Raw genomic sequence first — 135,797 nt, forward strand, 5'->3', positions numbered from 1 at the left:
CCTATGGGATAGGCTCCCATCGATGCCTAGCCCCCTTTGAGGGTGTGCAGATGAGGCTTCCCCAGGCTGGAGTGATGCTCCCCATCTGTTCCCATGGCAACATGAATTGGAGCTGGTATCGAAGAGGCAGGGTACTGCATTCCACCCTGTCCCAACTCCAGCCCTCAGGACTGCATTTCGGGAAGAGGGATTTATCCCACGTTGGTAATCAAGTTATTGTCAGAAAGACACTTTTCTCTTTATGGAAAGAAAATGACAGCAGTGTGGGATCCCAGGCCTTCTGAAGCCTCTAATCTAACCCAGGGGAAGAATCTCCACACACCTGCTCAGAGAGGCCAAGTAACTTGTCCAGGGTCACACAGCTAGAAGGAGATAGATCCAGAATTAGAAGCCAGGTTTCCTCACTTCTCCTTTTTTCTGTTTTATCTTTAACTGGATCAGTCTTATTAGATTTTTCTTTTGAATTGGTGGATTTGAATCCTTGCAAAGGTCTTCTGACAGATTTTCTAGCCCACTCCCCAGGCCCCATGTCTATGAAGGGAAAACATAAACTCCTGTGGAGCTGGTTCTCCTGGTGGCTGTGCTGTCTTCGGCGCCTCCTGGCAGGCTGTTTTCTTTCTCCTAAGGCCTTTTCATGATGCTATCACTCCCTCAATCCTACTAGCACATGGAAGGAAGCATTCAGAACATTTTATCTATTTATGGTTATGAAATCAACAAATCTCGTGTGAAGAGGGAGGGTGCTGCAAACAGGCATTGAAATGGTCAGGGACCGGGAGCAGGCTGAGCGGGGACCATGAGGGACCTGGAGCCATACAAAGGGTGGCAGGGGGTGAGTGGAGCCCAGTGGGAAAAGATGCTGACCTTCGGGCAAGGCTGAGAGGGGAGGACGCAGGAGTAGAGGGAGGAGCAGCACCTGTGCCCAGAAGAGAAGGAAGATGGGCCCTCAAAAACAAGAACGAAACCCAAACCACGTTACGAGTTCACAGCAGGGACCCCATGCCTCCTACAAGCTGCAATGTCATCCCCTGTTCACCTGACTATCTTCCCACCAGCATCTACGGCTGCTTTCCATATCCCCAGCACCCGGCACTGGCCGGGCATGGAGCAGGGGCCGGGTGAGGAGGTCACAGGTGCTCCCTGAGGGCTGAGTGGGGGCAGCCTCTGTGGTGATGTGACAAGGTGAAACGGGCCTGCCCTTGAGCTCATGGAGCCTCCAAGCTGGTGAGGGAGAGCGGACCCCAGCTCACCTTCGAGGGGAGACTGCTGTGAAGCAGGCATGCAAGGTGTTTGGGGGGGCCATGTGGGAGATGTTTGAGCCAAGCTGCTGGGGGGCAAGTGTCCGGCTGACCAGGCTGTGCTGGGTGGGGGGGGGGGGAGGGACCCGGAGTGCAGCCGCATGAAAAAGGCTCTCTACAATGACAGGCAGCCACAAAGGAGGTCAAGGGTGTGTTCACAGAGGGCAGCCCCCATCTGGACCAGGTTTGGCTTCAGCTGTGCTGGGACGGTACTGAGATGAAGTGGCTCAGGCCCAGCCTTGAGCAGAGGCACGGCCAGGACCTTTGAGGAGTGACTCAGACCTCCCCCAGGTCTGCAGCCTGCCATACCTGTGTCTCCAGTTTCTTCCAGGCAGTTTCTTCCAGCCTGGGCCCTGCTGCCCTCCTGCCCTGTTGCCCTCCACGAGTTGTCTTTGCATATTCTCTGCCCTCTGTGGGGGTGGGATTTGCCATCCCCTGGGCCTGGTTCATCTCATTTTCCTGATGTCTCACCTCAAACATCACCTCCTCCAGAAAGCCTTCCCTGATTTTCCTAAGCCAAATCCTCAGTCACAGGTTCCTAGGCACCCTGCACCTCTACCAGCTCTTGTTGCCATAGTAACTTTTCACCGTTTTCCAGAGGTGAGTTGATCTTCTGTAGCCACCTGGAGGGAATGGTCTGCTCTGCTCACCATCAACTCCACGGCATGAAGCAAGAAGCACATAAATATTCATTTTTTTTTAAAAAGTCTAAAAGATGGAAGACTGGAGATATTTATCTCAGAGAAGAGAGGACCTTAAGAGGGTGGGTTGGCATCTTTGGCTATCTGAAGGCCATCAGAAGGCGGTAGGGGTTGATATGGTCTATGTGGAGAGGAGAGGCTGGCTGCAGGGACCCAAGGCAGAAGGGGTGGAGGCTGCACCCGACTCTGGGCTGAGTGTTTGTGACACTTAACTAAGTGACTAAACCTCTCGTGTCTCAGTTTACCACCTGTTCAGCAGGGATGTGAGGAGAACAATGGCACTGGCATCGAGGGCTTGATGCAGGAAGTCAGTGAGCTCACTTAGAGAACAGCCTGATGTATATAAAAGGAGCAAAACATGTGTTGGAAGAGAGCGTGAATTGTTATGATGTTAACTTGAAAAATGTGGTTCTGAGCAAGATTCTGCAGAGCCAACCTGGACTGGTTCAGCAAGAGTGGCGCAGGGGCTGGCACCTGCCGGCCCTCGACACACTGTTCCGGGCTTGGTCTAAGATAACTACATGGAGTAGGTCACGCTGGGGGCTGCAGCAGAAAGGACAGAGATGACAGTGGGGTCCTGGGAAAGCCAAAGGACACAGAGTAAGTGACCCTGAGGGCTTGGGCTGGGCTTCAGTGCACCCCTCCCTAGGCATCAGTGCCCCCCCTACATAGTGCTCCCCAAGTCCAGGGATGGAGAATCAGATCAGCCCCAACACACCCTTCAGGATTCAGCGACTGAGCCCCCTGGCTAGTTTTCTAGAAGCCAACCTGAACATGCTGTCCCCCAGGCTACTGCTGCCCATTACCAAAAGCCCCTCCTGCTGCTTCTCCTCTCTCCCCTTCTATTCACAGCTGCCTGGGCTGCCACAGGCTCCAGCTTCGAGACTTTCCATGATATCACCTGAGCGCACCTGGAGATGTGAGCACTCACCGTTGCAGCATGTTCCTGCGCCTTATTTACCTGGTGCAGGTATCAACTCCATAAACCTCACAGCACCCCTCTGAGGTGTGGGCTGCTTATTTCCACTGGCCCTGGGCAAGCATGGAGGGTGTCTGCAAGGCATGGTCCAGGGGACCCCACGAAAGACGGATGGGGGATAAGGGTCAGAGGATCAGAGGTAAAGAGTAGGCCTGGGCCACAGGCAGGGGGGAGCCCTAGGAGCAATCAAGGAGAGACCCCAATCAGGGGAGGATGAGGATCTGCACCCCGAGAGTGCCAGAACTGCAGAGCTGGCTGAACTACAGCAAAAAGGGAAGAGCAGCAGTGGCCTGTTGATGGAGCAGTTTCTGGAACCAGGAAGGAATGAGCACCGGGTAGGCGGGTAGGGGACACCAGGAAGCTTCAGAGGAAAGAACCATCTGGTTGAAGGGAAAGCTCCCGATCGCCCAGACCTCACAGGGGTGGGCCGAGGCGCCCTCTGCCAAGGACTCAAAGCTCTGGGAAAAAGAGGAGGTGAGCTCAGCATGGATGTCAGCAGATTGTGTCCGATGCAGAGGTGCGGTTCTGGACAGGAGGATCAGGAGACATGGATTCTGGTCCTCGGTTTGCCACCAGTCCTCTGGGGGTCATGCAAGCCCCCCCTGTTCTCTGGACCTCCATTTCCCTATTTGCAAAATGGACGGGGGTCCCTCCCTGTCACTCTGGGCATCTCTAAGCCAGGTCCCACCTAGCCCAGCACCTTCAGGATCTGGAAAGGGAATGCTCCAACCCTGAGACCCAGTTTCAGATGGGCATGAGCCCATGTCCCCTGGGGTCTGTAGTCTCCCAGAGGACCAAGTTCTGAGCACTGGATGAGCAGGCTCACCTCAGGTCCCTGGAGATCGGGCCCGCGTAGACTGGGAGGCAGACTTGCTTTTCCATTCTTTAAACCCAACCTATCTGGGGCCATTCACACAGTTTGGTGCCAAGTTCATCAGGGGACTCACCATTGGAGGGGTCCGATGGGGTCCAAAGTGTGCAAAGCTGACCCCCAGGTCATCTTCAGAGTAGACCGCACAGCCTGTGGCTGAAGTAACCACCATCTCCAGCATTTCTTAGCATCAGTAGTGGAAGAAACCCCCCTCAGCAGTGACTTATAACCAGCCACTGAGAGACTGTACAGCCGGGTCCGAACACCCAATTTCAGAGAATCCCAGACTCACAATTAGAGCCAGGGCTATTTAGAGGCCATCTGTCTTGGGGGACAGAGGCCTAGTGCAGACAATGAAGTGACCCAAGTGACACAGTCATACTTGGGGGAGGTGGATTCTGAACCAGGTCTTTGGCTCATAATGCGGTGACCTTGTACATGTCTCAAAGGCTGGCCTCTGGGGTTAAAGTTCAGAAAAAGAGCCTGGGGCCAGAATGCAAAGTTGTGGGTCCTAGCCTCAGGAAAAAACAATGATTTGCCGTTGCCGTGTGACCTTGGCAAATTGTGTCTTTCTGAGGGCTGCCTCAGTTTCCCCTTCTGTGCATTGAAGTCTGTGCCCTCCCTGGAAGTGCCATTCGAGACTCCAAGGCAACTGTTCCAGAGCATGAAACTCTCTCCTTTGCTAAACTTGGAGCCCACAAGTGCTGGGCTGGATCTGATCCACCTCTGGGTCCCCAATACTGGTCCAGAGTGGCAGAGTGGGGCCTGGAAGTTTCTGGAGCCTCCACGGCTCCTTGGGAATTGTCAAGCATTTCACGCTGTCTTCCGTGGGTCCCTGTCAAACACCTCCTCACGTGCTGGAGGGAGAGGACAGGTGCCATCAGGAACGGGCAGGGGGTCCCAGGGCCTGGGTCCACATAGCTCTGGGGAGCCCTGCCAGTGCTCAGCAGGCCACATCTCCATTCCGAAGCCAACCAGCACTTGCCAGCAATCTGAGAAAGGTTTGATTTCAGAAAGTTCCAGAAAGCTGATGACTACAGGAAACCTTCAATGGAAGCAGACATTTGTAAGCAGCAACTTGGATGGTTGATCATGGAGTCCGAGGGATCCAAAAGTTTGTGCAGAGTGATCATTGATCCAGGGCGCCCACTTAGGATCTGTGCTGTGCGGGGGAGGAAGAGGCAGCCAGGGCTGGGCAGAGCTGTTTGGCCCCTCAGCTCTGGCCCCTGACCCTGGTCAATCACTAACCTCTAAGCCTCAGTTTCCCTTTCAGTTTAACAAGAGGACTGAGCCTTCCTGAGATCCTAATCTGTCTCTAGACTGAGTCCAAAGAGAAAAAGACTAAGGCTGGAAGCTGAAGGGACGCCCAGAGGGCAGCAAAATCCTCACCTGGCGATGTCACTGTGGCCTTGTCCAGAGGATCCCCAAGCGCGCTAGGCCTGGCATCTTGTGTCCTTCCAAGGTTCCTACAGGAGTCTCCCCTGTTTGGGAGGTGGGGTAGGGCGAGGGGCAAGGGCAGGACCTCCTCACTCCTTGGTTGAATGTCCCCATAGTGGTGGAGGGCGCTAGGATGGGGGTGGGGGGAGATGGCGCCGGGGTCTTCCCGGCCCGCCTGCCCGAGCTCGCGGCCGGGGGCGGGGGCAGCTCCCGGGCTCTGGCGGAGCCACCACTCCGCCAGTTGCCTTAAAAAGGCGCCAGCGCGCACGCATCAGCAGAAGGGCTGCGGCTCTCTTCCAAAATAGGCAAGAACTGGGAGGCCGCGGGAGACGAGCTGCGAGGAGCGCGGACGTCACCCGGGGCCTCCCTCCCCCCGCCCCCGGTCTGCATCACATCTCCATGGCAACGGCGTGCCGCGCCGCGGATGAATGAGCTGCAGCAAGCCGAGGAGCGCGCTCCACCCACCCCCCAGCCTTCCCCCGCCCGGGGAAAGATGCAGACCCGACTGGGAGGAAGGGGAGCCTCATTTTCATAAAGGCCGCAGGAACCATTCATTGTCCACTGATCCTACTGGTCCTGAACTACTCAGCCCAGGGATCCCAGGTCCTTCGGTCAGGGCTCCTCGTCTTCCAGGACTCCCCTCTACCCGCATCTTCTCCCGGGTCAGCTCTCTGCTCCCCGAAACCTGCGGGAAAACAGACATTCAGGGGCTTAGCGCCACCGCGTGGCCGACGAAGGCGCTGCGTCAGGTGTGTAGTGACTGGTGGTCCCGCTGTCTATGTCGCCCTCTGGCGTTTTAGAGGGGGAAGAATATAGAAGAATTCAACAATCTTCATAATAATAGAGCTTTAATTAAGAAAACCATTAAACGATTCTCAGTTAACGTTTAGTGAGCGCTCGCGAAGTGTCAGGCACTGAGGCCACTAAGCTCATTTCCCGTGTCTTTCCATTTCACTCTTACAGCAACGCCATAATACAGAATACCATTTTCCAGGTGAGGAGAACTGAGGCCAACTGGGACTTGCCCAGGATCCCACAGCAGCAGGGACAGAATGGCCATCTGAATTCATCATCACATCATGACGCCCTCACTTCCACACCCATGGTCGCTAATGATCACCCTCACAGTCTCTCAAGATAAATAAGACACTGCCGCATTAAAATTATTCCCGTTTCAAAGGGTGAGGTGGTTTATGCCTCTTATCCCAATGGCTTGTGAGACTGAGGCAGGAGGATTGCGAGTTCAAAACCAGTCTCAGCGGGCTGGGGTTGTGGCTCAGTGGCAGAGCACTTGCCTAGCATGCATGAGGCACTGGGTTCTATCCTCAGCACCAATAGAAAACTAAATAAGCAGAACAGAGATGTTGTGTTCATCTACAAATAAAAAATAAGAAATAAAAAATAAAAAAGCCCAGCATCAGCAACTTAGTGACACCCTAAGCGATTTAGTGAGACCCTGTCTCAAAAAAATTAAAATGTGGCTTAGTGATTAAGTGTCCCTGAATTCAATCCCTGGTACAAAAACAAACAAATAAGGAGAATCAGAGAAGTGCAATGCAATGCTGGAGATTTCAGGTGGCCACAGATGAAGTCCAGGTTTGGAGATCTCTGATCTAGGGATTTTTAGGATGAGGCAGCTGAATGAAGCTGTTCGTCCACCCTTTCCCTTCAATAGTAGGAGAGAGCAAGGAGCTCTTGGAGGGCCACTCTTCCATTGGCAAGCCACAGATCCACTCCAGGAGAGGGGAAGGAAGTCCCTGCTCTCCCCTAGGGCGTTGAGTGTTCTCGGGAGCTGATGCTCCAGTGTCTTCCCTGGTTCATGACTATATGTATAATTTTGCATATACTATGTGCCACATTTAGTGTTGCTGTCTTAAATGGAAGCTTCCTGCTTATGATGGACCCCTAACATTCATCTACTGTGAGAGGGAGAAAAAAATGCTGCCTCCTCCCACTTGCCTTCCTGAATTACCTGTCCTACTTCCCAGTGAGTTCTTGGGTCTACTGCTTCCTTGTTTTCCTACAGAGGTGCTGACTCCATACAAGCCTCTGGGGGCTGTTGGTGGTTTGTTCTTACTGGCTTGCATGTTGGGCATCCAGTGTACATTATTGCCCAGTTTTGCTGTAAACTTTGGCCATATGTTTTCTTTTAATATTTATTTTTTAGTTGTAGTTGGACACAATACCTTTATTTTATTTCTTTATTTTTATGTGGTGCTAACGACTGAACCCAGAGCCTTGCACATGCTAGATGAGCACTCTACCGCTGAGCCACAACCCCAGCCCCCACATATGCTTTTGATTTTGTTATTGAGTTGCTGTTTTTAAGTGGCAATTCAAAACATATGCCTCTGTCACAGCTGCTTTCTTTTCTGCTATTCTAAACTAATGTGCTGGGGGACACCAGGGGTTCTGATGCAAATCATCAAAGGAAATCCAAGGGGCTTGTGGTCACCATTTATAAAGCTCCAGGTAAAGACACAGCTGCCAGTGTAGCTTAGAGTTTGGGGGAATTTTCAGTGAACCATCAGCTACAGGGCATGTTGGTCCCCCCATGTGACACTAAATACACTTACCAGATCCTGGACTTCCAAAGTCCTTCAGTGGCCATCTTGCCCCACCAAAGAGAATGCCAACTCAGTTGCCATCTTTTCTCATCTTGGATGGTTCTTCTGTGTTCCCTTCTTGGTAGGATTTGTTGCCATTCTGGCAATGCTGCAAGGGCTGGAGAAATCCATCCAGAGGTGACCTTCATCTAGACTCCCTGGACATGTCCCCAGGTGGCCTTTCTTAATACTTTCCTACCGTTTCCTTCAGCTACTAAATGATACTAGATTGTTTCCTGCTAACTACAGAGTCTCCCTTGCAAGGGCTGTGTTTAAAGGTGCCATCCAGATCACCTCTGCCTGCCAATGTTAGTGTCCTCTGCAATGACCATGGCTCCAGGAAGTCCCCAAGGCTGCTACAGTGTGGGATTGGTTGGTAATTTCCCTGTCTAGACACCAGTTCACGGTCTGGTTATGAGTCCATGTGTAATTCCCACCCATCCTCCATCTGTCCCTCAGGGGCTTCCAGAGATGTACTCCATGCTCAAGATTTTAACATCACACTAGAAGGGGAGGGACACAGGGATGTGACCTCAGAGCTGGGGCCTTCCATGGCTAGCTAATTCTACTTCCTACCAAGCAGGGCTGAGAACCGTTTCATGAGCATTTTCTATTGGAGCTATCCCTAGTACATTCTTACAAGCCAATGCTATTTTTTTTAGTCATTTTTTTTTTCTTAGTGAGAGAGAGAAAATTTTTTTAATATCTATTTTTTTTTAGTTTTCGGCAGACGCAACATCTTTGTTTGTATGTGGTGCTGAGGATCGAACCCGGGCCGCACGCAAGCCAGGCGAGCGCGCTACCACTTGAGCCACATCCCCAGCCCAAGCCAATGCTATTTTGCATGGTGTAGGTAGGCTACTGGTTGAAGATAAGTGTTTCCATATTTTTCCTACAGTCAGTTGAGTTAATCTTTGTGGCATTGTACCCATGCAAGTTTGTTAGTCCTTAAGGTCCAGTATCAGTTAGCTATGGCTTTGTAACAATCCTCAAACACAGTAGCTTAAAATACTAACAATTTAATATTGCATGCAAGTCTGTGTATCTGCTGGGCAGTTCTTCTGGTCTCAGACGTGTTTACTTAATGTACTACGGTCAGCTGGGACTTGGGTAGGCAACTCTGCTGATCTTGGTTGCAGTCTCTCACCTATTGGGGGTCAGCAGGCTGTTCAGCATAGTCTGGAATGGGACTATTGGGTTCTCCTCCAAGTAGTCTATCTTCCTCCAGTAGAGCTTGAACATGGAGGTGGCAGGGTAGCATCCAAAGCCTTTTGGAGTTAAGGTATGAGATTGGCATAGTGTCACTGCCTCCAAGTTCTGTTGATCAAACATGCCACAGGGTCAGCTCAGATTCAGAGTGGAAAAAGAGTCCAGAGCCACAAGGCGAATGGTGCAGGTTCAGGAAGGCAATAATTGGGTCCATGAATACAATTAACCTAACACAGGCTTCATGAGTTTCCCTCTGGCAGCTGATTACTGTGACAGTGAATTCCAGCTGCTCAGACTTGGTTTACAATAGGATCATTATTCCATCTTCCCTAGCATTAGTATTTCCCAACAGATCTTAAACAGTTTCTGGATTTTTATGATCAGTCTTCACAACTGCTACCCTCACACAGAGAAAATTGAATCCCTAGGCATCTGGGTAGCAGCTAGACTGCCTCTCCATTCATCTCATCGCATCATACACCTGAGTTTAGCTGCAAGTAACAGAAAACCATCTTGAAGTGACTTAAAAATACTCGGCGGCGCAGCTGTCGCGGGGGCCGGCTGGACGCGGGGCGCAATGCCGTACGCCAACCAGCCCACGGTGCGGATCACGGAGCTCACCGACGAGAACGTCAAGTTTATCATTGAGAACACGGACCTGGCAGTGGCCAATTCCATTCGGAGGGTCTTCATCGCCGAGGTGCCCATAATAGCTATTGACTGGGTTCAGATTGATGCCAATTCTTCAGTCCTTCATGATGAGTTCATTGCTCACAGGCTTGGACTAATTCCCCTCACTAGTGATGACATTGTGGACAAGCTGCAGTACTCCCGGGACTGCACGTGTGAGGAATTCTGCCCTGAGTGCTCTGTGGAGTTCACCCTGGACGTGAGGTGCAATGAAGACCAGACGCGGCACGTCACATCCCGAGACCTCATCTCCAACAGCCCCCGGGTCATTCCGGTGACATCCCGGAACCGAGATAATGACCCCAACGACTACGTGGAGCAGGATGACATCCTCATTGTCAAGCTGAGAAAGGGCCAGGAGCTGAGGCTTCGAGCCTATGCCAAAAAGGGCTTTGGCAAGGAACATGCCAAGTGGAACCCCACTGCAGGGGTGGCTTTTGAATATGATCCCGACAATGCCCTGAGGCATACAGTGTACCCCAAGCCTGAGGAATGGCCAAAGAGTGAATACTCAGAGCTGGATGAGGATGAGTCACAGGCTCCCTATGACCCCAATGGCAAGCCAGAAAGGTTTTACTACAACGTGGAGTCCTGTGGTTCTCTGCGCCCTGAAACCATTGTTCTCTCAGCTCTCTCTGGATTAAAGAAGAAGCTGAGTGATTTACAGACTCAGTTAAGCCACGAGATCCAAAGTGATGTGCTGACCATAAACTAGCTTCAGCTCACCTATTTCAGCAAAAGTGGGGATTCCAGATAGTAATTGGGTTTCAGGTCTTTGACACCTTCTGGTTTGGGGTCTCTGGACTGCTATTCAAGCCTCATGACAGGCCATCAGTGCCAGCCAGAGGGGGGCTGCAGATTACTAGGGATGCCACTGGAATTTAGGGTAGGACAGTTTTTACTAGACAGTTAGCATGCCTGGCCCTATTTGTTAAGGCCCAATGGTATTCCCCAGCACCCAGAACATCCCTCCCATCCCATTTCCTAGCACCCCAGTAGGGGGCATACTGCTTCCCCTCTGAGAACCACTGAGCTGGACTCCTCCTGGTCATTGCAGCTCCTTAATACCCTTTCCATCCAACAAGAAGGGATTTTCACAGCTGGAGCTTAGGTTTTCGGTGTTAGGATTGAGTGCTAGAACCTTCATTTAGGCAGGTGATAAATGCTCCTGACTCTTTCCCCAGAGCCAGGCTACTGGCACCTCAAATTTCTGGGTATTCCTAATTTGGAAAGTAATCCTTTAGGATAGACTCTGGCTGTCCCCTCCCTCCACAAATAAACATGCTGTTTGAACACTTAAAAAAAAAAAAAAAAAAAAAAAATACTCAAATGTAGTATCTCTCACATGGGGAAATCATAAGAAGGTCAGTTGATTTAGGGTTTTGTTACATCTGTCTGTTCAGCTGGGTTTGGTGTGTGTCCACCCTTTGGAAGGGAGCAAGCCTTGTGAACCTTGTATGGCAACATCCGAAGGAAGAAGAGAGAGCAGGTCTTTCTATTCCTGGGTCTCTTTCTTAAAACAGAGGGAACTTCCCCCACCAAGAATCACCATTACTGGATATTTTCCTTTCGCCGCCCTCCTCTACCTTGCTCCACCCTGGAAGCAGGCCGTCTGTGCAATGGTGGCAGTGGGCTGCCCCACCATTTTGTTGGCAGGTAATGTGGCCAATGTGGCAGGTGGAAAGTGAGGTGGAGGTATCCAGCCACCTGGCTCCATCTCTGCTGGTTTGCCATGGGTTCGTTCCCCTACCAGGCATCTCTCCAGGTAGTGCCCTCTGTGGGTTCAGGCCTAGATGTGACCCTTGCTGGTCAGGCCTTTGTCTCTATAAACCCACGCATTTGTTGATAACCCTGTTCTTCCAGTTTGAGTGTCATTTGCTTTCTGTTGGGACCCTGACCAATCCTCTCCCCAAAAATCCTTCCTCATTGGCTAGAAGGTGAATAAACTGTCCATTCCTGAAAAAAGGAAGAAATGATGTAAAATGAATATAGAGAAAATAATAAATAAATTCCAACATAGCTGGGATTCCCAATGAAGAAGTCAGAAAATAATGCAATAGGAAAACATGAGAATAAATAACATCACACTTTTCTAAAATAAAGAATGATCTTTACTTATATAAAAATAACTCAGAGATTGAAAAGCATGGCATGTCCCAGAGGAGGGCAGCGATCACGTGACAGGGCATCCTGGCGGTACTGGATTTCAACCATACAGAAGGATGCCCGCGGACTGCCACAGGAAACACGAAACAAAGCCAGGCCTGCTGCAGTCAATGGGAAAACACTGCTCATCCATTCAACAAATGTCTATGCTGAGCCCGGTGTGGCGGTACATGCCTGTAATCCCAGTGGCGTTTGAGGGGATGTGGCTCAAGCAGTAGCACACTCGCCTGGCATGCATGCGGCCTGGGTTCGATCCTCAGCACCACATCCCAGTGGCGTGAGAGGCTAATGAAGGAGGATCACGAATTCAAGGCTAACCTTGGCAATTTAGCAAGGCCCTGAGCAACTTAGCAAAACCCTGTCTCTAAATGAAACATAGAAAAGGGTCTGGGGATGTTGCTCAGTGGTTAAGCATACCTGGGTTCAATCTCTGGTACCAAAATAAATAAATAAACACACACACACACACACAACATTATAACATTTATATATATATATACAGATCCTGCTAGTACACAGACTAGATGCAGGTCTCCATTCTTGAGAGGTTTACTTTCTAGAGGGCAGATAGACCAAATGATGGACATAATGTATAAGAAAATTAGAAAATGCTCAATTTATGAAAAAATAAAAAGTATATCAGACTCATGGGACTGGGAATTCTGAGGCTGGGTTTTAGTGGATCATGGTGGAGAGGATCTTGTTGCCAAGTTAGGAGACTGTAATGCTGGGTCATGTTACACTTGGTAACGATTCTTTATTGTTTAAAACAATAAAGGTGCTTCTCCTGCTGGAGCTATTTGTATGGATAAAGAGCTCCATTCCATACCTCCCAGCCAGGCCGAAGAGTCTCCACCGCAGGACAGATCCTTGGTGGCAGCGTATCTTAGTTCATTTGGTGCTGCTATAACAGAGCATGCGACACCAGGGAATTTACAAACAACTACTTATTTCTTATAATTCGTCAGGCTGGGGAGTCCAAGGTCAAGAGGTCCACATCTGGTGGGGACTTTGTCCTGCAGTATTTTATAACAGAAGGCAGAGGGAGAGAGCACAGGAGCTGAGCTCACTTTTCTAACAAACCCGCTCTCGTGATGACGATGTTAATCCACCTGAGAGCAGAACCTCAGACCTCTTCAAGGTCCCGCCTCTGCTGCGTCAGGATTAACTTTCCCACACATGGACTTGGCCCATAACATCACAACTGGGGGAAAGGACTGGGCGTCTTAAGGGCATCTGCCAGAAGTGCTGCATGTCACTTGTGGGTCCCCTGGGCCAGAGGAAGTCATGTGACCAGGCCTAGGGGCAGAGAAGTGCAACCCCACACTTGTCCAGATGGGGAGAAGCAGACCGCTGGTGAGCAACGCTGATCACCAACAGGTGTCCCTCTCCTCCCTGTGCACAGGACACGCGTACCTTCTCCCCAGGAATCCAGACCATATCCAGCTCACATTTCAGGGGTTCCGACACAGTGATTGGAGAACCATAAGCCAGAAGACAAGTTATTAGCCCTCCTATGTCCACTGGGCAGTGGTGAGTGGGAGGGGATCATCCCAGTAAAGGAATACGTTGGCTCAGCTGGAAAGAGCAGAAGGCACGTGGCTGACACAGGCTTGAAGCCATCCATTCCCCAGCCTCCTACTCTGGGTGAAGCCTGGTCTCTCATTGAGCCTTGAAACTAGATTCTGGGAGTGGCTTCCTTGCTCATAGTTCTTGTGGCTCCTGGCTCTGACCTCTAGGAAATTCTCTCTTTTGCACTATGCTCCTTGACCCCATCAGAAGTGGACATTGGGGAACATATTTTCCTTTGAAGGATGAGTTACTTTCTTAGTCCATTGACTATGGGGCTTGGGGGAGGTCCCATGTTTTGCTGTGAGTCTCTTAATCCAGGCTTTTGACTCTAAAACTCTCTTACAAACTTAGGTGGTATCTTAGTCCAGTTGTGTTGCTATCACAAAATACTTGAGATGGGGAATTTATAAATAATAGAAATCCATTTTTGGTGCAGTTTTGGAGGCTGGGAAGTCCGAGACCAAAGAAGGTTTTGTGCCTGATGAGGGCCCAGTCTGTCCTTCCAAGATGGTGCCTGGCATGCTGTGTCCTCCCGCCATGGAAGGAAGAGCTCATTCCCTCCAGCCCAGGCAGTAATCCATCGGAGGGCCACTTTGCCCTTGTAAAAGGATTTCCGGGGAGCCGCATCCTTAGTTGGACTTTTACTCTGACCCAGGGGATGGCATGTTCACTATCAGAACTCCTGGATGGAATAACGTGTCTCGGAATAAGACAAGATAAGCCCTCCTCTAGCCCCCAGTGCTGGTTCCCTGTATAGAGCTGATCTCTAAGCCCGGCCCAGGGTTCAGCTGGGCTAAGGCAGAACTCCACTTCAAAGGACATTTCTGCTCGGAGGGGCTGCAATGACACTTTTCTCCACGGCTTGGAGCATCATGGATGTGTTTTTGAGCCATATCACAGGTCCATCATGCATCACGTTAGCTCTTTTTCTTTTGGCTAAAGTGACTCACAGTCACAGCTGACTTCAAAGGTGGGAAGAACCCCACAATGAGCTTGGAAGGAGGGGAGCTGAGCACCAGCCGCCAACGGTAGCAGCGACTGCCACAGATGCTCCTGCGGGAATCTGGGGGAGAAGTGCCGGTGACTTAGACCAGGACGGTAGCTGAGAGGTTGAGTCACACAGGGAGTGACCCAGTTTGTGCCTTTTCTGAAGGCAGAGTCAATAGGATTTAGTAAAGGGTGGGATTTGGAGGAACAGAAAAAGAGGAGTCAAGAATGATTTCTGAGGCTGGGGCTGGGGCTCAGTGGCAGAGCGCTTACGTAGCACGTGTGAGGCACTGGGTTCGATCCTCAGCACCACATAAAAATAAATAAAGGTATTGTGTCTATCTACAACTAAAAAAATATTTTAAAAAAGTAGTTCAACCTCATTTAAATTTTTTTTAAAGAATGATTTCTGAGCAAAATGGCATTTGTGCCTATTTGTGGGGAAATTAAGAGTTCAGCATTGGACACTGACCATTAGAAACCCAAAGGCAGCTGGGCACAGTGGTGTGCACCTTTAATCTCGGTGACTCAGGTGGCTGCGGCAAGAGGCTCACAAGTTCAAGGTCAGCCTCAACAGCTTAGTGAGACCCCCAGCAACTTAGTGAGACTCTGTCGCAAAATTAAAACACACACACACACACAAAAAAAAAAGACTGGGGATGTAGCTCAATGGTAAATTGCTGGTTTCAATCCTGTGAATTGCAAAGGGAGAGAAAGAGAGAGCGAGAGAGTGAGCACCAGCCCAAGGCAGACATCCAGGATGAAGCTGGATTAAAAAGTATGAAGTTAGGAGAGAGATATGAGCTGGATACAAAATGTGGAGGAGACTTTGTGTATAAAGGGCATTTAAAGCCTGAATCTGGAATATGATAGAAAAGAGGCCAGAGACCTAAAAAGATGAGGCAGCAGAGGGAGGTCTGGAAACGGAGAGCAGGAAGGAGGTGAGACAGGAAGCAAAGCAAGTGTGAAGGATTTCCCGAGAGCAATCCAGCATGCCAACTGTGTTAAAAGTCGAGAAATGAGAATTCAGGACTTGAAGGTCCTGGACGACCTTTCCTGCACCCAGATGAAAGCCAGGTTGGAGTGGACTTAAGAGGGAATTGAAGAAGAGGAATTGGACATTGACTATCAACAATTTTTTTCCCTGCCAAAAGGAGCAATGACAGGGGTGGCAATTGACAAGGAAAATGAGATCAGGAGGACTTTTTGTTTTGTTTTTGGTACCAGGAATTGAATCCAGCTGCACTTAACCGTGGGGCCTCATCCCCAGCCCTTTTATAGATTTTATTTAGAGACAGGGTCTCACTGAGTTGCTGAGGCTGCTTTGAACTCTCAATCATCCTGCCTCAGCCTCCCCGCCACTGGGATTACCTGCCTGTGCCACTGCCCTGCTGAGGATGCATGTTTTAAGGTGGGACTGGGTGTTTAGGTGCTGATGAAGAGGATCTGGTAGGAAGCAAAAATCAATGAAGGAAAAAGAAGAGAGTTGCTTGAGATGAGAACATGCTGGATATGGAGTGGGAGTGGAGAACCGGCTTTGGGCAGGAGCCTGGGTGGCTCAGAGGGCAGGAAGAACGGGTGCTGGTGGGTGTGGGTGAAAACCAAGTCGGTGGAAATTCTGATTGCTTTGATTCTGTCTAGGAAGCAGGAAACAGCGTCATTAGCTGAGATGGAGGGGAGCTGGGAGGGTGGAAGAGAGTGGAAAAATGAGAAATGGCTTTTTAGGCGCAGGAAGGAATGGACCAGGGAATGGAGAGCCATTGCCGGGGCAGCCCGAAGCCTCTACTTGAGGATCCTGGCAGCTGATGTGCAGTGCGACCATCGTGTGTGCGTCTGGTGCTGCACAGAGTGGGAGGGGAGCTGGGTTTACCAGGTTTGCTTTCCTATCTGCAGTGGAGTGGGGGGTGGGCAGGTGAGCCAAGCGAGTCCACCATTAAGAGTGAGCGTTTAGGGATGGAATCGGATGGCTTGGCATTCCGAGCTGGAAGGCGTAAGAGAAGAGAAAAAGAGGCTGAGGTGGAGAACATCAGGCCCACCTCCGCTCCAAGAGCAAAGGAGACAGCAGCCCTGCCCTGCAAGGGCTTCGGGGAAGCAGGGTCCTCAGAGGATGCCCCTGGTGATGGACGAGGCAGTCCAGAGGGTGCCATGGAAAGGCCTCAGAGGAGAGGGAGATGGAGACAGAAGATGACCCGGAATTGAGGGCAAGAGGGCATTGTGGGTGTCTAGGCTTCTCAGGAGCCCTTCCTAGAAGCTAGGAAAACTCGTGGCAAGAAGGCAGAAAAGGGCGATTCTTTTACTAAATGGCACTGCGAACACTTACATGTGAGGACTGGTGCATCATGTGTGGTCACAGGCGAAGCCCTCTAGTGTGGGTGGACCCACTAGATGTGTGTGCCGCGTGTTTGTTGCTGTTGAAGACAGCATATTTTTAAAATGGCATTGGCTGCAAATTGGTGCAACCAATCTGGAAAGCAGTCTGGAGATTCCTTAGAAAATTTAGAACGGAACCAACATTTGACCCAGCTATCCCACTCCTTGTACCCAAAGGACTTAAAAACAGCATACTATAGGGACACAGCCACATCAATGTTTATAGCAGCACAATTCACAATAGCCAAACTGTGGAACCAACCTAGATGACCTTCAATAAAGAACTGTGGTATACATACACAATGGAATATTACTCAGGACTAAAAGAGAATAAAATTATGGCATTTGTCGGTAAATGGTTGGAGTTGGAATATCATGCTAAGCAAAGTAAGCCAATCTCAAAAAACCAAAGGCCAACCAAATTTTTTCTCTGATAAGTGGATGCTGATCCATAATGGAGTGGGGCATGGGATGAGAGGAGGGACTTTGGTAGGCCAAAGGGAAGGGAGGGAAGAGGAGGGGGCATGGGACTAGGAAACATGATGGAATGAGACAGACATCAGTACCTTAGGTACATGTATGATTGCACAAATGGTGTGACCCTACTTAGGGTACAACCAGAGAAGAGAAAAATTTTGCTCCATTGTGTACAAAGAGCTTTCTGCTGTTGTGTATAACTGATTAGAACAAATAAATAAATATAAATAAATGGCATTTTTAGACTATAAAATCTGGTGCAGAGAAACATAGTTGATTTAGTATGTTGATTTTCTATTCAATCTCATTGCTAAACTACCTCATTGAATCTAATAATTTGTATATTCCTATATGTTTCCAATTGTTATGTTCTCTGTGTGTGTGTGTGTGTATGTGTGCAATGTTGAATTGAGGTGAAGATAATAGCAATTTTGGGGGGGTATATTAGTAAGAATTGAACATGGGGTGCTTTACCATTGATCCACATCCCCAGTCCTTTTTATTTTTATTTTGAAACAGGGTCTCATTAAGTTGCTTAGAGCCTTGCTTAGTTGCTGGGTCTGACCTTGAACTTGCAGTCCTCCTGCCTCTGCCTCCCTAGTTGCTGGAACTACGGGTGTGTGCCACTGTGCCCAGCAATAATAACACTCCTATTCATGATTTTAAAACTTTCCATTCATTTAGTTTGCTCTGTGTGTGTGTGTGAGTGTGTGTGTGTGTGTGAGAGAGAGAATGTGGTATATATCTTTATCAGGTTAAAAAAATAACCATTTCCCTAAGAGACTGGGTTCTTTTTTTTTTTTAATCATAAGTGGATGCTGAATTTTACCAAATGCATTTTCTGTATCTTTATTTATATGATCTTGCATATTTAACAATCTGCATAGTAAACTATCCCAAAGCTTAATAGAATAAAATAAGAATGGTATGAATTTCCTCATGATTATGAGGGCTGGGGATCTGGCTGCCTCCTGTTCCATGTGGTGCTGGATGGGTCATGGGTGTCACTCTGGTATTCAGCAGGTGTGTGGTCTGTCTCAAGAGTCCACAATAGCCTCGATCACATGCTGGAATCTCAGCAGGAATGGAAGGAAGGCTGAGCTCAGTGGCCCTCTCCTCCACGCGACCTCTTCAGCAGAATTGTTGGACTTCTTACCACGGCGCTTGGCCTCCGACAAGCAATCTCAAGTGACAAGACGTGGAAGTTGCCAACCTTTTAAGGAAAGGAAACTGGCACAGTGTCCCCACTGCTGTAAAGCACTGAGACTCAAGGGGAAGGCACGTGGACCCTCATTACTTGATCGTAGGTGTGTCCAAGTATCTGTGGCCATTCCAACCCACTGCCCCGTCCTTGCATTCCTCGGACGAGTTCAACTTGGTCCAAATGCATTATATCTTTTCACGCTTCTAGATTTAGTTTTATTAATATTGTGTTCACAAATTTTGCATTATGTTCATGAGTGAGACTGGCTTCTACTATTTCTTGTTTACACTGTTCTTGGCTAGCTTTGGTATGGATGTCATATCAGAATTGTAAAATGAATTGGAGAATGCTCACTAAGATTGCATGTTTCAGAAGAGCTTGTTTAAGAATTGCATAATCTGCTTCATGAAAGTTTCACATACTTGTATGTTTTGACATACATCACCTGTATTATCATCAGACGGAGTCTGCTCTTTGTGGCAGTATTTAAAATTGCCAATTCAATTTCTTTAATGGCTAAGGACTATTGAAGCTTTCTACTTGTTAAATTCAGTTTTTTTCTAAATTATAGATTTTATTAATTTGTCCACTTTACGTAGGTTTTCTGATTTATTAGTACAAGTTGGCTGTTAAAATTTTGCTCTATTAAAAATATATGTTAGGGGCCAGGGTTGTGGCTCAGTGGCAGAGCGCTTGCCTAGCATGAGTGAGGCACTGGATTCGATCCCTGGCACCTCATAAAAAGAAACAAACAAAATAAAGGTATTAAAAAATAAAAATATATGTTATAAAATAAATCATACACAGATACATCCATGCAAGTATAAATGATCAGGAAGTGGATTCTTGTGAAATTACAACTCAATTTAAGAAATTAAATATTACAGGTACCTTTGAGCCTCCCTCTTGTCCTCTTTTTCAGAGATAGCTAATACTCTGAGCTTTTGTTATGCATTCTCTTTGTACTTTTATCACATATGTATGAGCATAACAGCGATTTAGAACTGAGGCCATGCACTGGCGACCAGCAAGGAGCTCCCTGCGTCCCAGGTGGCTGTACTCCACCTGCTCATGTTCACCGAGGGATATTCCCTTATGTGAATGCGCCACACTTTATTTACATACAGTTGTGTGTAGCATGGCAACATTCCAGCCAATGACACGCCAGCTCTGTAGGTGGTTCCAGAAGATCACATTGCCTAGTGACGTTGTGGCTGTCTTTGTGCTCTGTGAGGTTCACATGGTGAGGAAATTGCCTAACAATGCATTTCTCAGGGTATATCCCCATCACCAAATCGTGCACAGCTGTTGCTGGACGGTGGGTCGTGTCCAGCGTTCTTCCATCACGAGCAGGGCCACTGGGAACATCCTATGTGTATCTTCTAATGCACAGGGGACAGAGTGTCTCTAGGGAACAGCTGCCTGGGCAGTGGCATCTGAGTACCATGGATGATATTCTCAGCCATGGCTCTTTTCAGCTCCGGGGATGGCTAAATGGGACCCTGTGATCCCAAGAGTGGCCAGACCAGCCATCTCTACCTTCAAGTCATCCCCTCTATTTACCAAATGTGCTGATAAATGTGACCATTTCCTCTGTGTGGTATTATGTAAGAAATGCTGGGAGGCACTGCTTCAGGGCTACCGAGGAGTTACTTGTTGGGTTTTCTGGTATAAAAAAAAGTCCTATTTCTCCAATAACACCACATCATTCCATAGTGCGTCAATGTATATCCACGTGAACTCTCTATACTCTCTGTAAGCTCATCTACAATTATATGGTCAAGATTCTCGGGGCTGCGGATACAGCTCAGTGGCAGGGTGTGTGGCTTACTGCCCAGGAAGCCCTGGATTGGATCTCCAACATTGCAAAATAGAAAAGTTGCTGATCTGGTGGGTGGGAAGGTGTCCCCTTGTGGTCACCCTTCATGCTTCCTTGAAGCGTGATGAGACTGAAAATGTTTTCAGGTTTATAGGCTGTTCATATCTTTTTACTCTGGAATGTTTATGTCTTTTGCTTAATTTTTCTATTTTTTTTTCCTTATTGATAAGGAGATTTCTTTCTGCATCTGGATACCATTTATTGCTATGTCAGCATTCCACTGCAGAAACTACTATTACTGTTTTTAGCACTAAGGGATTCTTTAAAAAGGGATTTAGTGTTAATAAAACAATTGAAAGAGCAAAAGAAATAAGCTCTCAATTGGGCTTTTAGAAATGACATTTGAGACCAGGGTTGTAGCTCATAAAGCGCTTGCCTAGTATGTGTGAGGCACTGGGTTCAATTCTCAGCACCACATATAAATAAATAAAAGATTCATCGACAAATTTAAAAAATATTTTAAAAAAAGAATGACATTCAAAGCAACCCTGCAGAACTGGCCAGCCCAGGATACTGCTAAATCCACTAAATTCGGGAGAATCCTGTGTCCCAGCTGCTGGCTCTGGAATAACACCACTTTGGCCAAGATGGGGAGGCTGCCATTGAGACTGTGGGATCCAGGAAGGCACCGGCTTGGCTGGCATCAGTGGAATGAGTCTTCCACATCAGAACAGTTGGCTCTGGACACCATGCCTGATATGGGGCCTAGACAGACAGATGCCACCTGAGCTCATGCCCACCTTGTGATCCAGGACTCAGTCAGGTCTCACACAAGTGGAGCTAACTTACATCCAGAACCCTCACTGTGAGCGAGTCTGGGAATGGAGTGTGTCTGAAGTCTCTGAAGAACTAGAAATCACACCAGAAAGAGGTCGGGAAAAATGACTTGGGGACCAACTTTCCAGGTCTGTCCGACTCCACCCCTCGGTCACTCCTCAGTCTTATTCTCAAACATCAGGAACGTCAACCACCATGCGGCCCCAATATCAGAACTCTCTAAGCACAAACTCTTTCCCTAAAAAAGGGATCACAGTTGTATGTTTTTTTTTTTTTTATGTGGTGCCGGGGATTGAACCCAGGGCCTCACGCATGCTAAGCAAGTGCTCAACCACTAAGCCACAACCCCAGCCCCACAATTCCATTTTGATACCCTGTAATTTATGGATTAAAATATGGACCACCCTTCACACACCCTCTAGCAGGAGTTCTCAACTTTGAGAACATTGGTCTCTGTTGTGGGCACTTGCTGCCATTGTAAAATGTTGAAGTCCCCCAGATTCTACCCACCAGATGCTGCCCCCAGCCAAGGCACGTGTTGCTGGGTGCTTGAGGGTGAGAGAAAGAGTGCCCCAGGTGGTGACACATGCCTGTAATCCCAGTGACTCTGGAGGCTGAGGCAGGAGGATTGCAAGGTTGAGACAAGCTTCAGCTTTTCTTTATTTGTTTGACCCTGTCTCAAACAAGTAAACAAAAAGGCTAGGGATGTGGGTCAGTGGTTAAGTTCCCCTGGGTTCAATACCTGGGACAAAAAAAAAAAAAAAGACAATAAAAAATGTCTGTAGACGTTGCCAAAGGTCCTTTGTGGGTCAGAATCATCCTTGGCTGAGAACTACCCGCTTAGGAAAGGGAGATTGGAAGAAAAGCAAAATTGGATGCATAATAGGGGGAAAGCATAAGTTGTGGATTGGAATCTTCTTTTGTACCACAGGTCTAGGGCTGTAGTAATTTCTACAGCTGCATGTCCTCAGAACCCTTTTCGTGTTCTCCTTGCTCTCAGCAAACACCATGGCTGAGTCTTTCCCTGATTGGGTGACTGAGGTTTTCAATAGTAACAAGGTCTGAACAACAGAATCACTAACAAGTGATTCTGCCAGAACTTTTGGTTGTGGCTCTGCAGTCCTGTCCCTTCCAAATCCCTGACTGCCAGACCTCATCATCATTATCACCACCACCACCATCATCACCATCTCCTCACAGTAGGTAAACTGACAGAGGGCTCACTGTGTTCCAGGCACTAACCTAAGTGCTTTACCTGTGCAAATTCAGTGGTCGGCACAACAACTCTATGAGGTACATACCATTATTGACCCATTTAAGAGAAGTAAAAAAGGGTTTAATAACTTGCTTAAGGTCACATGGGCAGTAAGTAACAAAAACAGGATTTGAGCCAGGCGCTTGTCTCAAATCCATGTTCTTAAATCTTAAGGTAATAATACCTCTCATAATAGTTAACTTGTCATCCACGGCCCTCAGATAGAGCTGTGGTTAAGGGCTGGACATGGTGACACACCTGTAATCCCAGCAACTTGAGAGGCTGAGGCAAGAGGATTACAAATTTGAGGCAAGACTCAGGAAATTAGTGAGGTCCTCAGCAACTTACCAAGATGCAGACCCTGTATCAAATAAAAAATGAAAAGGGCCGGGCATGGTAGCACATGCCTGTAGCACAGCCTCCAGTGGCTCTGGAGGCTGAGGCAGGAGGATCACAAGTTCAAAGCCAGCCTCAGCAACTCAGCAGGACCCTGTCTCTAAAAAAAAAAATATAAAAAGGGGGGTTGGCCACATGGCTCAGTAGTTAAGTGTCCCTGTATTCCATCAATTAATAATAATAATAATAGAAAATAAAAAGTGACAGGAATGTGACTCAGTGGTAGAGTGCCCTGTGCTCAATCTTCAGTGCCGGGGGTGCGGGGAGTGCTATAGTAAAGACCATCTCTCTTTCCAAACCAAATGGACTGAACATGTCCCTCAAAATTACCCTCTTGGAGCTGTCCCTTCCCACTGTGGTTTAGTGATAACTGTGCCCTGGCAGTAAAGCCACAGTGGTTCCTTTCCAGCTAGTGCAGCAGGTCATGCAGAACCCTCTGTTGGCCAGGCTCAGAATGCTCCATCTGCCTCTTGGGTGGGGGCTGAGGATCTGTGGCCATGCAGGGAATGTACAGGGACACTGAAAGTGTGAACTCCCTGCTCATCAGACTGAGAGGTGCTCAGGCTGCCTTCTGCGTGTGATCTCACAGACACAACTTGCACTTGATGATGGAGAACGGCTTTGTGTGCCCAAGCTTGGCTTGGTGGATCCGTCAAACCCCGGTTCTTATGGGCATCCGAATTTGGGTGGTCACTGATGTCATATCATCAGGTTTTTGGTCTGGCCCCGGGGTCAAGAGCAAGCCAGAAATGGTTTCTTGACAGAACATGAATTGTTTTCTGAAGAGATCATGGTGACCACAGACCAGGTGGATTAAACAACTGAAATGTATTTCTCTCAGTTCTAGAGGCTAGAAGCCCAAGGTCAAGGTGTTGGCAAAGGTGGGTTCTGAGGGCCTCCTTCTCCCTAAGTCTTTATATCATTTTCCCACTGTGTTTCTGTGTCCAAATTTTTTTCTTCTTATAAGGATATTATTCACAAAATATTCGGGACCAGCTTAATAGCCTCATTTTTATTATTTCTTTAAAGTTGTATCTTAAAATATGGATACATTCTGGTGTTAGGACTTCAACACATGAATTTCAGTTGGGGGGAGCACAATTCATCCCATAATACAGACTAAAAAAATTACATGATCATATCAATTGATACTAAAAGTATTTGGCAAAATTCAATGCTCATTCACAATAAAGACTGAGGAAAACAGGAACAGAGGGAAATTCCCTCAACTCAATAAAGAACATCCCCCCACCCCACAATCCTATAGTGAACATTACGCTTAATGGGAAAAAGCTGAATGGCTTCTAAGATTGGAAACAAGACAGGAGCATTAGGTCCTGTTTTAGTCAGCTTTTTTTTTTTTTTTTTTTTTTTTGCTGCTTCAATTAAAAGAACAATTAGAAAAAGAAAAGTTTATTTGGGGGCTCACAGTTTCAGAGGTCTCAGTCCAAAGAAGGCCAACTCTATTCCTTGGGGCCCAAGATCAGGCAGAACATCATGGCGGAAGAGTGTGGTGGAGGAAAACAACTCAGGACATGATCAGGAAGCAGAGAGAGACTCCACTTGCCAGGGATAAACTATATACCCCAAAGGCAAGCCCCCAATGACCCACCTCCAGCCACACCTACCTGCTGCCTGCAGTCGCCACTCAGTTAATCCTTATCAGGAGATTAACACACTGATCAGGTTAAAGCGCTCATAACCCAATCATTTCATCTCTAAACCTTCTTGCATTGTCTCACACATGAGCTTTTGGGGGGACACTTCACATCTAAACCATAACAGGTCTACCATTTATTCAACTTAGTGCTGCGAGTTCTAGTCACTGCAATAAAGGAAGAAAAGGAAATAAAAGACATGTAGATTGGAAAGGAAGGAATACAACTGTCCCTATATGCAGAAGACATATTTATTTACATAGAAAAATCCCAAGAAATCTATAAAACAGAACTCCTATAAGTAGAAAGTAACAAATTTCAGGAGCTAAGCTCAATATGAAAATTCAATTATATTTTCATATTCTGTCAGTGAGCACATAGACACAGACTTTAAAATATAATCTCATTTGTAATTGTTCAAAACAAAAAGAAAATGGATATGAATCTTGCCATGACCAGCACAGCAACAACAAAGTTTCTCAAAGAAAAACACAGAGTCAGAAAAGCAGAGACATTAAGAAGAATGGGGCCAGGTGGGACACTGTCCTCGGATGGAGGAACAGTGACCCAGAACTAGCTCAGCATGTTTATTATATAGGGTCTCATCAGGAAGTTAAACTACAGAAGCTCTATGTTTTCTTTAAGGTTTCAAGAGGCTTCTTTGGGCACTAAGAAGTTACAGAGTTAGAAACATCTTGTGGCTCTCCTGCTGTTAGTGTTAGGAACATCCTGCAGCTGTCCTGCTGTACCCAGAAAACCCACTGTACTGGAACATCAGATGACTATTGATATCAGAGGGGAGTGTCAAAGCTGTGCACGCATCCCACCCTTGGCAAGGAATGTTTTCCCAGGTTTGGCTTTTGCCTCCAATGACCAAGGCTCATTTGCTCTTCACAAAATCTAACAAAACATGTAAAGGAATTATAGTCTGAAAACTACAAAAATCTTGTGAAAGAAATCAAAGATTTAAATATATGAAGAGAGGGCTGAGAGCATAGCTCACTGGTAGAGCATTTGTTTAGCTTGTGTGAGGCCCTGGGTGAGGGGCCAGCACTCAAAAAAATAAAAACAAGTAAAGGAGACGGAGAAGGGGGAAGGGGGAAGGGGAAAAAGAAAAACTTGCCAAATATATGATGTGCTGTATTCAAGGATTGGAAGATAACATAGCAAAGATATCTGTTCTCTCCAAATTGATACATAGATTAATGCAATTCCTACTAAAGCCCTACAAGATGTTTTTTCAGCTATAGTTGAGATTATTAAATTTATATGAAAAGGAAAAAGAGCCAGAATAGCTGAAATCATTTTGAAAAAAAAGTTAGTGGAGGAGAGTCATTTTAAGAATTCAAGTCTTGGGGCTGGGGCTGGGGCTGGGGCTCAGCAGCAGAGCACTTGCCTAGCATGTACAAGGTGCTAGGTTCGATCCTCAGCACCACATAAAAATAAATAAAATAAAGGCATGTGTCCAACAACAACTGAAAAAAATTTAAAAAAAAAGAATTCAAGTCTTACTCCATAGCTATAATAGAGAAGACTGCAATATCAGCAGAGGGAGAGATACGTGAGTCAACGGAATAGAATAGAAAACCTGGAAACAGACCCACACAAATGCACCCAATAATTTCAGACAAAGTTCAAAAGCTATTCAATGGAAGAAAGGCAGCCTTTTCCACCACCAGTGGTGCAGCAACCGAACACACATAGACAAAAACTGAGCCACAGTCTAAGTTTCATGCCTTAGGCACAAATGAACTCAAAATGGATCACAGGCAATACAAAATACTGACGATGACACAGAGAAATTGGGTCACTGGTACATGCTGGTAAGAATGTAAAATGGTGCAGCCACTCTGGAAAAGGGAGGTGGCGACTTCTTGACAAAACTAAACTTGCAGCTGGCACGCAAAGCCCAGCAATCGCACCCCTGGGCATTAATGAAAACAGTCCACACAAAGCCTGTGCACAGTGTTTCTAGCATATTTTTCAGAATAACCTCAAGCTGAAAACAGCCCAGATGTCATTCAATGGATGATGAGAACCAATCTGTTAAATGGTAAATACCATGGGATAGTACTAGGTAGTGAAAATGTATGAACTTCTGGTGCATCGGCCATCTGGGTGAAAATGCTAGTCCCCAAAGGCTACAGACTGTATGATTTCATTTATATCATATCCAGAAGATGACAAATTTACAGAAAGGGCAGCAGGTTTCCAGGGGTTAAGGATGCTGGGAAAGTGGATTGGGAAAGGGAAGTGGGTATGGTTATAAAAGGGCAGCCTGGGGTGTCTCAATATGATGGAAAGTTCTGTGCCTTAACCATGTGCAGTGGTGATGTCTGTAGTCCCAAAGACTTGGGAGGCTGAGGCAGGAGGATCTCGAGCTCAAAGCCAGCCACAGCAATGATATCAACAACAGAGAGCAAGCTGCAATTCTCTTACTCAGTCTTGTCACAAGCTCCAGACAGTTTCTCCACCTGGCCCCACAGGATCCACGGAGGCCTAGGGCTGAGAAGCAGAGTGCTCGCTCCATAGCCTTGGTTCGGGCCCTGCTGGAAACCCAGAAAGCTGAGCATAACAAAAAGATCACAGAGGAAGTGACTTAAGGCAGATGATCTGACAGTTCTGGGGGTCAGAAGTCTGAGCGAGTGTCTCTTAAGGTGTTGTTAGGGCTGTGTGCCTTCTGAGTGATCCAGAGGGCCATCTGCGTCCCTCCTTTCTCTAGAGGACCTGCATCCCTTGGGTTGTGGCCCTTTATCTGTCTTCTAATCCACAGAGGAATGCCTCTCAGATTCTCTGACTCTGGTCCCTTATAAAGACCCTGGGGATTAGTTTGGATCTGCCCAAATAATCCAGCATCATCTCCCCATCTCCAGAACCCTAAATTAATCCTATCTCAAAAGTCCCTTTTGTCACATAAGAGAATATATTCACAGGCTCTGGGGATTACGATGTGGGTTCTTTGGGGAGGGAGGGATGGGTTCTCCTGCCTGTCCTGGCAAACGGTGCAGAGGCTCACACTTATTATGGCAGTTGTTGCCTTTAAAACTCAAAGAGCTTATTGGTGAGAGATTCAAGTTTCAGTCATTTGAGTACATGATGTTGACATGTTTGATTACTGATGATTTTAACCTTAATTGCTTGATTGAGGCTGTATCTCCTGAGCTTTTCCACTGCAGAGTGATGGCTTTTCTCCTTGTAATTAATCAGTGTCTTGTGAGGAGAAGTCAAATGCTTTTAACTTCTCTGCACAGCTTAAAGAAAATGAAAAGCTCAGGGCTTTAAATTCCTGGTTCAGGACACAGAACAGTAACTCCTAACCGGTCCTACAAGAATTTTTTCCTACCCCTGTGGCTACTGGGGCAGCTGAAAATTAGAAGCATAATATAGTTAGAATGATACAATTTCCAGGTTTTTCATGTGGAATTTAGGGCATCAATTGAGAAAGCTTGGAAGAATCAAGAACTGCAGTAAAAACGTTTAGAAGGAATCAGGTAATTCCAAGCACCCTGAATCTGCAAATTCCATACCAAGGAAGCAAGTAACAACTCCATCCCTACCTTTCCTTATTGACACCAGACTTTCAAACTAGAGTTCTATCCCCAAGCCTCAAAGGTGCAGGTGCATAGTCTGACCCAGGAGAAAAAAACTAAATCGGCTAATTACCCTAATTTGTTCACTCCACAGCGTACACATGTGTCAAAACATCACATTGTTCTCCATAAATATATATGATTATTTGTCAAACTAAGAGGGGTTGGAGCTGGAGCTCAGTGGTAAAGCGCTTGCCTAGTATACGCAAGTCCCCAGGTTCCATCTCTAGCACTGCAAAAGCTAATTAAAAATTAATAAAATTTTTAAAAAATCATTATGATGTTGTGACTTTAAATATATTTGATGATTTTTCAATCTTTTGCAATTGTTTTTCTTATTTAAGCTTGAATTATCCCATATTTGGCCGTAGGGGTTGTTGCGTTCCCAGTAACAAAAATACTCAGGGTCATTCCAGGGGAACTGGGCTTCATGAAATAACCTCACAAGAGACAGAGATACCTTTTTCTTTGGGGGTCCTTTGATGGCTCCTCTGACCTTAAGGATCTGCAGAAAGAGAGAGTGCTGACCCCTTTTATTGAGGAGAAGCTATTCAAATGAGGCCAGGGGTCAGGTTTCAGGGGGCTGAGTTTAACTTCATGATGTGTGCTGTCAGCAGGTTGACTGACATTTAGGAAGGCCATACCCAAAGGCAGAGCAAGAGAAGGGGACACACAAAGGGCGTTTCCAGGGAACATTCTATCCCAAACAGGGTAAAGGGTTAATATCACAAAGGAACAGGTGAGCGTAGCTCGATCCACGGGACTGCAGGAAGGCATGCCAACATATGAAGACACTTTCTGCTACTTCAAGGATTGAGGCACTTGTCTAGGGCCACTTTGAATGTGGCCAGATCACTGGAAGTGACCGACAGAGCCTCAACTGATCAGGAAAGGAAAATGCTGGTCACTCAGCCCGACGGCCCCCCACAGGGGTTTTGTGTTTGGGTTCCTGATGACTTCAGGGCTGTGGCATGCTTGGTGCCTTAAAAGTTTCTGTGCAAAGGCATAGAATGCCCGGTTGCTATGGTAATGCCCTCCATGCCAGAGTCTTATCAACTTCACCTTAATCTTAGGACATAACTCCTGGGAATAAAGGAATTTACTTGCTTGATAACTACAATGTTTCACCAGGCTCTGGTGCTCCTGGGTCTGCCCACCTAACAGACAATGGACTTTCTTGAGAACTGCACAAGACTCCTAACATTACATATTATAACTATAAAATGTAACTATAAGATGAACAGCCTTACTAATACTCTAAACAGTAATGTGGTTATGGTACTAATGACCTGATGTAACTTATTGGTATAAATAAATGTGGCCACTTGGACCAAAAAACCACTCTGCCACTTTCCCTGCCTCTGCACCTTGTCTCTCTGTCTTCTCTTCGTTATTATTATTATTCCTTACACCTGGCGCCCAACGTGGGGTGTGAGAAGAGTTCTCTCCCCAAAAGCCTCCCAGTCCACAGAGAGTTTGGGACAATAAAATCTGCCTTAATAGAGACCCTTCTGGATGTTGACAGGTGTTGGGGAACTTCTGCCTGGAACAGGCTTTTGAAGCTTGTCTCTTTCATGGGCTGGTATCCTAATCATTAGGCTTTGGGTAATTCTCTATCTGACGCTCAACGGCGTCATCAGGCCAAGCTTTCTCTCCTGTGTCATAAGGCTGGACATACCGTAAATAATGCTGATCTTACTGCCTTGCCAATGAGATAAGCTCTTGTTGTCCTTTTTATCCAGAAAGTGGCACACTAAATTTGAAAGGCTGGGAGAAAATAGGTGAAACACTACATGAGAAGCCACGAACTTCTATTCCTGTGCTTCAAACTTGTTTTTTGTAGAGAGACAATTGCTAAAAACCTATATTTATCAACCTGCCTGCTTTTCTCCTTCTGTGCGTCGCTACGTGCCCCCTTCAAATCCCCTGCCGTCCCCCCCCACAGCAGTGGCACAGTCCTGGCAACAACACTCTGCCCTGAGCTGTCCTGGAGCCTCCCATGCATGTGACTCCTCTAACTAACTCACTGCCATCGCCTCTGTGGCCAGCTGTGGCAGCCGCCCCGCCCCCAGCTAGGTCCCAGTTAACTGAGTGTTTGCGACAAGCTGTGGGGGAAGGGGAGTCTCAGAACTTTTTATCTGTCCTATTAAGATAAATTCTGCTAACCAACCAAAATATGAACAGTTACCTTTTGCTGTATTTAAAGAGTTACAACCTTTAAATGAAAGGGGAAATACAAGGTTTGACTCTACTGTCATTAAAACATGCTTATCAGTTACTGTACAGTAGACTGAAATTAATTCTTTGTTTAAATGAACAGTCAATTACAGAATTACCGAACACAAATACTAATATCAGGTAATAAATACTTTAATGGTATGGCTTTAAGCATGGTCTCAAGAGGCCACCCTGGTCTGGGGCAAAGGAAACAAAAATAAACAAGTGTCCAAAAGCTCCCTGTGGCTACCATGCTCTGTCCTTTCCAATCCACAACAAATCATTAGGTATATTCAACCATATGTGGAAACTGTTACAAGATTTGCAAGATTTAAAACAAAAAGAAAAAACAACTCTACACACAAAAAATGTAAACTATAGCACCATACTTTAAGAGAATTATCTTATTTAAAAAAATGGTTACAACAGTTTTACTTACTTTTAACTTCTGTTAGAGCTCTAATTTTCCTAGCCTTATATTTAAAATGTAGATTACAAGACCTACAAGTTTTACCAGGTTTATGAAAAACCAGTTAAGGCAAAAAAAAAAAAAAGTGTCTCTTTTAGATGGAAACTACTTGGCTGGCTGTCTTATCTTGTGTTCAGCTGGCTTTCTTGACCAGTTCCTCCCTAATGTCACAGAAAGAAAAAAGTAAAAACATTCTAAATGTACAAAGCTTTCTTTTTTAAAAAAGTTTTTTCTTAAAAATTTCACAGTCTTCCAACTTACTCTTATCTAAGCCAAAAGTACACTCTGACCTGATAAAAAAAAAAAAAAACTTAGTATTACGATAATGTAAGTTTTTAAGTATTCTATGTAAGTTGATATATTTTTCTGATCAATCTGATTTTATCTAAGTATAAAGGTTTTTACATTCTGTCTTTATCCAAATGCCAATTTTCCCAGAGTTGACTCTCAAATACATTCAAAATTTCTTTTAATAAATCCTTAAAAAGATATAAATGCAGTTATGTTGGTGATGAGTCTGATAAGTATCAATGACAAAAATGCCAGCTAACCTGAAACTCTTGATTTCAGTATCCATGATACCTGTTAAGATTTCTAATTTCCAATTTTACAGGCCTGTTTTATATCTATATATCATGTAACCGATATCAAAATTGACATTTAAGCAAATGAGCACTCATAAATAAAAATTAAAATTTAAATTAAAAATAACCTAATTCATACAAAGTAATCAAAAATATAAATGTTTTTAAGGTTCTAACTTATGGGTTTTTCTATGTGACCAAACAATAAAGTCTTAATTTCTAAAATATATCTAAAATATAATATCCATTACTTCTAAAATTTTTCTTAAACAAAACAGGGATGATTAATAGTATTAATCATGCTTTTCTTATGTCTTTATATTACAATTAAAATAAGTAAATTAAATTTAACATAAAAATTAATCTTCATATAGTTTCTTAAATACATAAATTAAAAATTACAACTGATGCCAAACTGATCTCTCATTTTTTCCAGTTGTTAAAGAAACAGAATGCTGCCTCCTTTCTTTATTTAATTCCTTATTTAAAAAAGGCTTTACAAAAAATTTATAAGGATTATCAACAATAATGGTGGATCAACTTTCAATATCTAATGTGCCATTGTCTTTGATAGTTTTTGTTAAAACACACTATGATTTTACAACAGTAGTTACTATTATAACCAAAAATTATATATATATATATATATATATATATATATATATATATATATATATATATATATATATATATGTTAAAATAATTATATTGTCCTCATTTTTCAGGCTGTGATATTTTACCTCTTACTATTATCCTTAATAAGATAACAGTAATAATTTATCCTTAATAGGCATGGACATTCATGTTTTATACCTTACTTATAAAAAAATTTGTATCTCCAATATTTACAGTTCTTCCTTTACTATCAAGTTTTATTAACAATTTTTTTAGCACCAATTGATTTTCACATGCCTCATGATGGACAATTCTCTTTGTTATATCAGGTTATACATTTCCCTTCTTCCTTAATTTCTACCATTCCTCTTATAAATGGATTAAAGATATATACAAATAGAGGTAAATAAAGAGGAATAATATCTGTTCTTATTAACGATAAATGGACTAACTATTATGCCCTACCTTAAATCTCTCCACAACAAGCTGAGTTACCTGCCATTGTCCTGGTGCTAAGACTATTTTCTACTACTTTAAACATTATTACAGATTCTCAATATATTACTAAACTTGTTCCTCTTATTTTTGTATCTGCGTAATGTCCTTGTTTAAATTCCAACTTATTATTATTATTTAACCCTTCAAACTCTTTTACTGGGCCATAGTCTCCTATCTTCTTTACTCATATATGCAGCCACACCAAGATTCCTGGGCCTTTGATGGAAGGTAACACTCATCCTGATAAAGCTGTGAAATCCCTTTGTCCTTTATTTTCAGATGCTGTGAAATCCCATGGATTTTTTCATCAAAATGCTCAATCACTAATAAAACTGTTTTCCATCTCTTCTCAACAGGTTCATGCTATAGTCAACAACTGTTCTCACCTTTCAGGGCCCTATGTGAAAATCGGTAAATCCACGAGGCCCACGTTCTAATACATGTCGACAAATGGATGTTACCCATTTCCCTCCTTTCGTCCCTACTCCTTTCTTCATGTTTTTATTGATACTTATTCTGGGTTCATTTGGGCTACCAAAGTCTAATAAGGATCTACTTACATGTTTTCATTTATTATTTTGTTTTGCCACATGGATAAGCCTATTCATTTACAAACAAATAATGCCCCTACATATACATCTCATGCTTTTACACAATTTTATAATCAATAAAATATAATTTTAAATCATAAAATTTCTCATAATCCTACCGAACAGACTTTGGTTAAACAAACACATCATACTCTTAAATCTTGCCTTTTTAAAAAAAATTTTAGGTATAGATGGACACAACACAATGTCTTATTTTTATGTGGTGCTGGGGATGGAACCTGGGTCCCGCCCGTGCTAGGGGAGCACTCTACCGCTGAGCCACAATCCCAGCCCATTAAATCTTGCCTTTTGAAATAAAACAAAAAAGGGGAACTAGCCTCTCTCATATAAATAATGCTTTAAATATTGTTTTGTTTACAGTTTATGCACTCAACATATAATACAAAGTTAATACTCACAATTAGTCATCTGCTTTGGATAGACATTTTATTCCCAAACAGACCCAGGATGACAGGACCCTATGCCTCTGGTTCCATGGGGAAAAGGATAGACGGCTATGCTCACACCAACAGGTCCAGTTTGGATTCCAGCACGGAGTGTGAGACCTATCAGTTATGAATAGACATCAGGGACTTCATAACCTGACCCCCAAGTTTCATTTGATTATAGATGAGGAGAAACCCACCAAACAAAAGGACAATGATCACTCTCCTCAAAAGGGAAGACAGGCTAAAAGAGGATCCCAAGATACCAGACTTCCAGTGACTCGAGGGGTTAGAAAATCAATAACAACACCAGCTCAACAGCGGCTGGCTCAAATGAGGTTAAAAAGGACTCCGAAAAACTTAGTTACTGCTTTACTGCTACACTCACACAAAACTCTGTAAACACTTTGACCTTAATAATACCATTGTTCTGTTGTTGTACCCCAGCAGTGGGAAATTCAGTACACTCAGACTCCTTGACTTCTAAAACCCATTATAGTATCTGGGTTCACTTGGATAAAATTGTTATTATACCTACAAAAATGCCTCATAGTACCCATTGTTGTCTTAGCAGACTAACTGTGTTCTTGCCATCCCCACCATCCTGTGCAACGTATTCCTAAAGGTCTACTCCCCTTGATGAAAACTGTGATGGATTCAGTAAACCTTCTCTCTAAGACAAAATTTAAAGCTTTGGCATTTTCCTTAGTGGGTATGCCTAGACTAGTTGTTGGGGCTTACAAAACAACTATAAAACTGTCCTGTGCTATGGTAAAAAACACCAATCATACCTCTATGACTATCAATATACTTAATAAAGAACAAAAACAACATCATCAAGCCATACTTTAAAATTGGGCTGCAATTAATTATTTGTTATTATTATATCATAAAAGATTGTCAGGAGCTTAATAATATGTGTTGCTTTAACTTAAGTGATAATAGTAATTCTATTTCAAAGAAGTTAGATTACTTTAAAGATATCATTGATAAGGTCCAATAAGATGATGGAGGTTTAGACTTATTGGATTGGCTAACTTTGTGGTTATCCAACTTTACTGGTGTCAAACAATTATTTATAGGTGGATACTTATTAATGTTGGAATTATTATGTTGTGCTTGATGTTGCCAATGTTTACCCTATTTTTGCCTCCACCAACATTAAATTTTATATATATATATATTTTATCCAAAAGGCTTTAAAAAAACAAGAAAAGGGAGCTGTGTTTGGGATTAGGGTCCCTGATGACCTCAGGGCTGTGGCATGCTTGGTGCCTGGGAAAGTTTCTGTGCAAAGGCATAGGATGCCCGGTTGCTATGGTAATGCCCTCCATGCAACTCCTGGGAATAAAGGAACTTGTTTGTTAGATAACTACAAGGTTTTACCAAGCTCTAGTGCTCCTGGATCTGCCCGCCTAACAGACAATGGACTTTCCTAACATTACATATTATAACTATAAAAATGTAACTATATATAAACAATAATGTGGTTATGGTACTAATAACCTAATGTAACCTATTGATATAGATAAACATGGTCACTTAAACAAGGAGCCACTCTGCCACCTTCCCTGCCTCTACACCTTGTCTCTCTGTCTCCTCTTTATTATTATTATTATTCCTTACATTTGGCTGCTTCAGATTGGCACCTGAGGTCTCTGAACATGACCTTAGCAGCTTCTGATATCTTCCGGCCCAAGAGGGAACAGATTCCAGGGTCTTCTGAATCAAAGATCATATACCTTTTATAGTTTGTCCAATTACTTTCTTCCAAAATGTGACAAATTACTAAACATTTTTTAAGATGTCGATGGATCTTTATTTTTTATTTATTCATTTATATGCAGTGCTGAGAATCGAATCCAGTGCCTCACACATGCTAGGCAAGCGCTCTACCACCAAGTTACAACACGACCCCAATTACTAAACTTTTAAACTTTTTTTAAATCCTTTAATCTCTAACACATTATGCTAAGTGAAAGAAGTCAAACCCCAAAGACTCCATGCTGTTGGTCTCATTTATATGACATTCTGGAAAAGGCAAAACTTTAGAGAACAGACAGGTTCTTGGAGAGGTCTTGGGGAGAGGGGCTGGCTATAATGTGACAGCAGGAGGCAAATTTTTAGGGTGAGGGGGCTCTTCTGAGTTGTGGTAGTGCTTCCAAGAGACTATGTTTTGGTTTAAAAAATGATAAAACTACATCCAAAGTGCATTTGAGGGGCTGGATTGTGGCTCAGTGGAGGAGTGCTTGCCTAGCTCGGGTAAAGCACTGTGTTTGATTCTCAGTACCACATATAAATAAATTAATTAAATAAAGGTCCATCAACAACTAAAAAAAAATTTTTTTTTAAAAGTGCATTTGACTATATGTAAAAGTCCTAGCCACACTTAGATCTGTTTTGGGATTTGTAATCTCTTCAATTAATTTGTTGTCAATTACTACTTTGTATCAGTGGTTCATTACTTTTAAATTGCAAGAAGTATGGCCAGGAGCAGTGGTGCATACCTGTCATCTCAGCAGTTTGGAAGGCTGTGGCAGGAGGATCACAAGTTCAAAGCCGGCCTCAGCAATTTAGTGAGGCCCTAAGCAATTTAGAGAGACCGTCTCAAAATAAAAAATATAAAAAGGGCTGAGGATGTGACTCAGTGATTAAGCACCCCTGGGTTCAATTCCTGGTACCCAAAAGAAAAAAAATTGTGAGACGTATTCTTCTGTATCCATACACCACAATTTGTTTATCCAGCCACCAGTTGATGGGCATTTAGGTTGTCTCCATTGTTGTGCCCTTACACATAATGCCACTATGAATATTTGTGTGCAAGTCCTTGTTTGGACATCTGTCCTCATTTCTCTTGAATCAATATCTAGAAGTGGAATGGCTGAATTGTGTGTTTAACTTTTTAAGAAACTGCCATATTGCTTTTCCAAAATCATTGTACCATTTTAAATTCTTATCTTCAGTGTATGAGAATTCCAACTGCTCTTTTATACCAACACTCAATATGATCAATTTTAAGAACTGTTCTGGAGATGGAACCCAGAGCATCGGGCACGTTCATGCCTAACAAGTTCTACCACCGAGCTGTGTCCCCAGCCCTGGAGCACATTTTATTCATTAATTTATGATCTGTATATCTTCTTTGATGAGGTATCATTTCAAAGCATCTCCATTTTTATGTGGTGTTGTTTGACTGATTATTACAGAGTTATGAGTTCTTTATATACTCTGGATCCAAACTTTTTTTTTTTTGCTTTGCAAATATGCCCTCTCAGTTTGTGTCTTTTTTTATGTTCATAACTGAATATTTTGAAGAGCAAAGTTTTTTAATTTTGAAGTGCAGTTTATCATTTTTTATGGGTCATGCTTTTTGTGAAATACCTAAGAAAATTATCCTCAATCTAAGATCCCAAATATTTTCTTTTAGGTTTTCTTTGAGAAGTTGTATAGTTTACATGGCACTTACAATTAGGTTTGCTGTTTCATATCCACTCTTTTGATTATTGTATGTTTGTAGACTAGATTAGTTTAGTTTTAATTAAAAATGCAAGAATATTATTTTTTTCTGATTTTAAAAATAGAAAAAGTCTTCTTGATTTTCTTTGTTTATTTGTGTGCATGTGTGTAGCTGGGGATCAAACCTGGAGCCTGAAGCTGGGCAAGCACTGAGCTTTGCCCCCCCCCCCCAACATGTTTTCAAGATTCCTTAGTCCACGTACCAAAAAATGCTGTATGCTACTGACATAACAGTATGGTGATAATTGTGCCATTTTCCATAGCTGCTTACTCCAAAGATGATAACATAGTCTTTTGTGTCATGATGAAAACTTTGTGCATGCAAATTTAAGTTTGAAACCTAACTCCGAAGGCTCTGACGACAGAAGAAATCCCTGTGAGCCATCACTATGTCTTCCTATGTTCTGGGACTAATGTGAGAACGCTTTCAGTTTGTGCTAATACCGCTCAGAAAGAAAACTGAGCCAGGAGCCTCCTCACTGCAACCGACCCCACCTCCCAGGGGTCATGTAAGCATTCAGCAGTTGTTGCTGTTTCCTAACTTGAGCTGTCAATCACTAGGGCCCAGATTCTCTACTTTTCCCAGTGACCTTGGCCTGGAAACAGCAAGAGACACACAATAGGCTTTACTTGACATGAAGTCCAGGAAAGAGCCACTAGCATCTCCAAGTGAGTCTCCAACCTTCGCCTCATCCAAAGGCTGCAGGGATGTTCCTGCTCTGCTTCAACTGGAAAATGATCTTGGCACGATCTCATCTGCCACTGGGTCCCGCTAGTCATCTGCCACTTTCTTACTGTAACTCTGACGTCGCTCACAAATCCCAGCGGTCTGATCTCTGTGGGCAAAACAGATCATGAGTCATCGACTACCGAGTCTGCACTGAAAAAATAGTACTTACAATTAAAAATGGAACTTTATTTCCTCAGCCGTCTTTGAAGCCTCGCATAGAAGACCAACGAGCAACTCACTTGCTCCAGGAGCGGATTCCCCCCCTGGGTTGGGGATCTGACTCTTGCTTCAGGCTCCCCTGCCTTGATTCCCCCCCCTGGGCTGGGGATCTGACTCTTGCTTCAAGCTCCCCTGCCTTGATTTCCCCCCCTGGGCTGGGGATCTGACTCTTGCTTCAGGCTCCCCTGCCTTGATTCCCCCCCTGGGCTGGGGATCTCACTCTCGCTTCAGGCTCCCCTGCCTTGATTTCCCCCCCTGGGCTGGGGATCTCACTCTGGCTTCAGGCTCCCCTGCTTTGATTCCCCGCCTGGGCTGGGGATCTCACTCTGGCTTCAGGCTCCCCTGCCTTCGGAAGCCCATTTCCTGAAAACCCTGCGCCGCGCCTGCCAACAGGGGGCGCCGAAGAGACGCCTCGGGAGGAAGGGTTTTCCTCGGGCAGAGCCTGCAAAGCCCAGCTCTGGGGCAGGAAGTTTTCCATACCAGACTCCTGGGGGCACAGCGAACAGTAGCTTCTGGCCATGAGAAAAAGTTTCTCCACTGCCAACTTCCTGAGCACACGGTGGCCAGTCGTGCCCAGCAGCCAGCAGCTGCCCCTGGAATATCTGGGTAGCTTTGCAGTGTCGCAGGAAACGTTGTGCTTAGCCTTGCCCCCTTCCACCAGCTCAGGGTCGCGTCTTCGGGGAGGCTTTTCCTTGTATGCTTTATCTTTGCCCTCAGCGTAATGGCTGCTTCCTGTAGGTGCTATTTCTTTGTCTTTAGAGTTCTCTTTAACTCTTTTTTTTTTTTAGTTGTAGATGGACAATCTATCTATCTGTAGGTGGCTGCTTCCTGTAGGTGCTATTTCTTTGTCTTTAGAGTCATCTTTTACTTTATTTTTTTTAGTTGTAGATGGACACAATAACTTTATTTATTTTTATATGTGGTGCTGAGGATCGAACCCAGTGCCTCACACATAGGAGGCAAGCGCTCTACCACTGAGCCACAGTCCCAGCCCTCTCTTTAACTTTTACTAGTCGACTCCCCATTATTCCAATCCCCTGGTGATAGTGCTGTATATTAAACTTTCCATGTTCAAATTACTGTGTGGATTCTATTTCCTGATTGGCCCCTGATGGACACAATACTGTCACAGCATTGAATATTTTTATTCTCTACAACAAGTCTTGCTTCACTGTTCTTTTTCAATCTGTCCTTATTTGTTCTCTCTCATTTTTATTTGAAAAAGAAATTAGAACATAGTATTCCAACACTAAATAACCAGTAAGGGGGGGCTGGGGTTGTGGCTCAGCGGTAGAGCAATCGCCTCGCACGAGAGAGGCCCTGGGTTCGACCCTCAGCACCACAAAAATAAATAAAATAGAGATATTGTGTTTGAATACAACTAAAAAATAAATATTAAAAAAAATAATAACCGGTAAGGTTTTAACAAGGTAACCTTGAAATAATATTAAATTGCTGAAAAGGACATTGTTACAAGTCCATTTTGTGTTGCTATAACAGAATACCCAATGCTGGGTAATAAATAAAGAAAAGAGGCTTATTTTGTCTTAGGAGTTTGCTAAGTGGAATGTCCAAACAGCATGGTACTGGTGTGTCTGTTGAGGGCCTCCTGACTCTGTCACAACATGGTAGAGATGCAGAAAGGGAATCCACTGCATGCAGAAAGCACCAAGCACCTGGGGTGGGGTGGCCTCACTTTTTAACAGTCTTCTCTTGAGAGAACAAATTCAATCACATGAGACTTAACCCTCTGCCCTGAGAAGGGCATGAATCCCATCCAAAGGTCCTATGACCTAATCATCTCCTGCTAGGCCCCACCTTAAAGTTTCCGCCACCCCAATACTGTTACCTTGGGGATTGAAACTTGGGGGGATAAATTCAAAACATAATGCTACCAGGAAAAAAAAAACTAAATAAACCCTCTAGTTTCCTTGAATGAAATTGACTTAGAAGTCACTCATTTTGGAGGTTACTGAGCTGGGCAATATGTATTAATGTCCCAACTAGCTCTGCCATAGATCACACGGATGTGACATATGGGTTATGTCGACAAACAGTGGCCTTGGTTACTTTTCAAGGACTCAACTTGCGCAGACTCTTTACTTGGGCTGCAGATGCCCAGTGGGTGACTGGAACCGGAGGAACAGGCCTGGCATCTCCGTCTTCATATTGTGTCCCTCACTTTTGCTGCCTTAACCTTGGGTCACATTCTACTCAGCACTGCATGTGGACGCGATGAAACAGTCCAGAACTGTAATACAGGTTTACTCCCTCTAGAGTGCTCAGCCTCTCTCCTCCCACTTCAAGGCTAAAGACGCCACCAGCCGCCATGACCAGAAACAAGGGAGCAGTAAGTGGTGACACCTGAGCCAAGATCTCTGCCTGTTCCCAGAAAGATGGGACATCCTTCCGTTTGTCATCCTGGCCCTCCCCCTCATTCTACCTACCTGTGTCTGCCCCCAGAGTACAGAGGCTGATCTGAGAGCAGAGCCCCCACTTCTCCATTCCATGGCCTCTGAATAAGCCTCCTCCCCACTCGGACACTGATTTATCGGTGGATTAGCTTCTGGACCTGGGTTTGGTAATAACAGAAGGGATGTTCTTGAGGTGCGAGCCTTTCTGGCTCACGGGAAGCTGTTTCTTCCTTTGTCTGTGAGCTTGCTAGGAGGGAGTTGTTCCTCCTTCCCGGCTCATGGTTGCTTCCACCGTGCACCTGTCTTAATTTGTTCGGGCTGCAGTAACAAAATCCCGTAGACTGGGTAGCCTATGAATAACAGGAATTCATTCCTCACAGTCTGGAGGCAGGGAAGTCCACCATCAAGGTGAGAGCAGATTCGGTATCTGGCAATAATCCACTTTTTGGTCGACAGGTGGCATCTTCTTGGTGGAAGGAGCAAAGCATTCTGAGGCCTCTTTTGTGAGGGCACTGCCATGATTTGCATATCCTCCAAAACCCATGTGGAATCCCCACTGGGAGGTCTTTAAGAGAGGATTCAGTCATGTGGGCTCTGACTTCATGAATGGATCGATTAACAGATTAGTGGATTAACGGTTATCATGGGAGCGACTTTGCTGTGAAACTGAGTTCTCCTGGTTTGCCCTGTATTTCTATGTGATGTCTTCCACCATGTCATGACCCATCAAGAGGGCCCTCTGATAATAAGCAGATGTCCACATAATGCTCTTGGGCTTCCCAAACTGTGAACTCGATAAGCCTGTTTTCTCTATAAATTACTCAATCTGTGGCATTCAGTTATAGCAACAGAAAACAGACTTGGACAGGTCTCACCCTACCCTTGAGGTCTCCACCTTGGTTCTAATCACCTCCCAAATGCCATGCCCCCAACACATCCCAATAGTGATTAAGTTTCAACAAATGGATTTGGAGAGGCACCAACACTCAGACCGTAGCAGCACCCAAAGCAGAGAGACAGCCTGGGATTGATTTCTATGATACTTTCTCGGCTTGAGTTTCCCACGTAATGGGCTGATTTAGGCTCCTGGCTGTGTGCCTGGAGATCAAGGAATCTTGTTTCTTCCCAGCCATAGCCACCACTGAGTCAAGCTCCCTACTTACCTCCTTGAACCAGGGGGATGTTTATTGGTCTTTCTTATAAAGTGATCGCAACCCTCCAAGGGCCCTAGTTTTGTGCCAGGGCCTCATTTCTAACTTATCCCCTGGCAAAGCCTAGATTTCATCTTTTGCTCCTGAATGAAGTTGAAAACCAAGGCTTTCACCCTTGGGAAGCCTGGAAGCAAGTGTGTGACTGCCCCCCTGTGGAGATTCAAGGCACAGGTGACCTTTTAGGCAACAAGCAGAGGCAAGAAATTAGAGTCCTCCTCCTTTATCCATGGGGTTTGTTCCAAAACCCCGCAGTGGACACCTGAGACCTCAGATTGTGCCAAACCACAATATATATGTAATGTTTTTTTCCTATGTGTCCTGCAGTATAGCCTCGTGGCACCATGGCGGATCTGTCCCTCCATGTTTTGTGCCCTGGTGCCTCCTCAGCATCCCCACTCCTGAACGTTGGTGGCCATTGTTAAGTGAAATAAGAAGCACTTGAACACCAGTGCTACAATGCTGTGACGGTCCATCTGGTGGCCAAGAGTGCTACCAAGTGGCCAAAGCTGTGAGTTCACCTCTACCGCGTGGACAAGCTGGACAGGGGATGACTCACGTCCAGGGAGGGATGGAGCAGAGCAGGGCAAGATTTCATCACATGATTCAGAACAGCACACAATTTAAAGTGTGAATTTTTACTTCTGGAATGTTCCATCTGATATTTTCAGACCATGGTTAATCTCAGGTAATGAAACTATAGAAGGCAATACCTCTGATAAGCGGGGACACTGTAGAATTCTCTTACTGCCATCTTTCTGTAATCTGAGGGCTCTTTCCTATGTTTGTGGGGGAATACTATATTTCACCACATAATTGTTGCAGATTTTATGAATTTTTGAAATTCTTTTAAAAAACTGTGCTAGTGTTACTTAATAATTGTTTATTAGTAAACTGTCATTGGTGCAAGATTAGGATGCACAGAATACTCATGAATATACATTAAAATAGAATAGTCCAGGGCTGGGGATATAGCTCAGTTGGTAGAGTGCTTGTCTTGCATGCCACAAGGCCCTGAGTTTGATCCCTAGTAGCACACAAAAAATAAATAAATAAATAAATAAATAAATAAATAATGATAGAATTGTCCAAATTCACATGTATCATTTCTTCCCGACAGTTGAGGGAACATTTTTCCCGTCTGAAAAAAAAAAAAAAGTTAACACATTAGTTGTAACTTATTTGTTATAGTAGAAATATCACCATATTTCTTGAGAAAATTTACTACAGTGTTACAAATTATAGACTTACAAAATGTAATCTTCTGTATTCCAAGGTTCTGCACCACAGTTCTTGGTATCACGAGGTCCTCATGAGCGCCACGTGTAAGATGCGTTCACCATTAGTTCTGAGGTACTCTAAACAAGCCTGGTGTGTTGGCTTTTGGAAATATACTCATAGATCACAGAGCAAGAGAACAGAAACATGCACCTATATGTTCCTGGCAAATGAAATCATACCATGCAACAATTACACAATAAAAAGTTATAAACCAATTTTTGGATCAAAAAAAAAAAAAAAAACAAAAACAGGGCACAATGATTATGTGGTGGTGATGATTATGCTGTGATATATGGCACTTATGCACAGAATGACACAAGAACGATGCATGTCTGGAGGATCCCAAGGACATGAAATACGGGTTGCATCTACCTTATCCAAAATGCTTGGGACCAGAAATGTCTTGGATTTGGGAATTTTCCCATTTTGGAATATTTGTATATACATAATGAGACATTGGGCTGAGACCTGATCCTAAGCAGGAAATTCATTTATGTTTCATATATGATTTATTCAGAGTCTAAAGGTACCTTAATAAAATATCTCACATAATTTTATGCATGAAGCAATGTTTTATAATGTGGAATTTTCCGCTTGCAGCAATATGTCAGTGCTCAAAAAGTCTCGGATTTTAAAACATTTTGGTATTTGGGGTAAAAATGGGAGTTCATAACCCACTTGAATCTAATGTATGAAATATGATATGTCAAGAGCCTTGTAATGTTTTGAACAACCAATAAAAAAAAGAAAGAAAAAAAAATTTTGGATTTGAGATTTTGGGATTAGGGATGCTCCACCTGTAATGTAGGGTTCCTGATCCCTGTTCCTCTCTGCCTATGCCACAACTGCAGCTCCATAAAGGGAAATCTGAACTTATTTCTAATAGTAGCTCCTGTGGCCAATTCCCACAAGACAGCCACTACCCTGCTGATTCCCAGGAGGCTTCCCAGGATAGGTGGAGCACAGGGGGCTGTAGTGCTGTAGGGCAGAGCCTGGTAGTAATATTACAACTCCCAGTTCTTCAGAAGGGAAGAACGTAGTGAGTAAGAAGAATTTAAACCTCCTCCCCCACAGACCTGAACTGGCAGGGCTACTGACAGCTTGGAAAGCAGAAGGAAGAGCGCTGTGGTTTGGATGTGTTCCTGGAATTCAGGTTTTGGAAACAACTCTCTAAATCAACTATTAATGGTATGGTGGGGGCTTGGGGAATTAATCCATTATTCATAACACAAATAATGTTATGAGCTCTCTCTGATGCACCTTGCTATCTCACCATAGGATGCCTCTGTCATTAAGATGCGATAAGAAGCCCTGACCAGAGACCAAAACCAGGTTCTTGGACTTCCCAGCTTCCAGAACTGTGAGCTAAATAAATCTCTAATCTTTATAAATCACCTGGTCTTGAGTATTTTGTTATAGCACCAGAAAATGAATTATGGTGAACAGAGTTCTGTTCTCTGGTCTAATGCAGGGGTCCTGCTGGGACACAGGATGTGTGGGTTTTGATGGAGGCATGTGGGACCATCACTCCCAAGGTAAAAGCTGGTCCTGTTTTTACTCATCTTTCTACTTATGACCCTGGCATACTGTAGTGACTTATGGTGCCTTAAGAACACTGACTCAGAAAGCCATATGTCCTGGGTTCAGTCTCACCTCTAATCTCTTTCCAGCCTGAGATCAAAGACAAGTAACTTAATTTCTCTATGCTTTGGGCTCCTCATAAAGTAAGGACATTAACAGCACCTCCCTCCTAAGGAGGTGATAATTAAATGAGCAGGTGCCAGTCAAGAGCTCTGCAGAGTGACTAGCAGAGGACCGTCAATGCTCATTTTGTGGTGCTGGGGATTGAACCCAAGGCCTTGTGCATGTGGGGCAAGCACTCTACCAATGAGCTTATCCCAGCCCCCACTGAATGCTACTTTGAAGTCACTAACAGAACAACAACAACAAAACACCAAGCTTCTACCCATCACCAGCCCTTGGGGCTGCCAACCTCCCGGCTCACCGGCTGCTCCTCTGGAGCTCAGGCTTCTCTTTGCTTCTCGTACTTGCTTCTTGCAAGCTTGGGAAAGTTCCCGGCACTGCATTTGTGAGGGTGGATATTTTATTCCACATCTCTCGGGTTGTCATTGAAATATACAAAAGGCATAATAAACCTACTCTTCCATTCAGACTCAAAGCCTTCCCTTTACTCCTTCAGCCTTTTGCTGCTCGCCACTGATCACATGTGAACTGAACTAGAAGGTTCACATTGGCATAGGCTAAGCTGCAGAAACAAATAGGCCCCAGAGATGTGATTCTCCCTCATAGAGCAGTTTAGACCAGGGGTCCAGGTTGGTGGGGCTGCCTGCCCAATGCTGTCATCGAAGCACCCTAGTAGTACCCATTTGCATGCCACTCCCATGGTCATCTGTTTGGAGCCTGTAGTAGTCTGGGGTTTTTTGTTGTTGTTATTTATTTATTTTGGTCATTTTATTTATTTGTTTGTCTGACAAACTATCAGACAAAAACAACTTAAAGGAGGAAAAATTTATTTGGGGTTTACAGTTTCAGAGGTTCAGTCCATGGTCGGCCAACTCCAATGCTCTGGACCCATGGAAAGGCAGAACATCATGACAGAAGAGCAAGGTGGAGGAAAGTTGCATTGCAGCCAAGAAGTAGAAGACGAAGCCCTCCAGTGTACATGCATCCTCAAAAACCCAGCTTCTCTAGCACACCCACCTGCCTACAGTTGTCACCAAATTAGTCCAATCAAACTAGGGTGGACTGATTAGGTTACCATTTTCATACTCTGATTATTTCACCTCTGAATATTAACAGCAGCTTTTGAGGGGACACCTTATATCCTAACCATAACAGGGTCATTCCTGTCCTCGGGATGGAGGGCATGCATAGGAATGTCTATGGGCCACTCCAGAGAGTGGCACACATCATCCCAAGTCAAATTCCACTAAAGAGAACTTGTCACATGGTCCAACCAACCTCAAGGGAGGGTTGAAATGAAGTGTAGATGGGTATCACATGTCCAGTGGCAAGTTCATTACTACCAAAGAAGAAGAGAAAGGATTTGAGTGACCACCAGGTACTATTTGCCACATGAGGAAAAATACTGGGTCTTCACAGGGAGGTCTAATGAGATTTGGGATTGGGAGGACTTTTCTGGAGAAGGAGCATTTCAGGAGGAGTCAGAGTTGCTCAAAGGGCTGCATTCTCAGACCCTTGGACTTTTCAATTTGAGACAGTCCTGCTAAATTGCCAGGCTGGCCTCAAACTTGCCAACCTCCTGCCCCAGGCAAGATCTCTCAGGCCAGGCACAGACTCACCTCTCACTCTGCGCACAGTGGGCAGCCATCCAAAAGCACAAGCAGGAAATTTGATATAATCCAGCTTTCATCATTAAAAGGTCACACAGGGGGCTGAGGTTGTGTCAGTGGTAGAGCGCTCACCTAGTACGTGCGAGGCCCTGGGTTCGATCCTCAGTACCCATAAAAATAAATAAATAAATAGATAGATAAATAAATAAACTAGTCCCACCCTCCTGTGAGATAGATGTAGCCACTGGCTTCCAAAGAATACAGCATGGAAAGTGTGTGGGGGTAACTTTATTGTGGATAAATCTAGCAATTGTGATCTTAATCAAGTGACAAAGTTAACATCCAAAATATCTACATATAGGGCTGAGGTTGTGGTTCAGTGGTAGAGCACTTGCCTAGCACATGTGAGGCGCTGGGTTCAATCCTCAGCACCACATAAAAATAAATAAATAAAATAAAGGTATTGTGTCCATCTACAAGTAAAAATATTTTTAAAAATTTACACACAAATACTACCATTGGTGGGCTGGGGCTGTAGCTCAGTGGTAGAGTGTTTGCCTAGCATGTGTGAGGCACTGGGTTCAATCCTCAGCACCTCAGAAAGATAAATAAAGGTCCATCAATTAAAAAAATATTTTTAAAAAAACTACCATTGGCAAAATTAAATGACAAACTAGAAAAATTCACAATTCAAATGACACACAGAAGTTTAGTTTGCATAAAATATAAATATCTCCTACTATTCATTATTAAGAAGAAGAAAGAAAAAAGACCAACAACCTGGTAGAAAAATAAGCAAAGAACAAAAACTGCTCTGAGTAAAGCGGCTCTTAAATATACTAATGTTTTTGGTTTTTGTGGTGCTGGAGATCAAACTCAGGCCTCAAGCATTCTGGGCAAGCTCTCTACCACTGAGCTACCTCCCCAGCCCTTTTGATTTTTATTTGAGACAGGGTTTATTATTGCCCAGGCTGGCCTCAAACTTGCCATCTTCCTGCCTCAGCCTCCTGAGTAGCTGAGATTACCGTTGCGCACCAGTACTAACAAATATGTTACTTTGAACTATACAAAATTGTCAATTTTGACTTATAAAAATGACAACTTCATATACTTTAACCTATTAAAAGTTGCTTAACCACAACAAAAGACAAATGCCAATTAAAACTACACTAAGATATCATATTTCAGCTACAGTTTGGTTAAGAACAAAAAGTTAGATAATCTCCTGCTGCCTGGGATGGGGGTATTCTATGTTCATGATTAAGACTCGGCATTGTTAATACATCCCTTCTTCTCAACTTGTTCTACAGATCCAATGAAATGCTGATAAAAATTCCAGGATATTATTCTGGGATAGCAGCAGACTAGTTCTTAAGTTTAGATAGAGAGGCAAAAGACTCGGAACAGTCAATACAATATTGAAGAACAAAGGCAGAGAACTGACATGACCCAGGTTCATAACCTAATATAGCTTCAGTAACCACAGGTGGTATTGATGAAAGAACAAATACATCAATGTAATACAACAGGGGTGGGAGGAGCTCAGTGGTAGAGGGATTGGTTGCCTAGCATGCAGGAGGCCCTGGGTTCAGTCCCCAGCATGAAAACCAGAAACAAAAAATAGGAGGGATGGGGTGTGGCTCAGAGGTAGAGCACTTGCCTACCATGCGTGAGGCACTGGGTTCGATCCTCAGCACCACATAAAAATAAAAAATAAGATATTGTTTCCACCTATATAACTAAAAAATTTAAAAAGAAACAAAAAAATAAACCTCATAGAATGTATACCACCAAGAGTGAACTCTAATATAAACTATAGACTTTGAGTGATAATTATGTGTCTGTGTAGGTTCGTGGACTGTAATAATGTGCCAGTCTTGCACATTGTTTAATTGTACAGGATGTCAGTAATGGAAGAGGTGGTACATGTGCCAGGCAGAGGTACATGGGAATTCTCTGTACTTTTCAATTTTGTGTTGAACCCAAAATTGCTCTAAAAAATAAAGCTTGTGGGGTTGGGGATGTGGCTCAAGAGGTAGCACGCTCGCCTGGGATGCATGCAGCCCAGGTTCGATCCTCAGCACCACATACAAACAAAGATGTTGTGTCCACCGAAAACTGAAAAATAAATATTAAAAAATAAATAAATAAATAAAGCTTGTTAACTTAAAAAACAAATAAAAACTAACCTGCTAAAATCGGAGGCCAATCCCACTTTATAGTGTCATGTTTGTAGAGAACTTCCAGTTTCCACTTTTGTAGGAATTTAAGAGTTTCTATTTTGGACACAATTTTAAAAGACACAAAGATCAGATTTAAGGCTCAGAATGAAATTGCAGCACTGGTTGGGGTGATGAAGCCCTCTACAATTAATACAGACAGTTAAACAAGGAGAGTTAAATGCAGTGGCACATGCCTGTAGTCCCAGCGACTGCTGAGACTGAGGCAGGAGGATCACTTGAACCCAGGATTCAGGGCCAACACAGGCAACAGTGTTGGCTCTTTAAAAAGCAAATGCATATATATGCATCAAGTGAGCTGAAGAGAACATTTAAACTCCAAACATGATTTCATCATCTACTTCAGAAAGGTTTGTGATCCAACTATGACTCTTCTCTTCTTTCACAAGAACTAAACCATGTGCCAGAGCATTTTTAGCAAAGGCTTCTTTCAAATTCTCTTACAGCTGCGTGGTTGCTGCAAAAGCAACAGAGCCAGTGGTGAATATATATTGGAGGAAATCTGAGGGAATTTCATTTTACCAGACTTGGGACAAAATATTATTAATTAGTAGCAAAAAGTAAAATGTTGGGATGTCATTGTTTAATTGACAAAGGTTACTTTAAAAGTACTCCATATTATTATTAAAGTTGTGTTTTAACATATTTGAAACCCAATGGTAAGAGTCTACATTAAGGAGACTCATAGGAGAGAAAGCCACACGAAGACAGGGCCATGGTTGGAGTGATGTGGCCGTCAGCCAAGGACTGCCCTCAGTCACCAGCAGCACAGGACAGAGACTCCAAAAGGAATCAGCCCTGTCTATGCCTCGGATTTTGGACTTCTGGCTGCCAGAACTTGGATGCTGTTATTCTGATTGAAACTGGGTCAGAGAAGTGGAGTGTCTTGCCCAGAATCACACAGCTGGGATTTTCCATCCCATCATTGGGCCTGTTCAGAAAAAGCTTTCTGGCTGAGGTCTGCAGCCCAACATCAGAAAATACAGCAGGGATGTCTAGCACAGCCAAGCCACCACTCCCTGGGCACTGGGTGCTGGGCGATGCCCTAATGTCATGGCCCCTGGTCCCCATCACACATCTGGTCAGAACAGGGCACACAGTGGACTTGCAGAGTGGCTGTTTATTAGTTACCCAATAACCAAGAAGAGTCTCCCTGTTGTGAATTAGAATTAAGAGACCCCAGGGATGGAACTCTGCTGGGAGCCATTAGCCAAGTAAGTATGACAATTTCCTTGCCAGCGTACCCCATGTTGCAGTGACATTGAATGTACTTAACCTTGCTCAAGGACCAAGGCAGATTAGGGTGTTCCCGGTTTTAAGATAATCTTGTTTAGGGCGTTCCCAGTTTAGGTTCCAGGTTTAAGGTTTAAGATTATTCCTGCTGGGAATAGGGCGTATCCTGCTGCCTGAGTTCCCCTTGAGTTCTCACGGGATTCAGACAATATATTTTGGAGATAGAAGCCCAGTGGAGGTGAATTTGGGAGAGAAGGTGGATTTGGGAAGAGAACGTGGATTTCCCCAGAACGTGATTGTAGACGGCTGGTGTGAGTTCTGGAATAAAGAGTTGCTGTTTGAATCTACAAGCTGTGTGGTGGCTCGTGATTGTGTGCCCAGCCAGACTGCGGCATTTGTGCCCAGCCAGACTGCGGCATTTGGCGGCCCGTACGGGGAACTTCTGAAGCTTAGAGGTAAGTGAAATTTCTCACCCTTGAGGAAGAGAGAAAGAATGGGTGACCAATTCAAAAAACAATGTGTTCTCGTTTTGATTTATTTTGTTTTTATTTCAAGTTGCCTGTTCCTAGAACTTTCTCAGGCAAACTGGGGAAAATGGTTGACTCAAGGTTTGAAGTTGTTCGCCTCCGAGGAAGAGAAATTGTTAGAGAAAGGAGGCACCCCAGTAAGACCAAGAACAGTTAAGGCATATGTTGATAAAATACAAAAATGTAGCAAATGGCTTTTTAAAGATGAGTTATTAAGTATATTAATGAGACCATCATGGTATCCTGTAGAAGGATTTTTCTTCAAGAAAGAGATGGCTAGTTCTGTTTACTACATTTGTCTAAGATCTTGGTTTTTACAGACATCTGATTAATTTACAAAGCTAAAGTGTTAAAATATCAACCACTAAATATGAAATCAAGTACTCTTTACTTATTAAGTTCCATAAGGTAATATATTTAAACATTATGTGTGTTTTCATAAATTGGTAAATGGAAAAAGGTTTAATGTTGCTTTGTGTCTGTGTCTTTGCTAAAACAAGGTTACTAAGAGTTAAGATTCTATCATGTGTAATTTATATACAAAGAGTATAAGAAGTTTCAGTTGGGTTTCAATTATATTATTATAGTATCATAAAAAACATGAAAGTCTTTCATCTTATTAAAGTGGAGTAATTTGTCTAAATCAGAAATTTTATAAGAGTTGTTTCAAAATGTGAATTTATAAAAAGGGTTAACGGTTAAAAAAGAGATAGAAAAAGATTCAAGATGTGGAAATATAATATAAAAGGTTAAAGGAAAAAGAAATGTTTCTAGATGAGATAATCTCTGTGTGGTAAAGTAAAAAGTTGTAAAATGCCATTTAAAAAGATTTTGAGGAAACTAGACTTACTTTAAAAGCTTGAGAAAGGAAGAAAGAAGAAAAAGGTATTTGTACATGGCAGATTGAGACAAAGCTTCTCAATGGAGTTAAAAAAAAGCCTTTGGTTGAAGGGCAGCCATGTAAACTAACATTAAAGCGATTTAAACAGAATCTAAGCCTCGTTTAAGAGAGTGAAGTTGTAGGTGGTGAAAAAGTACATTTAAAAGTACAGTATAGATGATAATTAAAAGGCTTTAAAAGGTTAAATTGAAGGTGGTCGAGATACCTTCATGGCAGAAAAAAGATTGCTTTATTGCATCATTCGAAGCCTAGTTAAATGCCGCAGTCTGGCTGGGCACACAATCACGAGCCACCACACAGCTTGTAGATTCAAACAGCAACTCTTTATTCCCGAACTCACACCAGCCGTCTACAATCACGTTCTGGGGAAATCCACGTTCTCTGCCCAAAATCACGTTCTCTGCCCAAATCCACCTCCACTGGGCTTCTATCTCCAAAATATATTGTCTGAATCCCGTGAGAACTCAAGGGGAACTCAGGCAGCAGGATACGCCCTATTCCCAGCAGGAATAATCTTAAACCTTAAACCTGGAACCTAAACTGGGAACGCCCTAAACAAGATTATCTTAAAACCGGGAACACCCTAATCTGCCTTGGTCCTTGAGCAAGGTTAAGTACATTCAATGTCACTGCAACATGGGGTACGCTGGCAAGGAAATTGTCATACTTACTTGGCTAATGGCTCCCAGCAGAACTCCACACACAAGAATGGAGTCCTAATTAGAATAAGATATAGCCTATGTTTGTATAATTTTATCAAATGAATTCTACCGTCATATATAACTAAAAAGAATAGAGAGAAAGAGAGAGACCCTTCCCCCCCCTCAGGAATGGGTCTTACCATTCCTCCTCGGTGCTTGAACTGAGCGTCTACATGGACTGCTGCTAGTGCAATGGTCTTGTGCTGGCTTCCTCTTGAGAAATCAGGAAAGGAAGGCCTGAGGCAAGAGGCCAAGGCTGCATGTGTGCACGCTCGAAGCTGCAAGGGGAAGGAACCTCGGTTTCCTCTCAGCGGTGTCCCTGCTATGGTGAGATTGCAATAAATCGTGGAGGGGATCTTAAAGTAGGAGAGGAAACCATCTTTATTTACCAGCTGGAGGGGGCACAAGCTGGCGGGGCAAGAGCAAGCTGCAAGGCTCCTCGACCCCCTCCAGGAGTTGGGGCACACCTTTTAAAGCATGCCAGTACATTAGTCATAAGTGGCTGTTGCTGTGATTTAAAACTACACACAAACATCATGAGGTCTAAAATCATAAGCAGGAGAAGTAGGTCAAAATGACCCTAGTTGAGTACAGTTTAAAGAATGGTTACTAAGGTCTAGACAAACATTCTCTGACAGGGTACCCTGCCCAAGAAAAATGGGAACCCAAAAAAGAGAGCAATTTTACATTGTATAAGAAGAACAGAAACATTTGCGTTTCTAAGCAGGATGTGCTAAGCAGGATCGGGACAGCAGAGGCAGAGTTTTCTCGTGGGAGAAGTGTTTCTTACATGACACGGAGTCTCAGGGTAAAATGGAGTCTGTTTGCTTATAGCCCACATAGCCTGGCCCATAACATCCCCATTTGATATGAGCTCACTGAGTGGCTTTATGATTCCAGCCACCAATATCCAGAAACTATGTTTATTGCATTAAGTGATTCCTGAATAAAACAGAAACTGACGATTCCAGAGCCTCAAACTCAGGGCTCAGAGAGCCTGTGCCATATGCCTTCTATGGTCTGCATGACCGGGAGGCGGGGAGGCAGGGCGGTGCTCCTCTGAGTGGCTTAGGAGGAAAGCAACTCAAAGCTTCCCGGGGTCACATCTAACTGGGGCTTCCACACACTTCTGGAAACCACTTTGCAGTAGGATTGACCCCCAGCTTCTGCACACAAGACTTAGCAGCATTCAGAATATAGCAGAATATCTGAACAGGTAGGGACCAAGGACACCCTCCAGCCCATTCTCTTCCCTTACTGACGGCAGCTGCCTTCCCCAATCCTGACCTGCAATGTGGATGTATTAGAGTTAGTGAAACTGTGCTAAGGACGTGGGAGGCACAGAGTGAAGGACAGCCCTGGTGTCAGTAAGCTCCAGCCTCAGCCTCAGCCTCAGATCCTGGCTATGTCACAGAGGCACCCTCGTGGTACCTTCAGTACTTCACTTGTTTATGATTTGGCAATAGCTCCTTTCCGGTGGCATGTGGCAAATTCAGCTGTCCAGAACACAGCTAAAACCACTTAGTAAACCAGGCATGGTGCGCAGGCCTGTAATCCCAGCGGCTAGGGAGGCTGAGGCAGAAAGATCACAAGTTCAAAGCCAGCCTCAGCAATTTAGCAAAGCCCTAAGCAACTCAGTGAAACTGGGTCTCTAAATAAAGTATAAAAAAAAGTCTAGGGAATGTGGCTCAGTGGTTAAGCACACCAGTATCTCCAGTACCAAATAAATAAATAAAACCACTTAGTATTTTCTTAACCTTGAAAAATCAAAAGAGACAGACAATCTGGAGCATATATATTTCACACTTTGAAACTTCCTTGCTTTTAACCTAGTTATTTTTATTTTACCCCTAATTATAACAAGTTGGTAATTAATTGTCCCTACCTATAATAGATTAGAAGGTAGCCACTGAGGGTAGGTGCTCTGTTTCTGGTAAGAAACTAACAAATCTAGTAAAAAAGAAAGATTAAACACAGTCCTAAGCCTTGAAAAAGACCAAAAATTTGGACCCTTCACCATAAGAAATCATTCAAGTCAGTTTATAGTCCCCGGGAGCATAACTGAATTAAAGCACAATGTAATAAGCAATAGGAAAAAGAAAGAATGATCTACAATATGAAAAATACATAATAAAATATTTACTTATTTTGAGAGTACCTGGAATTTAAAAAAGAAATCTTAAATACTAGTCCCAGAAATCAATCTAACCAACTCTACATCTTCATATATGAATGCTTGGTTTTCTGACTCCTCTATTCTTTATGTACCAAAAGACATAACAGTCTCCAAGTTTTTACATACCATAGATATGCAAAACAGGAGATTTCAGAACAGGAGATTTCAAAACAGGAGATTTCAAAACAGGAGACAGAGCCAGGCACATGGCCAGCTTTGTAGTCCCAACTGCTCAGGAGGCTGAGGCAGCAGGATCATTTGAGCCCATGAGTTGAAGACCAGCCTGGACAACATAGTGAGACCCTATCTCAAAACAATCAAACAAAAACAGGAAATAGAGGCTGGAGAAAGAGCTTAGTGCAGTAGCAGAGTGCTTGCTTAGCATGCATGAGACCCTGGGTTCAATCTGCAACATTGCAAAAGAAAACAAAAAATCCCAATGGTCACATCTGAGATATTTCATCACTATCCCAAATCCCTATCATCACTTAGGAAAGGTTTTGTCACTCAACTTATAAATTAATCTCAAGTTATTTACAAAATACCACAGCTTCTCGTTTTCTCTACTTTGCAGCTTACAATTTACTTTGGCACAATATTCAGAGTTCGGCTAAAGTTACTTTTTTGGTATCAGGGGTTGAACTTAACTAAGCCACATCCCCAGCCCTATTTTGTATTTTATTTACAGACAGGGTGTCACTGAGTTGCTCAGTGTCTCGTTTTTGCTGAAGGTGGCTTTGAACTTGCAATCCTCCTGCCTCAGCCTCCCGAGCCACTGGGATTACAGGCATGTGCAAGAGCAAGCTGTGGCCTTTTTACTCTGCAGTCCACCTGGGTCATTGCACTGTCCTCTTCCTTTTTTCCTTCTGTCAACTTGACTTCTGATCTTCCAAATTCTATTACCCATAACTGCATTCATGAGAAACAGATGGAAGCATCAAATCTTCATTTTAGAATAGTAGTGCCCAAAGATTTGCATACTAAAGTATTATTTTAGTATGAATTTCTTTTCTCTATTTTTTTTCCTTTGTGTCACACTTATGGAATTTGTTTTAAAAATTGTGTGGATAGGTTACATTACCTGCAAATCTCTTTTGGGATCATGAAAATGGTGTTACAAAATGTGTTCTCAGGGCTGGGGTGTAGCTCAGTGTAGCGCATTCGCACGGCATGCTGAGGTTCTAGCATCATATAAACAACAATAATAGTCCTAAAAAGAGAATTTTGAGTCTTAGGAGCAATTTTGTCCTCAAAGGATATTTAGTAATGTATGGAGATATTGTTGATTGCCATAATTGGATGCAGATGGCACTGGCATCTCGTCTGCATGGTCCGGGGTACCCTACAATTCACAGTACAATCCTCACAACAAAAAATTACCTGGCCCAAAAGTCTATAGTGCTGCTGTTGAGAGACCCTGTACATAGACAATTCTGTACAGGTGCAGGATAGATATGTCAAGGGCACCATGTCATTCAGAGCAGCATTGCTAATAGTAGAATACAACTGAAAATGAGCTATGTGCCTGCAACATGCATCCAACAAGAGTCATGAAATGTGGACTATTATACATTTTTAAACTGTGAATGAATGAATAGTAACATCTATCATTATGAATGAATCTCAAAAAATGGTCAATTTTTTAATAAAGCAAATTATACTTCCATGAAGTTTGAATTAACAAGCAAACAAAAAATCATTTGGTGTTACAGTTTGGATTCTGAACGTCCTTGAAAGGCTCACATGCTAAAGGCCTAGTCCCCAGCCCATGGTGCTTTTGGAAGGTGGTGGATCTTTAGGAGGTGGGACCTAGTGGGAGGAAGCTAGGTAATTGGGGGTGTCCCTGGAAGGGGATCTTGGGTCCCAGCTCACTCCTCTTCTCCCTTGCTTTCTGGCTGCCAGAGCACAGACATCGTGGAAAACAGTATGGAGTTTCCTCAAGGGACTAAATTGGAACCACCATGGGATGCAGATATAGCCCTCCTGGGCGACACCAGAAGGAGTTAAAGTCAGCACACTGTGGCAATGCCTGCATCTCCAGGTTTATCTCAGCACAGTGCATTAGGCGCCTCTCCATAGTGTCTGTGCTAATTCACATTCTCACCAGCAGTGGAGGAGGGCTCCTTCCCCCCCACATCCATGCTAGTGTTTATTGTTTTTTGTATTCTCGAAGATCTTGTTTTAACTTGCAATTTCCTAATGACATATGATGATAAGCCTTTTTTTGCATGCTTACTGCCCTCTGTGGATATTCTTTGATGAAATGTCCCTTGGGTCTTTGGTCCATTTTCATTTTTTTAAAGAAATGAGGTCTGGCTATATTTCCCAGGCTGGCCTTAAACTCCTGGGGTCAAGTGATCCTCCTGCCTCATTCTCCCAAATAGGTATGTGCCATCACATCTGGCTCCCTTTTGCCTGTTTTTAAATAGGGTTGTTCGTTTTGTAAAAACTGGTACATAAAAATTGTACCCTATTTCTGGGCTCCTGCATGTTAAATACATGAATACAGTTGTATGATGTAAAGGTTCCTCAACCGATGAATGGATAAAGAAAATGTGGTATATATACACAATGGAATATTATTCAGCATAAAGAAGAAAATCATGGGGCCGGGGTTGTAGCTCAGGGGTAGAGTGCTCAACTAGCACATGTAAGACACTGGGTTCCATCATCAGCACCATATAAAAATAAATAAAATAAAGATATTGTGTCCAACTACAACTAAAAAAATATTTAAAAAAAGAAGAAAATCATTTATAGTAAAATAGATGAAACTGGAAATCATAATGTTAAGCAAACAAAGTCAGACTCAGACCACTATCGCATGTTCCTCCCCCCCCCCCCATGTGAAATCTATGGGGAAAAGACGACATGCAAGTAACAGAGACTATTAAAGAGTAAATGGATCAAGGTAGGAAAAGGTGAAGGTAAAGGAAGGTAATGGAAATGGCATTATATCCCCATGTACTAATATTCCATGATGACACCCATTAAAATGCACTAATAAAAAATGTACATAAGCTAGGTACAGTGGCGCATGCATGTAATCCCAGTGGCTTGGAGACTGAGACAGGAGGATCATGAGTTCAAGGCCAGCCTCAGCAAATTAGGAAGACCCTAAGTAACTCGGCGAGACCTTGTCTCTAAATAAAATGTAAAAAAGGGTTGGGATGTGGCTCAGTGGTAAAGCACCCCTGGTTTCAATCCCCAGTATAAAAATAAAAATTGCACTTACAATAAAACAAGATAATACTACACACCTATTAAAATGGCTAAAACCTAGAACATAGACAACATTAAAAGCCTGTGAGGATGTGGGACAAGAACTGTCTCATTGCTAGGGGGGACACAAAGTGGTACAACCACTTTGGAAGAGTTTGACAGATTCTTACAAAACTAAACCATCTTACTATATGATGTAGCCCCAGTGCCCTTGGGTATTTGCCCAATTGAGTTGGAAACTTATGTTGTCACACACACACACACACACACACACACACACACACACCTGTACACAAATGTTTACAGCAGTTTTATTTATGATGACCAAGAAGTGGAAGCAACCAAGATGTCCTGAAATAGGAGAGTGGATAAACAAACTGTAGTAATCCACAGAATGGAATATTATTTAGTAATACAGAGAAACGAAATATTGAGCCAGAAAAGACAGAGAAGCCTTAAGTGAAAGAAGCCAGTCTGGAAAGGCTACATACTATATGATTCCGACTATATGACATTTTGAAAGGCCAAACTTAGAGACATAAAAAGAGCAGTGGTTGCCAGGTACTCAGGGGATGGCAGGAAGGGGTGATGAATAAGTGACACACAAGAGGTTTTAGGAAGGTTAAATTATTCTGTAGGACCCTGTCATGGTGGATCCAAGACACTATGCATTTCTCAAACCCACATAAAGTGCAACCCAAAGAAAGAAGACTTTAGTGAATAATACTGTATGGATATGGGTTCATTAATTGTAACAAAAGTATCCAATTAACACAAGACATTAATTATAGAGGAAAGCAGGTTGGGGTGCATATATGGAAATCTGTAGTATCTGCTCATGTATTCTGTAAATCTAAAACTGCACTAAAAATAAAATATATTCTTTTTTAAAAAAAAAACCATGTTGATCATTTTCTGAGCCTGGACTGTAAGTCCAGTTGACATATGGACACAATGTATTATTTATAAGGTTAAATATACACAACATTTTCCAGTAACTCAGCTACTTACTATCTCTGTAGAGGGACAGCTGCTCTTTGTTTTGCTTGGAACTTTGCCAAGACTTGGTCAGTATTGCAGAATATCACATCACACTGCAGCTGTCAGGATGGCCGAGTGGTCTAAGGCGCCAGACTCAAGAATATCACATCACCATCAGCAAGTTAGTGATCTTTACTGGTTTCAGCACATGCCTCTATGGCACGTGTTTTGACAGCTTCATGTGTCTTGAGCGTCACATACATATTATTTTATTCCTAAAGGCTTTTTAAAATTTATCTTCTGTTGTACACTTGGGATATTATATTGACGTGAAAATCTTTCATGGGTGGGTTTTGCTGTTCACAAATTCACTGCAGGATAGTAACAAAATATTGCTTTTGACAAGCGTGACTGAGCCTGTGAGCTGGAATCCCAGTTCCACGCTCAGCCTTCAGCCTGTTTTGGACAAGCTCTATTCCCTCCTCACGCGCCAGCCAAAGGCACTGATCCAAAGGCACTTATCATATATCCCAGCATGCATCAGCCGTCTCCTGTGCCCAATCTTGGTACAGACTGTTCTCTCCCTTCACAGATGCACTGCTGCCCAAAACTCCATTCTTCACGTCCTGCCTTCGAGACTCGGGCAGAGCTGTCCTCATCTGCAGTCACGCTTATTTTCTTTAAAGGATTCATTTTTCATAAATATACTGATTTTTTTTCAAAGAAAACTTTATATCACTGTCATAAATAGGAAATCAGTACTTCAGCCCTAAAATAAGTAGAAGAATAAATATAAGGAAAATGAAAGTTATTAACTTGTATTTAGATAGAATTGTTAAGACAGGTCCTGAGGTCCCTGTGTGGTGGGAGTATTTAGAGGGTGCTAAAAAACGTGAACTGAGACTTTCCCCTTTGATATATTCGGAAGCTTGGAAGAAAACTGAAGAGAGTAACTTTCTCTTAGTGTAATCCAATGCTGTCCCCGGTCTCCCTAAACTCCCCTGCAGAACACTGCAATCCAATCTATTTGTCACCAAGCATTTATCCCACGCCACGAGGGGGGGGGGCGGGGGAAGGATGGTAGTAATAAAGCCGTGAACCCGACAAACACAGTGGTTGCCCCACAGATCCACAGGTGGCTGGAGGAAAAATACAAGTAATCTGGAGATGGTTACAAAATGTCGTTTCTTATGAAAACAATCTGTGCTTTAGAGCCTCTAGCTTCTCCAGCATCCCAGAGAAACCACACCCATTCATAAATTATGAGACAGACCAAGCAAACCAATTTCGAAACTGCAATGGTTTGGAATCTTTTCAAAGTTTTCCCACGAAAACAAGAGCGGGGTGTGGCTGCATCTTCATTTTGATGAGATGTGATGTAGACCGCTGAAGGCAACGTATTTAAGCACACAGCGCGCGGGGAGGGAGCTCACTTCCGGGGCACCCTTCTCTCCCAGCCTCTGCTGAACCACTCACGGCTCCCAGCGCGGCTCAGCTCACCTCGGCCTGGAAGCCCGCCCCGGCGCCCCAGCAGGGCCAGCACCTCGGCTGTTCGGCCCAAAGGCCGGGTGCTTCCCTAGGCACCTGCTGGAGAAGGCTAGTCTGTCTGCCTATCTTTCAGATCCGCCTGGGGGTTCCGCCAGCTTGGGCATCCAGCCCGCTCCTCGGCCTCCGGGGGGACCCAACTCCGCGCAGCCTGCCAGGACCACAAGCGACATGCGAAGGCTCCTGCTTTCCCGCGCGCTGGCCCAGCTCGAGTTATGCCCTGGTGAAGGACCCCAGGGCCCCAGGCCCAACATTAGGAAATCTAACCCCCGTGCCCTGAAGCTGCAAGAAGTTCTCTTACCCAACCCCCATGTCAAAACCCCACCAGCTGCACGTAGCATTTCAAGTCTTGCACAATGCCACCACAAGATGTTCCATATAGATAACCCCGGAGGGGCCAAACTTGAGCAAACAGGGTAAAAACAGGAACTGAAAGGACAGGATGCAATTTTAGGGTTTTTCCGGGAACAAAAAGTTGAAAAACAAGTTTACCCCCTAGGTGACCCAACTGCTGGATTCAGAGGAACCAATAGAAAGGCTGTTGCTGTGCTAAGCTAAGAACTAACCCACCTGCTCCCTATAAAAGATCTGTACCCCAAAGCCCGGTGTGCCAGTTCACCGAAGCTCCGGCTGAGGTTACGCTGCGCACCCGCAGGCGCCTGTGTGAGAATAAACGCCTCCTGCTTTTTGCAGCCAGTGTCTCGTGTGGTTCATTCCGGGTTTGGGATCTGTGGATCTTTCACTGGGACGGGGCTCTGCAGAGGCGCCCCGGGTGCACCCCAACGTTAGGGGGCGCGAACGCGGCTTCTGCAGCATTGCAGCCGGCGAAGAGAAGAAAAGTCCGGTCCAGGGGGACCGCAGAGTTCTCCGCGGGGGAGTGGGAGGGACGCTCTCCTTCCCTCCCTAGACGCAGGGATCCAGGACCAACGCCCGCGGGCAAGGCAGGGGGCTGCGGAGAGGTGCGGCGGCGACACCCATCGGGTCAGCTGCCCCAAGCCACACTGGTGGTGTGGGCTGGCCGGTAGGGAGACCCTAAGGTAGGACTCGGTACAACGCCCCCAAAGAGCCCAAGGTTTGGGGTGCGGAGGAAGGTGGTGCGACCCTCTGTCCCCGCCCCGGAGGCGGAGCTAAGGCCCGAGCCGGTGGAGATTGAGACCCGCGGAAATCCTCCTGGAGCTCCCACCCCACCTCCAGCAGCCCGCACTCGGGTTCGGGGACAACGGCCCCCAGTCCCCGCGGCCTCCGGCCTCCGGCCCCGCATAGGAGCGGGTGCAGCCTCCCCTCTGCGCTCCCATCCCGGTGCATTCCGTTGCCAAGGCCATGGCGCGAGGAGACGCTCCGCAGGACAGGTGAGATGGGAACCCTGTGCCATGTGTCCTGGGGCCCGGGTGGCGGTCGTCAGAACAATCCCGCTCCCCTAGACACGCCGGGGTTCGTAGAAGATGGATTGGACTACAATTCCCATCAGCCGACTCCCTCGGCTGCTGCGCGGGGGTGATGGGGGTTGTAGTACGCTCTCCGGAGGACGGCCTGGGAGGCGCGGGGAGGCGGCCAGGCAGGAGGCCTTGGGGTGACCTTCTCACTGATCTCCACAGCTACCACCTGGTCGGGATCAGCTTCTTCATCCTGGGGCTGGGCACCCTCCTTCCCTGGAACTTCTTCATCACCGCCATCCCGGTGAGACAGCCCGGTGGCCACAACACCCTCCATCCCTCCAGCCGCCCCGGACTGAGGCTCACCGAGCGCTTTTTCCCCATGCTGCCTTAAACTCCTCACTATGCCCATTGGCTCGCCGAAGCACGGCGCCTCGGAGAACGGAAATACCTCTCTCATGGCTGAGAAGTCCAAACTTTGGGGAATGCCCACCAGCTCGGGGCGGGGGGAGGGTCTAGGACCAGCAAAAGAGCTACACACCCACCTCCTCTGTCGTTATTTCTGGTCCAGTCACTCCAAAAGTGGGTAATCCAAGCCTCTGATTTTCTTTACAATAGAATTAATTACATTAGGCAAACATTTAATGTGCTCCTACGTGGACCAGCCACTAGGAATAAAGAGAAACCATACCAGAGGGAGAGTCTATCCTCAGTGTTGGTTCTCTGAAAGGAAGGCGGAAGTGTGGACTTTGCATTCTTTTTAAGCCTGGGTTATTATATTCAGTGCAGTAACTTTGCAGATGTGCTCTGTGCTGGACCCCAGAGGCCCAAAGATGAATCAGTCTCTGGTCTTGAGAATAAGATGGGTCAGAGCCATTAATAATGTAAGGTGACAGGGGCCTTCCCAGGCTTGGATCAGAGTGCTGTGGTTCTCAGGGGAGGGAGAACACAGAGGATTTACAAGTTGAGTGTGGGGTAGGCAAAGTTGGGGGATGGAGGAGTGGTCAGGAGGAAAGAGGGCATTCCTTACAGAGACAAGGGCCTATTCAGAGAAAGATCCAGAACCTGGGGTGCTGGTGCTTAGTGGGATGGAGTGAGAGATGGGACACAAAAGGGAGGGTGGGATCTGATATTGCAGGGTCCTAAATATTGTTCCAAACTCTTGGGGTTTACCCTGTACATAATACGAAGGTGTGGGTAGAAGGTAAATGGCGCTTAAGCAGAGAAGTAACAGGATATATGTTCCAGGGAGAAAGCAGTGGGTCAGCACCTAAGCCAGAGCCTGACTTCTGTAGATACTCAGTAAATACCCACGGAATGAATGAATCTAGAGACTGCTGTGGGGGGACTAGAGACTAAAGATCAGGGTGATCCAGAGATGCGTGGAGGCTTGAGCTGGGGGTTCTTAGTGCTTGGGCCCTGTTCCATATGCCAGCCATTCAATTTAGGGCATAACCATAGAGTTTCCACTGTGTTCCAGGTGCTGGGGACAATGCAGGGATAAGGCAAGTAGTCCCCAAAGCATTAGCCAAGCAATCACACACCTGGGAGGAGGCAAAGGGACAGACTAGGGATGCCTAACCTTACTCCTCCTCCCCATCTGGCAGTACTTTCAGGGGCGGCTGGCAGGGGCCAACAGCACAGCTGGGACCCTGAGCACCAACCACACTGGCCCCACAGACACCTTCAACTTCAACAACTGGGTGACGCTGCTGTCCCAGCTGCCTCTGCTGCTCTTCACACTCCTCAACTCCTTCCTGTATCAGTGGTGAGACCCATCTCCTGCCAAGGCAGTACCTATCATCTGGGCCCAGGAAGACCTTCCATCCTTCCCCTGCTCCACCTGCCTGGCCCTCCCAGCCCCACTGTCCTGCCCCTGGCAGCACCTCTTGCCCATCACCCCCTGCCTGGCCAGGGCCCACCTGATGCTCTCTATCCCTTTCCGAGTAGCATTCCTGAGGCGGTACGCATTCTGGGCAGCCTGCTGGGCATCCTGCTGCTCTTCGCCCTGACAGCAGCGTTGGTGAAGGTGGACATGAGCCCTGGGCCCTTTTTCTCCATCACCATGGTCTCTGTCTGGTTCATCAACTGTGAGCACTTCTGCCCCCCACCCCTGCCTCCTCCCTGTAACAGAAAGGGCCCAAGAGATGCAAGAAGATAAGACAGCACCACTGATCTCTAATGGGGAAACTGAGGCCCAGAGGGAGAGGAAAACCCCTTTGTCCCAGGCCCCACAGTGACCTTGGAGCTGGCCTCCTGGCACCTAGCCCCACAGGCCAGTGGTTGCTTCAGAAGAGGAATGAATGGGATGTTGCAGCAAAATGTCCAGAGTCCCAAGGACAGCTCACCCCAGTACAGCCAAGTCCAGAGTCCCCCTGCGCTCTGCCAAGGCCTCCTCCAAGAAGCCCCTAAGGCTGCCTTATTGAGCGGCAGCCATGTCCCTGTCTCTCCTCAGCCTTTTGTGCAGTTCTGCAGGGAAGCCTCTTCGGGCAGCTGGGCACCATGCCATCCACCTACAGCACCCTCTTCCTCAGCGGCCAGGGCCTGGCTGGGATCTTCGCTGCCCTTGCCATGCTTATGTCCATGGCCAGTGAGTGGACTTGGATTGCTGGAGGTGTGGGGTGGCCTCTGAGGTTTGGGATCACAGAGGGTGTGCAGAAGGTGCCTGGATTTTTGGTGGAGACAGAGGTGATGGAGTAATGGAGAAGTGGGGATTGGGCCTGGGAGCCAGACCCTTGGGCTCTGCAGTGAGGGAGAATGACCAGGAAGGGGGTCCTGGGGTCAACCCTGATATGTGCCAGCAGATTGAGGTTAAGGGACAGGGCGTAGGTTTGAGACAGATACAAGCTTTAATCCATCTCAGCCTTTACTAGCTGGGCACATTGGACGGGGCATTTAACCTCTCTGCCATAATTTCCCCACATAAATGATTATTACAATTCCTGCTGAGATTGTACTGAGCCTGCAGTAAGAGAAAGCCACATAGTAGATGCTCAACAAAAATGGCATGTAGAGGGCCAGGGTTGTGGCTCAGTGGTAGAGCGCTTGCCTAGCATGTGTGAGGCACTGGGTTTGATTCTCAGCACCGCATATAAATAAATAAAAACAAAGGTCCATCAACAACTAATAAAATATTAAATGGCATGTAGAGAAAAGAGAGGGATGAAGGGCCAGACTGGGGCATCATATGAGACTCAGTCAGTGAAGGAAAAGGGAAGAGGCTGGGCATCTGAGAAGTGCACTCTAGGAAGGAGGACAGGAGTTAGAGGCTACATGGGAGCTGCAGAACCAGCCCCTTCTCCTCTGCAGGTGGTGTGGATGCCCAGACCTCTGCCCTGGGATATTTCATCACACCCTGTGTGGGCATCCTCATGTCCATCGTGTGTTACCTGAGCCTACCACACCTGGTGAGTCTGCCATTGGGTTCCAGGGCCCATCTCAGGGCATCTCAGAGCCCCGAGTGAGGCTCTGGGAGAGCACAGGGGAGGCAGAAGAGACCCATGTCCAGTCACTGGGGTGTCCTGGCCTCCAAGCCAGTGGTGTGGGGAGGGATCCAAACACCTCACCTAGCCGTCCCGATACTCTCCATCCTTCTGCAGGAGTTTGCCCGCTACTACCTGGCCAAGAAGCCCTCACGGTCCCCAACTCACGAGCTAGAGACCAAAGCTGAGCTCCTCCAGGCTGGTAAGCCCCAGGACCTCGCTGAGGAGGTGGGATACCCAGAGGAAGCATGAGCCAGCTCTGCTGGAAGTGTTCCACGCTGTCCCTAACTAAACCTGGCTCCTAGGAGCCTTTTGTACTCTCTCGCTTTTTTTTTTTTTTTTTCAATTTTTGGTACCAGAAATTGACCCCAGCAGTGCTTAACTACTGAACACATCCCCAGCCCTGCTTTTACTTTGAGACAGGGTCTTGCTACATTGCTGAGGCTGGTCTCAAACTTTGAAACCTGCTGCCTCACCCTCCCCAGCCGCTGGGATTGTAGGTGTGCACCACCATGACCTGCTCCAAAGCCTTGGGTGAGCACAGGAAGATCTCAAAGGGAAGTCTGAAATTAAAGTCATGCCTTGCTGCTCTTTGGGCCTCAGTTGTCTGCTCTTTAAAATGAAGAGGCTGAGTTCAAGGCCAGCCTCAGCAACTTAGCAAGGCCCTAAGCAACTTAGTGAGACCCTGACTCAAGAGAAAGGTTGGGGACATAAGTCAGTGCTAAAGTGCTCCGGGGTTCACTCCCCAGTACCAAAAACAAAAACAAAAATGGGAAGGCAGCGGAGCTTCTTGCAGGCGAGCTCTGAATCCTGGCTTCACAATACCTAAGCCGAGTGGCCTTAGAAAAGTCACCAAACCACTTCACTCCTCCAGCCTGTTTGTTCATTTGCAAAACAATGGCAGGCAATGGGACAACTCATCTGAGACACTTAACTTGTTGCCTGGCACATACATGGGCTTAATAAACAGGTGGCATACTGACACCATTGCTTCCCTTTGCTGGTACCCTGGGCTGGAGAAGGGTCACTTGTTTTAACTGCTGGGAATCCTCCTCCTTCAGGGCTGACTGTTGGGAGACCTAGATCACATGACCCCACACTCCCTTCTTGCCCCAGATGAGAAGAATGGGATTCCCAACAGCCCCCAGGTGGCAACTCTGACTCTAGATCTTGACCCTGAGAAGGAGCCCGAGCTGGAACCAGAGCTAGATGAGCCCCAGAAGCTAGAAAAACCTTCAGTCTTCATTGTCTTCCAGAAGGTACAGCTGGGAGATGTCCCCCAGCCACCACTCCTGGGGAAGAAGGGTGGGACACCCTCTCCAGTCCTCACCAGATGCTCTTAGGCTAGAATGGGGTCTTCATATCCCACTTGTCATAGGGTCATGGCAGGTCATGGACACAACTGGGCCAGGCCCCTGGTGTCCTGCACCCGGGCAGGGCTGGGGTGAGAAGGTTGGGGCCATGTTGGGCCGGGGCTGCCCTGCCCGCTCACACCCCTGCCTCCGGCTCCCAGATCTGGCTGACGGCGCTGTGCCTTGTGTTGGTCTTCACAGTCACTCTGTCGGTCTTCCCTGCCATCACAGCCATGGTGACCAGCTCCACCAGTCCTGGGAAATGGAGTGAGTGTTGGGGTAAAGAAAATGATAGGGGGAGACAGGAGAGGAGAGTCAGGGACCAGGGTGAGCCACCCTTTGTCTCCCCCAGGTCAGTTCTTCAACCCTATCTGCTGCTTCCTGCTCTTCAACGTCATGGACTGGCTGGGGCGGAGCTTGACCTCATACTTCCTGTGGGTGAGCACAGCTGGGCTGGACAAGCTGCCAATTTATAGGAAGCAGTTGGGGGCGGCCAGAGGGCATGAAATTGCAAAAAGTGACTTTCTAGTAGTCCTGTTGGTCTGCAGTGAAAGAGCCTGCCAAGCAGCAGTAAGCGCTTGGCCTCTGGCACATGCAAGCCTGGGCTGAGCTTCTCGAAAGTGGAAGCCATCCAGAGTTGACCTCTGTGTCCACAGTGTCCAGCCCAGGGCCCAGCCCTCCGTGTTCAGAGAATATCATGTGGAGTTTCCTATACCTGGTGAGGGGTTGAACAAGATTCCTTGTTTCCAAATTGCTTCTAGCAAGGTGCTAAGTGAAATCTCCCTTAGAGACATTAGAAATGCAGCAGAGCATTGCTGTCCAATCCAGGCAGGATGGGCCCGGATCTCCAGCTTCCCATCCTACTAAGAAACCCCATCTGGAAGAGGTCATATGTTGAGTACTAAGTTATATTTGGATAGGAAAAATATGTTGTGGGGTTCTGTTGCACAGCGGGGTGGCTATAGATGATGATAATGTACTATATACTTTGTAAAAGCTAGGAGACAGGATTTTGAATGGTTTTACCACCAAGAAATGATAAATGCGGGGCTGGGAATGTGGCTCAAGCGGTAGCGCGCTCACCTGGCATGTGTGCGGCCCGGGTTCAGTCCTCAGCACCACATGCAAACAAAGATGTTGTGTCCGCCGATAACTAAAAAATAAATAAAATTAAAAAAAAAGAAATGATAAATGCTTGAAGAGACAGATATGCTCACCAATTTGAATGCTAGAAGTGTACCTAATTGAAACATCACATGGTACCCCATAAGTATGTGCAACTTTTATGTGCCAATTAAAAAACTAAAAGGAAAAGAGGGCTAGGGCTATAGCTCAGTGGTAGAGCACTTGCCTAGCACGTGTGTAAGGCACTGGGTTCGATCTTCAGCAGCACATAAAAATAAAATAGAAAAAAAAGGATTGTGTCCATCTACAACTCAAAATTTTTTAAAAATAAAATAAATTTAAAGGAAAAGAAAGCCATCTGCCCCTAAGGAGCATATGGAACCCCTAGGGATGCCCTGGGGAACTAAGTTTGGAAGCCAGGGATGCTTTCTAAGGCCTCTTCAATTCTTCCCTGGAGAAAGCCCAAACTAGAGCTAGGGAGAGGCCAAGGCTAGCCCCAGGCCTGTCCTGGTTGCTGGGCGGCCGTGGCCCAGTCCTTGTTCCTTAGAGGCCCCAGTCCTAGGTCACGGCAGAGGAGTTCGGGGGATGGTTGATGGGTCTCTCATGGGTGTCCTGGGGAAGCACTCACTGAGCCTGTGCCACAGCCAGATGAGGACAGCCGGCTGCTGCCCCTGCTGGTGTGCCTGCGCTTCCTGTTCGTGCCACTCTTCATGCTGTGCCACGTGCCTGAGCGGGCCCGGCTGCCCATCCTCTTCCCTCAGGACGCCTACTTCATCACCTTCATGCTGCTCTTCGCCGTTTCCAATGGCTACCTGGTGTCCCTCACCATGTGCCTGGCGCCTAGGTCTGGGGGCAGGTGCTGGGGTGGGGAGGGGGCTTGGCTTTTTGAGGAGGGACAGCTGCAAGGGAGGGAGCTGGCCGCCTGCTGGCTGTGTCCACGCCTCACTGGCGCCACCCTGTGGGTCAGGCCTTCACTGCTGAGCTGGCCTCTGGCTGGAAGGTACCTGCCTACATAGCCTAGGCACTGGTTCTGGGGCCTCTGGGATGGCCTCAGTTTCCCCTTAAATAAATAAATGGGTTGGACTGTCCTTCCTTAGAGCCCATTTAGTGCAGAGATTCTCATTTAAAAGGGAGCTAAGGTTTTTTTCTAAAGCAAAGCTCATGGGCTGTTTCCTCTAGGGGCAGGGGAGTTGGGAATCTCAGGCGAGTCAGGTGACATGGAGAACAAGCTGGTGGGCATTTTGTCAAGAAGGAAGGCCATGAGATCTAGAATCCTATAATGTTGGAACCCAAAGGCCCTGAAAGGTGTCTGTTCAGTGGCCCTATTTTACATATAGGGAAACTAAACACAGGAATGGGGTCAGACACAGACTGGAATTCAGGTGTCTTGTGTAGGGGCAGGCGGGGAACCACAGGGCTACTCCGGGGTTTGGGCCTGGCATTTTCTAAGAGCTTCTATTCCTCTGTGTTCCAGGCAGGTGTTGCCACATGAGAGGGAGGTGGCTGGCGCCCTCATGACCTTCTTCCTGGCCCTGGGACTCTCCTGCGGAGCCTCCCTCTCCTTCCTCTTCAAGGCACTGCTCTGAAAGGCCCGTCAGGGCTCCTGGCAGCCCTCTTCTCAGCACATCTCTGGGAGCTGAGACCCAGCCCAGAAGGGATGACAGGCTGGGCTCAGGCCTCTGCTGGGCAGGCTCTTGGCTGCAGGTGCAGGAGGCAGCAGAAGCCACTCTCCATCCCTGGCTGCTGGCTACTTGGGGTTCTGCAAGAAAGAATCCACCACCGATCATTCTACACCTCACAGAGAACGGACTTCATCTAGACACACAGAAGACCACATTGAGAAGATGGCAATCAAGGAAAAGAGGGTGAAGACCAAGGTCCTCCCCCACCATCAAGACTGCATCTGTTAATCAAGAACTCACACCTGCTGACCCCGGAGCAGAACTGCCAGCAGGCCTGGCTGCAGGTGCAGCTGATGCAGCCTGGACCTCCAATCAAAGTGGGAGGTGGGGCCAACCCAGAGCAGGGGCTCTTCCTTGTCCTGGGCCCCAGCCACCCAATAGTCCTCTCTCCCACGCAGGGCAAAAGGTGCCAGGGAAGTTGAAGGGAGCATGAAGGAAGAGGTGCTGAGTGAGGATCTGAGGGTACTCAAAGGACCCGGCTCTGAGCCTCAGTGGTTTTTTGTTGTTGTTGTTTTTGTTTTGTTTTTTCTTTTTGGTACCAGGGATTGAACTCAGGGGCACTCAGCCACTGAGCCACATCCCCAGCCCTATTTTGTATTTTATTTATTTAGAGACAGGGTCTCACTGAGTTGCTTAGCACCTTGCTTTTTGCTGAGGCTGGCTTTGAACTCACAATCCTCCTGCCTCAGCCTCCCGAGCCACTAGAATTACAGGTGGGTGCCACCGTACCTGGTCCTCAGTGTTTTTGTTTTGTACTGGGGATTAAACTCAGAGACATCATTGAACTACGTCCCCAGCCGTTTTTATTTTTTATTTTGAAACAGGGTCTTGTTAAGTTGCTGAGGGTCCTCCTGCCTCAGGCTCCCAAGTTGCTGGGATTACAGGTTTGCGCCACCATGCCCAGTTAATACAGTATTTTTCTTGGCCAACATTTACTATCCCCACTTCCCAGAACCCAACCGGGCCTGGCTTCAAGAAGAGCAGTTAGCCTGCTTGCATACAGTGGGCTTTCCATTGTGAAGAGCTCTTCCACACCCACTCCTTCACTAAGCCTCATTAAAGCCCTTGGAAGGAACTGGCCAGGGACTATGTCTCCCTTACTGTACAGGTGAGGAAACCAAGTCCCATGGGGAAGTGACCGGCCCATGGTAGAGCTGGGACACAGCCCCCATCTCCCTCCTCCATGAAGGTGCTGTCCCTCCTGCCCACCACGTGCTTCTTTTCCTCAAGGGACTTGGGACAGGAGCCCTAAGCACATACTCTGGCTTTTGCCCTGTTTCTCCCTCTGCCCCGGGCTCCTGGGTCTAATTACAACCTGTTCATTTGTATGATGCACTCATGGAGTCTTTATTTTCAAAGTGCAGCTGGCTCTGTGTGCAGTTGGCTGCAGTGAGCTCAGTGGGGTGGGAATGATTGTACCTACTTGACAAGTAAAATGACAAGCCCTGAGAGGGACAGGGATTGGTGTTGGTATGCATCCCTGTTTTGGTTCCTCTGAGCCACATGACAGACAAGGGTGTTTGGCCCTATAAGGAGCAGGAGCCCTGTATTTTCCTCCTGAGAGGAGCACCTGCTGGACAGACAGCTGTCCCCTGCCATTAGCCCTGGCTCTCATCTGCATCCTCTGCCAGGCCAGGGCTTCTCCTTAGAAATGTATCCTGAGAGAGGCAGTCAGCCCCCAAAGGGCTTTGACAACACAGCCAGTTCTCAGAATGAAGTGCTGGCTTCATCTTCACACGTCTGCACCAACTGCCCAGCCCAGAAAAGAACAAGCATTTCCTGCCCACCTGCCATGTATCACGTGCTGAGACAGCATGGGGCACCTGCCCAGAAACCACAGGCCAGACCCCAAGTGAGGGTTCATTCCTCTGACCACTGTTCACAGACACCTGCCCTGGGCCAGGCCCTGGGTCTGGAGACCCTGGAATCCAGGGGATGCAGCCCCCACTGCCAAGGCCATGGGAAACAGAGTGTAATTTGTATTAAGGCCTGTGAGAGCATGTGATACAGGAGTCCAGGAGAGGGAGCCATGGATCCCACCTGAGAGGTCAGGGCAAGCATTCTGGAGGCAGTGTTTTCCAGCTGGGCACTGAGGGGTGAGTTACTGAGGTGGAGTAGGGGCACCTCCATCAGGGGTGCTAGGTGGGAGGCGTGAGCATGGAGTACACTGTGGGGACTTCTGATGATGGTTCCTAGGGGGTGAGGGAGGGTTAGGAGAGAGGATGAAGGGCCTTTTGTACAAAGTCAAAGCATCTGAACTTCGTATTTCAATCAAGGAAAAGCAACCCTGAAGCCCTCTACCGGAACGACTCCCCGGTGGCTGCGTGTGGACAGTGAATCACAGAAAAGGGACAAGGAGAGTCCTTGTCTGAGGCTATTCCTGCAGTCCTTGGCTGAGGCTATTCCTGCAGTCCTTGGCTGAGGCTATTTCTGCAGCCCAGGGAGGCAGAGATGAGGCCTGAGCAGCAACTTGCAGAGAGGAGGATGGACACAGGAGAGCAGCTGCCCCTACAGAGGCCATTTAGTCCCATGGTTAAGTACACATAGGCTGGTCAGGTGTCCTGGGTTCAAATTCAGTCCTTTATTTAGAAGCAGTGGACATTTGATACTCAAGTGTGGAATCCTGGAATGAGGTCATAGCTAGAGCTCAGACTCATGATCCCGGGGAAAACAGGAGCTGGAGTCCCCAGAGTCTTTGGTAAAGAGTACTAGGCTTAGCTGTACCCTCTGAGATAAGCAGGGAAGAAGGCAACCCCCTCTGGCATGCCAGGCAGATCCATGAAAACCACAGAGGTCACCCAACACCTGGACCAAGACCAAGGTAGGGCTGAGCAGTGGAGGATGGGCCCCAGAAAGAGCACAATCACACCACAGGCATCCTTCACAACCTGGAATTCCATCTTCCCGTCCTCTTTCCCCTAGACCCAGCCCAAGTTTTCCTTCTAAGTTTTGGGCTGATGGGCTACACCTGTTTGTCCCTCTCCTGATGTCGAGTCCCCAGGTATTGCCACCTCCCAGGTCCTGATATGGCTTTGCCAATAGCCTGAGACTCCCTTAGAGCAGCCAGTTTCCATCAGCAAATCCTTGGAGGGGTCTCTGAGGAGGGGATGGAGCCACTCAGTGAAGGGACTCAGACATTGAAGTGCAGTCCTCACCCTCAAGTTGCTCTGTTATGAGCCCTGGTTAGAATTCATCTACACAAGAAGCATTTCACACCACAGCTCTGCTCATGCTACACATTGCCAGCAGGCCTCCCGGCATCAGTCTCTGTCCCAGGTTTGAATGAGAATGGCCTCTCTCAGCTGATTGGACCAGGGGTGAGTTCTGAGCCAGAGAAGCCACCCATTGGCTGGCCAGCAGCCTGTGAGGTAGCCTGGTCCAGCTTTCCTGGTGAGAGGAACCAATCTCCTCCTCTCTCTTGGGAGAATGAAGCCACAATGCGAAGGGGAGAGGTATGGGTCTTGAGGCCACTGGTACATTAGAAGGAACCGGTCACAGGGGCCATCTTTGGCATGACAGAACAGGGCCCTGCTTTGCAGTCATTGGAGTTGCCATGATATCAAGATGGAGCCAATTGGCATCCTGTTCTGCTCTTTCTTTCTCCTCAGGGTTTCTCTCTCTCTCTCTCTCTCTCTCTCTCTCTCTCTCTCTCTCTCTTTTAATATTTCTTTTTAAGTTTTAGCTGGAAACAACATCTTATTTGGGAGAAGGGAAGCAAACCTCAAGCTTTTCTTTATTCAAGATTCAGCTGCAGAGTCAATTGGTGGAACCTTGTGAGTCTCATTTTCAGGGCAGAAAGTGGCGTCAGGCAGAAGCAAGGGTCTGGTTTATATAGGCTTCATTTAGGGTGGGACAGGAGGGCAATTCCTGGGGTCTGTTGTATTGGGGTCTTGCTGATCCATTAGGGTGGGACAGGAATGTGAATAGGGAGTTTCCTGGGGGTTATTGTACTGGGGTCAGCTGACCCTTTAGGGTGAGGGGTCAGGTGCCAGTCAGGTCGAGTTCCTTTTGTGTTCCTGCACTTTAGCTGAGGCCTGGGACTTTATTTTTTGAGTACTGGGGATTGAACTCAGGGGCACTCAACCACTGAGCCTCATCCCCAACCCTTTTTTGTACTTTATTTAGAGACAGGGTCTCACTGATAGCTTAGTGCCTTGCTTTTTGCGCTCAGGTTGGCTTTGGACTCATGATCCCTTCCTCAGCCTCCTGAGCTGCTGGGATTACAGGCTTACAGGAGTGTGCCACTACGCCTGGGTCTGGGATTTTAAATGACAAAAGCTTAGGGAAGATGTCCTTGGACTTATTTTCCATATCCTTCAACTACTATCCCCATTTTAAGAAGAGGAAACTGGTTCCACAAGGCTAAATATGAATAGGCTGTAAGTGCCCATCCCTCCAAAGAAATGCTAAAAAAGTGAGTAAGAGCTATTGGGCCACACCTGAAATCCCAGTGTTGGACCAGGACACAAGAAAAGACCACTGACTCCAATTAAAATCAAATTAAAGCAAGCTTATTATTTCAACCGGCCGGGCTGCCTCTCCCCACAAAAACCGCGGGAACAAGACAGCCCCACAGCTTTCTTGCAGCCCTGCTTTATAGCCCAGAAAGTTATACAAAGGCGGGTTACAGATGACAAAACTCTGACGAGCATAACACAAATGGTAGTTTACATTTTTGCTGGCCCCGACATCAGAATTTATGAAGGTCATTAGAGCCTCAGAGAGGGTCGTTATCTGGCAAGGGAAGGCCAAGATTTGTGAGGGGTCACTAAAGTTTAGAGAGGGCTGCTATCTGGTCAGAGAGCCAGGCATGGGTGAGTTCAAGGCACAGGCAGGCATTCCAAGCAGGTTCAGAATTTACAGTAGCTTATAGTAAAGCTGAAATTATCTTTTCATGGCTTTGTGGCGAGATGGCTCCCAATTTTAAGAGAAAATCAGGCTGGGTCTATCACCCAGCAGCTCAGGAGGCTGAGACAGGAGGATCGAAAGTTCAAAACGAGCCTCAGCAAAAGCGAGGCACTAAGCAACTCAATGAGACCCTGTCTGTAAATAAAATAGGGCTGGGGATGTGGCTCAATGGCCCAGTGCCCCCGTGTTCAATCCCCAGTTTACCCCCCAGCCAAAAAGGGAATATTTGAAAATATAATAGCCAGAACTACCCAAATTTGATAAAATACATGAATCCACACATCCAAGAAGCTCAACAAATACCAAGGAGGTAAACACAGAGATCCACACTCAAGCACATTATAAGCAAACTGTCAAAAGTCAAAACAAAGAGAGAAGCAACTTTTTATACAAGCATTCATTAATAAAAGTAACAGATTATTTTCCAGCAGAAACCATGAAACTCAGAAGGCAGTGAGTTGATATAGTAAAATGCCAAAAAAAAAAAAAAAATCAACCAAGAATTTTATATCCATAAAAACTATCCTCAAAAGTGAAGAAGAGGCTCTGGGCTCCACTTGGCCACTTTGTTCACTGCCATCTCGATGTCTGCCACTGCCACCACCATGCTCTTGGTCAGCACCCCACTTGCCACCACCGAAGACCAGCAGCAGCTGCAGCTCTCGCTGCTGAAGGGGCTCAGCCTGGCAGACAAGGAGGACATGTTCCCGGCCCTCAGTGGGACCGGTGTCCTGGCCAGCAAGACTGCGAGGAGGATCTTCCAAGGAGCCCGTGGAGCCTAACTAAAGTACCTGCCCCCAGCGTAGGGGATGGACCACTACTGAGAGAGAACACCCGCCACTTTGTCATCTGTTGCAATGGGCAAAGTGCAACATCTGCAGTTGAGGGGAAAGATAAAGAATTTCCACGCGCTTTTGCCCCTTCGATGTTTTATTCACTCGAATCACCTAATACAATTTCACTCTATAGGTTCTTAGTCTAAGGAATGCAATCCTTAATGCTGGGCACTGCAATAGACATCATCAACTCAAAGCAAACCATTCTAAGTTAACTCTAAGCACTGTGAACACACTTCATCACGACAGACCCATTACAGACATTCCCTCTGAATGCTGAGCTTCAGAGCTAGATTTAAAGTCTTAAGACCTAAGGGGTCTCAAGTCCAGCAGATGCATACTCAGACTGCAGTGACCAGGTCAGGAACCAATAGAGGCTTCCCCTGGAGTGGAGTTGACCACTGGCTGAGGAGCCAGTTGTAAGGAGACGTAAAGACGTCCTTTCCTCACCAGAGTCAAGAGGCTGCTATAGAGTTAGAGAGCAGTGAGGATGGTGCAGAGGATCAGGCAGATGAGAAGAGTTGGGGTGTCAGTCCAGGGCCTCATCAGGCCCTCCAGCATGTGGGCATCAGTGCTGGCTGGCTGAATGTCTGTTCATTTGCTCCAATATTTATATTAAATTTTGGGAGCTTCTGTTCACAGTTTGGGTCCCTATCAGCTGTTACCAGGTTTCTTTTTTTTTCTTTTTCTTTTTAAATATTTTTAGTTGTCAATGGATCTTTGTTATTTATTTATTTATTTATATGTGGTGCTGAGAATTGAACCTAGTGCCTCACACATGCTAGGCAAGTGCTCTACCACTGAGCCACAACCCTAGCCCCTCTACCAGGTTTCTTAGTAACATCTTTCATTCTTAGAGTTAGGACACGTGGTTTGCTGATTTCTGACTCTTATCAGGATTATGACAAATGACATGTGACTTCACTCTGACTCTTACCAGGGTTGTGGAAAGTGACTTGCTTTTATCAGGCTATGCCTGATTGACATATTGGAGGGCTCTGCAGCTTGCCTCGTGAGACTGCAGGTTCTATTTATTTATTTTTAATATATATATATATTTTTTTTTTTAGTTTTCGGCGGACACAACATCTTTGTTTGTATGTGGTGCTGAGGATCGAACCCGGGCCGCACGCATGCCAGGCGAGTGCGCTACCGCTTGAGCCACATCCCCAGCCCCTGCAGGTTTATTTTTAAATGGAGTTTTAAAATGAAGTTGCTGAGGCTAAGGCCTAAGGCCATCCTTACATCATCTTTCCTATTGAATACCATGATATTTGGCAGATATGCAAGAAAGTGAGGCTTCCTTTCAGACAGCCAAGGAGGTGGATCTTTCCAAGGACATTCAGCATTGGGAAGCCCTGAAGCCTGAGGAAATATATATATATGGTACATTTATTTATTTATTTTTGGTACTGGGATTGAACTCAGGGGCACTTGACCACTAAACCACATCCTCAGCCCTATTTTGTACTTTATTTAGAGACAGCGTCTCACTGAATTACTTAGCACCTCACTTTTTGCTGAGGCTGGCTTTGAATTCTCAATCCTCCCATCTCAGCCTCCCAAGCCACTGGGATTACATGTGTATGTGTTATGCTTGAATTCAGGACCCCCAAAAGACCACCAGAGACCAAGATCGATGTAAGCAGCAAAGAGGTGTTTATTGTGAGCTAGCTCGGTCCTCCGTGCACATTGCAACTGGTGACGCTGAGAGGCCCTGAGCCCAGGGTTTGTAGCAGTTTTATACACTCTTTGGGGAAGGCAGGGACTTCACATACATCATAGCATCTCTTAGCAAATCATCACCCACCCCGGGAAAATCATAAAACAACTCTAAAACATGATTAGCACATTCACTGGCGGGAACAAGTTGGGTAGGTAGGGGTAATTGGTTAGTACAAGAGAGGGATTCGTTTGAACTGATTGGTTTAGGCCACGAGGGGAGTACATGCTGAACTACATGGTTTCCCAACATGTTATCAACCACCATAAACTACTGAGAGGGTCATCTGGCATCCCAAGTATTTTCCCTGTCTCATGCTGATTGGTGGTTGCTAGGGGGTTGCTATGTGTCCTCACCTAGCCTGGGTCAGGGATAACTGGCGCAGCAGATCTCCCCTGTTATTTGTAGATAAACAACTCAGCAGGGTGGGTATGTGCCTAGGAGTGCTCTGTGGGTCTTTCCAAGGACAAGGGTCACGCCCCCTTCCTTGGACAGACTTTGCTCTGAGGTAGAGGCTGGTTTTTCATGTGCCACCACAAACAGCCCTGAGGAACGATATTTTATATTGCTTGTTCTGGCTTTCTTTGCAGCAAGTGATGGCATAACAAATGAAAATTTGGTGGAATGATTTAGCCAAGAAGTTCAAATTACAGAAGTGTGCTGTTTCTATGGCTTCCAAGTTGCCACGGAAAACATGCATTCTAAAATGTATAGTCTCCTTATTGACACTTACATTAAAGATTCTTTTTTTTTTTTAAGAGAGAGTGAGAGAGAGAAAATTTTTTAATATTTATTTTTTAGTTATCGGCGGACACAACATCTTTGTTTGTATGTGTGTAAGGGTCCCGAGAAACGTCGGAGAAAGAGACCACCAAGTGACCACTCATGCAATTGGCAGAAGGGGGATTTATTGAACCAGCATGCTGGGGCTCCGTGCCCACTCAAGAAGGGAAAGCAGCCAGAGCCCCGAGCAGGGGCTGAGCACTGCTTAAGTACACTTTTTGGGGAGGGCAGAGGGCTTTGTATACATCAGAACAAATCATCATGAGGCGCGGGAAAATTGAATAACAACTCCTAAACATGATTGGTTCATTCATTGGCGGGAACAGGTCAGGCTGGAGTGATAGGTAATTCCTAAGGAGGGGGTTACATTTAAACTGATTGGTCCAGGCCCTGCAATGCCTACGTGCGACCACACAGAGCCCTTATTAAACAACCAATAGTCAGGGGAAATATTTACTGGGCAGTTCCAAGCATTGTCTCAACAGCTACAAAAATTTAAGGTTTTGCAGGTAGCATAGAAACCTAACAATACCTAATCCTTTACATTTTAACTCAGACCTTGCAGCTTAGAAACTTTACAACACCCGGTCTTTTACCCTTTAACTTTTATGCTTTAACTTCAATTTCTTTTACCCTTACATGTGGTGCTGAGGATCGAACCCGGGCCGCACGCATGCCAGGTGAGCGCGCCACCGCTTGAGCCACATCCCCAGCCCTAAAGATTCTAAAGAAAGGGAATTTCTCTCCAATGCTATCAAAAGGATGCCTTGTGTGAAGAGGAAAGCAGATTGGGCCTTGAGTTGGATTGGGGACAAAGAGGCTACCTACGAGAACATGTTTTAGCCTTTGCCACTGCAGAAGGAATCTTCTTTTCTGGTTTTTTTGTGTCAATATTCTGGTCTCACATTTTCCAATGAACTTATTATCAGAATCAAGGGTTTACACTGTGGCTTTGCCTGCTGAATGTTTAAACACCTGTTACACAAACCATCAGAGCAGAGAGCAAAAGCAATAATCATCAATGCTGTGAGGATAGAACAGGAGTTCCTCACGGTGGCCTTGGCTGTGAAGCTCACTGGGATGAACTGCACTTTGATGAAGCAGTACATTAAATTCGTGGTAGACAGGCTCATGCTGGAGTTGAGCTTTCACAAGGTTTTCAGAGTAGAAAATATAGTCGACTTTATGGAGAATAATTCACTGGAAGGGAAGAATAACTTCTTTGAGAGTAGGCGAGCATCAGAGCATGGGAGTGATGTCCAATCTAATAGAGAATTCTTTTACCTTGAATGTTGACTTCTAAATGAAGAGAAGATGTGTTCTTATTTGGCTGACTTTTTTTTTTCTCCCTTATCATCCTCCGCAAAAAAATGAAAATAAAAATTAAAAATCAGCTAAAATGAATCAACCAGTTATGCCATTGTCCACAATGGCACCTAAAAAGCTGTGTAGCTACTGTCAGATCAGGCGAGGCGGGCAGTGACCAAAGGAGGCAGATTTTAAAAAGCCACTGAATGAGGCTTTATTGAGATATCACTCCCAGGCAGAACTCGATCAGACCCACAGAGGGGACAGGGGAAGGGTCTGAGGAGAAACCGCGTGGAAGCTCGACCGGACTGGACTTTTATGGGGCTTACAGCAGGAAGGGAAGGGCTTGGGACAGGAAAAGGTGTTTTTAGGGTCCCTTGTCCCTTTGGAGTTAGTCAGGGGAGCTGGCTGAACTCCAGGATTGGCCAGGGGGTCCTGCTGATTGACAGGCATTAGTCAGGAGATCTGGCTGATTGACAGGCATTTCTGCCGGCATCTGATTGATGTTCTTTTCCCACGCGGCTTCTTTGTTCTAAGTACCCACCAAGTCACCACCACCAACCTAACATTCCAGCCTTTTTGGTGATACAGGGTGGCGAATTTCATCTAGCTACTTCCTGCTTGATTTGGGGCATCGTTGGGGGGAGTGGCTCGGGTGTAGGTTCAGTGGGGAGGTGACCATAGGGGTGTAGGAGCATCTGGTTGTAGGTCACTCTGGCAATTTCACTCACGTGCTTTCGAGCGAACCTGAGGAGGCAGGGAGAAATCATTAACAGAAGTCCTATTACTAATATAGGAGTGAGAATGGGAGTCAGCCACCCAATGAGGGTTGAGTTTAGCCAGCCTGGCCAGGGGTCATTTGATGGTTGCTGTTTAAGCCTTTCACCCAAACGACGGACGGTGTCAACATTCTCTTCACCAATCCAGTTTCATTGATATAATAGCAGCATTCTTCTTTCAGGAACAGACAGATTCCCCCTTTATCTGTGTCAAAAGATCTAGAGCTTGATGGTTCTGCAATGAGACTTGGGCAAGAGATATTATTTGCCTTTGTAGGGAAGCGAGAGAGGTGGCTGATGCCTCTACTGCTTCCCGAAGTTGTTGTTCAAGCTTCTGAGTAGCTGTTACTGCAAAACCAAGTCCTCCTGCCCCGAGTCCAGAGGCAGCGAGGGAGAAGGCCAGGGAGAGGCCAACTACTACTGGTAGAAAGATGGCCCTTCTTGTCATGGAAAGGGAGGTAGTAACAAGTCATGTTATCTCAGCCTCACTGTACAGATTTAATTGAGGAACCAAGGTGGAAGGAACACAAAAAGCAAACGGCATGTTGAGGCTTAGATTTTTTGTTAGGGTACCATTGCACCAGAAAAAGAACCTAGGTGGAGCAAAGGTTAAGGAAGAAATTCGAACAATCTGGTCACAGGTGCTGAACCTGAGGAAGTGTAGCAGCAAGAGAAGTTCCCTGATGAGTTACAAAAAAAGAGGTACTTCCTCAAAGGCTGGAGAGGGGGGTCCTTGGGGTCTAGTTGAGGTATTGAGCAGAAAATCAATGGGAATCACAATTAACGGAGTACGATCCAAACCTGCTCAGAGGAAACAGTCCGAAATGTTATTTACTTTGGACAATTGAGAAGCTGAAGGCCCTGACGTATTAGGGCCACCCATGAGAAAGGGTCAGCTTTAGGATGGGCAACTGCATCCAGCTGGTGTTGGAGTTCCCTCTCTTGCTCCTGGGTGGTTATGTGAATTTGAGGGAGCACTTGTATATAAGTTCTCCATATTCTGATAGAGGCTGAGGGGTGTTTGGCAAAACCCCATGAATAAAATTTACCAACAACACCAGAAGCCCATTTTGGGTTCCATGGGTCCCAAATAGTCAATTTGGTGTATGCTAGATTCTCACAGCAAGGCTTATCTAGGAAGCGTTTTTTTGCATTAATTATAAGGGCATCCGCCATAGGTGTCAGGCCAGCGCTTTCAAGATTCCTCAGTTTGGTCTGCTATGAAGCACAGCATTGCTGAACATAAGTGGGACGGCAGCCTGGTTGAATCCAGTAACATTAAGGGTGACAGCCTGATTACAGCCAGTGAAAGGGCAATCACCTTGACCCATAAACTGAGAACAGGTGGTGCCATCCTGTTGCCAAGTCACTTGGATGTAGAAGTGCCATCTGTGGGTTGGGATGGAAGTTTGAGAGGAATTAATGATTAGTACCAAAAGGAGAGGGTTGGCGAGAAATCTTGAGTTTGGTGGGCCCCAGCATGGAAGTATGACTGTATGGGGTCAGTGGGGGATGGGGAGCCTCCAAGTGATGTTGAGGCCTTTGGAGACTAGTTGAACAACCTGAGAAGTGAAGGCTGGAGGTAGGAAGTCCAAATCTGGAAATGATCTGCTCAATGAGGATGGAGGAGACGGTGTTAGCAGTTTCCCTTGAGGTAGGGAAGACTTCTATCCAACTGTAAGAGAATGCTATCCCCAAATCACAAACAGTTAAATCCTGTGTCAAGGCCTGACCAAAGAGGTAGGGACTGTCCCTGAAGCCTTGGGGTAGGCCTGTCCATGTCAGGTAATAAGAGTCAGGATGCAGAGGCACTGTAAAGAAGGCAGCTTTAAGATCCAGGACAGTAAAGTGAGTGGTCAAAGAAGGATATGAGTAAGAAAAGTGTAAGGGTTGGAAACCACCGGGTGGATGGGAATAATGGCCTCGTTAATTAGGCACAGGTCCTGGACTAAGCGATAGGCTCCTGAGGGTTTGCATACCAGAAATATGGGAGTGTTGCAGGGGGAGTCAGTAAGGATTAGGAGTCCCTGGGCAAGTAACCAGTCTATAATGAGTTTAAGTCCCTCCCTATGGGTTTTGGAGATGGGAAATTGGGAATGCAAAGGAAGTTTAGTTTGGGGTTTCAGCTGGATATGGACTGACTTGTGGTGGGAGGCTATGACTGGCATGGAGATGTCCCAGATCTGGGGATCAACTAGGTCAGGGGGCAATGGCACAGTAGGTACAGTCAGGTTATTACAGAGGGTAAGAATTAGAGGAAGAAGGAGATGGGTGGTAGTATTCTTGGGGTGTAGTTGGAGGGTGGCTTCTAGTAATTGGAGAACATCTTTGCCTAGGAGAGGAACTGGACAGGATGGAATGACCAAAAGAGTATGAATGAGGGTCCCTCCAGGGCACAGGCCAACTTTACAGTTCTGTTTGGGGAGGAGGGTTGTCATCAATCCCCATAACTGAGACCTGGGAAGGAAACAGAGGCCTAGAGTGGGCAGGCAAGACAGAATAGGTAGCCCCCGTGACCACAAGGAAGGTTATGGACTTACCTGCTACCTGGAGTGTTACCCTGGGCTCGGCGAGGGTGATGGGGTCTTCCAGTCTGGGCTTCTTCAGTCTTCTGCGAACCCCAATAGTTCAAGAAAAGTGACCGCCTGACTGGTCATACCCCTGTGTAGAGGCGCCAAGGAAGGGCCAGCCATAGGGCAGTCACTTTTCCAATGTCCTGCCTGCTTACAGGTGGGGCCTGGGAGGAAGCCATGGGTTTGGGCATTGGCGAGCCCAGTGACCTTCACATCTACATTTGAAGCAAGTCCCTGACAGAGAGGAATGCTGGTTCCCCTCTAAAACTTTTGCTGGGGACCTAGGCCTCAGGGCCGCTGCCAAGGCCTGGGTTTGGGGTGTTACCTTTTTCTGCAATGGAGCCTGCTTTAAAGGCCATTTTCACCAGATCTCAGATAGGGATCTGAGGGTCCTCCTCAGCTCATTTGATTTTTTTCTAATATCATGGGCTGATTGAGTAATGAAATGGATTGCTAACATTGTAGCCCTGGTGGGAGACTCAAGATCCAGCTTAGTGTATTTGGTTAGGGCCTCGGTAAGGCGGTTGAGAAATAAGGCTGGATTTTCATCTGGATTCTGGGAAAGATCTTGAAATGAGAATGGGATGTATTCGAATGATCCCTTCAGCAGCAGCCATTTCCTTGAGAAGACAAAGGAGCTTTGGGTTAGCTGATGGGAGGGCCTGGTGCGACTGGGTGTAGAACTGACAGGAGAAGAAAGGCGTGAGTGGGGGGAGAGGAAAGGGCTTATCAGTAGAAGAGGTGAGCAGAGCGGGGGAGAGGCTCGGAGGGATACAGAGATCCCACCCACTGCAGCCAGGTGGGACCCATTCGGCCTGCCTGTCGGAACCTGGGTGGCAAAGGGAGGCGGAGGGAGGCGTGCGTGAGGAGCCAGCAAGGGAGGGAGGAGGGGCGCACGTGTCTGGTGGCCAGGCAGACTGGAAGCGCACAGAAAGGGCTGCAGAGGTGGCAGCAGGGAGGAGGAGGGGACGTGGTACCACCGGGAGGGAGAGCAGAGAGAAGGACAGGAGCGAAGAGCAGAGAGAAGGTCAGGAGCAGAGAGCAGGGGAAGGACGGGAGCGAATCTCAAAAAGCCTGAACGTGGTTTCCCATTTCCCTGTCCGGCAACAGAAACTGTCCAATTCAATGAGGGTTTAAAATCAAAGTTCCTTCTGGGGGCCATTGTGACCCATTGTCTAACTGCAGTAAAATACCAGGCTGTTCTTGAATGAGCCCTAACTTGGCAGAATTTGAATATAGACACCCAGAGAACTTCAGGGTCTAAGGAGAGGACTCTATGTTTCTCATGACCTTCCAGCACCCTCGGGGGTGAGTGGGAGCAGAAGAAGGCATCCCAAATTCTGTCTGCACTCACCTACAGAACAGATACGGGCCAGGGCGGAGGTTGAGGCGTCCCTGCAGCCTCCGTGGGCCCCAGTGGTTGGCCAACCTGGTTGGTGGGGAGCTCTCAGGAGGACTGGGACGTCTCCACAGTCCCCAGAGCCCTGAACAGAATGGGCGGGGCCTATGGCACGTGCGTGACTTACAGATAGACCCTGCAGACAGACAGAAAGAAAGGGTCTGGAAGGTCAGGGGAAAGGAGGAACTTACCCCACTCCTGTCGGCCGGATGAAGGGAGAGGGAAAGAGCTGCTTAGAAATTTCCAAGGGGGAAGGGATGGGCTTCAATCCCCTGAGGGAGAAGCCCAAAGATCCCTTCCTGGGTTTCAGCACCAAGATATCAGATCAGGCAAGGCAGGCAGCGACCAAACGAGGCAGATTTAAAAGGGCCGATGAACAGGCTTTATTGAGATATCACCCCCGGGCGGAACTCGATTAGACCCACAGAGGGGACAGGAGAAGGGTCTGAAGACAAACCGCATGGAAGCTCAACCGGATTGGACTTTTATGGGGCTTACAGCCCCATAAAAGACACGAAAAGGTGTTTTTAGGGTCCCTTGTCCCTTTGGAGTTGGTCAGGGGAGCTGGCTGAACTCCAGGATTGGCCAGGGGGTCCTGCTGATTGACAGGCGTTAGTCAGGAGATCTGGCTGATTGACAGGCGTTTCCACCGGCAGCTGATTGATGTTTTTTTCCCATGCGGGCTGCTTTGTTCTAAGTAGCCACAAGAAGTCACCACCACCGACCTAACAGCTACCTCAATCAATCCTTGTTGGCTTTTGCAAGCCGCCTGACAATCTTCACCATAGCACTAACGATGATGATCCCAGCTTCAAAGTGAGGGGGCTGTCAAGCAAGCCTGACCCTGTGTTGGGACCTTTTACCTCCCTTGGCCATTATTGGGTGTTGGCTGAGGTGGCCTCTTGGGTTCTTCCAGAGCATTTCCATATATGTGACCTGGCTGGATTGGTGTTCACGGGCTTTTGACTTTAGCTCCGCCTAATGGTTTAATCTGAAATCTGCCTAGGCCCCTTAGTGATAGTGACGTAATTGCCCCTTATTGGTTCTTGCTACTGTCTCTTCTTACTCCCTCCTATCACTATATAACCTTGTCCCTGACACAATAAAGTTGAGATTGCTGCACCTCTATGGTTGACTCATCTCTCTGACTCGGTGTGATTCTGGGCCAGGTTGGGTGGTGGGCCGGGTCGCTACACTTACCCTCTCGCTCAGCTCCGGAGACATTAGCTGGTCTAGTGCGCTTCACTACCTCTGTCGGAGGGTGGTTCCGACAGCTGGTGCCTCGGAGACGACAGGCTGGACGGGCTGATCCAGCCTGTCTCCCACTTAACCTTGTCGAAGGGAAGGACAACCCTGCAGGATTAAACACCAGTTACAACTACCAGGTAGTTGAAAGTTGTCAGTTTCATTGCTACAGAGCAGACTCTAAAGTGTACTTAACTAATTTGTAAATAAAACTGGCACTTTACATGCAAATGAACATTGTACTGAAGTGGCACGCCCTTTCTCCACAGAAAAGCCCTCTTCACCATGGCTGATTTTAGGACTGTCAGCAAAAGAGTCCATTGTAGATAAACTTCCTATTTTCATGTCACCCTGTTTACTTGGCCACAGGCTGAGAAGATTCCAGCACTCCAGGTGCTGGACACTCCCTTACTAGTTTTTCACAACATATCCAGTATAGTGCTTTGTAGAAATGTGCAAATAAGGCCTCTGGCCTTGAGCTGGGCTTCACAGAGATGTCTATATTTTTAAGATAAGTTACAATTGGGCTCCATGGTAACAGCTGGCAGGGGGAGGGGGGGAGAAGAAGCTCCCGCCTTCTCAGGTGTTGTCCTTGAAGAGTTAACATGCCCAGAACAGTGAACTTCTGCAGACTGTGAACTTCTGAGCCCCTCCCCTTACATGCTGGGTAGAAAACTCTGAAACTCCCTGAACTTGGGGTTCAGGGGATTGATTGATTACAGCAAAGGTTGTACCCTCTGGACCTGGCTGCAGCCAAATAAAACTGTTTCCTGCTATCTTCGGTGCCTTACCTCATTTGTCCCTACAACATTTTTGGCGACCCAGATGGGACAGAGGAGGTAAAGAAGGCTATTATGCCTCTCTTGTCTCTGGGGACCGGCTTCCCTGGGATGATGGGGGATAGCGGTCCCCTTGGCACGCCCAGGCCACTCTTGGCCTAAAGGAGGATAGACTCACCCAGCGCCCTGGGGCTGCCACCCAGAGCACAATGGAACCCACAGGCAGCAGGAACCAGAATTAGGGTTTTTGAGCACCGCCCAACTGAACAGGTAGGACCTGGGTCCATTTGGTTTTGTAGCCCACCTGACCTCCCCTTAGAGGCCTAAGCAGGTGGAAGAGAGGCTTGATCACCCTTTGTTGGGTCCCAAGTACCCTCCAAAGTGGTTGGAGCTGAAACAGACCTGGGGAGTCGCCCGAGTAGCCTCTGTTCGGGGTCAGCGAGCAGAGGGGAAACTGTGACTCCTTTTTCTGTTTGGTTTGGAATTGTTGGAATTTGGACGGTATAGAAATTCTGTCCTGGCCATGTCTGTGTGAAAGTGTGTGAATGAGACGGACAAAGGGAAGGGTTCCAACCCAACCCGAGGGCCGAAGCGAATGCAGAGTCCTGATCCGCAGTTCCGTGGCACCTCATACAGTCTATGGCGGAATTTCACCAACCAACGTCTAGGTGAAAGCTCCAGGTCGGGGGGTTGATACCAACCCACAAGGCTAAGAGGGCCCTAAGTCCCCGCAAGGGGAGCGGCTGGAGATGGACGAAGCGAGTCTTGTCCTAAATGTGTTTGGTTCTAAGCGTGCAACACCAATGCAGGGTGGAACATGGGAAGCACACTAAGGAAACTGAGCCTTCTGAAATGTGTGTTAGAAACCTTTAGGGAGGTTTTCTTGGTAACTGTGGGGTGAAACTCACTCCACAAAGGTTGCATACTCTGTGAATTAGAGTGGCTCACCCAAGATGTGGGCTGTCCACCAGAAGGATCTTTAGATGAGAGAGTCATTGCTGAGTGTGGTGAGCCGCTTCTGCCGTTTCTGCAGACTATGGTCGCCATTACAAGATGGCGCTGGCTCCGCTGTGGTCTGTGACAAACAACTCCTTATTTGGGAGAGTTGGCGCATGGTTTTTCACCACCCTATGAGAAAGCTCCACGTGGCAGCTTCGCATTGGGGCTTGAGATGCTTTATTAAGGCTGGGAGGGGCATCCGAGAAAGAGAAGAAGAAATATCAAGGGCCTGAATAAACTGCTGAAAGAAGATTCCTGAGTTGCGTCTTCCTTGCGGGCAAGGGGTCGCGACAGCTGAGGTCCTTTTGATTGTTGTTGGAACCCTGAACCATTTCTCTTACATTGATTGCTGGCAAGAGAGAGTACAGAAACAGCCCCCTTGGTTGAGAGCCTGTCTAGATGGACAGTCCAAGCTGATGTTAGCCAGGAGCATAATAGTCTCTAAGACCCAGCGGAAAGCAGCTAAACAGAAAACCTGACGAGGAAAGTCAGAAAAGGAAACAGTTTTCCCATGAGCCAGAAGAGGACCCAGGACCACCTTTGCCAAGACCACAGGGACAACAGACTGTCTCCTCAGCCCTCTTGTCCTCAGAGGCAACAAATGATGGCCCCCAATACTGGCTATTCCATCCTTTGTGATGTCCTCAGAGCCAAAGGCTTCCTAGATGTCCCGTCCGGCAGGACACATCAACGTGGGCAGCGAACCTAGGTGGGGAGGAATGAAGGGACAAGAGACACAGAAGGATGACAGCAAGACAAGAGTTCTGATCAAGCTGCAAACTTTTATTGTTCACACAGGGGTATTTATATGCTGGGGATGGGGAAGCTCTCTTATCGGCAGTTGCTGGATGTCTGCACAAGGTGAGATAACCGCAGGATGTTTCAGGAAGATAGGTTTCAGGAAGATAGGTGGCCGCAGGATGTCTCAGGGAGATAGGTAGCTGCAGGATGCCTCCCAGGCAGGATGTCTCCCAGGGGGCTGTCAGGCTAATCTTTGAAGGAGAATTTCCTTCTAGTCCCTGACACCTAGAACCAAAGACTCTTTCATCTCCCAAGATTAAGGTGGGAGATTTGTCCCAAGACTAGAGCCACAACTCAGATGAGAACTCTCCAGATGCCCCTGCAAGGGACTAAAGGACCTGCCCATATTGACCAGAGGGAAACACCTGAGGGAGACAAGGCAGTTTTGTGTGCCAGGCTTTCACCACCATTGTGCTCATAAGCTGGAAAAATCATACTCCCTCCTACATGGAGAAACCCTGGGCCATGACTGATCTGATGGAATCCATTATCCAGACTTAGGATGGGCCCCAACAAAGAAGAAAGTCTAAAGATAGGGCTGGGGATGTGGCTCAAGCGGTAGCGCGCTCGCCTGGCATGCGTGCGGCCCAGGTTCGATCCTCAGCACCACATACAAACAAAGATGTTGTGTCCACCGAAATCTAAAGAATAAATACTAAAAAAATTCTCTCTCTCTCTCCCTCTCTCTCTCTCTCACTCTCTCTTTAAAAAAAAAAAAGAAAGAAAATCTAAAGATAAACAGATGTCAAGAAGCCCTCATAAAAGAATAGAAAAAATAATAATAAAACACACTGTCTGTGCCCAAGAATTAGAAGGAATCGGAGGTAGCCCTGAGCCCTAACCTAAGCCGAGCACATCTGCAGACAAACAGAGCTGAGATAAGCCTCCCGTTGCTCCAGCATCTCCCTCTCACACCCTCAATAGCCTTGAACATTTCTGTGGGCCCCACATCTGCCTAAGGCCCCTCTGCCCTATGAAACTGGCAGCAATGATCAAAAGAGATGTGTCCAACTGACTCAGAGCTAAATGTCCAGGCCACCACCACTGCCGCCCCTCTCCCTGCCCAGAGGTGCCCAGGGGAGGAGGGGCACATACAAGTGTAGCAGCTGTAATGCAAGTATGTCAGTGAAGAAATGCACGGGCACAGGCAACAGGTGATCAATGCAGCCTTTGTGGGACAGGCTCAGAGAGCCATTTGCCAAAAATTACAATCCAAGAGGGCTTTACTAAGAAGTGTGCCCTGAGCTGATTAAGGTGACCACCATTGTTTTCATCAATCGAGACCCAGAGACTCAAAGACAGGCAGACCAGAAAGATAAAGAGGAGGATGGATCTCCTTACAAACCCAAAGGTCACTCAAAGGGGGGTCTCACTAGAACAAAGCCAATGGTCCAAATGTTTATAAGGAAAAAAAGCGTGGCCAGACAAAAGGGGAAGCCTCCAGTGGCCCCCGGCAGACAAGTACCCACTGCCATGCTCAAATGCTAAGCCTTGACCGAGAAGGAATGAATGTTTGGGCCCCAGCCCCTCCTTTCAGTTTCTTCCCACTTGCTCGGAAGTTGATGATTGACGCATATGGCAGGGGTCCCATAGACACACACAACTGCATCTGATTACTGCTGCAGTCCGGCTGCAGCAAAATAACCGGGGGGTGACGAATAACTTGTGTACGTTGATACAGCAGGAGTAGGAGCCCTTTATTGCAGGACAGGAGCAGTATTTATACATTCCACACAGCTTATCTAATTAGCATAAACTAGATACATCAGTCAACCAATAAGGAATCTCCACACTTAATGGCTCGCTTTTGTTACTTCTCAAACCACTCCCTCTGGCATTTTGCCAGGCACCATCCAGACTTGTTTACGAACTTTAACATTCCCCTGGCAAAATGCCAGGTGTTATTTTGACTTGTTTACAGACTCTAACAGATTACATGGGACCGAGTGCCTCAAGAGGGCTCAGCTGCTGCAAGCCCCCAAAAGAACCAGGAATATGTTCATGTTAACAGCCAATAGTGGGCCATAGGGTGCACACTCCAAAAGGACATGCCACCCTGACTCCAAGCCACATGCTGTGAGCCACCAGCAGAAAGGGCCACAGAGCCCCCTGCACCTAGGCATACTGAACAAAAACACAAACAGGGCAGCCGCTACATACAATTAGAGCAGGCTCCCACCTGGCAAGAGGAGAAAGCCACGCAAAGAGCAACACCTAGGTGGGCACAAAGTGGCTGCCACACTGGGACCTGCACATGATAACACTGCTGCCCTCCTGTTAAGGGCCACAGCCGAGTCGGGATGACGCATGGCATTTTTGCCAGAAGTAGTGGTTGAGAGGTGACACTAGCGAGCCATTAAGATGATGACTTTTGAGTTCTGGCGGAGTTCCCACTGAGTTCCGCTTGAGCTCTCGCTGGGTTTCCCAGAGAGTTCCCATTGGTTGGGGAAGTGCCGGAGGAGGGATATTTCCGGTGGCTGGTTCCTGGAGGAGCCGCATGGCGTGCGGGGGAGTTCCCGGGAGCATGTGTGGAGAGTGCTGGTGGAGTTCAGAAATAAAGTTTGTTCCTGCTTCAGTGGCTCATGATTTGTGCCCAGCCAGACTGCGGCACCCTCCAATCTTGGACGGCCCACGAGAGATTTACATAGGTGCCTTTTACACAAATGATGCCCCAGGTCATCAGTCTCTGCTAAGATTTACATTAGATTTAAGAGTTGGAGAATCCTAGCAGCCAAGATCCTGCACTGGGAGATAACAAAAAATTCCTGCATCTTAAAGCGCCAGATGCTCTATGTATGCCTCCCTTCCCTAAATGACAGTTCTTCCCAGGGGCTTGAGTACACCATCATTGGGACAGCACTGGACTCTGACTTAAAAGCTCATATCTATCAAGAAAAAGGTCAAATACTTTGGTTACCATCTGACTTAGCAACAGAACCAACAATAGAAACTGGGCCTCAAAAGAAGCAAGAGATCTGCTCAATTCCAGTCCCTTCAACCTGCCATCAGACTAGAGAATTATTGGGGGCTACTGGGATCAGCCATATATGGATCCCTAACTTTTCAGTCATGGCAAAAACCCCTCTATGAAGCCACAAAGGAGGGAAAACGAGATCCTCTGATGTGGGGGCCAACTAAGCAGAAGGCCTTGGAGGACATTAAACAAGCACTCAACAGTGCACCTCACAAGGCCTTTCTTTCTGTATGTCCATGATCTGTCTGGAGTAGCTATAGGAGTTTTGACCCAGATGCTGGGGACATGGCACCATCCAGTGGCCTATTTGTCCAAACAGCTGGATTCTGTAGCCCAGGGCTGGCCACCTTGTTTATGGGCCCTTGCAGCCACAGCTCTTCTGGTGTTGGAAGCTGATAAACTGGCCATGGGACAAGAACTGGTTGTCAGAGTTCCTCATTCAATTTTGACAGTATTAAAATATAAAGGACACTATTGGTTGACTAATGAAAGAATGATCAAATATCAGGGCATGTGATGTGAAAACCCACATTGAGGTCATCAGAACTCTAAACCCAACAACTTTGCTGCCCTTTGGACCTGGAAAACCTGATCACAATGTGTTGAGGTCATGGGTGAAGTGTTCTCCAGCAGACCAGACCTCTCAAGGACACTGATACAAACTGCTTCACAGATGGAAGCAGTTTTATAAAAGATGAGGTATGTTTTGCTGGATATGCAATGGTCACTCTGGACTCCACTGTCGAGGCAGGGTTCTGCCTCAGGGAACTTCAGCACAAAAAGTAAAACTTATTGCTTTGACTCGAGCACCTCAGTTGACAGCAGGAGTCTGTGTGGATATTTACATAGACTCAAAATATGCATTTGCTACCCTTCATGTTCATAGGGCCTTATGTAGGCTAATTAACTCAGGAGAAAATAAAAAGGGGGGGAACATGATGTATGGGCAAGAAATTCTTAAACGCTTGGATGCACTGTGGGCTCCCAGGAAGATTGTGATTATATATTGCCGAGGTCATCAGAAGGGAAACATGTGGTTTCTCAGGACAACCAGAGAGCTGACAGAGAGGCCAGGATAGCTGTCTGCAAGAAATGGGAAGAAAATCCAGTCCCAGTTTTAAATGCTGCCCTTCTGCCTGGCTGACTAGCTAACAGACAGGGAGCCAACACACTCCCAACATGAAAGTGATATAAGACTGAACAAGAAAATTTTCTCCCAGGTGGATAGTGGAGATTTTCTGATGGCTGGTAAAGCCATCCCGGAGATTCTAACCCCAGCCTTTATCAGACAGTTCTACAGGAAAATATGTTGGACATATAGCACTTGAGACAGTTCTGAGTCAACATTTCTATGTCCCCCAGCTCACAAGCAACACCTGGATGATCTGCAAACAATGTGAGGTTTGTGCTCACAACAATCCTTGTCAGAGGCCAAAGCTCCCACCAGGAATCCAAACTATAGGAGGAGCACCTTTTGAAGACTTGGAAGTAAACTTCACTGAACTACCAAGCTCACGGGGCTATAAATAACTTTTGGTTTTTGTGTGTTCATACTCTGACTGGGTGGAAGCCTTTCTCACCCACACTGAGAAGGCTAGGGAGATACTAGGATGCTTCTCTGGGAAATTATTCCCAGATTTGGTGTCCCAATAATTATTGGCTCAGACAATGGGCCAGCTTTTGGGCAGAGGTGATATGATTACTGACCAAGAGTGTAAACAGTATGAAAGTTACATACTGCCTATAGGCTGCAGAGTTCTGGTAAAGTTAAAAGGATGAACCAGACTTTAAGGCTAAATTGGGTAAGCTGTGTCAGGAGACTCATTTACATTGTGATAAATTTCTCCCTATTACACTGTTGAGGATTAGATCCACTCCCACTAGGAGATTAAATTCTTTTCTTTTGAGATAATATATGGGAGCCCCCCTCTTATTAGGGGACTACAGGGAGACTTAAGAGAGATAGGAAAATTAACCCTGTGACGACAGCTTCAGGCCTTAGGGAAAACTTTACAGGTTCTCAACCAGTGGGTTAGAGAAAGATTGCCAGTAAGTTTGACCCAGTGCACATTCCTTCAAACCTGGAGATAGAGTCTGGGTCAAAAAATGAAATATTCAATCCCTGAACTTGTTTGGAAGGTCCCTTTCACTGTTATTTTATCCACCCTAACTGCAGTCAAGTTTGCAGAGAGAGAGAGGTCCCTGGATTCACTACACCAGACTCACGCCTGCAGCTGAGGACTGGGAGTGCTCTTCAGATGCTGCTATGCCCTTGAAGCTGGCCATTCCGAAGAAAAAGGAGCACCAGAGAAGCTTGAGGATCAGAAGGACAACAGCTCCAGTCACTCTGGAAGCTGACTGGTCTACGCACGGCCGGAGCTTGAGGAGATTACGGCCCTGTTTCAGCCACACAGGAGGACTGGCTGGTCAATGCCTGGTGAAAGATAAACTTCCCACCAGAACTAATGAACTCTTTCAACCTCTGAGATAGTTCTTATGCTGTAATGCATTGCCACCCCTTGCTTCTAGATATATACACAGTTCTCTGTTTGGCTTTTGCTACTGGTTTGATAACAGTAACTCCTACTGACTGAACTCTGGGTAACAAAATTTCACTTAGACTTTTTTATCTTGCTTATATAAGTTTTCTAGGATTTGTTTGGTGTTATTAGTTCGGCTTTGTTAATTTATGCTGTTTAACCTATGCTAACCAAAATGTTAGTCTATTATTTAGTTTGGTTTCCTTTGACAACCATAAGAGATTCTGCTCTACTCCTATTCCAACCATGGAGATCATGTGAACCCTGGAGATCATATGAATCATGGGTCAAGACAATCCACTATAACCAAGAGGTGGTAAAACATATATTTAGGATCTGTCCCACCAGAGGAATGCTATAGATGGATGACTGTTTGGAAAGGAAAAAGAGGTGCATTGGAAAGAAACTTGATTTAGGAGGTCACCAATCTTGGGGTGAAGGTAACAGGCTACCCCAGAGGATTATTGCCACTTATGCTCCAGCTACCTGGGCACAAAAGGACAGTTGGAGCTACAGAACTCCTATTGACATGTTAAACAGAATTATTCACTTACAAGCTGTACTAGAAATTATTATTAATCAGATTGCCACACCCTTTGACCTCCTAGCCACACAACAGACCAGATGCGAGTGGCTAACTATCAAAACCGCTTGGCATTAGATTACCTACTGGCTGAGGAAAAAGAAATATATGGAGAGTTCAAAAGCTCAGATTGTTGCATCCAAATGGATCACAATAGACAAACAGTTAAGAATATAGCTAACAACACAAGAGAACTAGCACATGTGCTAGTTCATACCTAGAAGGGCATTAAAGTTTGGGTCCAAACATGCTTTTGGGAGATGGTTTTCAACTCTTGGTAGATTTAAAAGCTTAACTGGTATAATGGGTATTCTGCTGTTAACCTGTTCATTGCTCCCATGTTTGGCTCCACTGTGCGTTAAAACTATTGGGTCCACTAAAGAAGCTGCTTTTGAAAGGATGACAACAACTAAAGTTTTGACATTACATAAAGCTTTAAGCCAAGTTAATGATAATGATGCTCCTAAATTTAAAGGATTAAATTATGGAGAGCATCATTAAAGGGGGGAATTGAAGTGGCACCCCCTCTCTCCACAGAAAAGCCCTCTTCACCATGGCTGACTTTAGGACTGTCAGCAAAAGAGTCCATTGTAGATAAACTTCCTATTTTCATGTAGTCCTGTTTACTTGATCACTGGCCAAGAAGATTCCAGCACTCCAGGTGCTGGATACTCCCTTACTAGTTTTTCACAAACGTATCCAGTATAGTACTTTGTAGAAGTCCGCAAACAAGGCCTCTGGCCTTGAGCTGGGCTTCACAGAGATGTCTATATTTTTAAGATAAGTTACAATTGGGCTCCATAGTAACAGCTGGCAGGGGGAGGAAAGAAAGGGGAGAAGAAGCTCCACCCTTCTCAGATGTTGTCCTTGAAGAATTAACTTGCCCAGAACAGTGAAAGAAAAAGCTGTTTTTATGTGAACTTCTGCAGACTGTGAACTTCTGAGCCCCTCCCCTTACATGCTGGATATAAAATTCTGAAACTCCCTGAACTCGGGGTTCAGGGGATTGATTGATTACAGCAAAGGCTGTACCCTCTGGACCTGGCTGCAGCCAAATAAAACTGTTTCCTGCTGTCTTCGGTTCCTTGCCTCGTTTGTCCCTACCACAGCAAGGGAAAACCTGCTCTGTTTGGTTTCTACACCAAATGCAAAGTGTTGTAGTTACCAGTGATGGGGACAACTCAAAATTCACTAAGCAACTAAAGTTAAACTTCTGTTGACTAAGCATGTAATTTAAATTTTGTTTTCTTTAATGAATTGAAATATTTAATCGATTTTAAGTCAGTCCTGTGCATACCTCGATGGTAGTCTGCTGGTGCCAGTAGAAGACAGTTTGTGTATTTTATTGTGTACCCCAGGTAGGGTGTCATAGCATGTCCTGCTCAACTGGGGAATAATGTCTTTCAGGGCAAAGAGCTTCTAACTTAAGTCACTGGGGATTGAGGCATGATTTGGGTGATTGCTAGTGACTCAGTGACATGTGAAGAGCAGTATCATTGTTTCTCAAATTGTACTTTCCTCAATTTCTAGTTGATATGAAAAGACTTAGAAGGTCTTTGTAGGTGGGATGTAAAATAGTATTATGACTTTTTCATACTGTACTTAGATAGTAACCTGCCTCAGGTCTCCTATTAAGTGGTGAAACCAGAACTGAAATTGACTCTCCTAGAAGTTGTGTTTATTCTAACTATATAAGTAGGTACTGTTGAGACTTGATCGTTTTTACATGTATTTCGGGAAAAAAAAGTCACCCAGTATTATCTTGAAGTTAGTAATTATAACACATTACTCACTAATTCTAACATTTGCCTAACTATGAGCATTACCTGGTGAATTCCTTAACCAGTAGAAAGCTAGTGCTGGTAAAATCTACTAATACATGTTCCATCCAAATGCTAATTTCAGATAGGGGTATAAACTAGTAGTTAACAGAGCCAGTTTAGATCAATCTACCATTGGAAGAAAAAAGCCTAGCTGTTACACAGAAGATGGTCCTGTTTGTTAACTGGTTGGATTGTAAATTGGCTGACCATTCATCAGTTTTTTCCTTTATTGTAGAGTCTTTTTTCAACTCCTATAATATGGGACTCTCTCTCTCTCTTTCTCTCTCTCTCTCTCTCTCTCTCTCTCTTTTTTTTTTTAGTTGTAGTTGCACACAGTACCTTTATTTTATTCATTTTTCTGTGATGCCAAGGATCGAACCCAGGGCCTCACATGTGCTAGGCAAGAGCTCTACCACTAAGCCACAACATATGGGACTCTTTAAAAAAAAAAAAAAAAAGAGGCAGGGATAGGAAGGGTAGCAGAGTACAACAGACATTAGTATGGCTGTATGTATAAACGTGGCTGTATAACCAATGTGATACTGCAATCCGTACATGTGGAAAAATAAGAATTCATACCCCATTTGAATCAAATATATGATATGTCAAGATCATTGTAATGTTTTGAGCAACTAATAAAAAAATTTTAAAAAAATACAAAAAAAGAGTCCATATGGGACTCTTTTAAAAAAAATTAGATGTTGATGAACCTTTATTTTATTCATTTATTTATATGTGGTGCTGAGAATTAAACCCAGTGCCTTACACATGCTACACAAGCACTCTGCCACTGAGCCACAACCCCAGCCCTAAATACTTACTTTTTAGTTGTAGTTAGACACAATATCTTTATTTTATTTATTTATATGTGGTGCTGAGGATCGAACCCAGGGCCTTACACGTGCCAGGCAAGTGCTCTACCGCTGAGCCACAACCTCAGACCACCCCCCACATATGGGACTTTTGAATCTTTTAAATTATGGTTGCCTAAAGTTAATAAATTCAGGTTATGTGGTCCTTAAAAAAAAGTAAAGAAGAAATTAAGACATTCTCAGATCAACAAAACTGAGGAGTTTGTCACTGTACAAAAACTACTGAAAAAAATGCTGAAGGGAGTCATTCAGGCGAAAATAAAAGAGTATCAGACAAGAACACAAAGCCATGTGAAGAAATAAAAAATACTGTGAAAGATAACTGCACAGTAAATATAAAATCCAGTATTATTGTATTTTTGGTCTCGAACTTCTCTTTTCTTTCCTACATGATTAAAAAAACATATGCATAAGACAATTATTTCAAATAATTAATGAGATTATATATATATATATATATATATATATATATATATATATATATATGTATAAAATGGTGTGACTCTACTTCATGTACAACCAGAGAACTGAAAAATTCTGCTCCACTTATGTACAATGACTAAAGAGCTTTCTACTGTCATGTATAACTGATTAGAATTAATGAATAAGTAAACAAATATATCAAAAATACACACACACACACACACACACACACACTAGACAGGGTCTTATTAAGTTATTCAGGACCTCACTAAATTGAAATGATCAACAAAATTGATGCAACTTTAGCTAGATTGACAAATAAAAAAGAAGACTCACTGAAATCAGAAATGAAAGCAGGGGCATTGCTACCAATTATACTGAAATAAAAAGGACTATAAGAGAATACTATGTACAGGGCACAATAGCACTTGTCTGTAATCCCAAAGGCTGAGGAGGCTGAAGCTGGAGGAGCACAAGTTCAAAGCCAGCCTCAGTCACTTAGCAAGGCCCTAAGTGACTTATCGAGACCCTACCTCAAAAATTTAAAAAGATGTGGGGGCCTGGGAATGCAGCTCAATGGGGGGGGGGAGAGGGGGGGAGATATACTATGAACAATTATATGCTAACAAATAAGATGAAATGGAAATTACTAGAAACAGAAACTACCAAAACTGACTTGAAAAGAAACAGAAAATCTGAACAATAATGAGACTGAATCAAAAAATCTCCCTTTTCCCAAAACAAAACACCCACATGGCTTCACAGGCAAATTCTACCGATTAAACCAATCTTTCTCAAACTCCTTCAGATCATAGAAAAGGATGGAACACTTCCTTACTCATTCTACCCAAACCAGGTAAAGACATCACAAGAATACTACAGACCAGATCTCTTATGAATAGAAATGCACAAATTGGGCTGGAAGTATAGCTCAGTGGGAGAGTGATTGCCTAGAATGTGTGGGGGTTCTGTCCCCAGCATGGGGATATGGAAGAAACATAAAGATGTAAAAATCCACAACAAAATATAAAAAAAAAAAATCAGAAGCATATTAATTCAGCATATTGAGAGGATCATACACCATGACCAAATGGGATTTACTCCAGGAAGGCAAGGTTATTCAACCTTCAAAAATCAATCAATGTAATATATCATATGAGTCAAGTGTGAGGGAGGTACACATGATCATCTCATTTAAGATGATAAACACAACAAAAAAGATGATAAACAAAAAGTCCAACACTCAAGATGGAAACAATGAACAAACAACAGATGGGAACTTCCTCAATGTGATAAAAATTTATGAAAAATCACAGATAACATCATACTCAACAGTGAAAGAGTGAGAGCAGGGAGACAGGCTGCCCACTCCCACTGTTGTGGGGACAGACGAGGCAAGGCACAGAAGATAGCAGGAAACACTTTTATTTGGCTGCAACCAGGTTCAGGGGGCACAGCTTTTGCTGTAATCAATCAATCCCCTGAACCCCGAGTTCAGAGAACTTCAGGGTTTTATACCCAGTGTGCAAGGGGAGGGGCTCAGAAGTTCACAGTCTGCAGAAGTTCACATAAAAGCAGCTTTTTCTTTCACTGTTCTGGGCAAGTTAACCCTTCAAGGACAACACCTGAGAAGGGGAGAGCTTCTTCTCCCCTCTCTTTCCTCCCCTGCCAGCTGTTACCAAGGAGCCCATTTGTAACTTATCTTAAGAATGTAGACATCTCTGTGAAGCCCAGCTCAAGGCCAGAGGCCTTGTTTGCACATTTCTACAAACTATACTGGATATGTTTGTGAAAAACTAGTAAGGGGGTGTCCAGCACCTGGAGTGCTGGTATCTTCAGGGCCAGTGGCCACGTAAACAGGGCGACACGAAAATAGGAAGTTTATCACATTGGACTCCGCTGCAGAGACTCTTTTGCTGACAGTCCTAAAGTCAGCCATGGTGAAGAGGGCTTTTCTGTGGAGAAAGGGGGTGCCACTTCATCACAATTTCCTCTATTGTACTGGAAGTCCTCGCCCGGAGCAAGCACAAAAAGAAATAAAAGGTATTCAAATTGGAAAGGAAGTTGTCAGGAGCCAGCCATGGGCTGTGTGTGTGAGCTATGAGCATTTGAGCCTGTGAGGGAACTGGCTGAGGTTGCTTATGAGGCTGTGCCCCATAAGTGTGCCTTTTCTTTTCTTTTTTTTTTTTTTTAAATATTTATTTTTTAATTTTCGGCGGACACAACATCTTTGTTTGTATGTGGTGCTGAGGATCGAACCTGGGCCGCAAGCATGCCAGGCGAGCGCGCTACCTCTTGAGCCACATCCCCAGCCCCAAGTGTGCCTTTTCATGTGCCACACAGCACCTGACGGGGGTGTGGCTTTCCAAGATATCAGTCAATCTGCTGACCACTGACATCAAGACATCACTAAGCAAGACTCCACTCTCTGAAATCCAATCCCTTGCCTTATTTGGGTGGAATATTCTAAGACTGGCTTCTCCCCAGTAAGTAGGGGGGGTTCAGGTATGCTCTCTCTCTTGCCTGCCTCTTACAGGAAGCACTGTGCAGAGGAAATTAAGAAACAACTTTAGTAAGATCTAAAAAACTATAATACCTACTAATAAATTTAACCAAGGAGGTAGAAGACTTGTACATTAAAAATTATAAAACATGGTGGAATATGTTAGACATCATTACCCCAAGTACATGTATGAAGACACAAAAGGTGTGAAAATACTTTGTGTACAATCAGTGACTTGAAAAATTGTGCTCTATGTGTGTAATATGAAATGAATTGCATTCTGCCATCGTGTATAACAAATTAGAATAAATAAATAATAATAATAAATTATAAAACATTGCTAAAATAAATTAAAGAAGCCCTGAGGAAACTAAAACACATCCCATGTTCATGGGTCAGAAGATATATATTGTTAAGATGGCAACACTACCAACCTACACTCTGCTGTCCTGCCCCTCAAGAAAAGTAGCTTCAGAGCCCCCAGGGTGCCTCAGAGGACAGTAGATAAATAGCCAAACATTAATTTGTTTGATTCAAACAATAATTGGCCTTCCAGCATGTGAGGCAGAGGATTCCTTCCAGGTGAAGGGATACTGAGAGTTGGGAAATCCTGAAGTGGGCCACTGAAGGCCGCATAGCTGTACAGGCTGAGAGCATTCTGGGAGGGAAATAGACTACTCTCCAGGGACAGCTGGGAAATTTCAGAATGGGCAAAGCCCTTGGCTTGGTACCCTAGCTTGGGAGTACCAAGCTAGGAAACTATAGCCATTGGCCATCACCTTTGGCCAAGTAAAGGGCCTGGTGAACTGTCTTCAAGGCTCAATCAAGCCTTCATCTGACTGGTGACAGAAATGTGAAGCTGGGGCCAGGAAGTGGCCCATATCTGTAATCTCAGCTACCCGGGAGGCTGAGACGAGAGGATGGCAAGTTCAGGGCCAGCCTCTGCAACCTAGCAAGACCCTGCCTCAAATTAGAAAATTAAAAGAACTGGTAATGTGGTCAGTGGGGAAGCACCCCTGAGTTCCACCCTGGTACAATAAATAAAGAGAGAAACCAAGATTCATCCGACAGACACCCATCTCTGAATGGCCCAGTTTGAGACAGAACCAACTTGGTTCTTGAGGGGTGGGGTGGAGTGTAGACATCAGAAACCAGCCCAGACAGGGGACTGGGGTAGAATCTGTAGGGCCATGAGTCTGGGGTCTGACTGGAGCTGTGCAGAGGCAAGCACAAAGAGCCCAATGCCCTGAGTCAGAGAGCAAAAGAGCCTTAGGATGGCTAATTTTGTATGTCAACTTGCTAGGCCACAGCACCCAGATATTTGAGGAAACACCAGTCTAGCTGTCAATGTGAGGGTAGCTTTTTCAGGGGATACCAGGGATTGAACTCAGAGGCATTCAACCACTGAGACACATCCCCAGCCCTATTTTGTATTTTATTTAGAGACAGGGTCTCACCGAGTTGCTTAGTGCCGTGCCATTGTCGAGACTGGCTTTGAACTGATGATCCTCCTGCCTCAGCCTCCCAAGCCACTGGGATTACAGGTGTGCACCACCACATGTGCACCACCACACCTGGCTACTATAGGATATTTGAAGATGAGATAACATTTAAATCAGACTTTGTATGTGTGGTGCAGGGGATCAAACCCAGGTCGTTGCACACGCTAGGCAAGCGCTCTAGCACTGAGCTACACTCCAACTCCTAAATCAGTAGTCTTTGAGTAAAGTAAATTCTCTTCTCTGAGGGGGAAGAAATAAACCAGTATTTTTTTTCTTTCTACTATCACATTCAATATAAACTTTACCTCTAGTCACCAAATGTGTACGGTCTCCCCCCAAACCAACCAAGCAATTCTCCAGGGTACACCAGCTGGGAGTCCCACAATTCAATTTGATTCTGACACTGTCCACCTGGAGATGGTTGCAGATTTCAAGTGTGGAAGGCTCAATCCAACAAGCCTTCAGGTACTCTGATGACAAGCTGTAAATCAGAGTTACCGCAAGTCTCTACTTGGGTTTAATTCATTTGCTAGAGTGGCTCCCAGAAGTCAGGGAAATACATTTACCTACTCATTATATAGGATATCACAAAAGATAGAGCCGGATGGAAGAGATGCATAGGGTATAGCATGGGGGCGGGTGGTGGGGCCTTCTTGGGGCAAGTCATGCCATCCTCTTGGAACCTTCAGATATTCAGCTTTCTGGAAGTTCCTGAATCCAGTCCTTTTGGTTTTGTGTGTTTTTTAATATATTTTTTTAGTTATAGAGGAACACAATATCTTTATTTTATTTATTTTTGTGGTGCTGAGGATGGAACCCAGTGCCTCACATGTGCCAGGCAACTGCTCTACCAATGAGCCACAAACCCCAGCTCCCTTGGGTTTTTAATGGAGGCTTCATTATGATTGATTGCATCCTTGACCCATTTACCATTGTTGATCAATTCAACCTTCATTCAGTCCCTCTCCCCACTCCCTAGAGGTGGGGAAAGGGATTGAGAGTTCCAAACTCTCAATATCGCACATAACTGATCTCCCTGGCAACTCATCCTGGATCCCTGCTATCGAGGAACTCACCAAGACTTGCTCATTAGAACAAAAGATGCACCAGTCACCCAGGAGATTCCAAGGGGTTCAGAAGCTGTGAGTCAGAAGAAGCCAGGCACAGAGACCAAATACATATTTCTTTCTTTTTTTTTTTTTGGCTGTGGGGCGGGCAGTACCAGGGATTGAACGCAGGAGCACTCAACCACTGAGCCACACCCCCCACCCTATTTTGCATTTTATTTACAGACAGGGTCTCACGAATTGCTTAGTGCCTCACTTTTGCTGAGGCTGGCTTTGAACTTGCAATACTCCTGCCTCAGCCTCCTAAACCGCTGGGATTACAAGTGTGCGCTACTGTGCCTGGCTGTATTTCTTTTCTTTTTTCTTTTTTTGTAGTTATAGATGGACAGCATGCCTTTATTTTATTTTTATTTTTTGTGTGTGGTGCTAAGAATCAGTGCCTCACATGTTCCAGGCAAGCACTGTGTCACTGGGCTACAGCCCCAGCCCCAAATACATATTTCTTACTATATCATAATATCGCACATTTGACAGTGTGGGTGGGCCTCCTCCAATCCGTTGAAGGTCTTAAGGAAGAAAGGCTGAGGAAAAGGGAATTCTGCATCCAGGTGGCCTTCACACTTGGGCTGCAACCTCAGCTCCTCCTGGGTCTCCTGCCTGCCTGCCTGCCCTGCACAATTGAGACCTGCCAGCCTCAAGATCACAATTCATAAAAATAATTCTACTAATATCTTTTTTTTCTCTCTCTCCCTCTCTTTTGGTTCTGCTTCTCTAGAGAATCCTAACAAATCCAGCCTCTCCAGGACCCAGAAAGCATAGTTCCCTGCCACTTGGCCTGCAGTAAAGTCACTCAGATCCATCATTTATAGTTATTTACACCAGTCTTTGAATCCCCCATGTTCCTCTCTGCCATAACCAGTCCCTCTCCCCAGCCAGCTGCCTCTGCCCACCTTCTGGACCTTCAATATTGCTTTTCTTGATTTTGACACCTCACCAAGGTCTATTCATTACTTTAAAGTCTCCCTTTAGACTAGGGGCCTTGAGGACAATTCATAAGTCTCTTATTCATTTATTATTAACATGTAATGTGCCTAGCATTGGGCATGATGTGGGGAGTGGGGGGTTGTGGGCAGATGACCAGGAGAATCTCAACAATGGAGATAGTGACTGGGGATTGTGTGAACACTGCAATTAAAACTCAAATGTTCAAAGGGCTGGGGGTGCATAGGGAGGAGGCAAGACTAAGACTTTGGAAAAGAGAAGACTGTTAGGATAGCAAAAATGGGAGCCACTCTGATACTCGGGCCAACGGTCACCCTGTGGGAATGCAGAATTGTCATTGCCAGATCTTCCAGAATTAAACAGAATGTGGATTTTACAAGAAATCTACCAGTTCACTAAAATTAACCACTAATGTGATTTGAATTGTCATTTTTAAACCCTGAGTAGTTCTAAGAAAACACACATGCCACCAAATGTGGCTTCTGAGCCTTCCACTTACAAGGTCTGTGCTGAAGGGCTTTCCATTCTCCACTCTTCGTACCTGCGCCTGGTGAAAACCTTTAAGTACCCATATCTCCCAAGCTCGGTGTCCCTGTGCCTAACACAGCCCCTGGCAGGGACAGGTGCCTTCTAGGTATTATTGAGCTGCAAAATATGTCTTTTTGGGGGGAGGAGGTACTGGAAATTGAACTCAGAGGCACTCAACTAATAGCCACAACCCCAGCCCTATTTTGTATCTTATTTAGAGACAGGGTCTCAATGAGTTGCTCAGCTTCTTGCTTTTGCCGAAGGTGGCTTTGAACTCGCAATCCTCCTACCTCAGCCTCCTGAGCAGCTGGGATTACAGGCATGTGCAACACATCCTGTGCAAAATATGTCTTAAAGGTCGCTCTTTACCCTCACAACCTTGGCACCTTACTGCCCATGAGTCTGGGGTCAAATACCTTACTCTGGCATTCAAAACCCACCACAGTCTGTCCACCCCTTCCCAAGATTCACAGTGCTCTGTTCCATGGGGGCCCTCCTAATTTGGCCAAAAAGGGAACATTTATCATGTATAATTGATTTAGCAGTGGAGGTGCCAGACTTTCCCCACAACCACTCCTCTTTTCAAGAGCCCATGGATCAACTAATCCACAAGCATTAAGTGCCCTCCATGTATGGTAGCTGGTACTGAAATGTTCCAGGCCTTCAGCTTAAATGTGTATGTGTTGGGGAGGCGGCTGTGGGCAGGAGTTCACCACCTTGGGAGGTGATGGTAAGTGGGGACAATCAGTAGGCTGAATAGAGAAATAAATTAAATGATCAAACACTGCAGAGTGCGGGCTTCTCTAACTCCTGCAGATAACCCATCCAGCCAACAAGGCACGGCCCGGAATCTCAGTGCCAGTCATAGGTGTCACCCACCCATGAGCCCTCTATAGGGAGAAGGAAAAGTACACCTGTGGCCTGGCCCGCGAACGTTCTAACCCTACGAGGGAGAAGACGAATGACGGGAGAGACGGAAAGTGCACCGAATTCCACCAGCATCCTCAAATTCAGTTTGCTTCAAAACTCACTGTCCCAGGCAGGGGGATGTAGAAAATTAAGGAGTGTTCCTTGTAAAACAGATCTCGACGAGGATGGGATTCGAACCCACGCGTGCAAAGCACAATGGATTAGCAGTCCATCGCCTTAACCACTCGGCCACCTCGTCCCACATGCAGTGCTTCTTCCACATTCTCTTATCTCTCATCTCCTCCGCACTTCCGTGTCTCCATCATTCACTTCTTAGTACCAACCTGGTAGGACCCAGGGGAGAGAAACGCTGTAGAAAGGAGCTTTTTAATGTCCTTTTGGCCCGCTTCAGCCTGCAACCGCCCCATCTTTCACTAAGCTACAGCCTTAGTTCTGCCACAGCTTCCCCTTCCGGAGTCTGGGCGAGAGCGCCTGGATTTCAGGACCCGCTGGACCAGGGGCTGCGCACGGATCCGAAGGGATGGGTGCGCGTCCCGAGCCGGAGGCAGGCGGCGGGCAGCGGGTAGGTTCGGCTTTTGCAAAGCGCGCGGCGCGGGCGGCGGGTGCAGTAGCTCCTCCTCTCTCGCAGAGGGCGAGCTGGCGCGCGCTGAGGCCCGCAGGCGGACGGCGGGCGGCGGGCGGGGCTGTGCGCGGGGCTCGGCTCGCCTCGGCTCGCCTCGGCGGTGCTCGGCAGGCTGCGGTAAATCCGGGCTTGCGGTCGCTGGCAGAGTCTGCGGCCCGGTGGTCCCTGCTGCGTGTTCCAAGCCCCGAGAACCATGCAGATGTCCTACGCCATTCGGTGTGCCTTCTACCAGCTGCTGCTGGCCGCGCTCATGCTGGTGGCGATGCTACAGCTACTCTACCTGTCGCTTCTGTCCGGACTGCACGGGCAGGAGGAGCAGGATCAATATTTCGAGTTCTTCCCGCCCTCCCCGAGATCCGTGGACCAGGTGAAGGCTCAGCTCCGCACCGCTTTGGCCTCAGGAGGTGTCCTGGACGCCAGCGGTGATTACCGCGTCTACAGGGGCCTACTGAAGACCACCATGGACCCCAACGATGTGATCCTGGCCACGCATGCCAGCGTGGACAACCTGCTGCACCTGTCCGGCCTGCTGGAGCGCTGGGAGGGTCCGCTGTCCGTGTCAGTGTTCGCGGCCACCAAGGAGGAAGCTCAGCTGGCCACGGTGCTGGCCTACGCGTTGAGCAGCCACTGCCCTGATATGCGCGCCAGGGTCGCCATGCACCTGGTGTGCCCCTCGCGTTATGAGGCAGCAGTGCCTGACCCCCGGGAGCCTGGGGAATTTGCCCTGCTGCGCTCCTGCCAGGAGGTCTTCGACAAGCTAGCCAGGGTGGCCCAACCCGGGATTAATTACGCACTAGGCACCAATGTCTCCTACCCTAATAACCTGCTGAGGAATCTGGCTCGTGAGGGAGCCAATTATGCCCTGGTGATCGACGTGGACATGGTGCCCAGTGAGGGGCTGTGGAGAGGCCTGCGGGAAATGTTGGATCAGAGCAACCAGTGGGGGGGCACCGCACTGGTGGTGCCTGCTTTTGAGATCCGCCGAGCCCGCCGTATGCCCATGAGCAAGACTGAACTCCTGCAGCTCTACCAGGTGGGCGAGGTCCGGCCCTTCTATTATGGGCTGTGCACACCTTGCCAGGCGCCTACCAACTACTCCCGCTGGGTCAATCTGCCAGAAGAGAGCTTGCTGAGGCCTGCCTACGTGGTGCCTTGGCAGGACCCCTGGGAGCCATTCTACGTGGCTGGAGGCAAGGTGCCCACCTTTGATGAGCGATTTCGGCAGTATGGCTTCAATCGAATCAGCCAGGTACCTAAAAGGGAGAGGGCAAGGGGGATGGGTAAAAGTGGTGGTGGGGTCAGGGATGGAGTGGCCCCGGATGGAAGGAGGCAGTAAAGCAGGGGAGATCACAGTTTGGGAAACGGATGGATAGTGCAGTTTCTAAGATGCCTCCAGAAGGGTGAGGAAGCCCATCTAAGCCCTGGGAACTCAGTGAAACTTTGCTGACTCTTCTTTCTCTCTCTCTCTACAGGCTTGTGAGCTTCACGTGGCAGGGTTTGATTTTGAGGTGCTGAATGAAGGTTTCCTGGTTCATAAGGGCTTCAAAGAAGCCTTGAAGTTCCATCCCCAAAAGGAGGTTGAAAATCAGCATAATAAGATCCTTTACCGCCAGTTCAAACAGGAGTTGAAGGCCAAGTACCCCAACTCTCCCCGACGCTGCTGAGTCCATCCCTCCCCTAGTCTGAGAATTCTCAGCCTTTGGCTCCTCAGGTCGCCCCTCAGGCCTGACTGGGGTAAGAAATGTCACTCCACTTTACAGAGGTAGCTATGGTGTTGGAACACTGGACTTGAATATGGGGTGCTGGGATCAAGTCCTAGCTTTACCACTAACTAGCTGTGTGGCCTTGAGCAAATCCCATTATCTCTCTGAGCTTCAGTTAAGCTGTCTGTAAAAAGGGAGGTGAGAATACCTACCTCACAGAACTGTTGGGAGGCTCAGATGAGATACTATATGTGAAAACATTCTGTAAGCTTCGTACAAATGTGAAGTATTATTAATATTATTACAGTATTATTATTGTTATTATTATTATTAACAATTTTGGGTGCATGGACAATAGAAGAGTTAAAAGTATGAATGGTGCAGAGTTAAGTTGGAATACTTAATGAAATTGGCCTTTTGGAAAGAAATCGGATGAAAGCATACAGTTTAGTTTTTAGCAGAATCCTAAACTTCCTGGTTCTTCCAGGCCTCCATCTTCGGGGGCTCTGGAGGAGGGAAGGGTCCGCAGGCTCTATGAGTGACAATCTGAGATCTGTACCCTCCCATAGGCTGGGCTGGGTTTTTTGCTTTCGAATGACAATGTGTAAATAAACGAGTGTTCACACCCACAGCTGGCTTCGTTACTCTCCTGAGCTGGGGCCCCTGGGTTCTCCCTTTACACTTCTGGGGGAGAGGGCCGCGGATCCAGGGGCACCTGCAGCAAAGCGAGGAAACCGCTGGGGCCTTCCCAGCTAGCCTAAGGCCTGCGTGAATGTCGGCGGGTTGCTATGGAGACTGGCCCACGGTATCCCAGCATGCCTCGGCCCCAGCGGTCCAATTGTGAGCTCCCCCGGCGGGCGCCTCCTGATGACTCACACGGAAGCGCCGGCAGGCCCCGCCTCCTGAAGAAGAGGGGTCTGCGCTGCGCTTCCGGGAGCCCGGCGGCTACGGCCAGTACCGGCAAGTTCCGGCACGTCTCAGGGAGCCTCGGACGTGAGGCCGGAGGCCTCAGTCCCCGCGGTGCGTATCGTCTTGCCCGGTGCCTGGTTTGGCCTCTCTGTTCAGTCGGTCCGAGACGGTATCATTTCCTCCTCTGGAGCCTAAGCAGAGACTTAACCGGCCTGACGCGCGCGGGGCCGTGGGGCCGAAGCCGGCGGCGGAAGAGCCCCCTAGCTATTCTCTGGCCCGCGCCGGCGCATCAGAGGGTAGAGCGGGGCGACAGGCTCCCGGAGGGCCGCGGAGTGTCTTGAGGTGGCTCTGCGATTGTGGGGAGGGGTCCGTCTTCTCCGGGGGCGTGCCCTCGAGGAGCTTACTGTTTGGAAACTGCTGTTCGCCACGCTTTACAGTGTGCTTTTCCATCCCTTTTGCACCCGGGTTAAGGAGGGGGTGCGGAGTGGGGAGGGGGTTGCGACTTAATTTAACACATTTATAATCAGAATAAGCTGGAAGGGAGAGATGCTTCTGAAAGAGATAGTACACACACAATGAGTCTTTACAATGTACATACACTTAATGGTGAAGAGGAATTGCCAGCGTTAGGAACTGAAGCGTAAAAATGAATCAGGTTTGGAGAACCGAGATTTTCAGGTCAGGTTCAGAACCTTGGTGAAATTATTGAGGAATGTGACTGAATTCTCTCCAGGCCAGGCATTAAGCACTGCTTGACTTGGTGTCAAGAAACATTAGCTACCACTACAGGCACCTGGGCTTCCAAGAAGTAAAAACTAATCCCTGCCTGCAAGTTTATTTTATGGTTACTTTGTTTTTGAAAATTATCCAGTGGTTAAGTGAGCCAGTACTGCGCTAGGAAGGAGCACAGGAGCTGGTGACCTCGCAGGGCTCCCACGTTCACTGGAGAGAGACTTCAGCAAGGACAAATAGGAGAAGTAAATAAGAAGGCTTCCTGGAGGCAGTGGTGTCTACATCATTCTAAAGGCTTACAGAGCAGCCACCAGAGAAGTTGGAAGAACATCACACTGAAATAGAAGGCCCTGGGTGGCAGAGATGATCTGTGGAGAGGAATGTTTAGTGTTCTTCTCAGGCCATCTCTTGGCAGCATTGGGCACTATCACTGCACCTTCCTTTTGAAATATTCCATGATTTTTGGTTTTTCCTTCTCTGCTGAGGTCTCTTATCTCCCCTTGTGTTGATCCTGAGAATTTCATCACAGGTCCCTTCTCACTCCCCACATTCTTTCTGCCTTGCTGGTTGCATCCTCCTGTATACTGAGGAACTTTGTATATGCTGATGATCGAATCTCTGTAGCCCAGGTCTTGAGGTTCAGAGCCTAATTGTACCTCCCACCCCTTCTCTCATTTCTAGCACTTGCTACTCACTCTGCTGGAATGTTCCCTCTCTGTCAGCACAACACCCTACCCTATCTGTTCTGTTTTCCTCTGGAAGCCCTGGCTATAGCAAGCTCCAGATTCTGGCTAGATATCCCTCCTGTACACCCCAGTGTTTAATGCTCCTCACACTGTAGTTACTGTTCCTTTGCCCCCTCTCACAGGAACTCATAAGCTTCTTGAGGTCAAAAAGTGTGTCTGTCAGAGTTGTACTTCTACAGTAGCTGATGGTACCTAAAATTTCTTAGGTGCTCAGTAAATACTAGATGAATGAGTAAAAGAAGGAATGCTTGTCAGGGTTCCTGAAAGGTCAACATAGATAACCACTGAACAATATTGGCATTAGCCAAGAGGGCTCATTGGTTAACTCTACAGGGTCAGTTTCAGTGAGAGCAATGGGTATAGAAACAGATCAAAGGAGTGAGAGATAAAGTAGGAAGAGCAAGTATGCATATGCCTGGAAATATATAGCTATGAAATGGATGATGCAGTGGTTAAGTTGGTGTGGCTAAGGTTAAGGGTTAGTGTTTGTTTGCAGTGTTAGAGATGGAGCCCAGGGCTCCGTGCATACTGCAAAGACTACCACTTAGTTACACCCCTAAACCCCTCTGCATTTTCTTAATGGTAGAGTATACCTGAGCACATCAGAAATTCTATGGGAAGGATCCTGCCATCTTGGTCTATTTTGTGCTGCTATAACAATACCTGAGGACTGGTGATGTGGCTCAGTGGTAGAGCTTTTGCTTAGCAAAAACAAGGTCCTGTGTTAATGTCCAGCACTGCCACACATGTAAAAAAGGAAAAAAAGAAAACAGCAATACCTGAGACAGGGTCATTTTTAAAGAACAGAGATTTATTTCTTAGGGTTCTGGAGACTAAGGAATCTTTCCTTTGTGAAGGTCTCTCAGCACTCTTGCATTGGGGATTAAGTTTCCTGCAGGTAAACTTTGGGAGACACGTTCAAACCATAGTATCTGCCAGAAACTGAAGACACAGGGGGAGCACTGAGGTCCCAGAGGAAACAAGAGATGGGATTTGACCCAGAGACCAGCAAAAGACAAAGATTGTAGAGTGTTATCAGGAAGAGAAAGCAGCTGAGGGAGTCATAGACAGAGGAACTATATGGGCAGTGGGAGGGAGAGAAGTGGGAATGTGAGAACTGGCCATTAGATGAGGTGAAGGAACTGGATTGGTAGTTCAAGTTCAGTCCATGAAGGGCCTTGAAAGCTCCAGTCAGAAGGTTTGGGAGTCTCAGCAGTGGGAAACCTGCCGTGGGCCTCTCCCCTAAGTGGATCACACCCTTTGCCAGTATTATAATTGGGGTTGTCCTCAACATCCAAGGGCAAGAGGATTTTCAGTCTCCTGCAAAAGGTACAAATGCCACCCAGTGTAATGCTCATGTGGTAAAGCCAGTCACTGCTCCCCACCCATGTCTCCCTTGGGGGTCAGTGGAGCTCGACTCCCTGCTTGCCTCTGTGCTGCTCTGAGCTATAGGCACTAGTGAGTGATGCTTCACTTCCTCCTGCTTCCAGAGCCCAGATGCCTGTCCAGCCTCCAAGTAAAGACACAGAAGAGATGGAAGCAGAGGGCGATTCCGCCACTGAGATGAATGGGGAGGAAGAAGAGAGTGAGGAGGAGCGCAGCGGCAGCCAGACCGAGTCTGAGGAGGAGAGCTCAGGTGAGCCCCCACATACAGGTGCACGTGTGTACACAGGAGTAGCTGCCCGCCCCTCCAGAGCCGGCCCTGACTGGCCTCTTTCCCAGAGATGGATGACGAGGACTACGAGCGGCGTCGCAGTGAGTGTGTCAATGAGATGCTGGACCTGGAGAAGCAGTTCTCAGAGCTGAAGGAGAAGTGAGTGTGGGCACACCTCCGGCTGGGCTGATGCACCTGGGGGTGAGGAGCTAGTGAGGCTGGTGCTGACGTCCAATGTAACAAGCACCCAGCAAGCGGCCTGTGGGGAGCAGTGTTTGCCCGAGAGTGATGGTGCCCATGGGAGGAGCCAGTGGTATTCAGCTACCTTTCACCTCCCAGGTTGTTCCGAGAGCGGCTGAGTCAGCTACGGTTGCGGCTTGAGGAGGTGGGGGCTGAGAGAGCCCCTGAATACACAGAACCTCTTGGGGGGTTGCAACGGAGCCTCAAGATTCGCATTCAGGTGGCAGGTCCGTGGCCATCTTGTGCTGTTCCCCTCCTGGAACCCACAGCTTTCTGTCCCCCTCTGCTCTCGACCCTGCCCTGCCTCACCTTGTTCTAGTAGCCAAGCAGAGCCTGTCTCCCTCCTTCTACAGGGATCTACAAGGGCTTCTGCCTGGATGTGATCAGGAATAAGTATGAGTGTGAGCTTCAGGGGGCCAGACAGCACCTGGAGGTGAGCCGACTGTCTGCCAGTGGACGATGGGCAAGGCCAAGGGCCTGCCTAACTGGGCCCACCTGGTTCCACCTGGTTGAGCAGCTGTGCCTTTTCCAGAGCGAGAGGCTCCTGCTCTATGACACGCTGCAGGGGGAGCTGCAGGAGCGGATCCAGAGGCTGGAGGAGGACCGCCAGAGTCTGGACATCAGTTCTGGTGAGGGCGGGGCCCAGCTCTGCCAGTGCCCACCTCTCCGGACCTCAGCTTTCCTGGCTGCACAAGGGAGGGTCTGAGGGCCTGCCTCTTGGGCATAAGTGAGACCAGGCCTGGAAGGGCACAGCCCAGTGCCTGGCATAGTGGTGGCTCAGGCAGAGTGGGCCCCCTTTACCCCTTTCCAAAATGGGGAGTTGTTCCTGACATGCCAACATATACAGTGGCCACAGTCCCCTCCACATCCATGGCACCTGTGTTCGTAGGGGTCTTGAAGAGGTCAGAGTTGTCTTCATTGTGCTCTCTACTAAACACGTAGTTAACTGAGGCTCACTGAAGGGCCAAGGCTTCTTCCCCAAGCCCCACCATTGTTCAGTCAGGACCTAAGCAGCCCTAAGGAGATCCTAGCCCCAAGCCCAGGGTTGAGTCCTTGGGTGGTGATGGGGAAGGATGGGGAGGCCGGGCTGGCCCATGGGGGGACATAGAGGCCACAGGGGTGGAAGTGGCCTAGGGACCTTCACCCTGATCCTGACTCTGGGTCGCGGGCACAGAATGGTGGGATGACAAACTGCACGCCAGAGGTGGCTCAAAGACCTGGGACTCGCTGCCACCCAGCAAGAGGAAGAAAGCACCTCTCATCTCTGGTATCCTTCCACCCAAGGTGGCCTAAAACTGGACAGAATGGCAGGCAGGCTCCAGATTCCGGAAAGGGGACTGGAGGGGACATGAGAGACAGTGGGACTAGATACATAGATGGTTCAGTGTCATGTGATCATGCCCAGGCCAGTCCAGGAACTTCGTAGGGAATACTGGGTATTCCCTGCCTATATGGACCCTAGAAAAATAGAAAGCTCACCTCAGTGACTGCCCATAACTTCTGAGTGAGGATGAGCCTTTGAGCCCCTGGCGCTCTCTACATGCCAAGTGTGGGCCCCAGTAGTCTGGGCTTTCCCGCCCCAGCCCTGCTGCCTCCCACTCAGAGGTTCTGCCTGTCCCTGCCTTCTTAGTGTCATTGCACAGGCTGCCTCTTCTGTGAAGCTTCTTCTGGTCTCCCTGTGCTTGTGGCGTCTTTGCGACCATGTCCTGTCTCTAGGTGCCCATATCCCAGAGGGGACTTGCTGCCTTCACCCATCCTCAGGCAGGAGCCCCATGCTGGAGCTTGCTGTGTCTTCCACCCACCTGCTCAGGCAGCAGCGATGAGCTGAGTGCCCCTTCCCGTGCAGCCAGAGCCTTTGCCTTGTGGTGATGGAGACATGGAGGGAGGGACCTGGAAGGTAGTGACTTCCCGGGGAGCCATCGGGGGCTGAATGTGCAGAGACCTCCTGTGCAGAGCACAGGTGAGGGGGGACCACAGGAGTGTACTTTCAGGATGGAAGAGGCCAGAATTTGCCTTTAGGTGGGGGAAGAGGTCCAACGAGGAGCCAGTTGGTGACATGGCCAGATAGAAAAGAAGGAGCAGGGCCCCTGAGAGTGGAATGGGCCTCTGCTACCTGACCTGGAGAAGGGAGGTGAGGGTGCAGGGTAGGGGAGCTTGGTGGACTCTGAAACAGGCTGTGGGGATCCCTAACAACCAGGGGGCCCTGAGGTAGGAGGCAGAGGCTGTGTTCAAATCTAGACTCTGAGGGACCCCTCAGTACTGTCCACACACCTCTTATCCTGAGCATTGTATAGGTGGCACTACCACCTCTGGCCTCCCCAGCACAGCCCCCATCACCTGTCCCCTCCAGCAGCTATCCAGCTTCCTTGACCCTGTCACAGGCCCTTATATCGTGTACATGCTGCAGGAGATTGATATTCTCGAGGACTGGACGGCTATCAAAAAGGTGGGTCCCAGCTGGGGATGGTGGCTTACACCTGTAATCCCAACAATTTGGGAGGCTGAGGCAGGAGGATCTCGAGTTCAAAGCCAGCCTCAGCAAAAAGGGAGACTCAAAGCACTCAGTGAGACCTTGTCTCTAAATAAAATATAAAATAGGGCCAGGGCTGGGGCTCAGTAGTCAAGTGCCCCTGAGTTCAATCCCCAGTGCCAAAAAAAGATGTATCCACTCCTGCTTGAGTTCCCATCCTGCCTCTGACAGGGCCTGCAGCACAGGCCCCCCACTTAGATGCCGGTATCTGGTATCTGAGAAGTTCTCTGCTCACCCTGGGCACCCCCTGCCTCAGCCCAGGTGCCCTGACATTGCAGCAGCTCATGGTCTTCTTAGTCCAGGCTGCTCTGAAGAGAGGGACGTGCACCCTGTCAGCCCCTTGTTCCAGGCAACTCCATGGAAGAAAAGGAGGGAGGGAGGAAGGGAAGGCCATAGGACTGGCTGTGCCTCTGACAAGAGACCTCCAAACTTTGCCTAGAAAGGGTGTCCTGCTCCCCCTGCTCTGTGCAGCCCCCACCCCTCAGAGGCCTTTATGGAGGGGGGGGCTTGCCAAGCTGGAGGCAGGCTCTCAGGGAGGCTTTTCTCACTACCCAGGCCAGAGCAGCAGTGTCACCTCAGAAGAGAAAAGCAGATGGTAAGAACCTCAGGGTGTCCTGCTTCCCCTTCCCATCCTGTCCCCACACCTGCCTCCAGCAAAAGAGCCAGAGAGAAGACATTGGCTGTGTCAATCAGTGGCCTGATCTAGGACTGAGAAGTGTGTGTAGCAGGAACCAGGATGGGGAGTCTCTGGGTTGATGGAATGAGGTGGGTTGGAGCCCCCAGCCTAGATGGGCCAGGGCGGGCCAAAGCCCCTTGTATGAGGGCTCCCAGAGAGAGGCAACCAGTATCCTGAAAGAAGTGGCCGCCTCCTTTGTAGTTTAACTTCCTCAGTGATTTTCCCCTTCCCACAACCCCCAGGACCATGACTCTGCTGTTCACAGCCAAGGGTCCCTCAGAGCAGCTGGCACCACACCCAGGATTCACGTTTTCCAGCAGACAGGCAGACAAGCTCCTGGGGCTGCACAGACCACTCTCCAGTGTTACTGCTGGGCCCCACTCTGCCCTCCTCAGAGCCTGCACAGCTGTGGCCCCAGAGCTGACCTGGCCAGGCAAGACTGTTGTCTCCATCTCTGACCACCTTTCCCTCCTGAAGATAAACCTCCTCTGTCCTCCAGCCAAGATGACAGGCCTTCCTAAGCCAAAACAATACCCCTCCTGCCAACCTCTCCACTGAGCCAGGGAGCTGGGCCCGTGGCATGGGAACTGAGCCAGACAAGGGGCTGACATATGTTGGGGGCCTGTCCATTCTGGCTGGAGCTGGGGGTGATAGCCAGGCTTCCCAGGTTTTCTCAGGGCTATTCCTGGTGTCTGCCTCCCAGATTGTGAAGACTAGAATTAAAACCTTTGCTGGGACTCTAGTGTGACCTGTGTGTGTATGATTTACCTTGCAAGGAAATCAGGGGTTCCCTGGGGAGCACCTGAGACAGACTTTCTTCTGGGGCCTCTGGAGTCTGGGGTACAGGCTGGGGGGAGGGAGGCAGACCTGGAGTCAGAAGCCACATGTGGCTCAAGGCAGAGCATGAGAAGCACGCAGCCCCTGGTGGGGAAGGGACTGGTACACGTGCTTAGAGACCAGGTCATGTCTGCACCTGCCCCAGTTGCTTGGCAGATTGGCAAGGCAGGCTGGCAGGGCCTGTGCGTGGGAGGCAGCCGGCGGCAGCACCATGTGCTAACGACCTCACAGCCACACTCCCCCTGGTTAGCACTGAGTGTCAGAACCACCCCCAGAACCTCAGTTAAGCAAAGGGGTTGGTTTCCATGGAGACACAGCATCCTTTCTCCATGGCAACCTGAAATCCCAAAACCCAAGTTAGACTCAGGAATGAGTCATGTGTGACCAGTAGGGGGTGCTCTCCCACAAGGCTGACCCACAGGGCAGGGACAGATGAGCAACTGACCACAGACTTAAGGTGACCCAAAGGCGAGGCTTGTGCCTATGGGGACTGAGCCAGTTGTGCTTAACCCCTCCCCACCCAGCTGCACTGTGTGAGGAGGCTGGCAGACTGCAGGAAGCACTGTGCAGAGGTGGTGCCCTGCAGCTGGGGCTCCCAGAGTGGCGCTGGCATGGAAGGGATCCTTGCTTCTTGAACCTGGGACTAGAACAGTGAGCCAGCTGTCACTGGCCAGGAGGAATGGGGCCAGGCAGAGTGGACACACAAGAGTTAACGGTTGGGGTGTGACAGGGCGAACCGCCCTCAGGAAGTGTTACTCACCACCGGGAATGTGCACGCCTGTGCCTTGGGGGCTGGATTCTCTTCCTGAGTCCCAGAGAAGCCAAAGGAGCTCCCAGCCATGGAAGACGCTGGGCAGCCAGGAACACACCCTCTCAGAGACCCCTGCCGGAGCTTCACTCCCGGGCACCTGGAGAGAGAAAAGTTAGTGAAGTTGGAGGGGCAGCCAGGTGGGGCAGGGAGGATCTGGAGGGGAGGTGGGAACCCCCAGGGCAAAGGGATGGGCAAAGCCCTCCTCCCCACCTCCTGCTCAGATCTGGGTGCCCACCTCCAGGCCAGCCCAGGACCCGCTGTACGACACACCAGACAGCAGCCGGGAGCAGACAGGTGGGCCCCAGCAGCCGGCGCGCACTGTGAGCCTGCGGGAGCGCCTGCTGCTCACCCGACCCGTGTGGCTGCAGCTACGGGCCAATGCAGCAGCTGCGCTGCATGTGCTGAGGACCGAGCCCCCAGGGGTGAGTGTAGGGACTGGCCAGCCGAGTCGGGGGGAGAGCGGGGCTGAACACTGAGGTCTTGAGCCACGTGACTGTCCACTCACAGACATTCCTGGTGCGGAAATCGAACACTCGCCAGTGCCAGACTCTGTGCGTGCGGCTACCAGAGGCCAGTGGCCCCTCTTTCGTCTCCAGCCACTACATCCAGGAAAGCTCTGAGGGTAAGAGGGACAGTCTGGCAGGAAGGGGCTGGAGATGGGGGGATGGACCCTTCTCTGGTCTCACTTCTCTCATCCCTCAGGCGTATCCTTGGAGGGCTCGGATCTCATGTTCCCCGACCTTGTTCAGCTCATCTGTGCCTACTGCCACACCCGGTGAGTCGACCCACAGACCCTGCTCCCTGGACAGCCTGTCCTCCCCACCCCACTGTAAGATTTCTCCACCTGACTCTGCCCCCCTCTCTGGCCTCAGAGACATTCTTCTCCTCCCGCTCCGGCTCCCCAGAGCCATACACCAGGCAGCCACCCACAAGGAGCTGGAGGCTATCTCCCATCTGGGCATTGGTAAGGGCTCCCTGCACCTGTTGCACAGATGGACAAGCTGAGGCCAGAAGGGGAAGGGAGAGCACCAGAGCCACAGCTTGCCTGTGCCTTTCCTTGGTGGGCACCCTCCCGAGCCTTCTCTGAGACCCCATTGGTTTCTGGTCCCTAGAGTTCTGGAGTTCCTCTCTCAACACCAAAGCTCCGCAGGGTCCACCTGAAGGCCCACCCCTGCCCAGGCTGAAGGCCCGATCCCCTCAGGAGCTGGACCAGGGCACTGGCGCTGCCCTCTGCTTCTTCAACCCCCTGTTCCCAGGAGACCTGGGCCCCACCAAGCGAGAGAGATTCAAGAGGAGCTTCAAAGTGCGGGTGTCCACAGAGACCTCTAGTCCCCTGTCACCACCTGCTGTGCCACCTCCCCCAGTCCCTGTGCTGCCAGGGGCTGACCCCAGTCACACAGAAAGGCTGCCCCCTGGGCGGCTTCTGAGAAGGGAGAGCTCAGTGGGGTACCGTGTGCCTGGAGGCACCAGCCATGTCCTCCCACTCCTGCCCTCCCTCCAGGAGGTGGACTGTGGCTCTCCCAGCAGCTCTGAGGAAGAGGGGCCAGCTGGGTCCAGGGGGAGTCCCATGACATCCCCTGGCCTTGGCCGCCGCAGGCCTCTGCTCCGGTCCATGAGCACTGCTTTCTGCTCCCTGCTGGCTCCCGAGCGGCAGGTGGGCCGAGTAGCTGCAGTGTTGATGCAGGACAGACACACAGCTGTGGGCCAGTTGGTGCAGGACCTACTGACCCAGGTGCGAGCCAGCCCGGAGCCCCAAGAGCTGCAGGGCATCCGCCAGGCACTGAGCCGGGCCCGGGCCATGCTGAGCGCAGAGCTGGGCCCTGAGAAGCTGCTACCGCCAGAGAGGCTGGGTAAGGCCCCAGCCTGGCCTCAAGTTTAGCCCCAGCTCTTCAGAACTCCAGTCCTTCCCCACTGCCCCTCCTCGCCCCGTGCCACCTGGCTCTGATAACTGTTCTGCTGCTCGCCCGAGCACCCTTGTCTCGGCAACATTCAAGTGAATTCCACCCCCTGCCTCGCTCCCCCAACCTGCCTCCTGCTCTTCCTGCTCCCAGACAATTCTGCCCCTTCCCCCCTGACCCCCCGCGCCTCCTCCCGCAGAACACATCCTGGAGAAGTCCCTGCATCGCTCAGTGCTCAAGCCTCTCCGGCCCATCCTGGCAGCCCGCCTGCGGCACCGGTTTTCTGCAGATGGCTCCCTTGGCCGCCTGGCTGAGGGCCTCCGCGTGGCCCGAGTGCAAGGCCCTGGAGCCTTCGCGTCCCACCTGAGCCTGCCCTCCCCGGCGGAGACCGAGCAGGTGCGCCAGAAGCTGCTGCAGCTGCTCCGCACCTACTCACCCAGTGCCCAGGTGAAGCGGCTCTTGCAGGCCTGCAAGTTGCTCTACACGGCCCTGAGGACCCACGTGGGTATGGCCCCCTCACTGCCTTGCCCTGTCCTGCCCCCCCAGTCTGAAGCAGGCCCCCGAGGAGAGCAGCACAACAGGGGAGAAGAACCTGACCCTCCCATCTCAGATGGTGAAACTGAGACCCACAGAGGAGAGCACCCTGCAGCCCTCCTTATGGTTGTTAGAACACCCCATTTTCTATGGGCTGGTGCGCTAAGGGGGGGTGGTCACTATCTAAGAGAAGGAGAGGACTCTATCCTAAGTTTCTTCTTCCTACGTCCCCACAGGGGAGGGCACAGGCGCAGATGAGTTCCTGCCTCTGCTGAGCCTTGTCTTGGCCCAGTGTGACCTTCCTGACCTCCTGCTAGAAGCCGAGTACATGTCGGAGCTGCTGGAGCCAGCTCTGCTCACTGGAGAGGGTGAGGGCCCTACCTGCCCTCTCAGTAGATGCAGGGCTAAGGGGCCTTAGCTGTTATATGGGCCCTGGGAAGCAGGGCCAGGGAGAAGGTCACCCCATGCCCAGCCTGAGCTACACTCTGCCCCCTTGTGTCCCAGGTGGCTACTACCTTACCAGCCTGTCGGCCAGTCTGACCCTGCTGAGCAGCCTAGGCCAGGCCCACACCCTCCCCCTCAACCCCTCCCAGGAGCTGCAGCGCTCCCTGAGCCTCTGGGAGCAGCGCCGCCTGCCTTCCACCCTCCATTTCCAGGTAAGAGGCCCGCCACACGGTCCACATGAAACCCGTGAGCCCAGAGCAACTGTGACAGCACCCAGTCCCCTCTAGTCCTACATCACATTGCAATAGGAGCAGCGCCCTACCTGAATGTCAAAGCCAGCCTTCGAGGGAGGGGGTCCCCTGTACCCAGCACTGGACTGAGTGCTCCAGGGCAGCCTCCCTGGATCTTCACAGAAACACTGAAATGGGACCATTATTATCCCCACTTTACAAACGAAGAAACAGACTGATGTAGAAAGGAAAGGGACACCCAGCCCCAGCCAGGACTCTCCTTCCTTTGTCATCAGGCTTCAGTTCTTGAATCCACCTGGGCTCTGGCCTGGGTATCCCCAGAGCTGTCCACTGCCCCATCCTTCACTCTTTCCAGCCTTGCTTGTGAGTACAGACTCTAGCCAAGTCCTGAGTTCATCCCAGTTCCACCATTTCTTGTTTTGGGGGGCTTGGACAAGTTATTCTTTGTGTCTCAATTTTCTCTTCTGTAAAATGGGTACCCAGGGCTGCCACGAGGATTGAAGTGTGTTGGTGCAGGATAAATGCTTAGAGCACAATGTAAGCTCTATCTGAGTGTCCCTTAGACTCGTGAGACCCTGCTGGGCTGGCCTTGCACCTGCAGCCACGACCCACTAGCTCAGCCACACTCCCCCTGCCCCAAATCCCTCTCATTGTTTACAAAACTTCTGCCAATTGGTTCCACCACTGGGTACATACCACCCACCCCGTCCCTGTGTAGCCTTCTCTGGAGCCACATACACACCAGAGAGCGCTGAGTACTTGTTTTTGCTTCTTTTCCTGCACAGCACCTCCTTCGAGTAGCCTACCAGGATCCTGGCAGCGGTTGTACCTCCAAGACTCTAGCTGTGCCTCCTGGGGCCTCAATTGCCACCCTGAACCAGCTCTGTGCCACTAAGTTTCGAGTCAGCCAGCCAGATGTTTTTGGCCTATTCCTGTACAAGGAGCAGAACTACCACCGCCTGCAGCCTGGAGCCCTGGCCCACAAGCTTCCCACAGATGGCTATCTGGTCTACCGCCGGGCAGAGCGGCCTGGGACCCCAGGGACTGCAGCAGAGGAGGCAGGCAGTGGGCAGCCAGTGTCAGGTAGCCAGAATGAGGAGAAGGGGGTACAGGGAGATGAGGATGTGGAAGCCAGAGCCAGCCCCAGGGACACTGGGGGAGAGTCAGAGACAACTGCTGAGGGAAGAGAGGGTTAGGTCAGGGGGAACCTTCAAGAGCCAGAGGCTGCGGGAGCCAAGCAGCAGAGGAGTAGCTAGAAGGGGCCAGAAGCATCACCTGGGGCAGAAGCCTCTGAGCTGGTGGGGAAGGCCTTCGTAGCCATCAACCCCACCCTCCAAGGCCACAGCCTTCTTGGCAACCCCATCCAGCCATCTCTGGTGTCCGCCACCACCTCTGAGTGGCACTTATCTCCGTGAGCCTATCTGCCAAGGAGCTGGGAGACTGGCCACTTCTGAGTAACTAGAGTAAAGTTGAGGAGGTTTGGGGGATCCCAGACTGTGTTCAAGCACCCTTGCTTCTTGTTCTTCCTCCCCAGCCACAGGGGTGAGTGTGCCCCACAGGGAACAGATCAATCTGATGCCCAACCTATGGCATGGGGGTGGTTTCCTTGCCTTCTGTGACATAGGCAGGGCTACTGTGGACTTTGGGGCCCTGAAAAGCTCTATCTATGCCTGGTGTGGGAAGGAGGCAGCAGAATGGCAGCAGAGGACCAGCTTCCCCCAGCCTCAGCATCCTCCTCTGCAAAGTGGGTACACTATTGCTGTCCTGCCCTTCACTCAGAAGTGCTCGAGGGTCCTTAATGGATTGTTTCATTGCAAAGCAGAGCTCTTACTAGGGGAAGGGGGAGGGGAGGTGGGCGTTAGCAGCCCCCACCTGCTCTCAGGTGCTTGCTCCCTGCCAGGCGGGACCCTCTGCTGCACAGGAGTCAGACCCCGGGGAGAAAGTACCCTTGTTCCAATCTTTCCCGAAAATTGGCAGTCCTCCCGGGACTCCAGCATCCCCAGGGAATTGGGCAAGGGCAATAATGCCCACCAGTGGCCCATGCGCTTCCAGGATGGGGTGGAGGGCAGGTGGAGCTTGGAAATCATTTACTCTACATCAGATCTTTTGGTCCTCACAAAAGCTCTGTGGGCAGGCAGGCTATGTTCTTGCTGGCCCCACTGAGGTGTGGGAAGGCAACTCCCAAGAGTCACACAGCAAATCAGCCTCAAAAGGAAGCCCAGAAGAGGCTTCAAATGTAAGCAAAGAAAAACCGCTGACCACCAACCACGAGGGGGCGTGCACAACCCAGAGAGCTGCCGAGAGCGGCTAGGATGGCCAAGGGCCACGGAGCACAAGCAGTTTCTGTTTGCCGCCATGGAACAGCACAACGTGGGGGCTGAAGCTACTGGTCCTCAGGTCCTTCAGAGTTGGGTCTGGGTGAAGCCAGCCTCTCAGTGGCCATTCTTCAGGAAAGGATTGTCCCCCGATGGAGGAGGGCCCCAACCAGTCTCAGAGACACCACCCTGAGGTGCTGAGCACAAAGGGACATCAGCCCATGTGTCAGACATGACAACTGGGAAGTAAAAATTGTGGACATTTGCTTTCAGATGATCCAGATATAGCCCAGGTGCAGGGCTTCCAAATTTTCACTAGGTCCCAGAAGTTCTCCCCACTTCCAGCTACTTGCTAGTAGGGAGTCTCCCCTTTATTCTGTTGTATGTCCTCCCCCTACCCAACCTCTGGCCCCAGAGCCTTACAGTGCTTAGCATGCCATAGGTGCTCAATAAATGTTGTCCCTTAATTAGAGGTTGATAACTAGGAATGAGGGGCCCTGGGGATACGGGAAGAGAGATTCTGGGAACTAAACACAGGATGTGTCAAGCTCAGTCCCAAAGGAGGGATCTGGAATGTCTGCAGGGGTGCTCAGAGAACCCCCAGGGCCGGATGTGGAAGCGGGTCTCACAGGAACAGTCAGAGGCTTCTGGGCCCCTGACTCTGGACCATTTGCAAGCCCTTCCCATGTTCAGTCCTAGTTCCTGGCCTGGAATTCAGTGATCCTCCAGCAGTGGCTCATGGGAGCACTGCCAGATCCTGCCTGCATCCTGGGGACTTTTGTTTACCTGATTCTCAGGGGCCCAGGCCACATCAGCATGACCAAGTGTGATGATAAAGGGGCAGGGGCTCCAGGCAGGGTAGGAGATAATAAGCCAGCGTCATCCCTACTTTACAGATGAGGAAACAGGCTAGCTTGGGGCATGTGGCTCCTTACAGGACAAAGGACTCAAACACAAGGTTCTCCAACACAGAAAGACTCATTTACTCAATACTCAACAGTAATATTTTTGAGTGTCCTGTGTAGATCAAGCACCAAGCAGCCACAACCCACAAGGAAACGGGTGGAATCTCATCTTCCTCATGCTGTGATCAGGGAGGAAGCAAAGAGCCTGCTGCATTTTAGGGGGTTCTGCACCACCCCTGCCACCAACCACGCTTGTCCTTATAGAAGAAGAAGCCAAGGCTGAGAGGTCATGCACTTTGTCCAATGTCCACTGCTACAGGGCAGGGCTGGGACCCGGAACTGATGTTTGGCTCCGTGGAGAGCAGCAGTCATTTCCTTGCTTGGAAATGTTGCACTTATCACTTCCAAAGTCACCCTAGTTGTATGTGTGAGTGTTTATTGTCTGTCTCCCCCACTAGCATGCCAGAGCCAAGTTGGCCTTGTTCCCAGCTAACTCTCGGGGGGCCCTAGAACAATGCCTGGGCCGGAATTGGCACTTAGTAAATCTGTGCAGAACAGTGTGGAATGATGGGTCCAGGATGACTCTATGAAAGGGCTCCTGTGAGTTCCTGGGGTGGCATGTTCTCCCTCACTGCCACCAGGGGGTGTGCACACCTCATTTCCAGCTCCATGCCGGGTATCTTCTAAACAGAGGCCCATACATAGGAGACTCAGGACCCTGGGACCCATGCCCAGCCTGGCACTAGCAGTGGAGTAGGGATCCTGCAAAAGCAGGTCAGGACAGGGATGAGGGAGGGGCCACCTGTCCCAGGTTCTACAGCCTCATAGGCCAGGAGCCAAGGCCTATGGGATGGCCTGGGAGAGGTGGGGTGGACAGCAGGCACCTGACTCACCCTCAGTACAACATTTAACACCCTGCAGTGACCCATGTTCAACATTTAACATCTTCTGACCCATGTTAACTCCCACGATTCCACACACAGAGACTCCTGACCCGCATTCCAACACAGAGTGTAATACCCATCCACCACAGCAGGCACAAGAGCACCCAGGCACCAGTAGGGCACCCATGAGGACGAGTTGGCATAGAGACCTTAGTGATCAGCTGCACAGATCTCCTGACACACTCAGACCTACCTGTGCAGAACTGCCACAATACCCACACCACCTGCTCAGATATGGCCACACACACACGACTTTGCTATAGCACAGGGCTGCTATTACCTGCAGTCTGAGCCCTGAAAGTGCAAATACACAAACACACAGACATGTGCGCACACACATACACCATACTTTTTTTTTAATATTTATTTTTTAGTTTTTAGGTGGACACAATACCTTTATTTATTTTTTTTAATGTGGTGTTGAGGATCGAACCCAGTGCCCTACGCATGCCAGGCGAGTGCACTACAGCTTGAGCCACGTCCCCAGCCCACACCATACTTTTTTTTTTTTTTTTTTAAACTCTCGAGCATGCCCAAGAGGTCCAAGCCCCTCTCCTGACTAATCTTCCCAGCCCTGGCCCACCCCTGCCTCACTCACCCCCCACCCAACCCGGCCCCTGGTAGACCCTGGGGGGGCTGTGAGTGCTAGGAAGACCCCTGTGAGGGGCGTGGCAACCCCACTGGCCAAGCAGGAGGCAGAAGCCGGCTTCGCTGGGTGGGGAGGCCTGAGCTCATCAGATTCCAGCCGGCCTGATTCACAGGAAGAGCCGGGGAGGGTCTGGGAGGGGACAGAGCCCAGGGGCTGGGGTTCTGGGGGCCTGGGTGGGCTTTAGGAGAGTCCGGGATCTAGAGCAAGCCTTTTAGTTGGGGTTGGGGTTTCCTGGGGGGGTGCCGGAAGGAGAGCCTGCGAGGCGGGGCTCCTGGGAGGGGCTTAGGACCCTGAACTGAGCTGCAGGATGAGACAATCGGCCCTGCCCGCCCCACCCAGCCACCAGGCCCCACGCCTTTTCAGCAGCTGGGTGTCTTTAACCGGGGTTAGGCCAAGGGCGGGATGGGGGAGCAAGGATAGGGTGACCTTCCCGGCCCATCTGGCCCCTCAGGCTCTCGGGCAGGCAACCCATGAATGAACTTCAGAGGTCCCAAGGGGCTGGGCCTGCTTAACTTAGTCTGTTGGGGCCCGACGGGTTACAGATCCACGGGGCCCTGCCAGGCATGGATTCTGCCAGAGAGACAGAATGCTTGGGCTGTACCAGCGCCAGGGATGTTGCTGAGATGGAGCCCTCTGCGCCTGCTACCCCTAGAACTCTGTCTCCCCAGCCAGGCTGATGCTCGGAAGAGGTGGGGGCCCACGGTGCCTAGACCCAGTTGCAGGGTGACAGGAAGAAAGGATGGGGCTGGGGGCAGGACAAAGGCACAGGAAGTGCCTTTCTTGGAACTCTGCACCAAAATAGCCCATTCTGTTCCTACACTTGGTCTCCAAGTCCCAAGGGGAGGTGTGTGTCACCAAGGAGACCCTCACCAGGGAGGGGCCTGAGTTGACCTCAGTCTGGCTTTTGCCTGTCAGCCATTCAACCCCCACCACCAGCCTGCGCTCCACTTTGAAGTCCCAACATAAATATCATGTCTGCTTGGTTCTCCTTCCGGGCCTGGTCAGGCCCCCAGACCTGGCTCGCACCCCAGCCAGCCCTGGGGCTGCAGTGCTGGGAGAGAAGAGAGGCTGGACCACCCAGGGTTGGGGGCAAGCTAGAGACTCTGTGACAGAGACAGAGGGACCCTGGAGACAGAAAACACAGAAAGAGACAGAGCACCAGGAGACAGTAGACAGGGAGACCCCCAAGACCCACAGGAGAGCTGCAGACCCAGACACGGGGGAGAGAAGAAAGGGAGGCGAGAGGCTGCAGTCAAAGGGAGAGACACCGAGATGCAGAGATCCTTGGGGACACTGAGGGGGCAGGAGGAGGAGGCGTTGACAGGAAGAGAAGGGAAAGTAAGAGCCTTCAGAGAAAGTTCCAGAGGTGAGGGGTTGTGGGAGGCTGGGACTGGGGTAGCTGGGGAAGAATGTCGTGGGACCAACCGCCTCATTTGCTCAGGCCTGAGGGGGTTCCTAGGACATGGGGTCTGTAGTGCTGAAATCAGAACGTCCTCAGAAAGCTGGGACAAATTGGTCACCCTAGGTGGCAGGCTTAGGAGGGAGGTTCCACTCCCACAGGTAGCCTTGGATCACTAAGAAGCTTCATCCTTGAGAAGGGCTGTGGGCATGTGCAAGGGCAAGTCTAGTTCCTTTTAGCTCTGACATGGGCTCAGGATTCCCTTTATTTTCTTTTTTCTTTTTTTAATGTTTTTTTAGTTGCTGAGGATCGAACCCAGTACGTCACACGTGCAAGGCAAGCGCTCTACCACGGAGCTACAGCCCCAGCCCCAGGATTCTGTTTCTTGAGGGCAGATGTGGCCAGATGTTCATGTCAGGCATCTTCCAGGAGAGCGAATGGGGCTTCCAGCTGGGTCCAGGTTGGGCAATCCAGGGACAGCCATATGCTTCATTCACACAGCTGTGGGCACAGGTGTGGACTAGCCGAACACACACATCACCCAGCTGTGTGTGTCCAAGACAATGCCGGGCCTGTGCACACAAACACTTGTGTGCACACAGGCAAGCACATGGCCATGCACAAACATGGGCTCTCTCCAAGGCAAAGGCACCCACAGCCGCCTCCACCTTTGGGGATGCTGAGGAGGGACTGCACCCCTTCTACCCTAGCATTCCCACCCCATCCATAGGGAGGGGGCTCCCTGCAGGGCTATCCTACCCAGAAGCACACTGGGTGTGGCACAGCATGTGGAGCAGGGAGGAGGCTGCCAGGTCTCCCTTCCCTCCTCCACTCCCACCTCCCCTCGGGCTCCCACCCAAGACCAGGCGCCTCCCACCCACCCTTCAGCCTTTCCTCTTGACAGCCTCATGGCTGGATTGGTTTGGGAAGAATTTAGACATGGAGGGAGATGGGGGATGGGACAGAAGGAGGCAAGGAGGTGACTTGTACACAGAACAATGTGCTGGCTCAGCAGCCTGGGTGCCAAGGCTCTCCAGGATGCCGGCTGGCTCAGGGGGCGCCCCCCAACCACACCCGACCCCTGGCCCTGGCTGTTCTGGGGCCTTCTCCAGGCCAGCCCCTCTGCAGGCTGCCTACCTCTCCCCCATGGCCCACACATTGTATCCAAAAACCACCATCTGCCTCTTGCTTGTCCCAGTCGCTGCCAGCCAAGGCTCCTTCTGGTGGCTTGGGCTTGTGTTTTCATGTCCCGTTGAGGTGTGTGAGCACTCCCTATGTGGGCCATGATCAGAGCAGGGAACCCCAGCCACCTGACCCTCAGTGTGAGCTGAGCCTGGTGTCCTGAGCTTGGAAGATACATTGTCCCCTCCCCCAGTGGGAGTTTCATTGGCCTCAGGCCCCAGCAGAGAGAATGACTGTGTAGTATCAGGGAAGAGTCACACTTGATCCCTGCACTGGTAGCCCAAGCTGTTCCATGTTCCTGGGATGTCCTCCTGCAGAGATGGAGAGTTCCGTTGTGAGTATGCCACACACCATGGTGGCTACTAGCTCTGAATCGGAGCCTATGACTTTAACCTATGTCCCTGTACCCAACCATGCATCTAAATATCATCTTATCCACATACTCCTCCACTTAATAATTCCTACATCTATCCATCTGTCCATCATCCACCAACCCATCCATTCATCCATACTTCCTCCTGACCATTTTTCCACATTGGCATCCATACAATCATCTGCCCATGCATGCATACATGCATCCATTCACATACCCACCTATCCATGCACCCACCCATGCATCCAAATGACCATCCATATACCCACCACATATGCTCCAAGCATTCATTTCATCAATTAACATCTTCTCTGTGCTGTGGATAAACCAAGACCAATCAGGCTCAGCAGGAAGAGTAAGACCCCGACCAGCCCTGTCTCCAGCTCCTCATCCCAGACCTTTGATGTGGTTCTCACTGTGTCCCCCATTCCAACTAGAGCAGAAAGTTCTTAGGGAAATGCTACCCTACCTCTCCCAACTTGGAGGAGACAAGTGAGTACTAGGAACCTTCCTAAACTAGGCATCCAGAGTGTCTTCAAGTCCCTTTAACTTTGTTGGGTCCAGAGATGCCCCTCCTCTGCTCCCCAGCCCCCATCCTTCTCAGGCTTCCCTCCACTGGTAAGTACTAGTACATCTGGAATTTGACCTTTGACCCTCCTCCTCCTATTTCCTATTTCCCTTGCCTGTCCCCAACCCCTTGACCCCACTGAAGCTGGGGTCCTGACCTCTGATCTGACCCACCCACTTGCCAGATGGCCTGCAGCCTTCTCTTAGACGCCCCAGCACTGGCCATTGCCCGAATCATGACTGGGCTCACCACACCCTTGGACCAGGCTCAGGACCGCCCCTAAGGAGCCTCCAGAGGCTGCCTCCCCCAGCCCGGCCCGCCCTGCTGCCCTGCTCTCCAGCCAGCTCCTTCTCCTTTCCCAGACTATTGCAACAGCCTCCTCACTGGTCCCTGGCCTCCAGCCCCCCTCCACCCACCGCACACCATCCATGAAGATCGCTCCTCATGCCTCTGTCCCCATGGCAGCTGCCAAGCCAGGCCTCTACTCCTCTCTGCTCCCTCTCTCCAGGCCTCACCTCCTCCTGAGGCTCTCCCTGGGCCCAGTGCAGTGCTGTGCTCTCCAGGCACATCTGAGCCCTCTGTGCCTTCTTCCTGGTCTGCCTTCCTGCCTCCAACTCCATTTCTGCCATCATTCCTAATTCCCAGTCTCTGCTCAAATGGTGCCACAGGGTGCTACAGCAAAAAGAGAACTGGACTAAGAATCAGGAGACATTGGTCCTGGTCTGAGCCCTACCACTAAGTGGTTCTGAGACTCCCTAGGCCTCAGTCCCCCCGCCCAATGCAGAAAGACTTCCTGTTTGCAGGGTTCTCCCAGTTCTGGGATGGTCAGACTTCATGGGGATGGCCAGCAAGTGTGGGGAGCAAGTGGTCTCTGGTCCCAGGTGGAATCCCAGCTCACACAGTTCATCTCCTTGAGCCAGGCTCTTCACACATTGGAGTCTTGTTCATTCATTCCACAAACCCTTATTGCGCAGCATCTATGGACCACGAGTTTTCTACACTCTGGGCATAAAGTAGGGAATAGGAGAATGACCCTGCCATCACCGAGCTCACAGTCTCCAAGGGCAGAGTTCTCTGTGGAGGTAATATTAACATTTGGTAATGTCTGAAAACTTTTTTTCTGGGTGGTGGTGGTGGGTTTACCAGGCAAGGAACCAGGGGGCACATAACCACTGAGCCACATACCTAGTTCTTTTAATTTTTTTATTTTGAGACAGGATCTTGATAAGTTGCTTAGGGACTCTCCAAGTTGCTCAGGCTGGCCTCAAGCTTTCGATCCTCCCACCTCAGCCTCCCAAGTTGCTGGGATTGCAGGCATGTGCCACTGCACCCAGTTGGGGACATTTTTGATTGTCCCAACTAGAAGGATGCTACCAACATCAACAAAAACCAAGGACACTGCTAAGCATCTTACAATGCAGAGCACAGACTCTGTAACAAGTAGTTATTCAGCCCCGAATATCAATAATGCCAAGGCTGAGAAACTCTGGCTAGGAGCAATCAGGTCATAAGGAAAGCAACAAATAAATATATACCTTGTTAGAATAATAAGTGCACAGCAGGGAACGCAGCAAGATCCAGGGCCAGGGAGTCCCTGGGATGGTGGAACAGTGTGGGGTGGGGATCAGGAACTGACACTTGAACCAAGACCTGAAGAAAGTGGAGAAGCAGAGCATTTGGACATTGCTGGTACAGTGCTCCCCGCAGGAGACCACAGGGAAAGATCTTGAGGTAGAGTGCCTGGTGCCACAGTAGAAGGGAGCGGAGTAGTTTAGGAACATGGCAAGGGCATGGGGTCATTCCTCTGAGTCAGATGGGACCTCAGAGGGTTTTGAGCAGGGGAGGGACCAGATCTGACCTAGGTTCTATTTATTTATTTATTTATTTATTTATTTTGACAGGGTCTTGCCAAGTTGCCGAGGTTGGCCTCAAACTTGCAATCCTTCCGCCTCATCTTCCTGAGTTACTGAGCTAAAAAACCTGGGCCCATTATCCCTATATTGTAGATAAGAAAAATGGAGGCCCAGAGAGGGTCAGTGACTTCCCCAAAGTCACACAGCAGCAGATTAGATTATAGGTGTGTGCCACCATGCCTGCCTGGTCCACTGTGTGTGTGTGTGTGTGTGAGTGTGTGTATAGCTGGGGACTGAACACAGTTTCATGCATGCTAGGCAAGTATCCTAACACTGAGCTACATCTCCAGCCCTGACCTACATTTTCAAAGGATCCCTCTGGCAGGGTGGCGAGGGCAATAGAAAGTTAGGAGGTCTGGAGGTAGGGGTTGCATGTGAGGCTCTAGATGGGAGATGCTAGTGGCATGGCCAGGGGTGGGTGGCAAAGATGGTGAGAAGTGCTCAGATTCTGGGTCTATTTTGAAAACAATGCTAACAGGATTTGCCGAGACTGGATGTGGGGTGTGGGAGAAAGAGAGAAGTCAAGGATGAGCTCAAGGTTTTGGGCCTAGGCCAAAGGAAGGTTGAATTGCACCATATTGACTTTTCTTTCCTGAGAAGGGGAGTAGTTCTGTGTGCTTCCCAGGTGTGCACCCTGTAAGAAGGAACTTCCAGGCACATAGCATGCATTTCAAAAGCCCTGGTTCTCAGACACTAGCTAGGACTGAAGGCCTCACCCAGGTTTGTTGGGAAGACTAAGGAACATATGTTTCATGCTCACTGCTGACAGAGCACATTTGCAAATAGTGAGTATGATGATACAATATCCCAGCTGAGCTAAAAAAAACTGGGCCCATTATCCCCATATTGTAGATAAGAAAAATGGAGGCCCAGGGAAGGTTAGTGACTTCCCCAAAGTTACACAGCAGATTAGCAGCACAGCAGGAAGCTAGACCAGGGCAGTGTCCTATGGGGCAGTGTCCTCCACAGCCTCACCTCAGATTCAAACATCTGCTAAGAATATCTGCCAAAGTCATATACCTGTAGTCCCAGCTACTCAGAAGACTGAGGCAGGAGGATCACTTGAGCCCAGGAGTTTGAGGGAGGATGTTCCTAGGCAACATAGCAAAAACCAACTCTTAAAAAAAAATAAATAAAATAAATAATCCAGTAATCCCAGAAGCTCAGGAGACTGAGGCAGGAGGATGGTGGGTTCAAAGCCTGTCTCAGCAAAAGTGAGGTGCTAAGCAACTCAGAGAGAACCTGTCTCTAAATCAAATACAAAATACAAAAAGAATACAGTGGGTGTGCACGGGTTAATCTTTCAGCTGGCTCCCCAGGGGCCATCCTGGTGACCAGCTTGGCTCAAATGCCTCCAGAGGCCTCCAGGAGAGACAGGAAGAGGACCCTACCAGGCCTGAGCAGTGGGCCCTGGGGGCAGGAAGGGGGCTCCACGAGGTGATGCCTATGTCATATACACGCATGCAATGTGTCCTTGCGTGCCCTGTGCCCATACATGGCTGTGTACTGGTCCCCTTGCAGCCAGTCCTGCTCACCCAGAGTGTAGCCCAGCCCCCGCCCAGCCCCCTAACCCACTGCACCCTGCAGCAGGAGCCCAGAGAGGCATTTCCTGCTTGGGGGCCTCCTCCTCCCCCTCTAAGCCCAGGTTCCCAGGGCCCCAGGCTGAGCAGGGGTGAAGGGAAGACAGCCCTTGTCGCCCTCCCTCCCCTCCCCCTTAAGCTGGCCTAGCTGGAGCCAGAAAGCTTGAGGGTGGGGTGAGTTGAGGAAGGGGCTAGTGAATAGTAAGCGGTTGAGGATTCCCGCGCCTGGGTTATCGAGGCGGTTGCCGTCAGAGCCCGCACAGGAATTCCAGGGACTTGATGGGTTAGGCCACGTAGGATGCCACACCATTTTCGAAGGTGCACCTAAGGGATGAGCACGTCAGGCGGACTCTGCGCGTGGGATGGGGTCCACAGGCCCGCGTGGGCCCCGGCGAGGTGCAGGGCTTGGCTGAGACAGACACACAGGGAGCCCACGCGCCCTTGCTCTCGCGTGGGGAGGGGGAGAGAAGCATGCGCATGTGCGACGTGAGAGGGGTGCCGGGAGCAGGTTGGGCTGTGAGGTCGTTCAGGGCTGTGTTGAGCTTGGTGTGTCCTGATTCGGGTCCCTGCGAGTGTCTGGGACGCGACCTCACCCCGTGGCCTGAGCCCCCAGACTGCGCTGGGGATCTCGGAGGGTCGGGCTGCCTCCGGGCAGGCGTTCCCCTCTCCCGGGACTCCCCGCCCTGCGGGCCCTGGGGCGCCAGCTAACGCGCCTCTCCCCCTCCTCCGCCCCCACCCCTCTGCTTCCTGCTCCCGCGGCCCCGAGGGAGCGGGAGCAGGGAGCTGGCCGCGGCCCCAGCCCGCTCCTTACAAGGCCCGCCCCCGGCCCGCCCCCGGCCCGCCCCCGGCCCGCCCCCGGCCCGCCCCCGGCCCGCCCCCGGCCCGCCCCCGGCCCGCCCCCGGCCCGCCCGCCAGAGGCCCCGGCCCCTCCCCCTGTCAAGAGCCGCCGCGAGCCCGGGCCCGGCCAGTCGGGGGGCGTCGCGATGCTGCTGCGCCTGCTGCTGGCCTGGGCGGCCGCGGTGCCCGCGCTGGGCCAGGACTCCTGGGACGCCGAGCCCCGCGCCGCCTGCGGTCCCGGCAGCTGCTACGCGCTCTTCCCGAAACGCCGCACCTTCCTGGAGGCCTGGCGGGCCTGCCGGGAGCTGGGGGGCGACCTGGCCACGCCACGGACCCCCGAGGAGGCCCGGCGCGTGGACAGCCTCGTGGGCGCTGGCCCCACCAACAAGCTGCTGTGGATCGGGCTGCAGCGACAGGCCCGGCAATGCCAGCAGCAGCGCCCGCTGCGCGGCTTCACGTGGACCACGGGAGACCAGGACACGGCCTTCACCAACTGGGGCCAGGCTGCCCAGTTAGGGTCCTGCCCGGCCCAGCGCTGTGTGGCCCTTGAGGCTAGTGGTGAGCATCGCTGGAAAGAGGGCTCGTGCACGCTGCCCGTGGATGGCTACCTATGCCAGTTTGGCTTCGAGGGAGCCTGCCCGGCGTTGCCAGATGAAGCTGGCCAGGCCGGCCCAGCTGTCTACACCACGCCCTTTCACCTGGTCTCCACCGAGTTCGAGTGGCTGCCCTTTGGTTCTGTGGCTGCTGTGCAGTGCCAGGCTGGCAGGGGAGCCTCTTTGCTCTGCGTGAATCAGCCTGAGGGTGGTGTGGGCTGGTCCCAGACTGGGCCCCTCTGCCCAGGGACTGGCTGTGGCCCAGACAATGGGGGCTGTGATCACGAGTGTGTGGAGGAGGAGGATGGTCATGTGTCCTGCCGCTGCTCCGAGGGCTTCCGGCTGGCAGCAGATGGGCACAGTTGTGAGGACCCTTGCGCTCAAGCCCCTTGCGAGCAACAGTGTGAGCCTGGTGGGCCACAAGGCTACAGCTGCCACTGTCGCCTGGGCTTCCGACCAGCAGAGGATGAGCCCCACCGCTGTGTGGACACGGATGAGTGCCAGATCGCCGGTGTGTGCCAGCAGATGTGTGTCAACTATGTTGGTGGCTTCGAGTGCTATTGCAGTGAGGGTCACGAGCTTGAGGCGGATGGCATCAGCTGCAGTCCCGCAGGGGCCATGGGCGCCAGGGCTTCCCAGGACCTTGGTGATGAACTGCTGGATGATGGGGAAGAAGAGGATGAAGATGAGGCCTGGGAGGTCTTCGATGGTGGCTGGACAGAGGTGCCTGGGATCATGTGGATGGAGCCTACACAGCCTCCAGATTTCGGCCTGGCCTATAGACCCAGCTTCCCAGAAAACCGAGAGCCCAGGAGACCCTACCCTGAGCCCACCTGGCCACCCCCGCTCAGTGCCCCTAGGGTTCCCTACCATTCCTCCGTGCTCTCTGCCACCGGGCCCATGGTAATTTCTGCTACACGCCCCACACTGCCTTCTGCCCGCCAGACCCCTATTATCTCTGCCACATACCCACCCCTGAGCCCTGCCCATCAGCCCCCCTTGGTCCCTGCCACACGCCCTGCTGTGCCCCCTGACCACCAGCTCCCCATGATTGAGACCAACTATCCAGATCTGCCCACTGCCCACCAGCCCCGAATTAACTCTGTCACTTACCCAGCACAGCCCCCTGCCCATCAACCTCCCATGTTCTCAGCCAAATATCCCAAACTGTTCCCTGGCCACCACTCCCCCATGTTTCCAAATACCCAGGTATCAGATACCCAGACCACCACTCATTTTCCTGGAATCCCGTCTAACCCTGTCCCTCTTGACACCACCCCCAGTGCCCACCAATCCTCTCTGGCCCCAGATGTTCTAGTTCTTAGAACCCAGGCTCCCCAGCTGTCCATCATCCCTACTGTCCAGCCTTCTCTGCTCCCCACCTCCAGGTCCCCTGTGACCCCTGCCTATCAAGTCCCTGTGCCTGCTGTCACCCAATCCCCAGCTCTCTCCACTCCCCTCCCTCCTCAGACCCCTCCTAACCAGACCTCACCTATCATCCCTTCACATCCCCATTCCAAAGCCCCCCAAGTCCCAAGGGAAGGGGGCTCCAGTCCCAAGTTGGCCCCATGGCTGCCCTCAGTGGCACCTACAGCAGCCCCAACACCCTTGGCAGAGGCTGGTCTGGCAGGTCGAAGCCAGAGGGATGACCGATGGCTGCTGGTGGCACTCCTTGTGCCCACATGCGTCTTCTTGGTTGTCCTGCTTGCACTGGGCATTGTGTACTGCACCCGCTGTGGCCCCCATGCACCCAACAAGCGTATTACTGACTGCTATCGCTGGGTCACCCATGCCGGGAGCAAAGGCCCAACGGAACCCATGCCCCCCAGAGACAGCCTCACAGGGGTACAGACCTGCAGAACCAGCGTGTGATGGGGCACAGATGTCCCCTGCAGGGTAGGGGGAAGGGACATGCGCTGGACACATGGCTGGGGGCTGCACCAGAGACCCATGGGGGGCTATCCGGCTGGACAGAAGGCTTCCTGCTCACTGGGCTCAGCACTCATGGCAGAGGACACACCAAGGCCCTCAGGACCTCAGGGGGTGGGTGCTGGGATCTTCTCCAATAAATGGGGTGCCAACCTCACTTAAAGCTCTTGGCCCCCATTGATGCCTGAGGGGAGGGTCTGGGAGGACTCAGGAAAAAAGGAATGGCTCTTCCTTTAGTTTGTCTAGGTAAGGTAAGACCTCTTAAGGGAGAGTACTTCCGGGAATTCTCAGGGAAGGAGGAGTCCAGAGAGGGTAGAGACTTGCCCATAGTCACACAGCAAGCCTGGGAGTCTGAGGTTTGGCATGGAGAGAATTCTATATTTATTACTCTTTTTTTTACCAAAACTCCAAGAAAGTGGGACTGAATCTGGGGGAGGGTCCTGAGATTATGGTTTCTGTTGAACTACAGCCAAACTGGGATTTGGGGGAAGACTCTGGGGCTGGTGAATCAGGAAAGTAAGGGGGCATTTAGGGGCTGAGTTTCCTAACTTTCTTCTGAACATCCCTTCCCTCTTCCCAGGCTGCCCAGAAACCGGGGCCTGGTACTTGGGGACACCCAAGGATGCTGAGGCCCTTGGGTTGTGGGTGCTCTTGGAGGCTCCTCCCTCCTGCTCTGGGGAAGCTGAGATGGAAAGAGAGCCCAACTCAAGAGAGAGGTCCCAGATCAGCGCCCCAGCAGCCTCAGGAGTAAGAGGGACCCCTAGGGATCCCACTTTGCTCTTCTCGCTTGTGGAATGGGGGTGGTGCCGGGTCTGAAAGAACTCAGCAGGGCCCAGCTTGAGCGAGGGTGCAGGCTCATCAGGACTGCGGTGTCCCAGGAACTGGAGTATAGGCAGGTCAAAGATCACAGCGCGTGGGGTAACCTCCCTCCTCCTGGGCTCACAGCCTTGGGGGAGGGGGCGGGACCTGGGCCAGGGTGGCGCCGGTTCCCACTGCCTCTATAATTTTTCAGTTTCAGTCTCTGGGGCCTCTAATTAGGAAGGGGCAAAGCCGCCACCACCACCCGGGCAGGCGAAGAGGGGTGGCCCAATGCCCCTTTTCTACCTGGAGCACTTTGACACCCTCTGACTCAGGGACTGGGCCCCAGGCGACCAGGAGAGGAGGGCCCGGAGCTGTGGACTAACGGGGGGGGGGGGGTAGAGGGGGCGGAGGGAAGGCTACGCACCGCCCCTGGTCGCCCGCTCTCACGTTCCCCTAACTCAAACCAGACGCCCCCGCCAGATACTGCCCAGCTTTTAACCTCCCAGATGCCGCCAGGGAGGTCTGCTGTATGGGGCCGGGAGTCGCAGGGCTGCTCAGGCTTCCCTGGATCTGGGAAGGAGGTGTGGGCGAAGACTAGGGAATGGCAAGATCTCCGGGGACGCAGACTGTAGTTCACTGTAGTTCCCTCAGCTGACCCGGGGCAGGGGTTCTAGAATGCCCCGAGGGCAAGAAGGAGTTAAATGTACTGCAGTTGGAGGGGGGATGGGAACAGGGAAGGGGGCCCAGAGCCGGCTCTTTGTCATCCGGTAATGAGCACCAGATGCGGAGCTGCGTGCGGGCCTAAACAGACGGCCTCCCAGGGCAGAGCCCCCGCTAGCGCCGAGCCCTGGCTCCTCCCAGACCCAGAGCTGGCTCTCAGGCCCCGCCCAACCCAGGAGCTGCCCCAGAGCCCGGCGCTATCAGCCCCGCCCCTTGAAGCCACGGGCCACGCCCACCCCTGCTGTCTGGAGACCCCCTAGGGAGCGGGCCAGAGCCCCACCCCCAAAGCCTCAAGACGTGTCCGCCTACCAGCTCAGAGATTCCTACAAAATTATTGCCCCGCCCCTCTGACCTATCAGTCCCGCCTACCAACACCATAAGCCCCGCCTCCTCGGGTTGGTCCGAAGACTGGCAGAGCTACCCGTCCTGGATTCCTGGAGGTGCGACTCTATCCAGACTTTACACACTCTCTCGCAATTATTTGCCCTAACACGACTGCAAGCTCCGCCCTTCACAGAACCTGAGGCTCTGCAGCAGAGATATTAACTCGGTCCAGGAGAGACGGACGCAAGCCCCGCCCTCCAGGGAAACGTGCGAAGTTCCCCTTCAACTCTTCCGCAGGTTCCGCCCCCGGCTACAGGCCCCGCCCCTCCGTAGATCCCGCGGAGGAATTCCGGCCACGTACAACTCCCACACTTCACTCAGGTGAGGGCTCACCTACACAGAGCCCCTCCTCTTGGCTCCGCCCACTGAAGATGCCCACAAGTCCCGCCCTCGACAGTCCCTTAAAATCCGTGCACTCTCAGGCTGGAGTGGTGTCTCGGTGGTAGAGCACTTGCTTAGCATGTGTGAGGCCCTG

At 48.5% G+C, this 135,797-nt stretch overlaps 6 protein-coding genes, 1 long non-coding RNA gene, 1 other non-coding gene and 1 pseudogene across 13 annotated transcripts; 7 read left to right on the forward strand and 2 right to left on the reverse strand.

Annotated features, from left to right (window-relative positions):
* The first annotated feature begins 9,643 nt into the window (after positions 1–9,643).
* Positions 9,644–11,086, forward strand: LOC124092785 (DNA-directed RNA polymerase II subunit RPB3). The gene has a single exon (XM_046444592.2). The coding sequence runs from the start codon at positions 9,679–9,681 to the stop codon at positions 10,504–10,506; it is 828 nt and encodes a 275-aa protein (XP_046300548.1). The 5' UTR covers positions 9,644–9,678; the 3' UTR covers positions 10,507–11,086.
* A 31,405-nt stretch (positions 11,087–42,491) lies between these two features.
* On the reverse strand, positions 42,492–53,310 carry LOC124093321 (uncharacterized). Of its 2 annotated transcripts, XR_006851926.2 has the most exons (4): positions 51,966–53,310; positions 46,233–48,341; positions 42,880–43,069; positions 42,492–42,769 (listed from the first exon to the last, which is right to left on the reverse strand). It is a non-coding gene; the product is annotated as an uncharacterized LOC124093321 (long non-coding RNA). The 2 variants fall into 2 exon arrangements; XR_006851925.2 differs by having other exon boundaries at positions 42,880–48,341; positions 51,966–53,308.
* A 6,338-nt stretch (positions 53,311–59,648) lies between these two features.
* On the forward strand, positions 59,649–70,091 carry Slc29a2 (solute carrier family 29 member 2). Of its 4 annotated transcripts, none has more exons than XM_046445171.2 (12): positions 59,649–61,098; positions 61,345–61,426; positions 62,730–62,890; positions 63,073–63,212; positions 63,578–63,712; positions 64,432–64,529; positions 64,722–64,806; positions 65,721–65,863; positions 66,118–66,223; positions 66,309–66,394; positions 67,726–67,925; positions 68,556–70,091. In XM_046445171.2, the coding sequence occupies exons 1-12, from the start codon at positions 61,070–61,072 to the stop codon at positions 68,665–68,667; spliced, it is 1,377 nt and encodes a 458-aa protein (XP_046301127.1). In that variant the 5' UTR covers positions 59,649–61,069; the 3' UTR covers positions 68,668–70,091. The 4 variants fall into 4 exon arrangements, with proteins under 4 accessions (XP_046301127.1, XP_058435446.1, XP_058435445.1 ...); XM_058579463.1 differs by lacking the exon at positions 59,649–61,098 and adding an exon at positions 66,613–66,674 and having other exon boundaries at positions 61,105–61,426; XM_058579462.1 differs by lacking the exon at positions 59,649–61,098 and having other exon boundaries at positions 61,105–61,426.
* A 5,583-nt stretch (positions 70,092–75,674) lies between these two features.
* LOC124093043 (ribonucleoside-diphosphate reductase subunit M2-like) lies at positions 75,675–78,890 on the forward strand (annotated as a pseudogene).
* Positions 78,891–103,799: 24,909 nt separating this feature from the next.
* Positions 103,800–103,881, reverse strand: Trnas-gcu (transfer RNA serine (anticodon GCU)). The gene has a single exon. It is a non-coding gene; the product is annotated as a tRNA-Ser (tRNA).
* A 440-nt stretch (positions 103,882–104,321) lies between these two features.
* B4gat1 (beta-1,4-glucuronyltransferase 1) lies at positions 104,322–106,597 on the forward strand. Its single transcript, XM_046445175.2, has 2 exons — positions 104,322–105,514; positions 105,738–106,597. Exons 1-2 carry the CDS (start codon positions 104,459–104,461, stop codon positions 105,927–105,929), a joined length of 1,248 nt encoding a protein of 415 aa, XP_046301131.1. The 5' UTR covers positions 104,322–104,458; the 3' UTR covers positions 105,930–106,597.
* A 233-nt stretch (positions 106,598–106,830) lies between these two features.
* Brms1 (BRMS1 transcriptional repressor and anoikis regulator) lies at positions 106,831–114,197 on the forward strand. Of its 2 annotated transcripts, none has more exons than XM_046445176.2 (10): positions 106,831–106,988; positions 109,846–109,991; positions 110,078–110,168; positions 110,349–110,476; positions 110,603–110,682; positions 110,767–110,878; positions 111,424–111,516; positions 112,631–112,695; positions 113,335–113,374; positions 113,698–114,197. In XM_046445176.2, the coding sequence occupies exons 2-10, from the start codon at positions 109,853–109,855 to the stop codon at positions 113,703–113,705; spliced, it is 756 nt and encodes a 251-aa protein (XP_046301132.1). In that variant the 5' UTR covers positions 106,831–106,988; positions 109,846–109,852; the 3' UTR covers positions 113,706–114,197. The 2 variants fall into 2 exon arrangements, with proteins under 2 accessions (XP_046301132.1, XP_046301133.1); XM_046445177.2 differs by having other exon boundaries at positions 110,782–110,878.
* Positions 114,198–114,337: 140 nt separating this feature from the next.
* Rin1 (Ras and Rab interactor 1) lies at positions 114,338–119,737 on the forward strand. The gene is given in 11 exon segments (XM_046445174.2): positions 114,338–115,103; positions 115,106–115,214; positions 115,345–115,525; positions 115,611–115,725; positions 115,806–115,878; positions 115,976–116,067; positions 116,216–116,953; positions 117,201–117,506; positions 117,772–117,903; positions 118,040–118,191; positions 119,016–119,737. Coding segments are annotated over 11 exon segments (2,352 nt in total). The 5' UTR covers positions 114,338–115,060; the 3' UTR covers positions 119,427–119,737.
* Positions 119,738–131,011: 11,274 nt separating this feature from the next.
* Positions 131,012–133,580, forward strand: Cd248 (CD248 molecule). Its single transcript, XM_046444576.1, has one exon. It carries the CDS (start codon positions 131,042–131,044, stop codon positions 133,358–133,360), a length of 2,319 nt encoding a protein of 772 aa, XP_046300532.1. The 5' UTR covers positions 131,012–131,041; the 3' UTR covers positions 133,361–133,580.
* The last annotated feature ends 2,217 nt before the right edge of the window (positions 133,581–135,797 follow it).

Source organism: Marmota monax, unplaced genomic scaffold (genome assembly GCF_021218885.2).
Source record: "Marmota monax isolate L192 unplaced genomic scaffold, Marmota_monax_Labrador192_F-V1.1 WCK01_AAM20220418_F8-fsc00038, whole genome shotgun sequence".
Lineage (NCBI taxonomy): Eukaryota > Metazoa > Chordata > Mammalia > Rodentia > Sciuridae > Marmota > Marmota monax.

Excerpts from the sequence above, each read along its gene's own strand:
- LOC124092785 (XM_046444592.2), top strand. The coding sequence starts at position 9,679 with ATGCCGTACGCCAACCAGCCCACGGTGCGGATCACGGAGCTCACCGAC.
- Cd248 (XM_046444576.1), top strand. The coding sequence starts at position 131,042 with ATGCTGCTGCGCCTGCTGCTGGCCTGGGCGGCCGCGGTGCCCGCGCTG.
- Slc29a2 (XM_058579462.1), top strand. The coding sequence starts at position 61,247 with ATGGGGGTTGTAGTACGCTCTCCGGAGGACGGCCTGGGAGGCGCGGGG. Across the intron at positions 64,807-65,720 it reads AGCTGAGCTCCTCCAGGCTG|ATGAGAAGAATGGGATTCCC; the intron begins GTAAGCCCCAGG and ends TTCTTGCCCCAG. Across the intron at positions 66,395-67,725 it reads TGACCTCATACTTCCTGTGG|CCAGATGAGGACAGCCGGCT; the intron begins GTGAGCACAGCT and ends CCTGTGCCACAG.
- B4gat1 (XM_046445175.2), top strand. The coding sequence starts at position 104,459 with ATGCAGATGTCCTACGCCATTCGGTGTGCCTTCTACCAGCTGCTGCTG. Across the intron at positions 105,515-105,737 it reads GCTTCAATCGAATCAGCCAG|GCTTGTGAGCTTCACGTGGC; the intron begins GTACCTAAAAGG and ends CTCTCTCTACAG.
- Brms1 (XM_046445176.2), top strand. The coding sequence starts at position 109,853 with ATGCCTGTCCAGCCTCCAAGTAAAGACACAGAAGAGATGGAAGCAGAG. Across the intron at positions 110,879-111,423 it reads GAGTCTGGACATCAGTTCTG|AATGGTGGGATGACAAACTG; the intron begins GTGAGGGCGGGG and ends TCGCGGGCACAG. Across the intron at positions 112,696-113,334 it reads ACTGGACGGCTATCAAAAAG|GCCAGAGCAGCAGTGTCACC; the intron begins GTGGGTCCCAGC and ends CTCACTACCCAG.